This window comes from Capricornis sumatraensis, chromosome 7 (genome assembly GCF_032405125.1).
Source record: "Capricornis sumatraensis isolate serow.1 chromosome 7, serow.2, whole genome shotgun sequence".
Lineage (NCBI taxonomy): Eukaryota > Metazoa > Chordata > Mammalia > Artiodactyla > Bovidae > Capricornis > Capricornis sumatraensis.
This window is the reverse complement of record NC_091075.1, coordinates 22,606,979-22,751,157: the sequence shown is the minus strand read 5'-3', so window position 1 is coordinate 22,751,157 and position 144,179 is coordinate 22,606,979. Positions and strand designations below refer to the sequence as shown.

The 144,179-nt window shown below is 38.1% G+C and overlaps 1 protein-coding gene across 1 annotated transcript; it reads left to right on the top strand.

Annotated features, from left to right (window-relative positions):
- Positions 1 to 65,514: 65,514 nt before the first annotated feature.
- Positions 65,515 to 105,542, top strand: TET2 (tet methylcytosine dioxygenase 2). The gene is made up of 9 exons (XM_068975564.1): positions 65,515 to 68,920; positions 70,535 to 70,625; positions 72,028 to 72,121; positions 72,747 to 72,955; positions 85,381 to 85,531; positions 87,406 to 87,495; positions 98,676 to 98,813; positions 101,533 to 101,887; positions 103,881 to 105,542. Exons 1-9 carry the CDS (start codon positions 65,515 to 65,517, stop codon positions 105,374 to 105,376), a joined length of 6,030 nt encoding a protein of 2,009 aa, XP_068831665.1. The 3' UTR covers positions 105,377 to 105,542.
- The last annotated feature ends 38,637 nt before the right edge of the window (positions 105,543 to 144,179 follow it).

The window sequence follows — 144,179 nt, the reverse complement described above, 5'->3', positions numbered from 1 at the left end:
GTATCGAAATAAGTGAGGCAAAAACTGATAGAACGTCAAAAAAGAAAAGGAGTCTACTATTATAATTGGGGAATTTAACAACTTTGTATTAAAAATAGCCAGCTCCAGCAGGCCAAAAATCAGTCAGAACATAGTAGCACCGTCAATCAGCAGGATTCAGTTGACATCTATAGATTTCATCCGGTGATTGTGTGTTAGTCTAACACACAGCATATGTTGATATCATCCAATGATAGCATATTACATATTCTTTTCAAGCTCTCATGGAACATTCACCAAGACAGACCACATTCTGGGCCATAAAAAATACCTTATTGAGTTTTAAAGGAATAGGAATTAAAATTCCCTTAGAGTCTGCTCTCAGACCCTAAGGGAATTATACTAGAAATCAATTACATTGAAAAATCCCTAAACACCTGGAGATTTAACATACTTGTAAATCAAACACAGGTCAAGGAAGGGATCTCAAGAGAAGTATAAAAATATTTTGAACTAAATGAAAGTGAAAATACAACATACAAATTTGTGGGAAATCAATGAATATAGTGTTCAAAGGTAATATATGTATAGTACTGAATACATATATCAGAAATGAAAAATCTGAAATCAATAAGGGAATGTCTCTGGCAGCCATTGGTAAAGATTCAGTGCTTCCACTGCAAAGGCGTGGGTTTGATCCCTGTTCAGGGAACTAAAATCTCACATGCTGCATTGGCATGGCCAAAAATAAATAAATAATATAAATAAATAAAATCAATAAGCTAAGCTTTCATCTTAGGAAACTAGAAAATTGAGAGTAAATTCAATCCAAAGTAAGCAGAAGAAAATAAAAATCAGAGGTAAAATCAATGAAATTCCAAGCAGGAACTCAATAAAGGAGACAGTACTACAGATCCCATGGACATTAAAAAGATAATAAGAGAATAATGTGAAAACTGTATGCCCACAAATGTGGTAGCCTAGATGAAGAGATCTAATTCCTTGAAAGACACAATCTGCCAAAATTCACACAAGAAGGATTAAATAATCAAAATAGGCCTATATTTCTTAAATAAATTGAATCAGTAATTTAAAACTTTTCAAAACAAAACACCTGGTCTTTCTCATGGGTTCATTGGTGAATTCTACCGAACATTTAAGGAAGAAATTATATCAATTTCAGAGAACAGATGCAGAGAAAAGAATTTCTAACTCATTCTTTGAAGTCAGCATTGTGTGTGTTACTCCCATACTACTAATTTATCCCTCTGTCTCTCCTGTTTAGTAACTATAAGTTTGTTTTCTGCATCTGTGAGTCTGTTTCTGTTTTGTATACATGTTGCTTCAAATGGCAATGTTTCATTCTTTTTTATGGCAGAGTAATAGTCCACTGTGTGTGTGTGTGCACACATTTATTTATACACACACACACACACACACACACACACACACACATATACACATACTCATACTGTGTCTTCTTAAACCAATCATCTCTTGATGGGCACTTGGGTAGTTTCTAAGGCGTGGCTATTGTAAATAGTGCTGCTATGAACATTGGCATGCATGTATCTTTTTGAATTAGAATTTTCATCTTTTCAGGATATATGCCCAGGAGTGTTGTTGCTGGATCATATGGTAGCTCTATTTTTAGTTTTTAAGGAAAGTCCATACTGTTTTTCATATTGGTGGTGCCAATTTACATTTCCACTAAGAATGTAAAACTATTCCCCTTTTCCCATACTCACACCAGCATCATTATTTGTAGACTCTTTTTTTTTTTTTTTTTTAGACTTTTGTATCATAGCCGTTCTGACTGGTGTGAGTTGATAACCTCTTGGTGATACACCAAATACATGATTCTTGAAAGGAATAGTTTTTAAGCTGGACTTCATTACAATGGGGATAAAGCATCTACCTGCAATGTGGGAGACCTGGGTTTGATCCCTGGGTTGGGAAGATCCCTTGGAGAAGGAAATGGCAACCCACTCCTGTACTCTTGCCTGGAAAATCCCATGGATGGAGAAGCCTGGTAGGCTACCATACATAGGGCTGCAAAGAGTCAGACACGACTGAGCGACTTCACCTTCGCTTTCATTAAAATGAAAAACTGGAAATTCTCTGGCCGTCAGTGGTTAGGACTTTGAGCTTTCACTCCCACGGGACAGGGTTCGATCCCTGGTAAGGGAACTAAGATCCCACAAGCCAAGCAGCAGTACCCACCGCCCCCCCCCCCCAAAAAAAAATTAAACTTCTTTTCTACTAAAGTGTATGTCAAAAGAATGAGAATACAAGCCATAGACTGGGAGAAAATATTTACAAAGAACACATTTGATAAAGGACAGTCATATACAGAGAACTATATGCAGAGAAAACTATATATAGAGAAAAATATAGAGAACTCTTGAAACTGAAGACAGTTAAAAAATGAACATCCTATTTAAAAATTAATAGGATGTTCATTTTTTGTTTTCAGTGACCTGAACAGACAAAGAAGATATACAGATGGTAAATAAGTTTATGAGGTGTTCATCATCATATGTAATTAGGGAATTACAAATTAATTAATGAGGTTACTCAGCCCATCTAATAGAATGGCCAAAAGCTAGAATGCTAAAAACACCAAGTGCCGGTGAGGTTATGGAACAACAGAAATTCTTCACTCATTGATGGTAGAATGCAAAATGGTAGAGCCACTTTTGGAAGAAAGTTTGGCAGTTACTAATTACACTAAATATACTCTTACCATATAATCCAGTGATTGCACTCCTGGGAATTTACTCAAAGGAGTTGGAAACTTAAGTCTACACAAAAATCCACATAGAGTGTTTATAGTCTCTTTCGTCCTAATTGCCAAAACTTGGTAGCAACCAAGATGCCCTTCAGTAGGTAAATGGATAAATATACTGTGGCATGCAGACAATAGAATATTATTTAACACTGAAAAAATTAGGCATCAAGCAATGAAAAGACATAGAGGAATCTTAAATGCATATTACCAAGAAAAATAGTCTATTCTGTAAAAGTCCATACCCTTTGATTCTGATTGTATGACGTTCTGGAAAAGGTGAAACTATGCAGATACTATAAAGATTAGTTTTTCCAGGAATTAGGGGTGGGAAGGATGAATAGGCAAAAATACAGAGGATTTTTAGGGGGGTGAAACTGTTCTGTAATATATTACAAAGGTAAATATATGTCATTAAACATCTGTCAAAATTCATAGAATGTAAAACAGCAAGAGTAAAACCTAGGGTCAACTTGGTGATAATGATGAGTCAGTGCAAGTTCATCAATGGTAACAAATGCACCACCCCAAAAGGAAGCCTCATGGTGGGAGAGGTTTTACACGTGTGTTGCAACACACCAGGCTTCTGTGTCCTTCACTGTTTCCCTGAGTGTGCACAAACTTGTGTCCGTTGAGTCAGTGATGCCATCCAAGCATCTTGTCTTCTGTCGACCCCTTTTCATCCAGACCTCAGTCTTTCCCAGCATCAGGATCTTTTCCAGTTAGTTGGCTCTTTGCATCAGGTGACCAGTGTATTGAAGCTTCAGCTTCAGCATCAGTCCTTCCAATGAATATTCAGGGTTGATTTCCTTTAGGGTTGACTGGTTTGATCTCCTTGCTGTCTAAGGGACTCTCAAGAGTCTTTTCCAACATCACAGTTCAAAAGCATCAAATTCTTTGCCACTCAGCCTTCTTTATGGTTCAACTCTCACATCCATACATGACTATTGGAAAAAACCATAGCTTTGACTATACAGACCTATGTAGGCAAAGTGATGTCTCTGCTTTTTAATATACTGCCTAGATTGGTCATAGCTTTTCTTCCAGGGGGCAAGCGTCTTATTTTCCTGGCTGCAGTCACTGTCCACAGTGATTTTGGAGCCCAGGAAAATAAAGTTACTGTTTCCACTTTCTCCCATCTTTTTGCCATGAAGTGATGGGACCGGATGCCACAATGTTAGTTTTCAAAATGTTGACTTTTAAGCCAACTATTTCACTCTCCTCTTTCACTTTCATCAAGAGGCTCTTTAGTTCCTCTTTGCCTTCTGCCATAAGGGTGTCTTCTGTATATCTGAGGTTATTGATATTTCTCCCAGCAATCTTAATTCTAGCTTGAGCTTCATCCAGCCCAGCATTTCGCATAATGTACTCTGAATATAAGTTAAATAAGCAGGGTGACAATATACGGCCTTGACGTACTCCTTTCCCAATTTTGAACCAGTCTGTTGTTCCATGTCTAGTTCTAACTATTGCTTCTTGACCTGCACTAGATATCTCAGGAAGCAGGTAAGGCGATCTGGCATTCCCATCTCTTGAAGACTTTTCCACAGTTTGTTGTGATCCACACAGTCAAAGGCTTTGGCATAGTCAATAAAGCAGAAGTAGATGTTTTTCTGGAACTCTCTTGCTTTTTCTGTGATCCAGTGGATATTGGCAATTTGACCTCTGGTTCCTCTGCCTTTCTAAATCCACCTTTTACATCTAGAAGTTCTCAGTTCATGTACTGCTAAAGCCTAGCTTAAAGAATTTTAAGCATAATCTTGCTAGAATGTGAAATGAGTGCAATTGTGTGGTAATTTAAACCTTCTTTGGCATTGCCTTTCTTTGGGATTGGAATGAAAACTGACCTTTTCCAGTCCTGTGGCCACTGCTGAGCTTTCCAGATTTGCTGGCATGTTGAGTGCAGCACTTTTATAGCATCATCTTTCAGGATTTGAAATAGCTCAGCTGGAATTCCATCACCTCCACTAGCTTTGTTTGTAGTAATGCTTCCTAAGGGCTACTTGACATTACACTCCAGGATATCTGTCTCTAGGTGAGTGACCATACCATTGTGGTTATCTGGATCATTAGGATGTATTTTGTACACTTCTTCTGTGTATTCTTGCCACCTCTTCTTACTATCCTCTGCTTCTGTTAGGTCTTCGCCATTTTTGTCCATTATTGTGCCCATCTTTGCATGAAATACTCCCTTTGTATCTCTAGTTTTTTTGAAGAAATCTCTCATTGTATTGTTTTCCTCTACTTCTTTCCATTGTTCACTTAGGAAAGCTTTCTTGTTTCCTCTTGCTGTTCTCTGGAACTCCACATTCAGTTGCGTATATTTTTCCCTTTCTCCTTGCCTTTTGCGCCTCTTCTTTTCTCATCTATTTGTAAGGCCTCTTCAGACAGCCCCTTCGCCTTCTTGCATTTCTTTTTCTTGGGGATAGTTTTGGTAGTGTTATGAACCTGTGTCCATTGTTCTTCAGGCTCTCTTGTCTACCAGATCTAGTCCCTTGAATCGGTTCATCACCTCCACTGTATAATCATAAGGGATTTGATTTAGGTCATACCTGAATGGTCTAGTGGTTTTCCCTCCTTTCTTCAATTTGAGCCTGAATTTTGCAATAAGGAGCTCATGATCTGAGCCACAGTTGGCTCCAGGTCTTGTTTTTTGCTGACTGTATAGAATTTCTCCATTTTCAGTTGCAGAGGATATAATCAATCTGATTACATGTGTGTGCATGTGTGGTAAGTCACTGCTGCTGCTGCCGCCGAGTTGCTTCAGTCGTGTCCGACTCTGTGCAACCCCATGGACTGTAGCCCACCAGGCTCCTCTGTCCATGGGATTCTCCAGGCAAGAATATTGGAATGGGTTGCCATTCCCTTCTCCAGGGGATCTTCCCAACCCAGGGATTGAACCCCCATCTCTTACATCTCCTACATTGGCAGGCAGGTTCTTTACCACAAGTGTGTAGACCACAGTATATTACAACTCATTATTCTTTCCATTAAATTTTAGAGTGAACCAAAATCTGCTCTAAAAATATGTTTAATTTTAAAAATGTAATGCAACCTAAAAGCACCATAAATTTATTAAAAGAAAACAGGCTAGGCAGTAAAAGTATCTTTTTTCTTAGTGTTTCAGTTCAAGTCCTGTCTTAACTCTAGGTTTCCAGTCTGAGGTTGAGAAAATAACCTAATCTTCTTAACTGAGTCACAGCCTTGTTTCAATGAACAGTTAGTACCAGTCCTTTATATAAAAGGTGAGGGAGGGGATATGAGTTGATCAGAAGATGGCCAGTGGGTGAGATTTACTTGGCTTCATTCAGTGCCTTTGATAGATGAAAGGCTACAAGCCAAACTCATGTACCTACAGATTCCATGCCTTTTCTCAGAGTACTGAAGATGAGAGTCCTGTTTGGTTTTATGTGAGGATTCCCCGCACCCCCTCGCCCCATCACACCTCAGAAAATGAAGGATATCTATCCTCCTCATTTAGGAAATGAGTGCTTGTAATAGAAACTTATTTTTAGTCAGCTGTTCCCCTTAGATGATTTATGCCACCTCTGACCTGCTTTCTGATAAAACATGACTTCATTCATGGCTCTGGAGATGACCTGGCATAAACCTGGAGTGTTAAGTCATTTTAATGACGGTTGGAGAGAGGATTGGATCTCCCACTGTAAGACTGTCTACTGTGAGGTTCTGTAAAGCAGCTGCGTTGCTAGTGAGGCCTGGTTACGTTTATCCCACTATTAGGTTCTTCAGTATTACTTATCTTTCTCAAAAGGAAAGAGGTTTTTCCAGCATGCAGAGTATCTGGCTTTTAATGGCTGTTGTGTGCTTAGTTGCTCAGTCGTGTCCAACTCTTTGTGACCCCATGGACTGTAGCCCGCCAGGCTCCTCTGTCCATGGGGATTCTTCAGGCAAGAATATTGGAGTGGGTTGCCATGCTCTTCACCAGAGGATCTTCCTGACCCAGGAATTGAACCAGGGCCTCCTGCACTGCAGGTGGAGTCTTTACCACCTGAGCTCCCAGGGAAGTCCGTTGTAATGGCTACAGAGCTGAAATAACATTCATATACTTGGTTGCTCTTTGGTCTGTTTTCCCTTTGCTTTGTTAACTGACTCATTCTTGGAGGTTACAGTGGTTATGCTTTTCTGGTCAGCTGATGGTTGACCTTTCTTAGAAATGACACTTTCACCTCTCCAAGTATAAGAAGTTAATGCTCCAGTTTCATTGAGCATCTCATCTACTCAGTGAAGAATCAGGACATTCAGGATTGATTCCCATGGCCTGTGACCCCGAGTCAACTTGGGGCAAAGGGCTTTTCTCAGACATCCTTCTCTAAAGGCAGGGTCAGTGACTCCTTTTTTTTCCAAACTCTGTTGTTCTCAGTGATGATTTTAAAATGGTGATTTTGTTCTTTCAGTATCTAGAAATGCTTCCTATATTCCAGAACCTCAGTCATTGATACATCGGGGGAAATAACATACTCTCACATTCCTGTTCTCATACTTTTAATTGAATAAAATGCAGTCACATGTTTTATAATTATTGAGGTTTTTTGTTTTAAAATATATAGTTTCTTTGTTTTACAAGGGAGCTACATTATACTTTTTTTGTTTTAGAGCTTATATGTTATCATGACATTCCAAAAAAAAAAGGTAAGTAAGTTCTGACATTTAAATATTTTCCATCATTTACCTTTCCCTGTATCGTCATCACCAATAGTATTTCACATTTTTATTGATGTTGCCCTTTTATCATTCTTTATAACTCAATTCCTCCTGTTTATTCCTCTGCTTAAAAATTGCTTTCCCCAGCTACCTCCTGTCCCACTTTTATTCCTTGTTTGCCTCTATAAAATGTGGTTAAAAATAAACCCTCTACTATAAATCATTATTATTATACTCATTTGTATTTCTACCTAGAATATTTTAAAGCCCTCAAGAAGTTTCCGTTGTTCAGTCACTCTCCCTAAGCTATGATCTGTGTACTCTTTGGCCAAGTCTTTTGTTATTTTCTTTATTGAATTGTATGTTATATGTCTCTGTCTGTGTGGGCATGGTTGATAAACTTTCAATTTAGCCACAATTAATATTCTTTTGGATGAGTTTCTTTTTCTTGGGAGTTTGTTGATGGTATTTACTTTGTCTTGTGATTAAAAATGTGTGACAGAGTTCTGTAGCAAAATAATGCTTTCTTACCTGCTTGCACTCTTCCGTTTAGAAGAACTGGTAGTTGACAACGGGCTCTTTTTAATTTTGGTTTCTACAACACAGGGGTTGCTAGGTAACTTCTAATCCCTTTCAACAAGAGAATAGTCAACAACAACAACAAATTTCTGCTCTCTTTAGACTGTATATTCCATCTAGAAGATCTACCAAATAAAAAAATGACTTAAAACATTTTTTAAATGTGCAGTTCTATATAGACTGCCTTCTACATCTTTGGAACATGGCATCAAATATTTTTTAATTAAGCTGCCATTTCTTCAACATTATGATCTGCTTATTCTTAAGAAATTAACTTCTAAGCAACATTTGCCATCTCCAGGAAACATATGAAAATCCAGTTTAATTTGAAAATAGTAATTTTATGACAATATATCTAAAATTTTGTTATTAAAATATCTACTTGGATTTCTCATTTACTTATATGACTTAAGTATGGTACAGCTGTTCATACTAAACATTTTGTTTATTTAGGGGGAAAATGTACTTAAATTCTGTTATCCTGGTCATTACTTGAAAGTTTAACCTCATATTGTAAAGTTTAAATAATTTCAGTCTCACAAAGCATATAATTTTTACATAAAATTTTTAAAAATTAAAAAAAAACCTTTTAAGTTTTCAGTTCTTCTATCAGATTTCCCCCATGATGTTCCTTTCTAGCTACTGCCAAAGTTAATAGATACATTTTCCCCAGTAACAAGTAGTACACTTGCAAAGACTTTAAAAATTATTTTATTGGAGTATAGTTGATTTACAATGTGATTTGCAAAGATTTTAGGAATTGCTTAAAGCCTGTATTAAAAAATCCTTTGTTTAAGAATCATTCAAATAGCTAGAGCTGATACGTAGCAGGTATACATGAGTGGGGCTGTGCTGAAGGTTGCTGAAATATTTCCAAATGGTGAGGGAATTCTGCTGCTCTAGGACACCTTGCCTCCTTCTCCATGACTCCCTGATCTTCCCCACAGTCCTGTAGCTGAAACAGGTGGTTTCTTGGACCTTCCTCCAACACTATGACCCATGCTTTGACATGCTAGCTGTTAAATGTTTTTATTATCACTCATGTGGATAGTGAGAGAATCATCATTTACATGTTTTGGTGTTTTTAAGAGTACCTTATGATAGAAGTACTTTATGTCATGTTAATAGCATTTCTAACTTTGTAAAATGCATAATTTGCTTTTAATAATCCAAGTAAATAAAACCATGGTCTCATTACTCTGAAAGATCTGCTTTATTACTTTATAATATGAAATTACCAATCTAAAGGAGAATATATCAATACATTGTAAAATAATTTAGGGGAAATCAGTAAGTATTGTGATTATCAGTTTACAGTTACCTGTTATGTGAGGATTATTCATTACAAAGTTTTAATATTTAGTATATGGAGGTGGTTGTTGTTCACTTACTAAGTTGTGTCTGACTCTTGTGACCCCATGGACTGTAGCATGCCAAGCTTCCCTATCCTTCACCATCTCCCTGAGTTTGCTCAAACTCCTGTGAAGTAAAATTATATTGATTATTCTAATTATTCTAATTTCCTATCAATATAATTTTGTCCTAGTTTTACACCTTATTAATTGTATAATACCTCTTTTTTTAAACATGTATTTGTAATATCTGTATCAAATTAGACCGTATTTAAGTCATAGAATCATAACACCTTAAACCTGGTTTGGAACAGAGATAAGACAATTCAACATTAAAAGCTCAGTTTCCTTAAGTGATTGGCCTCAGATCATGAAGTTATAGTGAATTAGTGGCAGAATTAAAACTGAGATGTATTTATACTTTGCTTATCTTTTCTACCTGCCTACTTCCTTAGTTTGCTTATGGGTCTGCAAGAGTGATGGGTGAGAAATGTCTTCTGAGATTCAGCTCAAAGCCTCGCTCCTAATAGAAATATTGTTCTGCAGTCAGCCATAGAAATTCAGTCACCAAGATCTAAAGTTCCTTGTGTGGAGAAAAAGGAACACATGAACCATAAAAAAATCAGTGTACACATTTTTCTCCACCTCTTTCATCTTCTCTGCCCCTTTCATTTCCTCCACTACATAGAGTTCCTAGAAGGGATCCCCAAAATGCTTAGACGTTGTAAATGGCAGCTCTGTTACAGAGAATTACAGAGAATTGTGTTTCCTATTCTAGTGGGTGAATGTTTCCTATTTTAGTGGCTTTTTAGAGTTAAAAAAAAAATGGCCACATCTCCATTGGTTTATGTAAATAATAGCCCAGTCTCTGACCAAAGAGGTCAAGTATTAGCAAGTGTCAGAGTGTCATAGAAATGTTTGCATTTCGGATGCAAGAAATTATGTATGCTTGTTCTGCTTGATTTTTACTCAGTATTTTTTTTTTTAATGTGGGTTTTTCATCTTGGTGTTTCAAAATATCTATTCCCTCATAACTTTTGTTTGCCTGTTTGTTTTTGGAAGGTATATATGTTAATAATCTATACACAACACCAGCACCAAATGAATTTATACCTGTAACAAATTGGGACATGGTACCTAATTTTTTTGTGCAATAGAAATACTAAGTCAAACAGTTTATAACTGCTGCCTAATGTTTCAGCTTTGTTTGGCAATTTTCATTCTATAAAGACTGTTCATTAGGGACAGTCTTGTTTGGTGTATATATGTATACTTTTATCTTAGTGGAATTTGTTCTGTAAATGCTTACTGAATTTTTCCTTGGAGTTACTACTCTGTGTTAGGAAGAGTGAGGAGTAAATATACATGAGGACTTCTTTAGTTTTCTTCTCAGAGCTTTACCTGCTGTAGGGAACTATTTATTTATTTATTTTTAAAGCTTTAATAGAACAAACATTGCTGCCAAGGAGCTGACATTCTGAAATAGCACTTCCCTTTGGGCACCTTGCAGTGGGGATCCTTTCCTTGCAGAGAGAGAGGGAGGGAGCCTGAGCCCAGGCTTGTTGGGGTGGGGGAGGGGGAGATGGGAGAGGAAAGAGGGAGGAGACCTGAGTCCTGGGGATATCCTGCTGAGGTCAGTAACCTGCTGTTCCGTGGATGTCTAGTCTGACCCCTTTTAGACCTGGAGAAGGCTCACGTCCAGCAGGGAGGCAGCGCAGGCGGCATGACAACAGGAAGGAAACACCTATGTCTGGGAAACTTTGTAGAGACAGGCAGTAAAGGTGGCTGAGTAGCACAAAGCGGGAAGGAAGGACTGGATCCAGCAGCATGGACATAGTGCCCTGCTTGCAGTGGAGATATTTATCTGATGATCTGATCAGTGAAATATCTGTCTGTTGGAAGGAGAATGAATATGAGACCGCAAAGAAAGATTTCTGTATACAGCGCATAGTGTACATTGATGCGTACATCCTGATGGTTTGTAAAGAAGAGTTTGGTTCCGCTTTTGAAGGAAAGTGTCTGCTACTCGTATTTGAAGTACAGAGTAACTTACCTTTCACCAAAAAGAATTCCGTTCTTCCCTGAATCTGTTGGAGGCCTGCCACGTACAAAGTGTGTGCTCACGGACATGACTGACAGTATTTTGAAGATTCAATGACTAAGAATGCAATCAGTAAATCTTAGCTGTTTTTATTGTCACTGTGATTTTTCTCATCTACACTCTGGAGAAGATTGCAAAAGGATATTATCCTTTTGAAACAGTGAATAGTTGATGAAGATAAAATAGCAGAATAAGCCTCAATCTAGGGAGACAAAAGAAAAATCTGTCTCGGAACCACATTATCCTTAGAAAGATAGTGATTTTGACTGTGCGATTTATTTCATTCCGTTGAAAATATGGATGGGAGTGAGAAAATTTCAATGTGCTCTTGGTTTGCGGCGGGTGGGGGCGGGAGGCAGTGTTACCTTGATTTCTGTCTGGTTGCAGTTACCCTTCATGTTTATTCTGTTTAGCCTTCTAAATGATTTTTGTTTTCTATATAATCTTAGTATATCAGGTCAGAGGGAAAACTCAATATATAAGCAGATTGATATTGTTTTACATTTGCTTTGAGAGTATTTACCATAGCACCCTAAATAGTGTTATGAAGGTTCTCTTTCAAACCCTGTACCCAAGTGTATGAGTCATCACTGCAATGATTCCTGAATGATATCATGTTGGAGACATTCCAAGACTGAACACAGCCGAGACCATTGGTCGGTGAAGAACTGTGTTCTGCCAGGACCCTTGTGGCCTCTTACAGGTGTACATTCTATTTATTGGGACAGACTCTTTCTATAAAGGACCTTTTTGGAGCATAGAAAATTGGAACTTCATGGGCTCTTTGATGATTTGCCAGCTTGGTTCCCAGCGAGTCAGATAACTGCTCATGGTGACGTGCATTTCTCTAGGCCCCCCATCTCGGGCTGGTCTTTAGAGAGCAGCCTCACTCAGCCCGCTCACACCATTCTGAGCCAAGGACATTGCTGTCCTGAATGCCTTACAGTATAGATAAAAATCTTACACCAGTTACATTGTGATAAAACTCTGAGTTTACTCTGAGAATGCATTAACCATTTAGGTTTTACATTACTATTTTAAACAGAAAACAGCAAGGCAAGTGCTTCCTTCCTTCCTCAATATTTGGTCCATAAGTTGCTAAACCTAGCCTTAGGAATCTAAGGATATGCAGACAAAGACCCTCTTCTTACCATTGTTTCTTTGACCTTTTCTAAAATGACAAAATATTTCATTGTCTCCAACCCTAACCTCCTGAACTGTACTTGTCTGATAATAATTATTTGGAATACATGGATTCCTCAAATATGTCATGTCAGAAGTTTATTTTGTCATTTCAATTTCCTTTACAGAATTTTTTTTCTGATTAATACCATCATTCTTCCAGGCAACCAAACTCAAAGCTTTATTGCTATAATCGAGTCCTTCTTCCTACATCTACAGTGTTACTAATAACCACTCATTTCTCAATCAGTAATATTTCCCTACTTTATCATTTTATTTCATTTTCTCTGCCACCCTTCTGTTCAGATTTATCACTTTACATCTGAACTATGGCAACAAGCCAATATCTTTTTTAAAAAAACAATTTAATTTTCTGTCTAGTTTTGGCTGTGCTGGGTCTCCAGCTGTGTGGACTTTTCTCTAACTGCAGCAAGCAGGAGCTACTGTCTAGTTGCATGCATGGGATTCTCATTGCAGTGGCTTCTCTTGTTGGAGAGCACAGGCTCTGGGCTGCGTGGGCTTTAGTAGTTGCAACTCCCAGGCTCTACAGCACAGGCTCAATAGTTGTGGTGCACGGGCTTGGCTGCTTCAAAGCCTGTGGCATCTTCGTGGACCAGGGATCGACCTGCGTCTCCTGCACTGACAGATGGATTCTTCACCACTGAGCCACCTGGGGAAGCGCCACGCCTCTGCATCTTCTCCTGTATCACATTCACTAGGATGGCTTCAAACAAACAAGCAAACAAGACAGACAATAGCAAGGCTTTGGGAGGGTGTGGAAGAATTGGAGCCCTCATATAATTGCTGACGGGAATGTAAAATGGCAGAGACTTTGTAAAACACAGTTTGGTAGCTCCTCAAAAGGTTAAATGTAAAATTATGATATAACCTAGCAATTTCACTCCTAGGAATTCTACTCCCAAGAGAATTGAAAACATATGTCCATAGGAAAACTTAGAAACAGTGAACAGACATGTTTAGAGCTGCATTATTCACAGTGGCCTAAAGGTGGAAGCAATCGGTGTCTATCAACAGATAAATAGAAAAAGAGAATGTGGTATATGTATATAAAGGAATACTCTTCTGCCTTAAGAAGGAAGGAAATTCTGATATGTTACACCATGGGTGAATCTTCAAGACATTATGCGAGGTAAAATAAACCAGTCACAAAAGGACAAATATGATTCTGCTTATATGAAGTACCTAGAATAGTCAAATTCATAGAGACAAAGAGTAGAATTATGTGCTTAAAAATGATGACTTCTATGGTATGTGAGTTACATCTTAATTTTTAATTGAGACATGACAGTCGTAATACATTGACTTTTATGATGCTGTGTTGTTGAAGAAACAGCATGCCCCAGGCTCCGCTTAGTATTTCTGGCTATGTAATGGAGAACAGTAAGTGACCTCCCTTCTGACTCTGTAAAATAGGGATAAGAGTAACTACCTTTCCAGATGTTTGTGTTAAATGAATTAACATATCCAGTTACTTCTGGCACGGTATCTGGCATCACTGAGAACCTAGTAAATTTACTAAGACCTCTTGGGACGTGAGCCTTCAGCAGCTTCCAGTACTATTTCAGATACTATTTCCAGATATTCTGGAAAGTGGTCCAGTTCCTTTGCCATTTTACCAATACTCTGTATTCTGGCTCAAAATTGCCTCTCCAGATTCTCCTAAGGCTATTTTATAGAAACCCTTCCTTCAGAATGGGCTTTTTTTAGTCCCCCTAACGTTGCTTTGCGTATTCTTGCAACTGTGTCTTTTCTTGAAAACAATGCTCTCTCCCTGTTCCTCTCTCTGAATTTCATCCTGCCTTAAGACTCAGCAGAAGCCTGTCCTCATGCATTAAACTCTTCCTCTCATTTCAGTATATGGATATCTCTCATTTTTGTAGCACCCAAGATTTTCACTACATCTTTGATCAGTGAAGCCTTACTTTGGTTATATTTTTTAAGTATTTATCTTATCATGGGATCTTTTGAAAGTATGTGTCGAGTTAAATTAAAGCCCCTGAGCATTGGGTTACATGTTATAACCCTTTACCTTTTCCACAGCATTTAGAACACTGCCTTGATGTGGTGTATTTGGGATAAACATCTGCTATAGGTGAGTGAAGCTAGTGCTACATCTCAACAAGTACAGGGACTTAAACTCATGATTCTCTATTTTGGCTGCACCTTAGAAACACTTGGGGAATAAGGTTTCATTTTTAGGCCAACAAATCAGAACCTCTGAGTGTTAGGCCTCAGCTTTATACCCAGATAATAATTATAACCAAGGCTGAGGACTGTTGGCTTCAACCAGTGAAATAATAGAAGCCAGTGGGTCTCAAACTTAATTGATAATCAGAGTTAAGATGTGATGATCACAGACTGACATGGGCAGAGATGCTTTGGGTAGCGCAAACTGCTCTGCAAATACTAGACAAATATTATGGTGCCGTCGAGACTTTGATGGCCTTGAGAAAGATCCTTAAACCCCGAAATTTTTCAGAGCCAACGGCACAGTGGGGAAATACCTAACGATAGGCATCTAAAACCTCTAAACTCCGTATCATAGCTTTCATACCAGATGTGCACGCCTAGTTCCTTTTAGCTCTTAAAAATATTCAAACTCTTCATCTTTTCCAGGCTGGCCACCATTCAGCAGCAGACCCTCTCAAGACTGTCCACTTGCCTTTGCTCCTGGTTGAGTTGCCTCACATGGAAGCGGGAGATGGGCTCAGCGGCAGCCGGCAGGCCATGATCCAGGAGGTGCAGTGAGGGATAGAGCTGCTGGTAAGGCATGGCGACAGTGATGCTAGTTTGCAAGTATGTTTATTCTCACTTGAATGGTCCACCTCTCATCCAGTCTCCAGCTCTGTACTCTCTCAAATGCCTCTCTTATCTATGCTTACGATGCATGGCTTAGATTTTAAGGTCTGTGAATCCCCTAAAGTTGTGTGCTGACTTTTAAATGTATGTATATATATATTTTTTTTTCTGGAGAAAAGGAAGGTTTTCATCAGATTTTTAATGTCTGATATCTTAGTAAAAGAGAAATAAGAACTTCAAATACAGTAAGCACAGAGAAAGTTCCTGTCTTTAACCACTTGTTACAGTCTTTCTTTTCTCCATTCTCACCTCACCTCTGGCTACTTTGTCTCAATCTTGTTGGGGACCAGAATAATGCTATTTTATGGTTATTTACTGGTCTGAAAGTGAGCATCTCTTGAGCTTACGCAGCTAGGCTTCATGACAGTTTGGCTTTGTAGACCTAGCTGAGAATAAAGTTTAGAATGACAGATATCAGAAGAGTCTATCTGATTTTCACATGATTTTTTTCTGAAAAATGAAAATAGAGGTATGGACAAAGAGAAAGACACCCTTTTCATTATGTTCTTATAGTTGATCTTAATAAAGATCAATAATTTTGTTAATGGGCATCCCAACCTAAAGGTTTTCTCATTGTTTTTTTTTTTTTTTTTAAATCAGATCACTATCTTTTATATGGATATACAGAGGGAGGGAGCTGATTTATTTTTTCCCCAAAACATTCAAGATAAATGTGCTTAGTTGCTGGGTCGTGTCCGACTCTTTGGCACCCCATGGACTGTGGCCTGCCAGACTCCTCTGTCCACGGGGATTCTCCAGTCAAGAATACTAGAGTGGGTTGCCATGCCCTCCTCCAGGAGATCTTTCCATCCCAGGGATCAAACCCAGGGCTCCTGCATTGTGGGCAGATTTTTTTGCCATCTGAGCCCCCAGTGAAGCCCATGAATACTGGAGGGGGTAGCCTATTCATTCTCCAGGGGATCTTCCCAACCTAGGAAACAAACCAGGGTCTCCTGCATTGCAGGTGGTTTCTTTACCAGCTGAACTACCAGGGAAGCCCTTTAAGGTGAATAGTAGAATAAATTTTACTGTATATACCTTTGCTTGTTTAAATTGTAGATGTATTATAGAAGAGGAAGTACAGGTTAGCTAGAGAAAAGGAGGAATGAGATTGTTTTTTTCATCTATAGTTCTTTAGCAGGTAAGTCTGCTTTAGTTTCACTGAGTCTTGTTTATGCGTTCAGCATAGTAAATCTTCTAAAAAGCCTGTGCAGCTTAATCTCTGCCCTCACTACAGATGCCTGAGGATATAAGTATCCACTCTGCCACTTGATACTTCTTAGAGACTGACCTAGTGCTGAGAAATCCTTTCCAACGTGTCCTCAGTTAAACTCCCATGATTCCTGGATATTGCCATTTTCAAGACATAGGGCAAGTGCATCTGCCTAGATTACCTCTCTGCCCCGGGAATTTTAAGTCACCATGTAAGGGAAAGAGAACTCAGCACAGTGGTAACTCTCAGAATGAAAATTTTCCCCTTGCATGCTAATGTTTTTAGAGTAATCATTGTCACTGAAAATAGACTTCCTCTTTCCCCTCTCATACTGGAAAATCTTAGGTAATTATGAATAAAGCTTTCTTTGCTTTTCCCCTCCTCCCTGAGTGAATGCTTTGCCCCTCACTGTGGGGACTGTGGCTATTCTTTCTGTATTTGTCTTTAACATGAGAACTGAGACATACATTAAGAAAATTTTTATCTCAAGTCATAACATTAGTCAGAAGATTTTCTCTTCTTAGAGATGATGGGTGGATAAATAAGGAAAAGCAAAAGTTTAGGGGAAAGTATAAGATAAATTACTAACAGGAAAAGTGGACAGGGATTTCCCTGGTGGTCCAGTGGCTAAGACTCCATGCTCTCAGTGCAGAGGACCTGGGTTCCATCCCTGGTCAGGGAACCAGATCTCACGTGCTGCAGCTAGACCCAGTGCAGCCAAATAAATAAATAGTTTTTAAAAAAGAAAAGAGGATAGGAGATTAAAATATTAGCTGTTATTATTATTATTTTTTAAATTTCAAGTCACTCCTGAAGGAGTCTTTCCTTCATATCCAAAAACAATCTAATTTTGCATTCAGTTTTTTTTACAGTTCGGTAAGCTCAGCCTAGGACTTATTTTCAATAGTAAATAAGCTGGGGCTTATTTTTAGTAATGTTGATTAGCTGTGTGTTCCATGGGAAAGTTATTTAACCTCTTTAAGCCTTGTTTTATTTGGCAAGGAGGAAAATAGGTCAGAGTTAAATAATAATAGAATTGTGTAATGTTATATGGATAATAAGTTCAGGGCTTGGCACATAGTAAGTTCCCAATTGTATAGTAGCATTTTTTTTTATTATTATTAATCACTAATACTAATGTTGCTTTTAGTTTTTTAGTAATGAATTCATTCAAAAGGTGTTTATTGACCACCTATCAAATACCAGGTACTCTTTAAGAAGGGACATATTAATGAGCAAAACAGACAATAGTCTTTCCTTGTTTATAGAGTGGGAGCCAGACATAAATACAGATGCATACTATATAGAATATCAGGGAATACTAAGCATAAGCATTTTGTCAGAAAAAGGAAATTGGAGGCACAGTGAGTTAGTAATTGAAGACAGAGTAGTCAGAAAAGACATCAGGATAAAATTGCTTGCTGAATAAAAAACATGAGAAAGGAATATGCTCATACCATAAAGTTACATGGGGGCAGAGTATTCCAGTAGAGGGGAAATACCACAAAGCCCCGAGAGCAGTTTTTTTTGGAGTGATTCAAAGAGAATCAGAACATCATGTACAGCTTCCTCATGCATCACCAATAAACATTTGCCCAGGTACCCAAGTGGATGATACAGATAAGAACTTTGGAAGTTCAGAGAATGGCAAGGTACATCTAGACTAAAACAGGTAGAGAGGATTTCATGAAGGAAGTGGTGGTCTGGATCTCGGAGGTGGGGAAAATCTGGATAGTTGGTAAAAGGGTACAAACCTTCAGTTATAAGATGAATAAAATCTGAGGATCTAATACATAATGCGACTATAGTTGACAATGCTGTATTGCATAATTAAAATTTGCTAAGGAAGTACAACTTAAATGTTCTCACCAAAAAAAAACACACCAAGAACCTAAACGTCAGGTGATGGCGGTGGTAATTAACTTGATGGGGGAAATTCTTTCACAGTATCTATGTCAAATCATCATATTGTATACTTAATATATTTTAGTTTCATTTGTCATTCATACCTCAATGAAGCTTAGATAAAAACTCCAAAGTAAAAGTTCTAGTTAAAATTACTTTTGTACAGTTCACAGTCATACAGCCTCACATCCCAGTGGACTGAAGTAAATGAGAAATAGCATCAGGTGGAATAAAATTAGGATGTTGGCTTTGCGGGCAGGAGTGCACCAAGAAAAAGGAAGAGGCAGATAACTTTTCACAGAGTTGGCAAGTAGTGGGCGGAAGGATGGCAAGATCAGTGAGGTCAATTTTTGTAAAACTCTTAAGGGCAGTTTAAAGATTATTACCTGCTCTCATATAAATATTGAGGAACAGCTGAAGCAGATAAGTAACATGGTAAATTCAGGTCTTTAGTGATATTATTATAAGTAGTCTAGAAGAGTGAGGGAGATGAAGGAAGTGGTTGCAGTCACTGAGGGAGGTTGAAAACATGGATTATGGTAAGAGATGAAACAGAAAAGGGAAGATAGGTTTGATATATTTTAAAGAAAAACGATGTAACTGCTTAATTGCACACAAGAGATAAAGAAGAAATGTTTTCAAGTTTTAAATTGGCCAATGAAGTGTGGCCATTATAGGAAATTAGAGGAAATAGGGTACCCAGAGGTGACATATGGCTTCCCTGAGTCCATGTCCCTAGTTATTGGCAGAACCCAGACCAGCTCCACGTCTCCATATTGACAGCTCCTGCCTGTGCCTTCTGTAGGAAATATTAGTGATTTGTATTTTGCCAGATTGCTTGTGGAGAACAGAGTTAGAATGTTTGGATTTGCCTATTCACACTGTCTTATAGCCACTTTTTCTAATTAATGTGGACATTTTTTTATTTACTCTCACATGAAACAGATCTAAGTTGCTTAGAAAGGGTCAAAGAAGCGTTGATAAAACTAGAAGAGGTTCATCGTATATGCTTAGATTCTCCCACCTGTGGTGATTATTGTTTCCTGATTTAAAACATCATCTTTCTGTCTTTCCAGTAGTTTGAGATGGAACAGTTATTTCTATCATTGTACCTTTTTTCTGTTTATTTTTCTAAAGAAAAATGCCTTTTCTCATCCTAAATATAAATCACCACCCATATTTTTAAAATGAACACTTCAGTCGTCCCTTCCTTCTAGATCAGTTTTATAAACTGAAAGTCATTGTCGTTCTGATAGACCTGATTGACTTATCCTTTGAACCATAAGACTTTAAACAAAAAAAAGACCTAGAGATCGTCCAATGCAGTGCTCTTCAAACTGCACCCTTCAAACTATTATTTTGCTACCCATCTATTTGTTATTAAATATGTTCTCATTTTTAATGAAATGTAACTTTCTAACAAAGAAGCAGGAATGTACTTAAAAGAGAAAATTTTAGTTCTCTATTCACACTAGTGCTGCACGCCTTTCTTCATACATTCCTTTTCCTTCTCCATTATACATGCACATTATAATACAAGTCATGACTGAACCTTATGAAAGCGAAATCTTCATTATCTGTGGTGTCTTGTCGTATATTCGTATAATGCCCAGTTTGGTCTCATACAGTCTCTATGTCCCAAGAGAGTGAATTCTGGAAGACATGGGTTTCTGCTGAGAACTTTGGCAGTCCATGAATTCACAAATAGCACTGTAACACTTTGGACATCAGTGCCTGTCCATGAATGACACGTACTGTGAGTTTGGAACGAGTCAGCCATGCTAAAATAGACTGCACCCTATGAAAGTTATTTTCACCATTCTTGTATTTCAGTTTCCCTATCAAAAGGTGAAGTATCAGCTGCCTCTACTGATCTCAGGATATTTTAAGCATAAATGAGTGAGTCTTGGTGAAAACACTTTGTATTCTGAAAGAAAGTTGCGGTGCAACTAAAGACAATGGAAACCTTACCTGTCTTTACAGATGTCAATCTAACCAAACCTCCTCCTCCAAGTGTGAAATTAATTTGTTATCTTGGCTTTTTTAATGTTGAAAAGATGGAGAGAACAAGTAACAGGTTTCTGAGAATCTGTGATCACACAGTTAACGTCGTGTATGTCTATAATGTGTCTCCCAGCTGGCACTAATGGTAAAAAGCCCACCAGCCAGTACTGGAGACATAAGGGATGTGGGTTAGATCCCTGGGTTGGGAAGATCCCCTGGAATAGGAAATGGCAATGGAGAATCCATGGACAGAGGAACCTGGTAGGCTACAGTCCCTAGGGTCACAAAGAGTCAGATACAACTGAAGCAACTTAGCATGCACTCATAATTTTCAACTAAGAACACATACAGTCCTTTGAATGTTAGTGGTGGAGTTGAGGGGACTTAAAAATGCAAAACAAAAACAACCAACCAACCAAGAAAATACCTTGACCATCTTTTCCGGATCTTGAATCCCTCTCACATGCACATGTACACACACATCTTTCCCTAAATTCTTCTCGTCATCTTGCTTCTTACTTCATTGAGAACAGGGCACTTGCTAAGCGGGAATGCCTACCACTTTCTTTTCCACTTAAACCCACAAATCCAGCTTCTCCACATCTCTCTGCTCATTCTTACCACTCTTAATTTCCTTTTTCCATGAATTAATCATTTCCTAATTGTTCCCTCTGATTCTTTTCTTCCACTCCCCCTCCCCCACGCCCCGCTGGTCAATTTAAAGCACTTTAAATTGTGTTCTTTCTTAAATGCAGATATAAGTAGGTATTGTTGTTGTTTAAACTTTGCGATCCCCATGGACTGTAGCCCGCCAGGCTCCTCTGTCCATATTATTTTCCAGGCAAGAGTACTGGAGCGGGCTGCCATTTCCTTCTCCAGCATATCTTCCTGATCCAGGGATCAAACCCACATCTCCTGCACTGGCAGGCAGATTCGTTACCTCTGAGCCACCAGGGAGGCGCGCAAGCATGTATACCCCTTCTTACTACCCTTTGATAGGTGTCTGTTGGCAAACTTTGTTAAAGCACCCGTGCCCCTCCCTACACACCTGCCTTTCAAAGTTATTACAATTAAAATGAAGTTCATTTGCTAAGTGCAGAAAGGGATACGATGTGGGGACTTGTAGGGCCACCTACCTATCCTCTTTTCAGCCAGTGTGGCCCTGAACGGCTCTGTGAACTCTTGCTAGCTAAAGAGCTCAGCTTGGAAAAGCATTGGCCTATAAGAAGTAGATCAAACTCTGTGTTTGATATTCCTTATCTGGCTCTTGATCACTCTTCAACCTCCTGTCACCACATTGACTGTCTCTCAGATTATGTGGTATAATTATTCCTAACTACAGGTCTTAAACCTAACATAATATTTCACACATTCAAGTTTTCATGCTTGTTCCTCTCCTGGTTAACTGTTCTTTTCCCATAAAGCCTCAGCTCAGATTTCTTATCAGCACATCCTCATATTTGTGGCCTTTCTTGTCCCTCAAACATCACACTCACTGTAGTCCTGTTTGCCTGTCTTCTCTGAAATCCTTAGGACAAAGGCTGTCTTATCTTCCATGCCTAACATTTTGTACAGTGTTTGGTTACATAGTAGGCACTTAATCACACTCTTCAGAAGAAAGAATTCACTTTGTGATCACATCTTCTATTACTTGTTGTTCTCTCGGGCTCCTTCAAATAGATACACCTGCCCTTTAAGTGGGAATGGGGCAGAGGAGGAACTGGGAGGGTAAATTAGAATTTACAGTGTCTAGACTTGGTAATTTTGTATACAGAGTTACATTATTTCAGAACTTGAACCTCAGAGCTACTCAGCTGTAACTGTTGTTGTTGAGTTGCTCGGTCCTGGGGCAACTCAGTCCTGGTCCAACTCTTGCCACTCCATGGACGGTAGCCCACCAGGCTCCTCTGTCCGTGTGCTTTCCCAGGCAAGGATACTAGGGAGGGTTGCTCTTTCCTTCTGCAGGGAATCTTCCTGACCCAGGGATCCAACCTGCATTTCCTGCACTACAGGTCTTCACCACTGAGTCACCTGGGAAGCCCAGTTGTAACTATCACTTGCATAAGTAACATTTGATGGTTATGTATTTTTTCTCTAAAGTGTGTGCTGATGCTGCTGCTGCTGCTGCTGCTAAGTCCCTTCAGTCGTGTCCGACTCTGTGTGACCCCATAGACGGCAGCCCACCAGGCTCCCCTGTCCCTGGGATTCTCCAGGCAAGAACCCTGGAGTGGGTTACTATTTCCTTCTCCAATGCATAAAAGTGAAAAGTAAAAGTGAAGTCGCTCAGTCGTGTCCAACTCTTAGCGACCCCATGGACTGCACCCTACCAGGCTCCTCCTTCCATGGGATTTTCCAGGCAAGAGTACCAGAGTGGGTTGCCATTGCCTTCTCTAAAAGTGTGTGCTAAGTTACTTCAATCATGTCGGATTCTTTGTGACCCTATGGACTGTAGCTCTCCAGGCTCCTCTGTCCAAGGGATTCTCCAGGTAAAAATTCTGGAGGGGGTTGCCATTCCCTTCTCCAGGGGATTTTCCTGCCCCAGAGATGAAACCCATGTCTCTTATGTCTTCTGTATTGACAAGTGGATTCTTCACCACTCGCACCACCTGGGAAGTATCCCTAAAGTATCCTACCCTAAGTAAATTGATTACACTTGGGATTTGTTGGCTATTTTGGGAGACATTAAGGATATTCTGATTCCAAGAGCATTCATTAACACAAATGCTTCACCATAGGAAGAGAAATTTAAAAGCTGTTATGAATGATATATGATGTCTATTGGGTGATAGTTTTAATGAATAAACACACTCAAGACCTTGCTTGGTGAGACATAAATACAGGAAATGTCTTGAAAATTTCAGAAAGTTTAGTTGATGATGGATTTTCTGACCCAGCAGATTTTTATTTTGTTCTGTTTTTCACCGTCAGGGGAAAGGAGGCAGGTTGGTCAGTGTACTTTTGAATGTAGGCTTTTGTGGGAGCCGTGTGTTTGGCAGAGATATCCAGGTGCCTTGTGATGATATGAGGACATCGCTGGGATTGTATGCAAGCTTGCAGGGCTAAATCAACATTCTGGATCTCTAGAGAGCATTTCAGGAAAGACCTCTGAGCTCTAGGTTCCCTAACCAAACAGTGACATGTTTATTAAAATTCATAGCTTCAGAGGAAGGTAAATAAACTTTCCACATCAAATGCAGAATTGAATACTTGAAGTGTGTTTTATTTAGAACAACAACAGAAAAATGTATAGCCTTTTGATATATATTTACTAAAAGTATAAAACCAGATGGTCTCAAAAAGATTTTTTTCCCTTACTTAATTTCATACATTTTCAAAAACCATTTTTAAAGTGGAAATGTAGTTAATTTAAAATGGGTTAGTTCAGGTGTACAGCAAAGTGATTCAGTTATACACACACGAATATATTGTTTTCTGATTCTTTTCCATTATAGGTTATTGCACGATACTGAATATAGTTCCCTGTGCTGTACAGTAGGTCCTTGCTGTTTATCTATCTTATATATAGTAGTGTATATCTATTAATTCCAGATTTCTAATTTACCCTCTCACCCCCCCTTTGGTAAGCATAAGTTTCTTTTCTGTGTCTGATTTGTAAATACATTTGTATCATTTGTTTAGATCTTATATGATACTGGTGTTTCTCTTTCTGACTTGCTGCACTTGGTATGGTAGTCTCTGGGTCCATCCGTGTTGCTGCAGATGGCATGATTTCATTCTTCAGTATAGGCGAGTAATATTCCATTGTGTATATATAACACATCTTCTTTATTCACTCTGCTGTTGATGGACATTTAGGTTGCCTCTGCATCTTGGCTGTGGTAGACAGTGCTGCAGTGAAAATTGGGGTCCATGTATCTTTTCAAGTTAGAGTTTTCTCTGGATGTACCCTGAGGACTGGGGTTGCTGCACCATACGTGTGTGCGTGCTCAGCTGTTTCTGACTCTTTGCAACCCCATGGATTGTAGCCTGCCAGGCTCCTCTTCCCATGGAGTTTTTTAAGGCAAGAATACTGGAGTGGGGTGCCGTTTCCTACTCCAGGGGATCTTTTCAACTCGGGTTGAACCCACGTCTCTGGCATCTCCTGCATTGGCAGGTGGATTCTTTACCACTAGCACCACCTGGAAGCCCTGCTGGACCATATGGGCATTATTTTCAGCTTCTTACGGAGTCTGCATACTGTTCTCCATATGGCTGCATCAATTTACATTCCCACCAGCAATGTAGGAGAGGCCCCCTTTCCCCCACACCCTCTCCAGCATTTATTACAGATATTTGTAGACTTTTAAGTGATAGCCATTCTGACTGGTGTGAGGTGATACCTCACTGAACAGGGTCAGTGATGAACCATGAACTTAAGGGTATATTAGAAGGTAGGCTTGAACATGTAGAAGCAATTGTCTCACTTTTGGAATTGTGGTTACTTTTGCCATTTGAAACGACCCTGATGTTGGGAAAGATTGAAGGCAGGAGGAGGAGGGGACAATAGAGGATGAGATGGTTAGATGGCATCACTGACTCAATGGACATGAGTTTGGGTAAACTCTAGGAGTTGGTGATGGACACAGAGGCCTGGTGTGCTGTGGTTCATGGGGTTGCAAAGTTGGACATGACTGAGTGACTGAACTGAACTGAACTTGCTTTTACTTAGGGCTTCCCAACCCCTTAGAGGGTGGCTCAGGTGGTAAAGAATCCACCTACAATGCAGATTTCCCAGGTGGAACTACTGGTAAAGAATCCGCCTGCCAAAGTAGGAGACAGAAGAGATGTGGGTTTGCCCCTTGGGTCAGAAAGGGCCTCTGGAAGTGGGCATAGCAATCCATTCCAGTATTCTTACCCGGAGAATCCCTTGGACAGAGGAGCCTGATGAGCCACAGTCCTTGGGGTTGCGAAGAGTTGGACAGGACTGAAGCGATTTAGCACAGGAAGAGAAAAAATGCTTTCCTGTTGGATCTGCAGATAATGTACTTAACATCTTTGACCCATTGGTAGACTGTTTTTCCATTAAACTAGTTTATCAGCAATAGCAGATAATACTCGATGATAGATAGTATAAACCTGAGACTGTTTGGTTTATATCCTATTAGAATACAAAGGTCACAATGATATGATACGCACAACTGACATTGATATGAAAAACTGTGAATTTGTTTTTAGAGGACATTCAGGGGAAAATGTAAGCTTTAAACTTCCACTGTTATTTCTCTAAGCCTCAGTTCAATAATTATTTCTATTTTGAAAATTTCTTCTAGAGTTTTGTTTTGTGAATGTAGTAAAAGATACATTAATTTTAAAAATCCTGCTACACCTCTACTTGTTATATGTTTATTCAACCTTTGTCTAATTACCTTCTCATTTAGTTCTCATTTCCTGCCTCCTGCTTGTTAAACCGTTTTTCATTTTCCTCCCTTTCTGAGAGCACTGCTTCCTGCTGTTCAGTAGTTCAGAGACCATGTGTCATATATATATACACACACCATGTGTCATTATATATATATACACACACACATATATATACACATGCATATATATATACACACACACACACACAGACACACTCATGTCATACTTTTCATCAAAATAATAAAGAAGTTTGACTTTACCGTGGTACTTACGTTTTATGTTCAAGGTCTAAGGTTTATGTTCATGAGACAATTATGACTTTGAAAGTGAAAAGAAAGTGATAGTCTCTCAGTTGTGGACAACTCTTTGTGAGCCCATGCACTGTAGCCCACCAGGCTCCTCTGCCCATGGATTTCCCCAAGCAAGAATACTGGAGTGGGTTGCTGTTCCTTTCTCCAGCAGATCTTCCTGACCCAGGGATTGAACCCACGTCTCCTGCATTGCAGGCAGATTCTTTACCATCTGAGCCAGCAGGGATGCTATTATGACTTAAGACACTCGATAATACTATGATTAAAAATCTTTGTAGTTGAATCCTTCTACCCCAGAAAAGTGAGAATTTAATTCTTCTTTAAATTCAAGTATTTAGCTAAATCATTTAAATACTTTTAAATTAAGAGTTTAACTTGGAAACATTCCATTTGACATATTTTTATTTATTCTGATTAATTTTTATTGGAATATAGTTGCTTTACAATGTCACATTAGCTTCTGTTGTGCAGCAAAGTGGATCAGCTATATGTATGCATATATTGCCTCCTTTTTAGATCTCCTTCCCATTTAGGTCACCACAGAGCACTGAATAAACTTCCCTGTGCTGTGCAGTAGGTTCTCCTTAGTTATCTATTTTTTACATAGCAGTGAATATATGTCAATCTTGATCTGCCAATTCATTCCCTTTTCTCCCTCCTTGGTATCCGTAAGTTTGTTCTTTTCATCTGTGTCTTTGGTTCTGCTTTGCAAATAAGTTCATTTGTACCATTTTCCTAGATTCCACATATAAGCAATATTTTTTTTCTCTGACTCCCTTCACTCTATATGACAGTCTCTAGGTCCATCCACATCTCTGCAAATGGTACTGTTTCATTCCTTTTTATGGCTGAGTAATATTCCATTGTATGTACCACGGATATATTTTAAAAGTTAGATGAATTGCCTTTAAAGGCAAAATTATCTCTTCCTCAAAAAAGGCACCATTTTCCCTTCGAATATGTAATTGAGAAGAACTGTTTTCCTGTTGAAGTGGTTCATATTTACATATCTTATTTGTGATATTGTTTAATATAAAGTATTTCCTAAAAATTGTATGGAAAGTCTAAGACTGTATTTCCATTCATTGATAGTAATCAACACAATATATATTGAGGCAAAAAGTGTGTTTTTTTAAGTGATCAGTTCTGAGTGCATTTGGTGCAGTGCTTATTTTTGTTCCCATTGCAGTGCTCAGTAGCTTTTAGTAAATTTTAAAACCATCAGTTGATAATATTTAAAGCAGGAACTTTTTAAGTGGAGCTGGGAGCGGGGTGTTTCTTCTTTGTGAGCTTTTTAAAGAAAAACTTCATTTCACTGAGAGGGTTTCAAGGCTACTTATTATGAATTATGAACTCAAACTATAAAGCAATGAAAAGTCACCTCCAAGTTGGGACTAGAGTTGAATCTCTCCCAAGACATCTTCGTCCAGAATCTATGGGTTACTATCTCCTGTCCTCCAGATTTGTGTGACCATAGAAATTAACTGTATATTTTAGGAGATAGCAACCACTCCCATCTTCTCTCTTCTTTGACTTCTTGTAAACATAGATATATGTCCAATGAACTGGTTCTCTGACTCATAAATATAATGAATATGTACTTATATAGCTATCTCTTCAAACTTCAGTTTTATAGAAAGCTTGCAAAAACTGTGGATAAGTAGCAAACATATATTAATCTTACTTAATGGATAGCTGATGCTGAAAATAATATAAAAATCAAATTATTGATATTGTTTTCCTACCCCTTATCATTGATAAGCCTGAGTCTTCTGAGAGATGAGGTGACTGCTTCAGGGTGGAGTGATGAATTACTGTGGCTCAGATCTGCCTGTTCAATCCTCTGAATACACAGTGGTTCTATTTCCACAGCCACAGACTGCCTCTATTAAAGAAAAATCTGTGATTCAGACTTTATTTTCTAAATCTTTTCCCTTAACTATTACTATTAAACAAATACTGGAAAGATTTTTTTTAACCACTTATTGTTTTCAGTTAATGAATGTTTTTCTTCTCTGAAATTCTGGTTTTCTCAAAAGCAATAGTTTTTTAGTTTCTTCTAAATAACACTTAGTAGTTTTCGTAATATCATAACTTTAGTTAATGGCCACACTAAGCCCTTATTTTGAACCACATTCTCTTTTTATAGCAAAGCTTGGGTTTTTATTATCATTTATAATTTATCAAAGAGTACTTTGTCTTTAGATTCCATAGTTTTGTGATAGAGTTACTGTCAAAGAGTAGTGGATACTATGTTAACACTGTAAAGATTTTATTATGAAGACGGGCTGTTTGTTACTGTGGCAGGCAAAATGAAACTAGTAAATACAAACATTTTCTGAAACAAAACAGATGTGAGTGAGTAAAAGTATCAAATAGTGTTGGATACTTGGCCAAATATTTTTTAGTGAAACCCTTTCAGAAATGTCACCGGAAACATTGGATTTCATAGTTATCCTTGTAAACTGAAAATGACGAGGTGGAGTTTGAGCTCATGAAGTACTTGGACTTCTCTCTTACGTAGATTAGGGTTCCTAACACTGTGCTTGGCACATGTTAGGTAATACATGTTTGGTGGATCGATAGTGATTACTAAACAAGGAGGAAAGCTGGAAAAATACTAACAACAGCCAGTTAGTTATTTTGAAACATTTTATATAAGTTTATATGATAAAAGTAGTGCCATATGGCTATGTTATACTAAGTGAACTACTTCCATTCTTACGTAGACCATATAAATTCATATTTGGCCTATATAATTATACCAGCATACATAAAACCAAATTTGTTTAGATTTGGAAAGGAGTGGTAGGTGAGGGTTTTATACTTTGAATTTACTGGAAAATAATATTTCTAGTTTTAAAAGCTCTCCTAAGTAATACTGTGAACAGTTGGGAATTGAATGTGCTTCTGTCCATGAAAGGCCTTTGTATATTTGTCAGGACATTTCATCACACAGAGAGGAGTGCACAGGTGCCTGAGCTCTTAACTGCAGTACTGATGCTGCTGAGCAGTAGGGAATACCAAAAAGACTCAGATTAACAAGGTTGAGGAAATATTTTCAGCAAGATTTGAGTAAATTTTCAAGATAATAAGGAATATATAATCTCTGTGAAAGCATCCCAGCTCCTTGAGGTAAATTTATCCCCTGTCTGTGTCTCCAAAGCATGTCATATGTGATTTTTTAGGAAACTAACCACTCTGTTTTCTTTGGTGCTTAAAGCAACTCTCTTCCTCAGGGACAAGAATCTTGAGTCCTTGGTGCATACCAGGAACTTAACAGATATATTTGAATGAATAGTCTAGTACTGCCAAAAATTATAGACATTGTATAATGTTAGGCAAGCAGTAGATAGAAGAAAAGTGCTGTCAGTTATTCAGAATAACTTTCTAATGGGGTGAACTTTAGTTATGCTTTTTTCTCCCCCCCCCCCACCCCCCGCCCCCCGCCAAGCTCAGAGTCCTATCTTCCCAAATAGCTCAGTTGGTAAAGAATCCACCTGCAATGCGGGAGACCCTGGTTCGATTCCTGGGTCAGGAAGATCCCCTGGAGAAGGGACAGGCTACCTGCTCCAGTATTCTTGGGCTTCCCTTGTGGCTCAGCAGGTAAAGAATCCACCTGCAATGTGGGAGACCTGGTTTCGATCCCTGGGTTGGGAAGATCTGCTGGAGAAGGGAAAGGCTACCAACTCTAGTATTCTGGTCTGGAGAATTCCATGGACAGTCCATGGATTCGCAAAGAGTTGGACATGACTGAGCGACTTTCACTTTCTTTCAGAGTTCTAACCACTTGACTGACAGGGAATCCCTGTGTGTGTGTTTGTGTGTGTGTGTGAGAGAGAGAGAGAGAGAGAGAGATGTCTCTTGGAAAACTGAAAGGTATTGCTTGTGGGAATACTTGAGCTCTGGGTCTAATTGCAGAACAATAATTTGAAAAGTTTAAAGGTTATATATATTCCAAAAGTATAAATTTTTTTTCAAAAGTTGAAATTTATTTAGACATTATAACTCCTTTGAATTGATTTTAGCAATGTATATTTCCCTGTAACACCAATCTAGCTAGGCCTTCTAATTTATTGGTCTGAAGTATATGACATTCTATTATTTTTTTTAATATTCTCTATATCTATAGATATGGCACTTAGGTTTATTTTTTTTTAATTGCATGAGTGATTTTTCTATCCACTGTATTCTCTTTTCTAAGAATTTATACTTAAATTCATTTATTAAGTATAATATACAGGTTTTTGTTATTAATTCTCTTATTATTGTCAATCTCCTCCTGCTTTCTTTTTTCACTTACGTTTGTTTTGTTTTCCTAAATTATTTGGTTGGAATGCCTAAGTCATTTATTTTATTTTGTGTTGTCAATAAAAGGAGTTTAAGACTCTAGTTATAATAATTTGGTTACAGCCCAGGTATTTTGGGCTTCCCTGGAGACTCAGCTGGTAAAGAATCGACCTGCAATGCAGGAGACCTGGGTTGGGTCCCTAGGTAGGGAAGATCCCCTGGAGAAGGGAAAGGCTACCCACTCCAGTATTCTGGTCTGGAAAATTCCACGGACTGTATAGGCCATAGGTCACAAAGTGTCAGACATGACTGAGCGACTTTAACTTGCATGTATTTTGAGATGTGCTATATTTATTATCATTTTTTTCAGAAATTTTTAAAAGTTTAAATTTCTTCTTTGAACAAAAAGTTATTTCAAAAAAGAAATAAAAATCGCTTCAGTTTATACTTCACTTGACTATTGTCATTATTTGCAGTATTTATTCTTCTGTTGTTTTTCATTCTATCGGCAATGAGTACTTAAAAAATTTTCTTTTAATCAAAGTATAGGCAATTTACAATGTTTCAAGTATACAGCAAAGTGGTGCAATTATACATATATCTATTATCTCTCATATTCTTTTCCATTTTAGAGTATTCTAAGTTACTGAATACAGTTCCCTGTACTATAGAGTAGTCCCTTATTGTTTATCTGTTGTATATATAATAGTGTATATCTGTTCATCCCAAATTGCCTATTTATCCCTCCTTCCCCTCTGGTAACCGTAAGTTTTGTATGTCTGTGAGTCTATTTCTGTTTCATCAGTAAGTTCATTTGTATCATTTTTTAAGATTCTGCAAGATATCATATATCTGTCTGACTTATTTCACTTAATATGATAATCCATCTGTGTTGCTGCAAAGGCATTATTTCATTATGTTTTATGACCGAGCAATACTCCATATTGTGTGTGTGTGTGTGCATACACACCACATCTCTGTCCATTCATCTGTTGATGGATACATAGGTTGCTTCCACATCTTGGCTGTTGTAAACAGTGCTGCAGTGAACATTGGTGTGTATGTATCTTTTTGAATTAGAGATTCCTCCAGGTGTATGCCCAGGAGTGGGATTGCTAGATCATATGGTAACTATTTTTAGCTTTTTAAGGAAGCTCCATACTGTTCTCCATTGTGACTGCAGAAGTTTACATCCCACCAACAATGTAGGAGGGTTCCCTTTTCTCCACACCCTCTCCTAGCATTTATTATTTGCAGTCTTTTTACTGATGGCCTTTCTGACCTCAGTGTAGTTTTGATTTGCATTTCTCTTTTCATTTCAAACCCAAAGAAAGGCAATGCCAAAGACTGCTCAAACTACCACACAATTGCACTCATCTCACATGCTAGCAAAGTAATGCTCAAAATTCTCCAAGCCAGGCTTCAACAGAATGTGAACCGTGAAGTTCCAGATGTTCAAGCTGGATTTAGAAAAGGCAGAGGAATCAGATCAAATTGCCAACATCCGCTGGATCATCAAAAAAGCAAGAGAGTTCCAGAAAAACATCTACTTCTGCTTTATTGACTATGCCAAAGCCTTTGACTGTGTGGATCACAACAAACTGTGGAAAATTCTTCAAGAGATGGGAACACCAGACCACCTGACCTGCCTTCTGAGAAATCTTTATGCAGGTCAGGAAGCAACAGTTAGAACTGGACATGGAACAACAGACTGGTTCCAAATTGGGAAAGGAGTACATCAAGGCTGTATATTGTCACCCTGCTTATTTAACTTACATGCAGAGTACATCATGCAAAATGCTGGACTGGATGAAGCACAAGCTGGAACCAAGATTGCCAGGAGAAATATCAACAACCTCAGATATGCAGATGACACTACCCTTATGGCAGAAAGCAAAGAAGTAAAGAGCCTCTTGATGAATGTGAAAGAGGAGAGTGAAAAAGTTGGCTTAAAACTCAACATTCAGAAAAACTGAGATCATGGCATCTGGTCCCATCACTTCATGGCAAATAGATGGGGAAACAGTAAAAACAGTGAAAGACCATTTTTTGGGGCTCCAAAATCACTGCAGATGGTGACTGCAGCCATCAGATTAAAAGACGCTTGCTCCTTGGAAGGAAAGTTATGACCAACCTAGACAGCATATTCAAAAGCAGAGACATTACTTTGCCAACAAAGGTCTGTCTCGTTAAGGCTATAGTTTTCCCAGTAGTCGGGTATGGATGTGAGAGTTGGACTATAAAGAAAGCTGAGCACCGAAGAAGTGATGCTTTTGAACTGTGGTGCTGGAGAAGACTCTTGAAAGTCCCTTAGACAGCAAGGAGATCCAACCAGTCCATCCTAAAGGAGATCAATACTAAATATTCATTGGAAGGATTGATGCTGAAAGTGAAGCTCCAAAACTTTGGCCACCTGATGCAAAGAGCTGACTCATTTGAAAAGACCCTGATGCTGGGAAAGATTGAAGGCAGGAGGAGAAGGGGATGACGGAGGATGAGATGGTTGGATGGCATCACCGACTCAATGGACATGAGTTTGCATAAACTCCGGAAGTTGATGATGGACAGGGAGGCCTGGTGTGCTGCAGTCCATGGGGTTGTAAAGAGTCGGACACGACCGAGTGACTGAACTGAATTAGTGATGCTGAGCATCCCTGTGTCTGGGTGAGCCTGCCACAGGAATGTGTAGCTAGGAAGAAATTCCACAGCACTGTTCAGTTTCTGTCTGTTTTCAGTTGCCTCTCAGCTACGGTATAGTGATGGAGGACTTGCATTGCAAAATCTCCTTTTCTCCTGTTAGCCCTGACTGCCCCAATCCATGCCTCAGTGAAAGGGTTTTGGGGCAGTCGGCTAGCACTCTTCTGTATTTCTACATTCCACAGCTGCCTGAAAGAGGGACTGAGATTAGACCCTTAGATATGCCCTTTAATGTGGATTTATCTGCATTTTATCCAGAAATCCCTCAAAACTTCTGTTTCTCAGATGTCGCTATTCTCTAGGACTTTAGTGCTCATGTAGGATATTTCCCCTTTTCTTTTTTGTTTTTAATTATTTCAGTCATTTAATGGGAAAAGGGCTTGGATGTCTGGTGTTATGTAACCATTTCTCTCTCCAAGTTCTCCAGCCTAATTTTGAACATGATGAAAATTAGTTCCTTAAATGAATTTAATATTGGATGCTGCTTTCAAGGAAATTCAGAATAGAAAGCAATCTTTCAAGAAGAGAGAATAAATTATCAGCTGGTCTCACAAGGATAAAAATAAGCCAAGTTTTTTGGAGTAATTTTTTCTTTCTTTTTTTTTTTTAACATTTCCAATTCAAGTTGAATTCTTTAGATGAAAGCAAAGAGCTAAAATTTTTAACTGACAAGAATCCTAAGCATTCACTGATAAGAATCTATAAGCTCATTGGAAATTTTCCATAAATTTTGCTAGGACGTTAAGACTAAGTTGCTTTCTTAAGATCCTCAATGGGATCTCAAAATTTAGGAACTAGTGCTGTAAATATCTAAGAAAATTAAGTCAAAAATGTACCATCTTATGAGTTTCTAGTTTTGCTACATAAAAGGAGAGTGAAGATATGTAACTGGAGTGCAGAAAACTAGATTTGCTACCATTTGGAGTGTATCTAGAATTAATACTAGATTTTAACACAGTCCTGATTGCATGGTTCTTGAGTATGCTGGAGAGGAAGAAGCAGAGAGTTTTAAAAGACAAGCGGAGAGCACAGTCAGCTTGTTCTGGCCGTGACATCAGGCTCAGTGTCTATATTAAGGCAGCATAAGAGGCAACTGAAATGATTGGTCATGATGGCAATTCTGCAGGTCTGTGGTTTCTGAGGGGAGCCCAGCTCTTTTTTTCTGCTGTGGAAGGCACTATAAACACCTTCATTTTGTTGTTAGGTGTTAGCAGGATGAGAAAGCTCCCACTTTCTATCAGAATATTTTCATGTCCATTTTTGGTTTGGTGGGAATGGGTAGAACAATTTTCAGCAAAATTTGAACAAATCGTTGGATCTGTGAACAATCCAAACTGGCCAGCATTGAGCCGGACTCCCCAACATCTTTCTCTGAATTACATTTTGAGTTCTCTGAGGAATCAAGTTCCCAAATTGGGAAACCAGTTTTCTCATTCATTTTTAACATCTAATTTTTTTTTTTTTTTTTGCCATTAAGTGTAAGGGACATGGAGACTTGATTACTCTTATGTGCAGGAAGTTAAAGTTTATTAGGCATCTTTATTTAACCATTTATCCTTCTATATTTCTTGCATCTTTTCCAATCATAGAAAAGATGCTGAGCAAGCTCAATTTTGTTTAGTAGCTTGTAGGATGAAGACGAGTAAAATAGTGTGTAAAGGCTGAGTAGTGGTGAGTAGATGGTGTTTCCAATTAATCTCAATGTTTGGAATTAATTTAGCATTAATTCTATTCTTTGGTATCTTCCTGTTTTTTTGACATAGTGACCTGCCATAACAAAGAGGAAACAGCAGGAAACTTGGTGCCAATTAAAACCAGCCTCCTTCCACGAGAGAAGTGAACTGTCAGCAAATGTAATCTCAAATTCAAATAGTGATAAGTGTTTCAGATGAAACCGAATAAAAGGGCAAAGCTATTAAATTTCAACATCTACTGGGGAACAATTAAAATGCATGCCAGTTTAATTAAGTTTGGTATTTAATACGTTACAACTTGCACAACAGAAATCCAAATAGATGCCTAATGCATGGTGTGTATGTTTGGGTGGAGGCCGCTTTCAGCAGAACTGAATGCACTGGGATGAATGTCTGCATAATATTGTTTATACATTCACCTTTGGCATTCATTCCAGCTCTGAGAATGGCAGTGTTTGAAGGCTGAATTTGTTCTAGGCTAAGTCAAGCATAATAACAGATTTTTGGATCAAAATAAGTCTTCAGCCTTATTTGTGAGGAAAGTTGAAATATCTGTCCTTACCCTAACAGAGATTCTCTAGATGATCCCGGATACAGAACTCATTGCCTTTAGATCTTTATATTAAGTATTCTGCTGGACTGACTTTCAGGTTTAGAGATCTAAATCCTTGGATACAGGTTCATACCTGACATAATGCACTTCCAACTTTCTTGTAACTAAAATAGGATACATGCCAGGCTGGTGTGTCCCAACGGAAATAGGACAGAAATTTAACAGCAGATTTCTCAGATATGTTTTTGTGTTTCTTAATGGAATTAAATACATGATTTTGCTTTTCTACAGTGAAGATATTTTATTGATAAAAGATGTCTAAGAAAATTGAGAAATCTTAAACTTGTAGCTATGCAATTACTATTTTAAACAGATACAGAAAACTAAAGTTTATTTCTTATCATCTGGGAATACTAACATGCTAATATTTTCCCATGTGGTTGGCATAAGATATTTAGTTATAGCTATTTTACGGACATTTCAGGTTTGTTTATTATTTATAGTGGAGCTAGTGGTAAAGAATCCGCCTGCCAATTCAGGAGACTTAAGAGACGCAGGTTCAATGCCTGGGTTGGGATGATCCTGTGGAGAAGGAAATGGCAACCTACTCCAGTATTCTTGCCTGCAGTATCCCATGGACAGAGGAGCCTGGTGGGCTACAGTCCACAGGGTCACAAAGAGTCAGACACAGCTAGGCAACTGAGCATACACATATACATACCATCTAGAATAATTGTATCTCTTCTATTTTTCTTTCAGTGAATAGTCACTTTTGAGTGCCTTTTGCATATATTGCTAGGCTTTCAGGTTGGGAGGGAAGGTAGATAAGACCTGGAATTTGCCCCTCAGGAGTCCAAAGCTGAGTCAAAGATGGACAAACCTTGTTAGTGATAACCAGGGCAGTCACTAAGGGAATTTAGAAATCCCTGTGTGAGGTCCTTGCCTTTTAATCCTGTGGGCTAAAAACTAAACAAATCACTTATATTATAGTCAAAGTAGTTTTTTTGAGGATTTATTTTGTGTGTATGGGACCTAAATATGTATGGCAAGAGATTTTAAACTTATTTTCCTCAATCGTTAATTCACTAACCAGGTGTTATTTTTTCCAGATAGTATCTTATCTATACCTGCCTGTACCTTTTCTCTTTACCAAGTACTTTGTGTTCTAGTTTTTAATGCACTTCTTCACTAAAATAAATATCTATGTTAAAATGCTGAATTTTAAATCTTAAGATTTTCATAGCCCAGTAGGAGAGAAAATATGTATACCCAATCATTCATTCAACAAATATCGAGTATTTTCTGCCAGGTATTGGATTAAGTATTGTGATTATGACTATGAAACCAGTAGACAGCTTCTTCTCTGCGAGAAGCTTAAACCTGGTAGAGGATGCAGACAGGGAAATTGGCAGATACAGTATAGTGTGTTAAGCGCTATGTTGAAGAAAAATACAGTGATGCATCTGAGAATACAATGGTGCTCTTATCCCATTCCAGTGACCGTGTAACATGCCCTTGGAAAGTCAGTTTCCTAGAGGAAGTACTGTCTACGTCAAGATCTGAATAGAATAAATGAGAGTTAATTTGTCCAGAATGGGAAGGGTGAAGAAGAAAGAGATGGGGAAGATTTGTACAGTGAAACGAACAAGACCACATGTGCAAAGACACAAGAAACAGGGAGAATCTTCTGAGTTAAAGAAACTGTAAATTATAAACACATCAGTAGGAGACTGGGGCAATGAAGGTCAGAGAAAGGTTTGGAGAGGTCACTGGTAGATCCTGATAGCTTTAGGGTCATATTAAGGGGATTAAGGACTATCAAGGCTAAGAGAATCTACTGTGATGATGGGAGTAAGTAGACAAGCAAGAGTGTTTGGCACTGGGCTTTGGTATAGAGAACAGGTACAAGATGAGGAAGACCAGAGGCAAGAAGACCATTTAATGGTCTATTGTAGTAATCCAGGAATGAGATGGTGACAGTAAGACCATGATAGCAAGAATGAGGATGTGGATGTTTTATGGATTCCAGATACAATGAGAAGGTAGAGCCAATAATACTTGCTTTTGATGGGATGTTTGTAAGAGAAAAGAAAGAATTAAACATCCAAAATTTCTTCTTGAGTAACTTTTGTTCAGTCACTCAGTTGTGTCCAACTGTTTGCAACCCATGGACTGCAGCACGCCAGCCTTCCCTGTACTTCACCATCTCCCAGACCTTGCTCACATGTCCATTGAGTTGGGGACGCCATCCAGCCATCTCATCCTCTGTTATCCCCTTCTCCTCCTGTCTTCAATCTTTCCCAGCATCAGGGTCTTTTCTAATGAGTTGGCTCTTTGCATCAGCTGGCCAAAGTATTAGAGCTTCACCTTCAGCATCAGTCCTTCCAATGAATATTCAGGACTGATTTCCTTTACGGTGGACTGGTTGAATCTCCTTGCAGTCCAAGGGACTCTCAAGAGACTTCTCCAACACCACAATTCAAAAGCATCAATTCTTTGGCACTCAGCTTTTATGGTCCAATTCTCACATCCATACATGACTACTGGAAAAATCATTGCTTTGACTAGATGGACCTTGGTTGGCAAAGTAATGTCTCTGTTCTTTAATATGTTGTCTAGGTTTGTTATAGCTTTTCTTCCAAGCGGCAAGCATCTTTTAATTTCATGGCTGCAGTCACCATCTGCAGTGATTTTGGAGCCAAGGAAATTAAGTCTGTCACAATTTCCATTGTTTCCCCATCTATTTGCCATGAAGGGATAAGACTGGATGCCATGATCTTTGGTTTTTGAATGTTGAGTTTTAAGCCAACTTTTTCACTCTCCTCTTTCACCTCCATCAAGAGGCTCTTTAGTTCCTCTTTGCTTTCTGCCGTAAGGGTAGTGTCATCTGCATATCTGAGGTTATTGATATTTCTCCCAGAAATCTTGATTCCAGCTTGTGCTTCATCCAGCCTGGCATTTTGCATGATGTACTCTGCATGTAAGTTTAAAAAGCAGGGTGACAATATACAGCCTTGAGGTCCTCCTTTCCTAATTTTGAACCAGCCCATTTTTCCAAGTCCGGTTCTAACTGTTACTTCTTCACCTGCATACAGGTTTCTCAGGAGGCAGGTAAGGTGGTCTGGTATTCCCATCTCTTTAAGAATTTTCCACAGCTTTTTGCGATCTACACAGTCAAAGGCTTTAGCATAGTCAATGAAACAGAAGTAGATGTTTTTCTGGAATTCTTTTGCTTTTTCTGTGATCTGATGGATGTTGGCAATTTGATGTCTGGTTCCTCTGCCTTTTCTAAATCCAGTCTGAGCATATGAAAGTTCTCGGTTCATGTACTATTGAAGCCTAGCTTAGAGAACTTTAAGCATTACTTTGCTAGCCCGTGAAATGAGTGCAATTGTGTGGTACTTTGAACATTCTTTGGGATTGCCCTAAAGAATGCCCATTTAAGTAATTGGGCAGATAGATGATATTACCAGTGATAGGAATACACAAGAGAGGATAAGTTTGGAGCAAAAGACAATGGATTCAGTTTGGGGTATGTAGATAATGAGGAGACAGTTGTAAATTCAAATTGTCAACTCTGCTGAGGACTAGAAGTAGAGATCTGAGGTTGGTCTGCAACTTGAGAGCTTGGGTATTAAATAGGTCACCCAGGAAATGGTTATGTTTCCGTCATTCTGGCCATCTCTTGGGTTACCTTGCTCTCTTTTCTTTCTCATTAAGACCTCTAAACTCTAAAGATTTCTCAGCCCCCATTTTAGACCATCGTCTTTAACAGTGCTGTCTCTGAAGGTAATCTCATGGAGTTCTGTGGCTTGAAATACCACTGATAGGCTGACACAGATCAAAGTCAACTCCAGCTTAGACTGCTTACTTAGTTCTTAACTTTTATACCCAACTCCCTGCCTAGTATACCCATCTGAATGATAATATGCATTTCAAACTTACCTTGTACAAGACCTAACTCATAATTTCCCATTACTCTTGTTACTGGCATTCACCTCTCTCTGTAAATGGCACCATTATCAATCTTGTGACTCAGGATAAAACTCTACGCATATCCCGGTTTCTTCTTCCCTTTCATGCCCCACCACATCCAATCTATTACCAAGTAGTTTTGTTTCTGCCTCCAAAATGCATCCAAATTCATTCATTTCTCTGTATTTTCCCTGCTGTCATCCTAGTCCAGGATATTATATGCTTTCTTTTGGATTACTGCAGTCTCCCATCTTGATGTATCTGCTCTTAATGCGTTCAGTTCATCCTTCACAAACTACCCAGGGCAATCTTTTCAAAGTCCAAATTAGAGTATGCAACTGTTGTACATAAAATGCTCAGATGGCGTCCCATTGGATTTAAATAGTAATTTAGGTGCACAGTGATAGACTATTTTGGGGGGCTCCAAAATCACTGAGGATGGTGACTGCAGCCATGAAACTAAAGATGGTTGTTCCTTGGAAGAAAAGTTATAACTAACCTAGACAGCATATTAAGAAGCTTTACTTTGCCGACAAAGGTCCATATAGTCAAAGCTGTGGTTTTTCCAGTGGTTATGTATAGATGTGAGAGTTGGACCATGAAAAAAGCTGAAAGTGAAAGTGAAGCCGCTTAGTCGTGTCCGACTCTTTGCGACCCCATGGACTGTAGCCTACCAGGCTCCTCCATTCATGGGATTCTCCAGGCAAGAGTACTGGAGTGGGTTGCCATTTCCTTCTCCAGGGGATCTTCCCGACCCAGGGATCGAACCCAGGTCTCCCGCATTGCAGGCAGACGCTTTAACCTCTGAGCCACCAGGGAAGAAGGCTGAGTGCCAAAGAATTGATGCTTTCAAATTGTGGTGCTAGAGAAGACTCTTGAGAGTTCCTTGGACTGCATGGAGATCAAACCAGTCAATTCTGAAGGAAATCAACACTGAATATTCATTGTCAGGACTGATGCTGATGCTGAAGCTGAAGCTCTAGTACTTTGACCACCTGATGCAAAGAGATGACTCATTGGAAAAGACTCTGATGCTGGGAAAGATCGAAGGCAAAACGAGAAGGGTATGGTAGAGGATGAGATGGTTAGATAGCATCACGAATTCAATGGATATGAGTTTGAGCAAACTCAGGGATATAGGGAGGACCCGGGAAGCCTGGCATGCTGTATTCCATGGGTTTGCAAAGAGTTGGACATGACTTAACAACTGAGAAACAACAACATCTAGGTGCCTCACCCCTGCCTGGCCTATATATATATCTGAAAAGTGAAAGTGAAGTTGCTCAGTCATGTCCAACTCTTTGTGACCCCATGGACTATACAGTCCGTGGAATTCTCCAGGCCAGAATACTGGAGTGGATAGCCTTTCCCTTCTCCAGCAGATCTTCCCAACCTAGGGATTGAACCTAGGTCTCCTGCATTGCAGATGGATTCTTTACCAGCTGAGCCACCAGGGATGCCCAAGAATACTGGAGTGGGTAGCCTATCCCTTCTCCAGCAGATCTTCCCAATCCAGGAATCAAATCAGGGTCTCCTGTCTTGCAGGCAGATTCTTTACCAACTGAGCTACTGGGGAAGCCCAACTTTATCTTGAAACCTCTCTCTCTTGTGCTTACTGAGAACCACCCAAACCAGTTTCTCTGTTCCTCAGATAAGCCAAGCTCATTTATGCTTCACCGCTTTTGTACTCTCTGTTCTTCCGACTGGAACATTCTTCCCCCAACTTTTCCTACCACTGGCTTTTTCGTTCAGCTCAGATAGATGTCAGCAACTAAAGAGCCTTTTCCATAACTTCTCTATTGAATAATTCTGTTTTAATCCCTCTCTATCCCATCATTCAGATATATTTCCTTCAAAACACTTAAGAGTCTGCAGTTGTTTTGTTTACTTGCTTGTCTAAATAAACTTCACTAATGAAATCTAGATTATCTTGTTTGTCCTTACAGCCATAGAATTCAGAGCAATACCTTGATTATACGTCCCTGTTAAATAGAATGAGTAAATAGATGAATGAACGTTGAAGAAGTTGTAGACTGGAACCCCAAGAACGCTGGCGTTTAATGAATAAACAGAGGAGGAGGAGCTTGGTAGGACAGTGAGAAGGAGCAATGAGATATAGACAACAGCTGAGTCAAGGTGTTACTGAAGTGAGAGTATCCCAGTACAAGTCTAAAGGAAAGAGAGTTCAGAAAAGGGCAACCCTTCTGTTTGGACAGGAATAGGAAAGGCTGTATGGAGGAAGTAAATTTTTATTGCACCTTGGCAGATAGGTAGGGAAATCTTGTAGGAAGGAAGGGATGGAGGGAGAGAAGCAGAATATACATGCCTTGGTAGGGAACAGAAAGTCATCCCATTAAACTTTCATATACCTTAGCTAACAGTAACCCTTCTAGTGTTACTGTTGACACTAGACTAGTAAACGAAGGGTCCATCAGAGTTACACAGTAAGTGGAAGAATGAAGATTGGAATGCAGAGCTACCTGACTGCAAGTCCACTTTTCTTTGTTCTGCCTTTCATTGAGATTCTCTATAAATATCTCATATCTACCCTGTAAATAACAGTATGCCAGTGATGGAATGAGGTGTGAATGACCAGGTGGCAGTCAACACAGATACCCTTAACTTTGATTATTCCCATTATAGTATCAAGAAAACTTGAGGCTGAGGAAAAAAATAACTATTCTCATTGTAGCATTTTCATTGTCCCCCAAATAGAAAATTTTAAATATTTGAACCATCTAGTTTTTATCTTGTCAGATGGTTAAACACTATTAAATGACTAAGCTTATAATAGGGCTTCCCTTGTGGCTCAGACGGTAAAGCGTCTACCTACACTGCAGGAGACCCGGGTTTGAGCCCTGGGTCAGGAAGATCATCTGGAGAAGGAAATGGCACCCCACTCCAGTATTCTTGCCTGGAAAATCCCATGGACGGAGGAGCCCAGTAGGCTAAAGTCCATGAGATCACAAAGAGTCAGACACGACTGAGCGACTTCACTACACTATAACATTTTCAAGTGTTGAATTATTTTTCTTGTGTATTCAAAACCAACTGATTATAAAGATTGGCAACTTGGAATAGAATTTTGTAGTGAATTGTTTATATGTGCCTGTATCTGTAGGTGCACACACACACACACCCTTGTATTTTGGTATTTATTTTTTCACTTTTGAGATATAATTGACACATAACATTGTATAAATTTAAGGTCCACAATAGTGGACCTTAAATTGGATTTGATACATGTAGTTATTGAAAAATGATCACCATGAATAGTTCAGTTAATATCCATCACCTCACATAGATATTTTTGTCTTGTGATGAGAACTCATAAAGTCTACCTCTTAGAAACTTTCAGATCTACAACACAGTATTGTTAACTCTATACCTGTAAGTTTGTACCTTTTGCTCACTCTCACGCATTTTGCCATTATCATCTCTGGTAACTATCCATCTATCCTCTGTTAAGTATGAGTTTGTTTGAGATCATGTGGTATTTGTCTTTCTCTGCCTAACTTATGTCACTTAGAATAATACCCTCAGGGTCCATCCATATTGTTGCAAATAGCAGGATTTCCTTTTTTTGTATGGCCAAATAATATTCAACTTTATATATAATAATTTCACATTTCTTTATCCATTTATCCATTAACATATACTTGGGTTATTTCCATGCCTTGACTATTGTAAATAATGTTGCTGTGAACATGGGCATGCAGATATTTCTTCAACATAGTGCTTTTATTTACTTTGGATGTAAACCCAGAAGCAGAATTTCTGGATCATATGGTAGTTCTATTTTTAATTTTTTGAGGATCCACCATAGTTTTCTGTAGCTGCTGCACCAGTTTACAATCCTACAAACAGTGTACAAGTGTTCCATTTTCTCCACTTTCTCACCAGAATTTGTTATCTCTTGTTGTGTTGATGATAGCTGTTCTGAAAGCCATGAAGTCACATATCTCACTGTGGTTTTAATTTGCATTTCTCTAATATTGAGCACCTTTGATAGACCTGTTGGCCATACCTATATCTTCTTAGTATAAATGTCTGTTCAGGTCCTTTGCTCAAATAATTGAATTATTTGAGGTTTTTGCTATTGTATGAATTTTTTATATACATTGGAAATTAACTTGTTTTCAGTTACTTGATTTGCAGGTTTTTTCCACAGTGCGTAGTTGTCTTTACACTTTGTTGATTGTTTCTTTTGCTTTGCAGAAACATTTTAGTTTGATGTAGGCCCATTTGTTCATCTTATATTTTGTTGCTTGTGCTTTAGGTATCCTATCCAGAAAATTTTTGTGCCCCTATGGACTGTTGCCTGCCACGCTCCTATGTCCATGGAACTCTCCAGGCAAGAATACTGGGGTGGGTTACCGTTCCCTTCTCCAGAAGATCTTCCTGATCCAGGGATTGAACCAGGGTCTCCTTCACTGCAGGCAGACTCCTTTCTATCTGAGCCATCAAGGAAACCCAGAAAATCTTTAGCAAGATCTATGTCAAGGAGCTTTTTTCCCTATGTTTTCTTCTAGGAGTTTTATTATTTCAGCTCTTAAGTCTTTAATAAATTTTGAGTTAATTTCTGTGAATGGTAGAAGTTAAGAATCATTCTTTTGCCTGTGAATATTCAGTTTCCCCAGGCTTCTCTAATGGCTCTGTGGTGAAAAAAAATCTGCCAGTACAGCAGATGTGGGTTCAATCCCTGGGTTGGAAAGATCCCCTGGAGAAGGAAAATGGCAACCCATTCCAGGATTCTTGCTTTTGATGCTATTATTGTAAATGGAATAAGTTTCTTATTTCTTTTTCAGCTAATTCATTGCAAATGTATAAAAGCACTACTGCTTTTTGTAGTATTTCATATCCCACAACTTTGCAGAAGTTGTTGATTAGGGATGGTGTTTTAGTAGAGTCTTTAAGATTTTCTACATATAAAATCATGTTATCTGAAAACAGAGAAATTTTGCTTTTTCCTTTCTGGTTCTGATGCCTTTTATTTCTTTTTCTTGCCGGATTCCTCTGGCTAGGGCTTCCACTACCATGTTGAATACAGGTGGTGAGAGTAGGTACCCTTTTCTTGTTCCTGATCACAGAGGAAACTTTTTCAAAGTTTTACTATTCAGTATCATAAATGATCTTTATTATGTTGAGGTACATTCACTCCACTTAGTTTGTTGAAAGTCTTTTTTTTTAAATCACGGATCTTGAATTTTGTCCTGCTATTTCTGCATCTGTTGAGATGATGTGATTTTTATCTTTCATCTTATTAATGAGATGTGCCACTTTTCTTGATTGGGGTATGTTGAACTATCCTTTCGTTTCAGGGATGAATCCCACTTGATCATGGTGTGTGATTCCTTTAATGTGTTGCTGAATTCGATTTACTAGTATTTTGCTGAGAGGTTTTGCACCTGTATGCATTAGGGATATTGGGCTGCAGTTTTCTTGTAGTATCCTTCTTTTAATAATTTGTTGAGTTCAATTCGCTAGTATTTTGTTTGGAGTGTTTGCATCTGTATTCATTAGGGATATTGGCCTGCAGTTTTCTTGTGGTGTCCTTATCTGGCTTTAGTATTAGGGTAATGCCAGCCTCATCTGGGAGTGTTCCCTTCTATTCCCAGGAAGAGTTTGAGGAGGATTGGCATTAACTTTTCTTTAAATGTTTATTAAAATACACCAGTGAAGCCATCTTGTCCTGAGTCATTCTTTCTTGGGAGGTTTTTTGATTATTGATTCAATCTCCCTACTCATTATTGTTTAGATTTTCTATTCCTTTATGATTTAATCTTGGTAGTTTGTATGTTTCTAGGAGTTTATCCGTTAATTTTAGGGTGTCCAAGTTTGTTGGCCTATAGTTTTTCAAAGTAGTCTCTTATGATCCTTTGTGTATCTACAGTATCAGTTGTAACATCTCTTTTTAAAATCTGAGTCCTATCTATTTTTCTTGTCCAGCTAAAAGTTTGTCAAATTTGTTTATCTTTTCAAAGAGCCAACTCTTAGTTTGTAAATCTTTTCTGTTGTTTTTCCAATTTTATTTATTCTCTAATCTTTATTAGTTCCTTCCTTCTGCTTTGAGTTTAGTTTACAAGCCTGTATTTTAAGCTAGAGTCAAATTATTCATTTGTGCACACTAAATGAAAGTTAAGATACCCTAGATTTTGGAAATTGAAATTGTGGAGGCTGTCTATATTTTCTAGTGCTGTTCTATAGATACATAAAAAGTTGAATTCATGTTATTAACCTCAATTTTATTAAACTTTTCATTATTTAAAAAAATGCATTCATTCTCCACCACACCCTTCTCCCACCAAAAGACTCCATGGAAGTTTATTTTGCAAATGTATCTGCTTTTTTGTTTTCTTTTTAACTACATCAAGTCTGAGTTTAATTCTTGACTCAACTCATCAGCCCTTCTGAGATGGAACTATACAGCTGCAGTATGAAACAGCCTACAGTGGCTATTTTTAGGACTAGAACTCAACACTTTTGCTGAAATGTGACAGTACACTTACTTGATTATCATGATTATAAAGGTAGACTTTAGGGAGACTGTAGTGGGCTTCCCATGTGGCTCAGCTATTAAAGAATCCGCCTACAATATGGGAGACCTGGGCTCCATCCTCCGGTTGGGAAGATCCCCTGGAGAAGGAAAAGGCTACCCACTCCAGTACTCTGGCCTGGAGAATTCCATGGTGGAGTCCATGGGGTCACAAAGAGTCAAACACGACTGTGCAGCTTTCACTTTCAGCTCTTCAAGTCTACTCAGAAGCAGTAAAGTCAGAAGAAGCATACTAAAATTTTTAAGCCAATTTTAATCAAGTTGAGTGATTGTGCATCAAAGCTTATAGTAATCATCACAAATAACCTTACTCAAAATGACACCCTAATTGCTATCACATCTATGCCCTTCTCATTTTAAGGTTTTATGTTATCTTTGCTTGACCAAATAGATTTCTTGTTATTTAAGATCTCTGTTTCAAGTCTCCTTTCTATAAATTACCTGAAGCATTTCCCTTCACTCGATGCTTTTATTTCATTGCAACTGAAGATATCCTAAAAATTCTTAAGAGCTTCTACAAAAATCATCTCCAGTATAATGTATGTTCTGTGGTTCTTTGTTTGTATGAGCCTGATAGCATTTATCTTCTTTTTTAATTAGCATTTATCTTCTTTTTAAATTGTATTTATTTATTTTTGTCTGTGCCATGTGGCTTTCAGGATCTTAGTTCCCTGACCAGGCGATCAAACCCTGGCCCCTGGCAGTGAAAGTGCCAAGTCCCAAGCACTGTACCACCAGGGAATTCCTTCATTGATTTTCTTAAAACTCTGTGATGCACCTCTAAGTTAGGTATAAGTTTCCTGAGAGCACTAGGACAGTCATCATTGTGATTCTCATGGAATCTAGCATAGTACTCAGCTCACATGCTTAATAAATGGTAAACTGAACTACAGATTTGAAAGTGTATGTCAGAAAATATACCATGAAAGTTTATCATGTATAATAATATAGATATAATGCTTGCTTTTACAGAAAATGCCACATGAGACTTGTTAATAAAAATCAAATATTCTTCAAGTAAGTAGCATTTAAACTGAAAAGAATGGGTTATTTCAGTTTCTTTCTGTAGTAACATCTTATGATCACTTAGCAGATCATGAAATATATGTTCAAGAAAATTAATGAAAAGAGCTTTTTAAACCTTGTGAGTCTTGACTTATATTTATTACCCAGAAGCTGAATTCTTATTCTGCATATTATAATTTCAATTATTTAAAGCTTAAATTAGCTTGGAGGTATTTAAAATCTTTGATTGGTAACTCTGTGGCAGTCTTCCAAAGTTGGAAATGTCAGAGTGGGTTCTGAGGAAAGATTTAGAGTTTTGAAAGTATTATGAATGAAAAAGCAGAAAGGAATACAGCATTTCCCCAGTATTGCTTCAATAATGCCATTTTAAGCATCATCTCAAAGCATTAACGATAGTTAAGATGAGATCAGTCAGTTTTCTTTTTTTTTCTTGGCTGCAATGATTTCACCATCTCTTCAAGCTGCCTCTTGCCACAAAGAGAACATTTAAACGTGGGAATTTGCCTTGAATTGTAAGAAACTGAAAGGGGACCAGAATGCCAACTCAGTTCTGGGATTATACCCCATAACCTCTTTCAGCAGTTGTAGAATTTTTATGCAGTACCATAAATGGGTGGCCTGAGGAACATTTTTGTAAGTCAGTACCTTTGAATAGAAAAGTTTGACGATTTAGAGTTCTGTTTTCTCCATGTGTGACTAAAGAAATTTTCCCATTAGGAGACATACCATAGTTTCCTTCTACCTGTTGTTTTCCCCTCAAATAAAATTAATTTTGCTTCAGAGTATTTTATGATCTGTCCATAGGGTCACAAAAGAGTTGGACACAACTCAGCAACTAAAACAAAAAACAAAATTTTATGATCTTACTGCTCACCATGGGTTTAGAAGACTGTGTAAAACATTTCCACACTTTGAGTACTGGAGTTAGTGGGCTTGGAGTTTGGTTAGAATTTCTTGGGGAGATGAAAGAGGACAAGTAGAGTAGAAATAAATATTTTTAAAGCCAAAGACTAATAATGCAAATGAGTGTTTGTTTCCAATATGTTTATTTCTCTATAATTCTTTGCAACAGGTAAGGGAAAGGAAAGTTGAAAGGAAATACTGTTTTGAATTTTAATAAAGTTTTTTCATGGAAATGTTGGTACTTCTGCTTCCTACATTTCTGTAACCTTTATAAATTAATCTGGGATGTTCTTTTTCTTCATCTTAATTCAGTGACGGTACCATTTTATAAGATGACAGTTAAAGTCTGAGTGTGTATACCCACTGAGAGATGGAAAGAAAGGGGTGCAAGGGAAAGCTACAACTTTTAGAGAGCTGGTGATATTTTAAATGTACATTATTTCAGATTTATGTTGCATATAAGTGCATGCTAAGTCCATCTCTTTGCAACCCTATGGATAGTAGCCTGCCAAGCTCCTCAGTCCACAGGATTCTCCATGAAAGAATACTGGAGAAGGTTGCCATGTGGATTCTTTACCACTAGCGCCAAAGGAAGCCATATGTTGCATATACCATATTCAAATATAACTGAAGTGTAAACATGACAATTTGATAAAAGAAAAATGTATGACATTGTCTATTATATTTTTTTCTCTAGAAAATTCTGTTTTCTATGAAAATGCCATGAACTTGTGTTATTCACTGATTTATTAATTTGAAATGATTTTCAAACAAAAGCTGATTCATTTTTAGTGAATTTAGTTATAGTCATGATAACAGATGTAGCTATTTTTGTTGTGCAAATCACTAGCCAAATCAACCTCTAACGCATCCTTTGGTGTGACCTGTGAATCTGTCAGATCAGTTCAGCTCAGTTCAGTTCAGTCACTCAGTAGTGTCCAGCTCTTTGCGACTCCATGAACCGCAGCACACCAGGCCTCCCTGTCCATCACCAACTCCTGGAGTCCACCCAGACCCATGTCCATTGAGTCGGTGATGCCATCCAGCCATCTCATCCTCTGTTGTCCCCTTCTCCTCCTGCCCTCAGTCTTTCCCAGCTACCCCCCAAATAATGCTGTCGTTGTATGGAAATTACTTTGTAAGTAATTGTCTTATTATGAATATTCAGATGATATTAATATTCAGATGATATTTTTAACACAGACATAGTCAAAGTATATTTTTAGTTTTTCTCAGTGTTTAGATTTAGTGAGTTTATAATCCTTTTTTTTTCCTTTTTCTTATCCTTCCCACACATGCTCTGTGAAGATTTACATTAGCGCAATGCTACATTAAAAGAACAGTCACCCAGATTACACCCTGAGAGCCGCCTTTCTCTTAATTTTAATGGCATAATTTAAATGGTCTATTTAGCTCACACACAGAAAATTAGCGATTTCTGAGTACTAGAGCAAAGTAAGATAGTTTCACGAGTTAAATTGCTGCTGGGAATCTGAATTTCCTGTTTGTCTTCATTTATTTTTAAAATTATGCTTCAGGGTTGTTTTATATTCAATATTATTGCTAAAGACTGTACTCTAATATATGGTAGGTTTAAAAGCATTTAGAGAGAAAAAGAGTTTTGTGGTTATGTTATCAAAAGTTTAATTGTTCACTTCAAGGTTGAAGAAATTTCTGATAGGAGAATTTTTTTTCCCTAAATATATAAGTATATTGGCACTTTCGATGTTTAGAAAATATTCATAAAAAGCTAGATTTTCTATTCCTATTCTATTCAACATTATCCTTAATTGGATTCCTTATATTACTGTAGTTCCTCAGCCATAATCTGATTTTATTTCTATTATTTATACTTAGTGCATAAAAAGTTACTTTGTGTGAGTTCTTGTGCTTCCATTACATTTTTATGTGATCTGGTCTTGGACAATTAGGAGTGGCTTTCTTGATGTGGCAGGTGGTAACACAGACATCACAAAGACTATAAGATTTCGTCTTAAAACCAAGTATTCATTTGTCTCTTTAAATATCTATATATAATGTAAATCAGTTTTTACATTAATTAAATGACTCTACTCTTAAAATTACCAAGAAAGATTTGGTACCGTTAATTGAAGAATTTTGAATCACTGTTTCAAAACATTTTGGTTTGAGATTTTGTAGCAATTTCTAAATATTTTCATCAGGGCAGAAGAGATTTTGAGCTAAAGGCAAAAGCCTTTTCTAAGGAAGAGTTAAAGTATTAGAATGGTAATGTAACTGGAAATTAGGGAGAATAGTTTTTACATGTTTAATTTGAAGTTAAAGCAAGGCACATGTGATGTCTTTGGCTCTCAAAGATGAGCTCAGAGCTCTTTACACCTAAGTTATGGATATGAATTTATATTTTCCTAGACCACAAGTTCAAGATCCATGTACATATTTAAAACTGCATAAAGTCATCATGTACATCTGAATTAGGATTTTTTAGTGTGTGCTATTTCGTGGGATGTTGGTTTTGCAGGGTATTCTGTAAACCATGATTCTGCACTGAAGCTGTGTCTAGGAAATGCCACGTATGCATTGACTTTTTTGGGATCCCACCGTCATATTAAAGGCTTTGAGGACTTTCATTAAGGAAGATTTAAATTTATTCATAACCCAGTTTTCCTTATTATCTCTCAGCCTCGTCCTTCCTTTTAAAAAACGTGTATTAATAACCAATAGAACTAGTACTTTATAGATCATATGATGTGACCTTGTTCCTATAGTGTGGCTGTCTATTTGTGTTCTTGCAACTTACATACAGACTAATCTCCAGTGTATTTAGCAATGCACTTAAAAAGAGACTTGCTAGAGATGTCAAGAATGTATCATTTGGGGATGGACACCATTGCCCAGAATCTGCTCCTTAATTTGAAAATCCAGAAACCCAATTTTATCTTTCTCTCAGAGTTGATTGGATTGAAAGTGATTTGTTTTAATCAAATGCACATGAAGTTGGTGTTTAAATAAACATATATTTCTCAATTCATAATCAGAAATTCACACTTCTAAATATGATATACGTATGTGCCTTGTCCAGAGTACTTGCATTCAGGGTGCCTGGTGTTTCTTGGATCTGGAGAACTTAAGGAATATTTTCTTATCTAGATCTCAGTGAAGAAAGCACTCTTCCTCACCTGTAGGAAAATTTGCTCACCTAGTGACTGTACTCATACTGGCCAATCCAGAGTTTCTCTTCCCAGGACAGTATATGGAGTGCTTATATAACCATAAGGAGCACCAAACCTGCTTCTCTGCCGGGAACTGACCACCTCCATCTAGCCACATTTTGGCTCAGAAGTTGACAGGTCTATGTTTCATATCTGTATCTGCCCTGTATCAGCTATGCCAATCTTCCTTACTCTTTTAGCTTCTATTTACTTATTATTAAATGAAGTGAAAAGTATACTTTCCAGGCTGAGAGTAGTCTTTGTGATGACTTATTTCACTGAGACCCCAGTAGTTGTTGCTGCTAAGTCGCTTCAGTCATGTCCGACTCTGTGCGACCCCCTAGACGGCAGCCCACCAGGCTCCTCTGTCCCTGGGATTCTCCAGGCAAGAACTCTGGAGTGGGTTGCCATTTCCTCTCCAGTCCATGAAAATGAAAAGTGAAAGTGAAGTCGCTCAGTTGTGTCCGACTCTGAGCGACCCCATGGACTGCAGCCTACCAGGCTCCTCTGTCCATGGGATTTTCCAGGCAAGAATACTGGAGTGGGGTGCCATTGCCTTCTCCACAGTAGTTGTTAATTGTAGCCAATTTTAAAGAATCATATCATTTTAGCACTCAGAAAGATCTTAGACATAATCCTGTTCATTTCCCTCTGATTATGATTGAGGTTTTTTGTTTTTGTTTTTGTTTTTCAATTGTGACGTGTAGATGTTATGACTTGCTCAAAAATCTATATCCGGGACTAGATCTGAAGAGCTGGTCTTGTATGTATATGTCTTATCCCACCAATTTTGTAATTAAAAAATTTTAATGATAGATATTTAATGCTTCTTCTGGATCCCTTAAGATTGTATATCCAGAGTAAGAGCCTTTCTGAGGGAAAAAAATGTATAGCCTTTTTATTTCTATTTTGATACTAGTTAAAATATACACTATAATTTGGGGCAATATGAAGTATTTATCAGATCTTATGACAGAACGCAAAAGATCAAAAAAGATGAGAGTAACCTTCATAACTTATGGGAACATGTTTCTGATGAACACATGGTTATATACTCTTGTCAAGTAAAATCAAATAGTTGACGTTTCCCATTTTCTTAATGCTTTGTCCACTAGAAAATCTCTTTTACTTCTTTTCTTCTGGAAGGACAAAATTTATTTTATATTATGAAATAATATTAGTTTGAATATGAATATATCATTCTATTTTTTCATTTTTATGCCTCTGAATGATTAACCCTGTCAGAAATTATATAGAGTTCTTTTATTTTACCAGAAACTGTTTTGTTAGATTTATGTGACAGTTTTATTGGAAACATACTCCAGGATATAAAAATAAAAGCATGTTCCCCTATAGTTTACCTGCAAACATACCATGATATTGTCCCGCCATCCCCCACTCCACTGTTCCTATGGTGTCTTCTTGGCTAGACTCTATACTTTTGACAGCATCCTGTCTTGGTCTTTGAAAGTCAGCCCTATTCATCTTAAAACTCCCAAGTCAAGCCTAATTCAGTACTCTTCCTCTCCCAGCAGAGTCTTTATCTGTGGCTCCAACACGTGGAGAGTCTGACTCTGGAATATCTCTGCCCCCGCCTCCTCTATTTTAAACACCAGCAGGAGGAAGTTAGGCAAGGCTAAGGAAGGATGGAGAAAACGTAGGGTCCCTTATTCGCCTGCAGGACAGGCTGCAGGACTTTGAATGGTGCTCTTTTGGTGGTGGACATTGGCTAACTACTGGGTGTCCTCTGTGGGGCGGGCGTTCAAGCACTGGCTCTCCGGGCACCCGTGGCTCTTGAGAGGGGCCCACAGGGGCTCTTCCTACGCGGCTCCCCGACCAGGAAGCCTGTCCTCTGTCCCTTCTGTCACTACATGCAGTTCAGCTTTGCCTACAGCAAGTCCACGCTACACCCTCTCTGTGCCAGGGTGCTTGTCCACTGGACAGATCTTCAGATAGTGTGTCAGTGAGGTCAAGCCCAAAGAACGACGGTTTTTGCAATACATTTTTTTTTTAATTGAAAATGTCAGACATTGGATAGAGAGTATTCCAATAAGTGTATCCCAGTGTCCTAGTGAAAATAAGCCACTCACAATTAGCTGTTCTAATGATGAAAATGGACTGAAGCTGAAAAATCTAACTTTTATCATTTATGAGAAACGATGCTTGTGACACATGGCATTTGTAATTATGTTTGATCATCTTTTTCCCCAACACATATTAATTTGGTGAGAGTGAGAGACCAGGAATAAGTCCAAATTCAAGAAACAATCCCAGGATTAACACATATGTGGATAATTGAAAACTGACAAAAGAGCATGCCCATCTCACCGGCTGGGAAACCAGTTGACTCGAGTTGTAAACTGTAAGCAGATCTGTTTCTAAACTGTCAGGTGTCTGCACATTTTACATGCAGACTTCTGTCTCCAGGCCTCTTCTCCAATCTTCATTGACATTTCTCCTCTCTCCGCCCTCAAATCGTCTATTATTCAATTGTTGTCTATACTGTTATTTTTAAGATAAGAAACACATTTTAAAACTTGCAATATTGAAATTATATAGTTTCTACTGAGGATTATGAAAACTGGGACAAGTCCTCTCTATAAGCATGGGTAACACACCACAAGAGCAAAGCAAAGTGCTTGTTGTGTGTGTAGCTACTTGTATCATTAATACACTTCTGGAAATGTAGGCATTTTCTCTGAGATTCTGACACATTTGTGTGTTTGCTGGGTTTTTTCCCCCAAAATTATGGGAAGTATATCTTAAGATATTTCTTAATATTAAAATTGAAAGTTCTTATTAGATGAGACATTGAAAAGTCAGTTTTGAAGTAAAAATATTAATTCACTTTATAGTCTCCATATTTAATGCATATATAAGGCATTATGTTCCAAGCTTAACATGTAATTTGGAGACACAGTCTGCTGTTGAAAGTAGGTTTTGCATAGATTGACTGTTTTTCTTAAAAATTTTAGCTTTAATATTAAATTAATGAAAAATAACTTTTAATTTCTTAAGTTATGCCCTATAAAATCACTCTGCTTACTTCCAGAATGGGACTTAGCAATACTAATATTATATAGTAAGAAAATAAGTCAACCTGAGTGGAGAGAATTTGATAGATGCAGAAGATAAGGATGGAAATCTGTCAGGATTTTAGAGCATTACTCATGGGGACCTTCAGTAGACCAAACCGAGGCCCATTGTCCAGCATGCATCTTGAAATAAATATGTCGACTCAAGTTATCTCCCATTTTGGTGGGAAGAATCTAAAATAGTTTTGGAGAATAGTGGCATCTTCACAGGAAGGGTAGTGAAATATATCATCTTTACTCAATGTTTTCCATGTTAGGAACTAATTAATTCCTAACACCTGAATTACAATAGGGGCTGAGCCTGTCAAGGAGGCAATAGAGACACACAGTAATCTCCTAAGGCTGATGCTGAGACACAGGTACTTGAATAGCTACAGTGCTTGAAAGTAACTAGTCTTAAGAATTTACTCCCTGCAATGTGCCTGTGTCAGTAAACAGGACTCATATGACGACGGCAGAGTATTTTATATACTTTCAATATTAGAACGTGAAGTCAAACATTTTTTATAGAAAAAAAATTATTGCCTTATCATATGGTAGCTATACATATCTATAAATTGACTTTTTTTGTCTCCTTGGAAAAAGCTGACATGAGATTTAAATGACTTTTTTTCCCCTTCTTTTCTTTTAGAGCAGTTAAAGCCACACCAACAAAATCAATAAACCAAAAAGTAAAAGCAAAAACAGAAAGCCCTCTTCACAAATTTTGAGCATCATCTACAGCTTTATGTGGTAAGAGACGCAGCTACCATTCTTGAATGATTCAGAGAGAGTCAAATGGTGTTGAGCTAAATTACAACCCTAAATGCATACTGGTGAAATGAGATGCTGATCCATTTGCACACTAATGTGCTATTTTTAAGTCATGCATCATAGCATCTTCAAAGAGGCCTGTCATAATTATGATGGATTAGACTGCAGAGTCAGTCCTAGATGCAGTAATTGTTTCACAGATGCTGCCAATGTGACTTGAATTCATAATAAATTATTGTCAGAGAGGTGGGAGAAGGAGCAAAATCAAATACTAAAGGAAAGCTGCTGTGGCTGTTTTTGGTCTTAGGAAACCAAAAATGTTAGCTACTAGTCAAAAGGCTAGTATTTTCAACTGAGATAAACGGGCTTCATTAATGTGTACCTCTAACACTGACGATGAAGGTTGACATACTTGGAATTTTTACTTTAAGTTCTCAGTATCTTTCTCTTCCTCTCCCTTATAGCTTACAAAAAATTATCCTGGAGCATTAGCTGAAATCATGAAGTGGCCATAACATATTCTTGTACATTTCTATTATCTGGTTGTAACTTGACCTTTACAATTTCCAAAAAATTGGCTGTATTTATAACAGACAAAACTGTTCTTTTTGGTTCTTTAGAAGACCATACTTCATGGTGAACATTAGACTGTTACAATGGAGAAACATAAATAATATGACTGCTCCTGCTGCTGCTGCTACTACTGCTACTGCTATTGCTAAGTCGCTTCAGTTGTGTCTGACTCTGTACGACCCCATAGACGGCAGCCCACCAGGCTCCCCCATCTCTGGGATTCTCTAGGCAAGAACACTGGAGTGGGTTGCCATTTCCTTCTCCAATGCATGAAAGTGAAAAGTCAAAGTGAAGTCGCTCAGTCGTGTCTGACTCTTAGCGACCCCATGGACTGCAGCCTACCACGCTCCTCTGTCCATGGGATTTTCCAGGCAAGAGGACTGGAGTGGGGTGCCATTTCCTTCTCTAAATAATACGACTAGTAAAATCTAAATTATGACATTTTCATCTATGATTTAATTAACACCCATTATGTAGGTAATTTCTGAAACTGCTTCTTTAGGCTTTGAACAAATTGCCAAAGCTGGTAGTGTGTGTACACAGTTTAAGCAATGAGTTACTTATTACATTTGTGCATGCTCAGTCATGTCTGACTCTTTGCGACCCCATGGACTGTAGCCCGCCAGGCTCCTCTGTCCATGGAATTCTCCAGGCAAGAATACTGGAATGGGTTGCCATGTCCTCCTCCAGGGGATCTTCCCGACCCAGGGATCAACCCATGTTTCTTGCGTCTCCTGCATTGTAAGCTGGATTCTTTACCACTGAGCCACCTGGGAAATTCATTATTACATTTTGATTAGCAAAGATAACTGTTAGAGCAGTTAAAGTAGATGAATATATGCCATGTCTTTTCCTAAGTTAAAGATTCAATAGCCAGAAAAGGTTCCATGTTATTTATTGAATATTGCTTTTTTTTTTTTAAGGCACTGAGTTTGTTTTTTTTTACATAGTCCCTTCTGTATCTGATAACTACTGATGTATATTCTACTTTGAACACTAGTTCTTCTGCCTCAGTGATTTTGGTAGATCTGTTTGGTAAACATTCATTGTCATCCTTTTAAAACTAACTTTGACTTAGTGGCACATGTATTTCTCTCTTATGGCAAGAGGGAATGGAGTTAAATTCATGAGAGAAATTGGGATTGATGGCATGCAGACCTTGACAGGTGAAAGTGTTTTCCCCTCTCCTGTACTCCTGTGGCAATTGAATACTCATATTGTGTTACCAAAACCACAGTCCAGGGCAGTACAGAACCTATGCCTCTATGGTGCTGCCAGTTTAGCCCCTGTGGGAGCAATTATTTTGATGCCTAACTTCAGCAAACTGCTCAGTTTTTACATCTGTAAAATAAGAGTGGAACTAGATTTTTTTCTTATGCTCGGAAATGTTTTATACATTGTCATGACGGTCATCATCACATTTATCACTCATTTTGAATAATTAAAAATTTCTTAGCCTTGCAAAAGTTTAACATAGTCTTCAGTAAGTCTATAGGCAAGAGTGCTTTGTCCATTGCTCTTCTGGAAATAAGGAAGACTACTGCAAATGAGGAAGACTACTTCTTTGGAAGGAATGATGCTGAAGCTGCAACTCCAGTACTTTGGCCACCTGCTGCGAAGAGTTGACTCATTGGAAAAGACTGTGATGCTGGGAGGGATTGGGGGCAGGAGGAGAAGGGGACAACACAGGTTGAGATGGCTGGATGGCATCACGGACTCGATGGACGTGAGTCTGAGTGAACTCTGGGAGTTGGTGATGCACAGGGAGGCCTGGCGTGCTGCAATTCATGGGGTCGCAAAGAGTCGGACACGACTGAGCGACTGAACTAAACTGCAAATAAAATGGCACGTATTTGTTCTCAGGGAACTTTCATTCTATTTCCAAAAAAAAGAAAAGAAACAAATATGATTTGTTAATATTTCAGTAGCTTTAACAGTAGTGTGCCTAGAACTACCTCTTAACAGTTTGCAAGAGCAGATTGTGAAATTTTCAGGAATTTTGTGAGTTGGCGGTTGATAGCTTGAAATTAGCCGTCATCTGTCAGAACATCTCTTGAGGAATATGTTAAAAGCTCACTATTCATTTTAAAATTGTGACTAAATGCTATAACATTAAGTGTTGACACTATGAAAAAAATAACTTGGTAAGCTTAGCCAGTCTTCCTTTCTAGGTCTGCCAAAGGCTCTTCTGCCTATGTTCCTGCGGACAAACTTCCTAACAGTTTTAAGAAAAAATTAGTGCTTTAGTTTTGATTGGCCAATGTCCCTGTAGATGAGTCATTGTTGTTATTGTAGAAATTGAATCTTATTCTAAAACGAAAATTTTCTCTTCTGATTTTTATAGGTATACTTTTATTTGGCATTAACTATTTGACAATTGTATTTGGTATAAATTGTCATATACAAACATCCAAGAGCTGGTATTACTTTAAAAACATTTTAATATTGCTTCACAATGGAATAGCATCCTGATTAGTACTATACATCATATTAATTATATGCTCTCTAACATAGGGTAAATGAAGGATATTCCATTTCAATCTCAATTATAAGGATTCAAAAATGTTTTGGCTATCAGTCATGTAGAAGAACAGATATGAATGAATAAAAACTCTATTTCTGTTTTTAGTCTCTGTGAGGCAAAAGGAATGCCACACAAAAATATCTCTCTAATACAAATTTACATTCATTAAAAAAAAAATCCACTTAGTTTAATTGTGAAAAAAATTCCCCTTTCCCCTTGAATTCTAAAAATATTAACTCTATTTTCACAGCTTAGCAGATAAAAATTATCTTGGAAGTTTTTTTGTCTTACATACAACTTATTGACTTCTGTAAGCTTGAAAAAATTTTTTATATTTATATACACTGTAAAAATTACAGCAGGAAAGTTTTTATACAGGAGAGCTTTTATAAGCAGGAAAGTATTATACAATGATCAAAATGAACAGGTCTCATTTCTTTCTTCTTTCGTTACAAGATAAATAATATTCCAATGTCAGTATAAAAGCACTCGGTGATTTTAAGAGTGCTGTTGCAAGTAGGCTCCTGGATTGTGTAATATTCTGGGGTATATATGCAAAACGTGTGGTCTAGGACAAAGTGAAGTCAGAGAAAATATTTCTTTTCTCCCTCTAAAATGGTACTTTTTTGGTTTAAATTGTCTGAATTAGATTCATAGACCAGTAACAAATAATTCTCAAATAAAAGTTATCCCCATCCAAAAATGAAAAGATAATATATAATTTTTCTGTCCTCCCTGAAAGAGTTAACCATGTAACTTTCTACATCTGATGGTTGTACTCAGTAAAGGAATTGCTGTCATAGACAGAATAGAATTCTAATACTAGGATTAAATTAGTGTTTAAAACTGGCTATTGTGTTTAAAACTCCATATTGAAATAAATTTCAAGTCACCTTCATTTCTTCTTAGAAGCTATTATTATGCTCATAAAAGATTTGCAAACTCCATCCATTGTAATTCTGTTTTTGACACTTTAAAGAATGTCCAAATTATGTGGTATGGATTGTAATAATGTATTACTTTATGTATAAATATCTTCTTTTTTTTTGGTCACAGCAAAAGACTTGTGGGATTTTTATTTCCCAACCAGGGATTGAATCCATGTCCTCTGCATTACAGAGAAGTCCCCACTTAATATATAAATATTTTTTATCTAAAAAGTAAGTAGGACAATATGTATTCAGAGCCTGCAAATTTCATATAATATATAACAATATAATGTACATGTGTATATACATATATGTAAAAACATTTTGTTTGGTGTATGTGTTAATCGATTTTACAGTTGCTAGAAAAACACATTTTTTCCTAAAGTATTTGGAAAAATAATTGACCTAATTCTATAAAGAATTATCTAGCTTATATCTGTGCTTCTTAATTTCTTTTAACTGAAGTATAGTTATTTTACAATGTTTTGTTAGTATCAAGTGTACAGCAAAGTGATTCAGTCATACGCATACACATGCTGGCCCACACACATATATTATTTTTTGGATACTTTTCCATTATAGGTTATTATAGGCTAATGAGTATAGTTCCTTGTACTACACTTTAGGTCCTTATCGTTTACCTATTTTATATATAGTAGTACACATATCCAAATCTCCTAATTTATCTCCCCCACCGTATCCTTCCACTGCTACCCGCTACTATTGCCTTTGGTAACCATAAGTTTATTTTCTATGTCTGTGAGCCTATTTCTTTTTCTGTGAACAAGTTGATTTGTATCAGTTTTTAGATTCCACATGTAAGTAATATTAATATGATATTTGTCTCTGTCTGACTTACTTAGCATGATAATCTCTAGGCCCATCCATGTTGCTGCAGATGGTATTCTTTCATTCTTTTTAATGGCTGAGTACTATCCCATTATATATTCAATACATACACCTCTTCTTTATTTTATTTATTTTTGGCTCTGCTGGGTCTTCATTGCTACACGTGGGCTTTTCTCAAGTTGCAGTGAGTAGGGGCCACTCTTCACAGATTTCTCATTGTGGTAGCTTCTCCTCTTGTGGAGCACCAGCTCTAAGATAGGCTCAATAGTTGTGTCTCCCAGGCTCTAGAGCACAAGCTGAATGGTTGTGGCTCACAGGCTTCCTTGCTCTGTGGCCTGTGGGATCTTCCTGGAGCAGGGATCAAGCCCATGTCTCCTGCACTGGCAGACAGATTCCTTACCACTGAGCCACCAGGGAAGCTCCTCCCATATCTTCCTTATCCATTTATCTGTTGATGGACATTTAGGTCACTCCCACATCTTGCCTATTGTAAATAGTGCTGCTGTGAAAACTGGTATGCATATATATATACAGTTTTAAATTAGAGTTTTCTCTAATATATGCCCAGGAGTGGGCTTGCTGGATCATATGGTAGCTCTATTTTTAGCTTTTTAAGGAAACTCCACAGCAGCTGTGCCAGTTTATAGTCCCACCAACAGTGTATGAGGGTTCCCTTTTCTCCATACCCTCTCTAGCATTTGTTATTAGACTTTCTGATGATGGCCCTTCTGACTGGTGTGAGGTGATAATTCATTGTAGTTTTAATTCTTATTTCTCTAATAATTAAGAATATTGGGAATCTTTTCATGTGTCTGTTGGCCATCTGTATGTCTTCTTTGGAGAAATATCTATTAAGGTCTTCTGCCCATCTTTTGATTGGATTGTTTGGGTTTTTTTTTTTTTTTTAATATAAAGGTGTATGAGCTGTGTGTACATTTTTAAAATTAAGCCCTTATTGGTAGCATTATCTGCAAATTTTTTCCCCATCATTCTCAGGCTGTGGACTGAGGAAGTCTTTAGGCAGCCTTTCTGCTGATGGGTGGGGCTGCATTCCCATCCAGTTTGTTATTTGGCCTGAGGCACCCCGCCACTGGAGCCCAAGGCTATTGAATGGGGCGAGGTCTTGGTGCCAAAACGTCAGCCTCCTGGAAAGCTCACACAGATGAATGTTCCCCAGTATATTCACCACCATTCCCCAGGTGGTCCTGCAAGACCAGCAGGTAGGTCTGGCCCAGGCTTCTATCAAATTGCTGCTTTGGCCCTGGGTCCTGGTGCACATGAGATTTTGTGTGTGCTCTTTAAGAGCCTGTTTCCCCCAGTCCTGGGGAGCTCCTGCAGTCAAGCCCTACTGACCTTCAAAATCAAAGAAGAGGGCTCCTCTTCCTGGTGCTGGATGGAACTCTTACTTCTGTGGGAGAACCTCTGTGATATGATTATTCTCCAGTTTGTGGGTCGTTCACTCGAGGGGTATGGGATTTGATTATATTGGGAGTTCACCACTAGGCTGGTTGTGGTTCCATCTGTATGTCTTTAACTGTAGGAAGTGTTTTCTAGTAGGTTTTTCTTTTTCAAGGATGGTTGCTCTGTAGATTGTTGTGATTTTGGTGTGCTCATTAAGCTCTTTCTAATTTGCCATCTTGGCTGCTCTCATATGCTTCTTAATTTTTGAAAAATGGTAATGCCCTCATTTTGGAGAAACCTCCAAAGACTACAAATCAATATTAATGATTCTGAAAGCTAAAGGTTATTTTTTATTAAAGATTATATCAATGATTACAAGTATCAGTTTAGCTCAGAGCTACCCAATAGAAATGAAACCTAAGCCACATTTGAAATTTAAAATTTTCTAGTACTCACAGTAAAACAAGTAAAAAGAAACAAATGAAATTCAGTGATCTGTTTTTACTTATTATATCCAATATAGCATTGTTTCAGCATGAAATAAGAATTGACTTATTTTATATTTTTTGGGCCCACACTAAGTTCTTTGAAATACAATGTGTATTTATACTTACAGAACTACTCAACTTGGACTAAACAGGTTTCAAAGGCCCAATGGCCGTTTGTGACTAGTGACTATGCACATCTAGGCCATCTCTTAATATTTGAAAGGGAGTAGGTCCAGCAGAAATCAAGATATCACTTTGTTCTGTTGTTTTACTTTGTCCATTGTGAATTATGACCTTTTAAGTTTTATTTATTTATATGCATGCCTCAATGTTATAAAATGACACATTTAAAGGCAATCTCCCTCTCAGTGCTGTTTTCCAGCCTCTCCGTTCCTTTTCCTGGAAGCAAAGTATTTAAACCAGAGCTCATTTTATTTTTATCCTTGTAAATGTACAGGTTGTGGCATTCTTATACATACTGTCCTGCAGCTTTCTTTATTTCGTTCAATTACTTGGAAATACTTTATCTGAAAATGTAGGTTGTTTCCAAACTTTTGCTCGTGCAAAAAGTTGTGCATACATCATTTAACACATATATATGAGTATATTTGTTAGAAAAGGTTTTCAAACTGAAGAATCAAAGGAAGTTTTTACAGAATTCTGTAGCTATTGCTAAATCCCCTCTATGTTATTGGTACTAGCTTTGACTCATTTTTTCTGTTTGATGGTTGATTTGTTTTCCTCTGTCAATTTGTATGAGTCTTACATGTCAAGAAAAGCACTATGTGACTTCTAACTTTGCTTAGGGGCTTATGTTTGCATGCATACACTTTACTGAACTTCCTCATCTTTCATGGCTTTAGATTTTGTATCACAAAGAACTTTTCCAGTCATTAGATGATGCTTTTAAGTTTTGTAAGACTGTTGTTAAATTTTTTAGTGATTTGTTTTCCATATTCAGATGTTAAATCTATCTAGAATGCATTTTGGTATAAGAGATAAGGAATCAATCCAACTTCATAATTTTTTCAGAATGCTATCCTATCGACCTAATATTACCTCATACAATATTTCTATGCATGTTTGAATCTATTTCTTTATATTCTATTCCATTGGTCTTATAAACACCCTAGTATCTATTGATGTGCAAGTACAAGCTGTTGTGGAGCTTTTGTTGCTCTTTAATATCTTTCAATTTGGCCACTGCCCTGCTCAGGCTGCATCACAGTTCTCTTTCACATTATCCCTGGATATCCAATTTGTTTATTTTTCCACATTAACTTTAGAGTCTGGCTTCTTAATTCCTCAAAACATTCTGCTAGTATTTTTATGAAAATACATTAAATGAATTGGTTGATTTGACCACTGTGTAAGAAGATATATTACCTTTCTACTTGTTTTGTGTTTGTGTTTGTAGATCCCTCAGTCTTGTTTTAATGTTTTATTCAGATAGGTCTTTCACATATCTTTTTAAGTGTATTCTTAGTGTTTAAAAAAAGTTTGCAGTTTTTTATTTCACCAAAGCTTCTGACTAGTTGTTGCTATTAGGTACCAATGTGGTTGATTTTTTTTTTTTTTTTATCCTTTGTAACAGTTTTTCAGTTAATTCTCTTGGTTGGCCAGTGTACAATCTTATTCTCTGCAAATGGTAACTTTAGTGTTGCTTTCCAATATTTATTTCTTCCTCTGTTTCATTTGTCCTGGTTAGTAAGCAGTGGCTATTTTAATAGACCTTTTTTATAGCCCAAAGGGAAAATAGTCTTGATTTCTTTTTCTGCTTACATCCTTAAAATAAATTTAATGAGAAAAACTGTGGGAAAATAAAGCATGACTCCATAATAAATGGGGCAGCATTCACTTTATATAATGGATTATTTTTTATTTTTAGTACCCATTTCATCCTGCTTTCCCTACTATTTGGACTTTGAAATGTCCATCAATATTGGTCTCAAAAATGTTTGAATGAATGACTGAATAAAGAAATGAACTCAAGATGAATAAAGTTTATCAGTCTAAGTGAAACTGATTAGATGTTTACTCTATAGTAAGCACAAAAATAAACAGAGTAGGATATTTTTAAAGAATTCACAGTCCATTAATAGAGACCAAGCAAGATACAATTGCATGTGATGTATTCAGCAGTAGACTATTTATAAGGTAAAGAAGAAGAATAGAAATGGGAGTGATTAATTTTTCTGGGAAATCAGGAGGGAATCCCTAGAGAAGGTGATCTGATACAGTTTTAGCTGGATACAGAAGTCACTGGGCATGATAAGGGGACTAGGAAGGCATTCTAGGAGATAAAACAACAGTGTGGAGGTCTGAAACAGCTTACAGTGTTTGGGTATTTATAAGCTGTTGTTATGGTTGGAGTATAATCTGTGGGAGCAAGTAGGAGGACAGAAGAATGGAAACTTGCATATGAAAAACAATGTCTATTAGGCAGGAATTTGCAGAAGAAGGAAGCAGCCGGATCCTATAGAGGAAAATACAGAATCACTTAGAATGGGCATATAAATTTACTTTCACCCCTATACGCCATCCCCTGGACTGTTAACACTGCAGGGACCGTGCCTTGTCTTCCAGGTGTGTTTGGGTGAAGAGTTTGAGAACTGCTGATGCATGCAATAAGAGTTAGTAAAGTGTGCGGGCTTCCCTGATAGCTCAGTCGGTAAAGAATCTGCCTGTAATACAGGAGACCCAGGTTCGATCCCTGGGTTGGGAAGATCTCCTGAAGAAGGAAATGGTAACCCACTCCATTATTCTTGCCTGGGCAATCCCATGGACAGAGGAGCCTGGCGGGCTATAGTCCATGGGGTTGCAGGACTCGGACACAACTTAGAAACCAAACCACCACCAAAGTGTGTGAAGAACGGTATGACACCAGATTTGCATTTTAGAACATTCCCTTTGATAGCAGTTTGAAGGATCCTTGCAAGACTGGGAAGAGGACAGCTGGGTTCAGGAGAAAAATCTTTAAAAAAACTACTACAGTAGATAGTGAAGCAATCTAGTCATGTCCGACTCTGCGACCCCATGGACTGTAGTAGCCTACCAGGCTCCTCCCTCCATGGGATTCTCCAGGCAAGAGTACTGGAGTGGGTTGCCATTTCCTTCTCCAGGGGATCTTCCCGACCCAGGGATCAAACCCAGGTCTCCCGCATTCCAGGTAGACACTTTAACCTCTGAGCCACCAGGGAAGCCCCATAAGATAATGTAGATCTGGCCAGTAAACGCCAGTGAAGATAATTCAAGGAATACGCAGGAAATGGAGTTGACAGAACTTGGCAAGCGATTGGATATCTAAGGTGCTAGAGGAGAAAGAAAAGAGGTAGTCTTCCTCTGTTTTGGACAAGAAAAATTATTAGGGAAGGAAGTTGATAATATTTACTAATATAGTATGAACTTCTCACATTAGCTGGTGATTTTGATCTTTGTTTTTGGTGAACATAAATATTTGAGGGTTGCTGGGAAGACAAGAATAAGCATATCCTGAGTAGCTCTTGACTGTCACTCTGAGACATGAAAAGGAATATCACAGTTTGCTATGTCTAGGAATAGCAATATTATTAAGGCCACAGTTTTTCTGTAAGGTGTACTGTTAGTGTTAGATATATTTTAATGTACTTTAATTTTTGTTTCTGTGCTCTTTAGAATTCATTCAGAGGGCAGCCTTTTGGATGGCCCCGAAGCAAGCCTGATGGAACAGGACAGAACCCACCATGTTGAGGGCAACAGACTAAGTCCATTCCTGATACCATCTCCGTCTCCCATTTGCCAGACAGAACCTCTGGCAAGAAAGCTCCAGAATGGAAGCCCATTAACCGAGAGACCTTATCTGGAAGTGAATGGAGACAGCAAGTGGCAGTCTTTCAAAAGTTATTATGGAATACCCCACATGAAAGGAAGCCAGAAGAGTCGCGTGAGTCCGGATTTCATACAGGAAGGTAGAGGGTATTCCAGATGTCTGCAGAATGGCGGGATAAAACGCACAGTTAGTGAACCTTCTCTTTCTGGGCTCCATCAGAACAAGAAACTGAAACCAGACCAAAAGGCTAATGGAGAAAGAAAGAGCTTCGGGGAAAGCCAAGAAGGAAATCCAGACAAACGCAGCAGTCAACCAAACGTCTCCCATGTGAGTGGTAGCAGGGAATCTGTGAGCTCTGCGGCCCAAGAAAATGAAGTGAAAGATTTCACCAGTTTTCCAACACACAATGGCGGTGGGTCTGAAAACCCAGAGCTTCAGATTCTGAACGAACAGGAGGGGAAAAGTGCTAACTACCATGACAAGAACATTGTATTACTTCTCAAAAACAAGGCCGTGCTCATGCCTAATGGTGCTACAGTTTCTGCCTCTTCCATGGAAAACACACACGGTGAACTCCTGGAAAAAACACTGTCTCAATATTATCCAGATTGTGTTTCCATCGCGGTGCAGAAAACCACATCTCACATACATGCCATTAACAGTCAGGCTACTAATGAGTTGTCCTGTGAGGTCACTCACCCAGCGCATACCTCAGGGCAGATCAGTTTCCCACAGACCTCGAACTCTGAGCTGCCTCCAGAGCCAGCCGCAGCGGCGACTGAGAGCTGTGAGGCAGATGGTGCCAGTAAACCAGCTGCAACGCTCGGGGCCTGCCCCTTTCAGAAACCAGAACAGCAGAAGTCCGCTTTTGAGATATGCCCATCTCCAGCAGAAAGCAGTAACATCCAAGGAACTGCAAAGCTAGGCTCTGGTGAAGAATTCTGCTTGGGTCCCAGTGGCAATTTGCAGTCTCCCGGCGGCAGCTCTGAACGGTATTTAAAGCAAAACGAAATGAATGGTGCTTGCTTCAAGCAAAGCTCAGTGTTCACTAAGGATTCCTTTTCTGCCACTACCACGCCACCACCATCACAATTGCTTCTTTCTCCCCCTCCTCCTCTTCCACAGGTTCCTCAGCTTCCTTCTCTAGGAAACGGCACTCTGAATGATGGGGTTTTGAAAGAACTCCATCACTACCCCAACCAAAGTGACCCAGCTCTTTTAAGGGAAGTTAAAATAGAGGGTCAACGTGAGGCACCACCACCCCAGAGTCCCACTCCCTCCGCCCATGTATCCAACCCCTCTCTGATGCTTCCAGCAAGGCCTCAGAATAATTGTGTTAACAAGAATGACAGTCGGACTCCGGGGACAATGACTATTCCATTGGGTTCAGAGAAAACCAGACAACTTTCCGAACATCTCAAGCCTAACCCACCGACTCTTCGTAGCGGTGGAGATCCACAGGATCACTGCCAGCATTTGATGGGGCACAAACAGCAAGAGATTCTCAAGAGTCAAGACAAGGAACAAACACGTGACCGCATGCTCCCAGCACAGCGCTATCTGAAACCAGGATGGATTGAATTGAAGGCCCCTCACTATCATCCAGCAGAATCCCATCTAAAATGTAATGAGACAACCCTGCGGTCAATTCTTCAGTATCAGTCCAACCCCTCCCATCAAATGACCTCCAAACAATACACTGGAAATTCCAACATGCCTGGGGGGCTCCCAGGGCAGGCTTATATCCAGAAAATAATGCAGCCGGAGCAGGGGCCACCAAGGTACCAAGTTGAGATGAATCAAGTGCAGTCTCAAGGTACAGTGGACCAGCATCTCCAGCTCCAAAATCCCTCACTCCAGGCACACTTCTCCAAAGTGGAGCCTTCACCGGACACTCACAGGCAGTCACTGTGTGCCCCGAGATGTCATTTCCAACAGAGACCAGATCCCCGAACTGAGAAGCTCATGCCCCCAACAATAAGACAGCACTTGAATCAACAGACTTCAGAGACTGAACCCTTCTCAAATTCACACCTTTTACAGCATAAGGCTCATAAGCAGGCAGCACAAACACAACTACCCCAGAATTCACATCTCTCTCAAAACCACCAACAGGAGCAAAAATTACAGCTGAAGAATAAAGAACAAATGCCCCAGACCTTTTCTTATCTCCAGGGCAACAGTGATGAGCCAAGAGAAGGAACATTCTTTAGCCAGGTTAAAGTAGAAGAATGCTTTCCTGGTGAAGATCAATATTCAAAATCAAGTGAGTTCCAGACTCATCATCTCAAAATGGGACTGGAGCAAGTACAGAATATAAACAGTATAAATTCCCCCTATGGTCAGATCTTGAAGTCAAATGCAAGCAAAGTACAGATTTCTGGTTCAAACCATATACAACTGGTTCCAGACAATAAAGAACAGACTGTAAATTCTGAACTGTTTGCAGGAAACAAGATCCCAAATGTGCATCACATGCAATATTTTCCAAATAATGTGACCCCTAAGCAAGATATTCTTCACAGGTGCTTTCAACAACAGGAACAAAAGCCTCAACAGGCTTCAGTTCTGCAGGGATATAAAAGTAGGAACCAAGATGTGTCTGGTCAACAAGCTGCACAACTAGCTCAGCAAAGGTACTTGATGCAAAACCAAGCAAATGCGTTCCCTGTACCCGATCAGACAGGAACTCACGTTCAGACCCCACCTCAGAAGGACATTCAAAAGCACGCTGCTCTGAGGTGGCACCTCTTACAGAAGCAAGAACAGCAGCAAACACAACTCCAAGCCGAGTCTTGCCGTAGTCAGATGCAAAGGCCGATTAAGGTCGAGCCTGGATCCAAACCCCATGCCTGTATGCGCCCCCTGTCAGCACAGCCAGAAAATAAAATGTGGAAAAAGATACCCAAGCAAGAGATTCCACCTCCCAGCTGTGACAGTGCGCAGCCGCGAAGCATCCTTGAGACCATGGAGCAGCATCTGAATCAATTTCAGGTCAAATCATTATTTGACCATAAGGCTCTTAATCTCAAATCACAGAAGCAAGTAAAAGTTGAAATGTCAGGGCCAGTCACGGTTTTAACTAGACAAACCACTGCTGCAGAACTTGAGAGCCACACCCCAGCTTTAGAGCAGCAAGCAACGCCTTCCTCAGAAAAGACACCAACCAAAAGAACAGCTGGTTCTGTTCTCAATAATTTTTTAGAGTCACCTTCCAAATTACTAGATACGCCTATAAAAAATTTATTTGATACACCTGTCAAGACTCAGTATGATTTCCCATCATGCAGATGTGTAGGTAAGTGCCAGAAATGTACTGAGACACATGGTATTTATCCAGAATTAGCAAATTTGTCTTCAGATATGGGATTTTTCTTTCTTTTTTTAAAAATCTTGAGTCTGGCAGCAATTTGTGAAGGCTCATAAAAACCTGAAGCTTACATTTCTTGTCTTTAAATTACAGATGCTTGTGCTGTGCAAGAGGGAACTTCATTTACACTCAATTTTTCAAAAAAAAAATTAAAATGATTGTGCATGCTCATTAGTCCCTACCTTCAAACCCTTTAAAATATAAAGGTATCTGTTTTAGACTAATCAATCTATTTAACTCTTTGTGTATCAACTCCTGGAGAGATACTCAAGCTATAAAATCATCTCATTAAAATGGCCAAGTAACTGCCATATGCAAATTGATGTAGGAGCTTTTAATATTTTTTTTAATTCAAGGTTGAATGTATTAGTAGTCTTACAAGGTTAACTTCCAGTTAAGATGGAAATGATCATCCTTCTGCCTCAGTGAGTTGGGGGAAATTATAATGCTGAAGTTCTAAATACTCATAAAGTTGCCCTTTCTCTGTGTATTCATTTGAAACATTGTGTGATTTATATTTATTTTGATAATATTTTCTCTTTAAAATTTCATCTATTTGATAGAAAATATGGTATTTCCCTTTCTTTTTTTTTTTTAAAAAAAGAGCTTCTTTTTGTTAAAATTCAAGATGCTTGATAGGTGTGTTGTTGGATACAGTAGAAGACATTTGTAAAAACCAGTGTTAAACTACTGTGGCTAATAGTCCACCCACATCATGTTATTCTTCTCACAATGGGACACCCCACATTTTATAGGAGGATGGAGGGAGGATCCATACTGCCCCTTGGCGTGTGGTTAATATTATTGCCTCATGGGGCTAACGTGCCACACATGTCATAAACAACACTGGGTAAGTTATCCTTATCTTCACGCCTCGCTCCTATCACACTAACCCTTTTTTCCCTCACTTGTCATCTTTGATGGTATGCAAGAGCCTCTTCCTTTTTTCTGATCCTCTCTTCAAGTTTTCTCTCATCATAAGTTGTTCTAAAGTACATACAGACATGGATCTGGATTCAGTGTTCTTATTTTTAAAACAGAGTGATTGAATGTTATGGGGAAAGAAGAGGAGAAAAAGGTATCTTGATAATAAACTGAACAAGGTCCTGGGGGGTGAGACAGGACAGGCGATTTTATTTTTAATCTTTTAACATCCAAATAGCAGGCAGGCTTCTAGTAAGCTATAATTTTTTTGTTCAGTTTAAAAAATTGGATTGTAGTTGATATTACATATAATATATTCTAATTCCCTCACTATTTTCTTTGTTTAGTTCCACTTACTTGGTTTAAAATAGCTCCTTATCCCATATCTGAAATGTATTTAATATATTTTTATCTGACAGGCAGAATGTACATATACTTAATTATTTCGCACATTTTTTTTAATAGATTAGTCCATCAATTCATTTTAAAGGAAAAAAAAAATGTTTAAAGTCACATTTAGGGCCCTTACTGTACAGTTGGGGGATAAGCTTTGTGGATATAGCCTTTATATTTAGTATAATTGAGGTCTAAAATAATAATCTTCTATTATCTCAACAGAGCAAATTATTGAAAAAGATGAAGGTCCTTTTTATACCCATCTAGGAGCAGGTCCTAATGTGGCAGCTATTAGAGAAATCATGGAAGAAAGGTAATTAACACAAAGGCACAGGGCAGATGAACGGTTATCCTTTTGTATATGTCAGAATTTTTCCAGCTTTCACATACAAAGCAGTAAACAATTGTAAACTGAGTAATTATTAGTAAGCTTAGCTATTCCAGGGTTGCCAACGCTACACACTGTGCTATTCACCAGAGAGTCACAATATTTGACAGGACTAATAGTCTGCAAGCTGGCACAGGCTGCCCACTTTGAGATGGATGCCAGAAAACCCAGGCATGGACAAGAACCAGCCAGCCAGCCAGCCTGCCAGGCATAAAGGTGCTGGCACAGGCTGCAAAGAGAGGCCCCGCTCTGGTTTTCCCACTTGATGATAAAGTGTCAGAAAGAGGGGAAAGGTGGTATAAGAAAGGAACCATTGAGTTCAGTTCACCTCGAGTTGTAAACGAGTAGCTACCTCTAAGGAAATTGTCCACTGGTATGAGCAGAAAGCAAGAATGATATACTGAATAGAAATAGAACAGATTCTATTTATAGCTACATTTATGTTTAACTGTTAGTCATAAGTATGCAAGTATTTACCTGAATCTACATGGTTACTCCTGCATGTAGAAGATTCTGAGATAATCAGTGCAGAGAGAGATGTTCATATAGGTGTCAACAGCGCTGAGCTGCTGTTATGCTGGGGTGCCTTTTCTTTAAGAGGTAGGCAGTTTTATCATTAAAATACATTAGGAAGCATTCTGGGCAGCAAGGACATATTCTGTATCATTGTTGCCCCAATTCTAAATCATTTATTTCTAAATTAGCATATAGAAATTCACTAAATAATCATCTCATAGCCTGGCAAAAATAGTGAATTTTCCTAAGTGCCCTCTTTTATTAGCAAGTAGTAAGTAGTGTCTTGGTCATAAGGGAAAGTATAATCTGTTTCTAGAATTATTCCATAGTTTCAAAATTGCTGGATACTAGTTATTTGACAGCCTTTTAAACAACGTGAGAGAGATTCTTAGAGGAATAGATTCTAACTAAAATCTATTAAGATTCCCCAAGTTTTAAAATAGTTAAATTCAGCAAAGGACAAATCAAATAGTACATATCTTGGAAGACTAAATTTAACAAACTTGGAAAAGTTTTGTGCTTTGTGAAATTATGTATAAAAATAAGTTTCCCCATTATTTTTACCCAACATATAATTTCAAAACAGTTCATTACAATTATCAATATATTTTGATACTAAAGAGATACAAGGCTTAAAGTCTGTTATCCAGTTTCCTTGGCTTAGTTCTGGGTTTTTTTGATAAATTAAACTATTCATTTCTCAGGATGTGATCATAGAATAAAATCATGCTCAAATGTTCAGTATTTTGGTTGCCTCTCAGATTCATTTGCTAATTCTATGTGTGTGTGTGTTTCTGTGGATTTCTTTAAGGTTTGGACAGAAGGGTAAAGCTATTAGGATTGAAAGAGTCATCTATACTGGTAAAGAAGGCAAAAGTTCTCAGGGATGTCCTATTGCCAAATGGGTAAGTGTGACTTGACAAGGCCTTTGATCCTCAGTCGTGGGCGTTTTGATTCATTCACCTAACCCTGAGAATTGGGTTGCCCAGATCAGACAGTCGTTTATGCCAGTTGAAAGGAATATAGCTTACATTTATCATTTTGTCATCTCTTAAGAAAAAGGCAGTTTAAAACCATGTACAAACTGTACTTAATTGAAAGAACTTAATGGCGAGGAGGAGGTCTGTTCAGGTGCCTACTAGAAGTATAATTCTTCCCTGCTTGTGAGGTCCTAATCCTTTAAAAATCTGCAGTTAATCTTTATCTTGTCATTTTTGAAGCCCTGGAACTTTAAAGTCTTGCCCCTGTAGCTCTGGCTTTAGTGCAGGGAGCATTGCCTGCAGTGTCCTGGGGAGGGGCTGCTACACACTGCCTGCATTTGCATCTCTCCTGGTTCTGACCCCAGGGTAAGCCCCAGCGTCATAGATGGGCAACAAAAGGCAGGTGGCATGTGATGATAGATGTCAACCTAATTGTGACCAGATGTGAGAAAATATACAGACATCAATCAATGCTCTCCTCTGCTGCAAGTGACCCTTGTTTTGTTTTGGTTGGGGTGGGGGTGTTGGGGTGGAATGGTGACCCGAACAGGTGGTTCGCAGAAGCTGCAGCGAGGAGAAGCTACTGTGCTTGGTGCGGGAGCGAGCTGGCCACACCTGTGAGGCTGCGGTGATCGTGATTCTCATCCTGGTGTGGGAAGGCATCCCAGTCTCTCTGGCCGACAAGCTGTACTCGGAGCTCACCGAGACGTTAAGGAAGTATGGCATGCTCACCAACCGGCGCTGCGCCCTGAACGAAGAGTAAGTGCCTCCGGGGGGCCTCTCTTTCTCCGCTGCTAAAAAAGCCTGACCATTGGCTTGAGGGTAAAGAGTCGAACTTGCGTTTTCATGTTTATAAAATAGGGCTCAAAATGCCCACTTCACAAACCTGCGATAGGATCTTGTATTTGCTAACATGGATACTTTGAGGAAGGTGCACTCAGTAATATTTTGTACCTTTGGACAGTGTAGCTATGAGTTAGAAGCAGATTGCTGGAAGTCTGTGTATATCCACAAACTGGACCATACTATAAACTTGAAAATATTTGTGTGTCCACTCGCTGCAGGCTCGCTCTTTTTGTGTGCTTGGCCATCGTGTTAGTATTGATAACAGGAAAATTCACAGTGCTGCACTGAAATCCTATGTAACTATTTTAGTCACAGTTTAATTTTGCACTTCTTCTTTTAGTCTCCTTTCTCCTGTGTCCACCAAATTACAAAACAGTTTACTGAGCTTATGGAAATATTGTCTGTTCATTGCAGTAACCCACTGCTAACCAAATTTGTAATTTCATTGACTATTACTCTAACTGGTATGGTTTAAGTATATGTTAACATAGGTTCTCCCTCTGGGACATTGGGGGCAGGTAGAGGAGATTCTAAATCAACTATTAATAATCTATCAAAGTTACTGTTTCAATATGAAAATGTGGCTTGGTTTTCTATGATAGTTATGATCCAAAAATTTCATGGTGTGTACCTTATGGCCATAAACCCACTTTCACAAATGATAGATTGGAGGATCCAAGTTGTTGATTGTTAAGACATGACTCAAACTTATAGCTGACTGCTTTGAAGTGAAGTGAAGTGAAAGTCGCTCAGTCATGTCCAACTCTTTGCAACTGCATGTCCATGAAATTCTCCAGGCCAGGATACTGGAACTGCTTGCCTCTCACTTCTCCAGGGGATCTTCCCAACATAGGGATCGAACCTAGGTCTCCCACATTGCAGGCGAGTTGAACCACAAGGGAAGCCCAAGAATACTAGAGTATATCCCTTCTCCAGGAGATCTTCCCAACCCAGGAATCAAACCGGGGTCTCCTTCATTGCTTTAGGTGTAAAGTAATATTCTATTTATCCTAACATCTCATGTTTCATCTTTTAAAAAAAAATTGATTTAGGTGCCTTTAATCAGAAAGAAGATGAACATTAAGACATCTTGAGCTGGTGTTGGTAATAACATTTTTCTCAGGAATTCAGTGACACTGCCTTGTGTTTGTAAAGCAGACCTCCTCTTAGACTTGGTGGCTGGAACTTCTAAACCACCAAAGATCTTGTGAAAATGACAGTTCTGTTTACATTTCTTAAAGTTTCTTGCAAACTATATTTCACATCCTTTGAAATTGATTTAATTTTTATAATACCTGTTATTTTTCCCATGAAGGCTTTTCTTTGATTCCTATAAATGCCATTGTGTCTGAAACAGAATTTATTTCTATATGTCAGATTTTATATTAAAACTTTGCTAAATTACATTATTTTGCATTTGAAAATGATGAATGTTGATGGGGCTGGGGTCTAAGAAAAAATTGTAATTTGTCTCACTGGTCTAAATAAGAGGCAAGTACAAAACTATTAAAAGATGTGCTACAAATATTAAGACATTTTAAAGGCCAGTCTGTATACTTTTGCTTAACTTGGTCTGGAATTTCAAAGTAAAAATGAGGAGTTATTTAGATGGTATTTTGGCTTTGGGCTACTCATACTTACAGCAGTCCCCCCAAAAAACAAAAAATATGCTTGAAGTACATGATTCAAATAGACACTTAACCAATGGCATACCATATATCACTCAGATACAGCTTATGAAGTTTCTCCTACCCTATAAAATTTTATTTCATATCTGGCAAAAGTTAAAATTATTATTATTATTTGCCAAATATGAAGAATATTTATTTTCATGGTATGAGATTTTATTTTTATTGCAGCTTGTTTATTGTTTCTCTATCCTTAGGCCTTGAAAAACTCCTGGTAACAGGGTCAGAGGGCTTCCCTGGTGGCTCAGCAGGAAAAGAATCTGCCTGCAGTGCAGGAGACATGGGTTTTATCCCTGGGTCGGGAAGATCCCCTGGAGGAGGAAATAGCAACCCACTGCAGTATTCTTGCCTGGAGAATCCTATGGACAGAGGAGCCTGGTGGGCTATAGTCCATGGGGTCACGAAGAGTCAGACACGACTGAAATTACTAAACAACAACAATGAAGGATAATCTCAAATTGGGGCTGCTGACTCATTTTAATGTTCAAAGCTATGTGACTCTCATCACTGAATTGTTATAAATCCCAGTGCGAGCGTGCACCGTAACCACCCACTGTGAGTCCAGAAACAACTCTGAGAGCATCTTCCAGTGGGAAAATCAGAATGAATTTTTACATTTCCTTTGAGCCAAGCCATTTGTTCCTCCTTTAAAGATCTCCCTTTGAGATGTCCATTTTATGGACTAAGCCTAACCAGTATTTTTTTGGCAAGTAGGAGTTGTGGGACTGCTATCTGTCATTATAAGAAAGTCAAAGCCAGAACTGTCTCTGCCATGCTAGGTGATATTAAACTTTTAAAGAAACTGTATATTATACAAAAATTTCCAATATACATAAATGGAGAGTACAGGATAATGAATCCCCAGGAACTCATCACACAGCCTCAATATTTATCAACATTTTGCCAATACTATTACATATATCCTCCTTGCCACACTTTCTAACCCCACCCCTGCCACTGTTTTAAAGCAAAACAGATGTCATATCATCTCAGCTACATTCACTCTGATGTATAGCGCTAACAGATAAGGACTTTTTGTTTTAAACAAAACCTAGTCACAGTGGCATTATCCTTCATTTCAAAATTGAGTGGTTCTTGAATATCATTTAATGTTCAGACCACATTTAAAATTCCCTAACTGGATCCTATTTCCAATATACACAGAGAGTGAAAAAACACTGAAAAAAAGAAAGTCTATATCTTGCATTTGATTGAGACTTTTCAGTAGGCCCTAGTTCAAGCCTATCATCTAACATAATTACTGATAAAACTTCCTTTTATTTTCAAAAGTGTCCCAGTTTGTAAGATAAAGTATATGATTCACAAGCTTCTTGTGAATAGTTTCCCCTCTTTTTAAGGAATTTGTTAGACTGTATGATTTTGATTTGCTTTGTAAAATTTCCCACACTCTGGATTTGACTGTGCACACTTGCTTAACTTGTTCCTCTGCCACTAATATCATTTAGACACTGGTAGTTAGAGACTTAAATATGCATATATACATGTACATTAGCAGAATGCTTCATAAGTGGTCATGAAATAATCTTACTTCTTTAGACCCATCATGAGGGACATAATATCTGCTTTGTTCCATTTATAGTGATATTATCAGTGTTCATTTCTGAAGTTTTTAGCTTGATCCACCCATCATAAAGTTTCCTAGAAAACTTTCACTTAACGGCTTAGCACATCCATCAATGATTATTACCTGTTTGTATTAGTTTGCAAATTGAAATGTTTCTTATTTTTTAATGTTGTACAAATTTATTTGTTGTATACATTTAAATTATTTTGCTAGTTTTCTACTCTTGCATAAGTTTGAATAGCTGATCTAGTTTCTAGCTTACATTTCTTTTCTTTTTTACAGTTAGAAGTCCAAAGAGGTTGAAGCATTTTAAAAATATGTTGCATAGGCAAATATTTTTACTACAATTTCTCTGATTTGTTATTTAACAATTAGCCAAATTTTGAGACATGTTGAAATGAGGCTACAGTGTGAAAATTCTAACTGTAATTGAAAGGCCTCTGTCGAAAGAAATGTGCCTTTTTAGTATCCATTTCATGTAGGAAATCACCTTGAAGTCACTTTGTTATGTAGTGACCTTTTAAAATTTAGATATAATTCACACACTATAAAATTCACCCTTTTAGTATACAATACAGTACATTAGTGTATTCATGAAGTTGCACAACATTTTTGTCACGCCCAAATATAAACCTCATAGCCATTGGTTAGTCACTTTCCATTCTTCTCTCCCCTAAATGACAACTACTGATCAACTTTCTGTCTCTATAAATTTGCCTCCTCTGGGCATTTCATATTAATAGAATCATACAATATTTAACCTATCTTTCTGGCCTTTTCCACTTAGCATAATGTGTGGTCTTTAAATTTTGTTTTTAATTTTTAGCAGAGTATAGTTGGTTTACAATGTTGTCTTAGTTTCAGGTATCCAGCATAGTGATTCACTTGTACATATATTCACTCTTTTTCAGATTCTTCTCCCATATAGATTGTTGCAGGATACTGAGCAGTTTCCTGTGCTTTGCTGGTCTTCTGTATATAGTAGTGTGTGTATGTTAATCCCAAGCTCCTTTGTTTTGTAAATCATTTTTTAAAAATTAGATTCCGCATGACTGATATCATGTGATATTTGGCTTTCTCTGACTGACTTCACTTAGTATGATAATCTCCAGGTCCATCCATGTTGCTGCAGATGGCATTATTTCATTCTTTTCTACAGCCAAGTGATACTCCATTGTGTATATACCTATAAATATATATATATATATATATCACATTCATTCTTCTGTCGATGGACAGTTAGGTTGCTTCCATGTTTTGGCTATTGTAAATAGTGTTGCAGTAAACATCGGGGTGCATATATCTTTTCAAATTCTAGTTTTCTCCAGATACATGCCCAGGAATGGGATTGCTGGATCATATGGTAGTTCCATTTTTAGTTTTTTAAGGAACTTCCATACTATTCTGTCTAATGGCTGTACCAATTTACATTTCCCACAAACAGTATAGAAGTGTTCCCTTTTCTCCACAACCTCTCCAGCATTTACTGTTTATAGATTTTTTGATAATGGCCATTGTGACTGGTGTAAGGTTATTGCTCATTGTCGTTTTGACTTGCATTTCTCTAATAATTAGCGATGTTGAGCATCTTTCATGTGCTTTTTGGCCATCTGTATGTCTTTGGAGAAATGTCTATTTAGATCTTCTGCCCATTTTTTGATTTTTTTAAAATATAGAACTACATGAACTGTTTGTATATTAGAAATTAATCCCTTGTCAGTCACTTTTTTTGCAAATATTTTCTCCCATTCTGTGGGTTTTCTTTCCATTTTGTTTATGGTTTCCTTTGCTGTACAGAAGATTTTAAGTTTAATTAGGTCGCATTTGTTTTTTTGTTTTTATTTTCACTAGGAGGTGGATCAAAAAAGGCTATTGCTGCAAAATTTTTGTTAAAGAGTATTCTGCCTGTATTTTCCTGTAAGAGTTTTTAGTGTTCAGCTTTACATTTAAGTCTTTAATCCATTTCAAAGTTTATTTTTGTGTATGTTTTCAGAGAGTGTTCTAATTTCATTCTTTTACGTGTGGCTGTCCAGTTTTCCCAGCCCCACTTATTGAAGAGACTGTCTTTTCTCCATTGTATATTCTTGCCTCCTTAGCCATAGATTAATTGAGCATAGATGTGTGGCTTTATTTCTATTCCATTGATCTGTCAATATATTTCTGTTTTTGCACCAGTAGCAAACTGTTTTGATAACTGTGACTTTATAGAATAGTCTGAAGTCAGGGAGCCTGATTCCTCCAGCCTTATTTTTCTTTCTCAGGATTGCTTTGGCTATTCAGGGTCTTTTGTGTATCCATACAAATTAAATATTTTGTTATTTTAGTTCTGTGAAAAATGCCACTGGCAATTTGATAGGGATTGCATTGAATCTGTATATTGCCTTGGGTAGTATAGTCATTTTGATAATATTGATTCTTCTAATCCAAGAACATATCTTGGAACATGTCTTGGTATATCTTTCCATCTTTGTCATCTTCGCTTTCTTTTGTCAGTGTCTGATAGTTTTTGGAGTACGGGTCTTTTGGCTCTTTAGGTAGGATTTTATTCCTATATCTTATAATGTTTTAAAGGTTTGACTTTGTCATCACAGTAATCAGTACTTTATTTCTTTTTTATGACGGAATAATATTCCATTGTGTATATATACCACATTTTCTCTATTTATCAGTTCATAAACATTTTGGTTATTTCTACTTTTTGGCTGCTAAAAATATCTGTGTACATGTTTTTGTATAGACATATATTGTCACTTCTCTTGGGTATATACCTAGGAATGGCATTGATAATCATTTGGTAATGCTGTTTAACTTTCTGAGGAACTGCCAGACTTTTCCAAAACAGCTGCACCACTCTTCATGCTTAGCAACAAAATAGAGGTTCTTATGTTTCTGCATTTTAATCAAAAGTATTTATTGTCTGCCTTTTTCATTATAACCTTTTCAGCGGGTATAATGTGTATCTCATGGTTTTGATTTGCATTTCCCTATGAGTAATGATGGGGCTGCTCTGTGGCTCAGACAGTAAAGCGTCTGCCTGCAATGCAGGAGACCCGGGTTCGATTCCTGGGTTGGAAAGATCCCCTGGAGAAGGAAATGGCAATCCACTCCAGCACTCTTGCCTGGAAAATCCCATGGACGGAGAAGCTTGATAGGCTACAGCCCATGGGGTCGCAGAGTCAGACACAACTGAGCAACTTCACTTCACTTCACATGAGTAATGATGTTAGTCGTTATTTCATTTGCTATTGGCTATTCCTCTCTGTCTTCTTTGAAGAAATCTTTACTTAAATCTTTGCTCAGTTTTTAATTGTTCTGGATATTACAACTCATCAGATATATGGTTTGCAGATATTTTCTCATTCTGTAGGTTCTCTCTTCATTTGATGATATCCTTGAAGCACAGAAGTTTTTTATTTTGATGAAATCAATTTGTCTTTTTAAATTAATTACTTGTACTTTTAGTGTCATATCTAAGAAATCATTGTATAATCCAAGGTGTTGAAGATTTACACCAGTGTTTTCTTCCCAGAGTATTATAGTTCTAGCTGTTACATTTGAGTCTTTTGATCACTGTTGAGTTATCATGTGAGATAAGAAGTCAACTTCATTCTTTTGCATGTGACTATCCAGTTGTCTCAGCACCATTTGTTGAAGAGACTGTGTTTTCCATATTGAATTTCTTGTCATTCCTGTTGAAAATTAATTGACAAAGATGTATGGGTCATTTCAGGACTTTCCTATTTCATTAATTTACATACCTGTCCTTATACCAATACTTCATGGCATTGACTGCCATAGTTGTCGTGATGTTTTGAAATTGGGTGTGTAAATCTCTGTTTTCCTTTTATAGGATTATTTTGGCTATTTTGTGCCCTTTTCAGGTCTCTATGAATTTTAGGATCAACTTATGAATCTCCCCATCTGGAATTTTGACAGAGGTTCTATTGATATCTTAACAATATTACATCTTCCTATATATTAGACAGTATGTCTTTACATTTATTTAGGTTTTTAATTTTTTTCAATGATGTTTTATCGTTTGCAGTGTACAAGTACTACACTTCTTTTGTCAAATTCCTAAATAATTTATTATTTTTGATACTATTTAAGTGGAATTATTTTGATTTCATTTTTGAATTGTTCATTGTTAGTATACACTTACACGATTGGTTTTTATATATTAACCTTGTATCCTGCAAACTTATTAAACTAGTTGATTAGTATTAAATTTTTTTAGTGGATTCCTTAGGATTTATACATACAAAAATCTTGTCATCTACGAATAGAGATAATTTCTTCATTGCCAATCTGAGTGTCTTTCCTTTTTTTTTTTAACACTTTTGCATTATTTCCCTGGCTAGAACATATAGTAGATTGTGAACAGAACTGGCAAAAGCAAACATCTATGTTTTATCCCTGATTTTAAGGGGAAAACTTTTAGTTTTTCACTATTTAGTATGATGTTAAATGTAGGGTTTTTGTAAATGTTCTTTGTCAGATTGAGGAAGATTTTTTTCTGTTCTTAGGTTGAACATTTTTATCATAAAAGGATGTTGGACTTTTCTCGGATGCTTTTTCTGAATTTCATTTTGTTAATGTAGTATTTAATATTGATTGTTGTTTTTTTTTTTGTACACTGGACCAACACTGCATTTCTGGGATAGTTATTACTTGGCTATAGTGTATACTTTCTGTGTATGTTGTTGGATTCTGTTTGCTGGTGTTTTATTGAGGATTTTTTCATCTATATTCATAAGATATTGGTCTATAGTTTTCTTTTGATGTCTTTGTTTTATGGTTTCAGGGTAATACTAGATTCCTAGGATGCATTGGGAAGGGTTCTCTCATATTATTTGGAAGAATTTGTAAAGGATTGGGGCTAGTTCTTTAAATGTTCTTTAAATGTAACAGGAAAATCATGTACTCCTGGGTTTATCCTTGCGGGCAGTTTTTTGATTATTGATTCAGTCTTTTTGTTATAGATATATTCAGATTTCTATTTCATCAGTTTCAGTAGTTTGTGCTTCCTGGAACTTTTGTCCATTTCATCTATGTTATCTAATTTGTTAATAGATCTTTTTTATAGTATTCTCTTATAATGCTTTTAATAAGGTCATTGGTAATATCCTCTTTTCGATTTCTAATTTTAGTAATTTGGGTCTTCTCTCTTTTTCTTGGTCAGTCTAGCTAGTTTTGTCTACCAAGACCTCAGACAGCTACAGTGTTCAACAACTGCCTCTGACTATTGTCAACAAATACCTCCAGTGGGGAAAAGGCTGTATACAATAGGTGAGCTCCAGGTCAGATCAAATAAAGAAAGCCTTGTTGGTGAGGTCTTCTAGAGAGCTACCAAATGGGTAAAATAGTGACATTTCTCCAAGAGTAGGGCTTTGGAGGATATCCAGCCTAATCCTGGAGTAACAATTCTAATGTGACAGTATTGTTACTTTAGGTATATTCAGTGTGAAGATATAGAAATTTTTTTTAGAAAGAGAAATTTTGAACTTTTTAACCCATGAATTCATACTATTTCCTATTCATAGGATTACAGGATCTTTACTTATCTTTAGACTTCTTTCATCTTACACTGAAATTCTTAATTGAAGTTAACAATGATTTCTTCATGTCAGAACATACATAAGTAACTTCAAAATAATATCGTTACTACAAATAAGACTGTTGTTGTCCAGTGAGGTCAAGAGAACAATACATAAATGAAAGATGCAACCATCCACTTGTCCGCATGTATCCAGAGTAAATGAAGTCATTATCTCAGAAGTATCTGCTCTCCAATTGCAGCGTTGTTTACTATAACCAAGGTATGGAGACAACCTAAGACTCCATTAATGGATAAATGGATAAAGATGTGGTTTGTGTACACACACACACACACACACACAGGAATATTATTCAGCTTTTAAAAAAGGAAATCCTGTCATTTTTGAAACGTGGATGAACTTGGAGGGTATTATACTGACTGAAATAAGCCATATGGAAAAAGACAAATACTAATGGTATCAATTATCCATGGAGTCAAAAACAAACAAATAAAAATCAAACTCATTAAAACAGAGTAGCATAGTGGTTGTGAGAGGCTATGGCCTGAAGGAAATAGGGAGAGATTGGTAAAGTATGTATGTATATAATCATCTTTCATTATAAAATAAGATCTGAGGCTCTAATGTATAACATGGTAACTATGGTTGATAACACCTTGTGATATAATTGAAATTTGCTAAAAGGGTCATACTTAAATGTTCTTTGCAAGGAAAAAAAAAGATAAATTTGTGAGGTGACAGATGTCTTAACTAACTTCATGGGAAAATCCTTTCATAATATATGCTTATATCAAATCATCACATTGTATACTTTAAATATTTACAATTTCATTTTTCAATTATACCTCAGTACAGCAGGGAAAAAAAACCTATTAATACAGTTTTCCTTCTGGCTTGTTTTATCTTGTTTTAAATTTTTGATTTCTTTGCTTGGTCACCTGTTTATTGCCCTTAGGATATAGCTGACTTGGTCTGTAAAGTCACAGTACTATATTTTAGTCAAAAACTAGAAGGCACTCAAAGGCCCGTCTGTGTTGGGATGGTTAATTTGTGGCATATTTATACAACTGAAAACTGTATGCATGTAAATATGGTAAAACTACATGTAACAATACAGTTGTAACATCCAAAAAATGTTGAAGAAAAGATACAGATAAGCTTATACTAAATAATTGCATGTACCTGTGTATGTTATATATGTATGTGTATAATATACATACACACATTTCTATTTTTATACTACAGGATAATATAGCATACTACATGTAGTGTCAGTTCAGTTCAGTGTCTCAGTTGTGTCTGACTCTTTGCGACCCCATGGGCTGCAGCACTCCAGGCTTTCCTGTCCATCACCAACTCCCAGAGCTTACTCAAAGTCATGTCCATCGAGTCAGTGATGCCATCCAACCATCTCATCCTCTGTCATCACCTTCTCCTCCCACCTTCAATCTTTACCAGCATCAGGGTCTTTTCAGATGAGTCAGTTCTTCGAATCAGGTGGCCAAAGTATTGGAGTTTCTGCTTCAGCATCAGTCCTTCCAATGCATATTCAGGACTGATTTCCTTTAGAATGGACTGGTTGACTCTCCTTGCAGTCCAAGGGACTCTCAAGAGTCTTCTCCAACACCATAGTTCAAAAGCATCAATTCTTCAACGCTCAGGTTTCTTTATAGTCCAACTCTCACATCCATGTATGACTACTGGAAAAACCATAGCTTTGACTAGATGGACCTTTTTTGATGAAGTAATGTCTCTGCTTCTTAATATGCTATCTAGGTTGGTCGTAGCTTTTCTTCCACAGAGCAAGCGTCTTTTAATTTCATGGCTGCAGTCACTATCTGCAGTGATTTTGGAGCCCCCCAAAATAATGTCTGTCACTCTTTCCATTGTTTCCCCATCTATTTGCCATGAAATGATGAGACCGAATGCTATGATCTTAGTTTTCTGAATGTTGAGTTTTAAGCCAACTTTTTCACTCTTCCTCTTTCACGTTTATCAAGAGGCTCTTTAGCTCTTCACTTTCTGCCATAAGGGTGGTGTCATCTGCATATCTGAGGTTATTGAAAATTCTCCCAACAGTCTTGATTCCAGCTTGTGCTTCATCCAGCCTGGCATTTCACATGATGTGCTCTTCATATAAGTTGAATAAGCAGGGTGACAGTATACGGTCTTGATGTTCTCCTTTCCCGATTTGGAACCAGTCTGTTGTTTCATGGTCAGTTCTAACTGTTGCTTCTTGACCTGCATACAGATTTCTCAGGAGGTAGGTAAGGTGGTCTGGTATTCCCATCTCTTTCAGAATTTTTTACAGTTTGTTGTGATCCACACAGTCAAAGGCTTTGCCATAGTCAGTAAAGCAGAAGTAGATGTTTTTCTGGAACTCTCTTGCTTTTTTGATGCTTTAACGGATGTTGGCAATTTGATCTCTGGTTCTTCTGCCTTTTCTTTACATGTAGTATAAAAATAGTCAAAACTATGTATATGTGTTTGTGTGTGTGTATATATAAATGTATGTGTGATCTATACTATACATAGAAGGAAAATGGGCAAAACTATATATATACACACACATACTTTTTCACTTTTATATCACTTTCACATACATATACACATGCATACACACTAAATTCAGTAGGTTTACAGTATCTACTGTATAAAGAGCTTCCTTAGTGGCTCAGTTGGTAGAGAATCCCCTGGCAGTGCAGGAGATCTGGGTTTAATCCCTGGGTCGGGAAGATCCCCTGGGGAAGGGAGTGGCAACTCTCTCCAGTACTTTTGCCTGGAGAATTGCATGAGAAGAGGATACTGGCAGGCTGCAGTCCATGGAATCACAAAGATTTAGACACAATTGAGTGACTAAGCACAATCGACATAATAGTGTATGTATAGTATAAAGGGTTTCCCTCGTGCTTCAGTGGTAAAGAATTTGCCTGCCAATGCAGGAGACTCAGATTCGATCCCTGCATCAGGAAGATCCCCTGGAGAAGGAAATGGCAACCTACTCCAGTATTCTTACCTGGAGAATCTCATGGACAGAGGAGCCTGGCGGGCTACAGTCCATGGAATCGCAACAAGTCGGACATGCCTGAGTGTATGGACCCAGGCAGAGGAACACATATAGTGTAAAGATAGGCAAAACTCATCTCTTGTGATAGAAGTTACTGTTAGGAGGACAGTGCCTGAAAGGATGGGGTTTTGAAGGTGCAAGTGGATGTTTTGTTTCTTAGTTTAAGTGCCACATGGATATGTTTCATCTGTGAGTGATTGCAAGCTATAAAATCATGTGTACTTTTCTCCAGTTTATACTGCAATAAAGTGTTTGTTTAAATGGTCTTTTTGAGTCAGTTGAAATAGTTATTTTCTCATTTGATTGTGGCACAGCTTAATATAAAGTTAGAGTTTTAAAATTAATTTGCACCCATTTTGGAATGTAGATACCCAGAATATGAGGTTGATGGCCCAGTCAGTGCTACCCATAGTCCTGAAGTTGGTTCTTTGCTTTCTCAGGAGAACCTGTGCCTGTCAGGGGCTGGACCCAGACACCTGTGGTGCCTCCTTTTCTTTCGGTTGTTCATGGAGCATGTACTACAATGGATGTAAGTTTGCCAGAAGCAAGATCCCAAGAAAATTTAAGCTGCTTGGGGATGACCCAAAAGAGGTTTGTTTACTTCCTGATGTATAATCTGTTTATTTTTCATGGAGAATTGGTGAACACAGATGAAATGAATAATATGATATACTCTGCTAAACTCTCATTAGCAGAGAGAATTTCATCTCAAAGATGGATCAATAAAATTTTGGCTAAACTGTAGACACACATAATAATATTTTATAAAATTATGCATGATAACAACCATGTGATACCAAAGTAATAGGGTTTGAGCAACACAAACTCTTCATGCTTATATCTTTTTATTCTTTGTCTTTTATATTAATTTGAGTTTTACACAGCTGTCATTTCCATATTAAAATTATTAATACTTGACTGTTAAAACTTTCATCTTTTAAACCTGAATTATAGAAGCCATGTTTGTGACGGCCACATTCATAAAAGACCATTTCTATTCACCTTTTCAGCCCATGAGATGTGATGATTTAATGTTACTATGATAAGTGCATTCAAGTAACTAAAACATACTTAGATTTTAATATAAAAGTGTAGTTGAAATAAATGAACTCTAATTTCTCATTGACATCACTGGGTTTGTCCTTTCTCTGGACTATCAATTTCTCAAAATATAACTTGTAAACTGGTATGAAATTTAACAACTTTTGGGTAGCTTGTGTTCTAGGGGATGTTAACTGAATAATTGGAAAACCTCAGTATGTTTAGTGTTTAAATATGATAAAATTTTTAGTGAATCTGTACACAGTATAGTTTTCTTTCAAATTTTAGATGCAATTGAAATAGATATCTATACTATTGATGTAATAATTTTTACATGTCCCTCTAATTGAAAAATGTGTGATCTCTATTATTTGTAATTATAATGGTAATCGGAAATTTAATAAAGTGCCAAAGCTCTTCGAGTCACGATAAATTTTTTTCATAGAATGATAATATTTTAATAAGCTGTATTAATGTGTTAGATGTCCTCTTTTCATAAAGAAAAACATCCAGCTCTTTAATAAACCTAATGAATAGCAAATCTGCATGCTGCCTTCCACTTTAATTTTTCACACTGGAGAGCTTTTTCACCGCTACGTCATAAATATTTATTCCTGTGTTTCATGTAAACCAAATCCAAGGGATGGCTAGTAACATCCTCTGTCTGTCAGATAGGAGGGCTTCAGTAAGAAATCTCCTCACCTTCTGACATACAAACGTTTTTCTGCCAGCTGGTTAAATCTCCCAAGGTTTTTAGAGAAATATCAATGTGAAATGAGAACATCTAGGTATGAATGGAACAATGGACTATTATCATCACCTAGCTTTTAAAAAAGCATATTCTTTGTTGGGGGGGGAGGGAATGTAACTGAACATTTTTCCTCTTTTAAACTTTACAAAATTTTTCACATACACCACATTATAGTTCGTGGAGTTTTATTCATAGTTGAATCACCTAGTGATTTTTAGTTCTATGGAGATATCATTTCAAATTTTGAAATGCTATTTTTATAACCATTTAAAAATATAAAGATTGGAAATAGGTGAAACCAAACAAATCCTTTCAACACCTCATCTTCCTTGGCCACTAACTGGAGGGAGTAGAGAATGTGACCTTTTAAATGGCCTCATTCTCCTAATCTACTACTAGTATAGACATATATTAATAAAATGCATGCAAAGTATAAGATTGATTAATCTTATTAAAATAACAAAGTGGTACACATTTAACAACACAAACAAAAACAGGTTATAAATGGTCTACGCTTTTCACTCAGTGTGTTAAGATGGCAGTTATTTAATAAGAGGTGCTATATATAGTGATTTGGATCTAAGATGTAGGGGGAAAAATCTAATTAATCACCTTTCATATATAGATAGAATGGATTTGGAATTTAACATGCAGAATTGTTCATTTTATACAGGAAGAGAAACTGGAGTCGCATTTACAAAACCTGTCCACTCTTATGGCACCAACGTACAAGAAACTTGCACCTGATGCATACAATAATCAGGTGAGTTTAAGCAATGATTGACAGTTATTGAGATGCTTTACTTACTCATTATTGATGACCTACCTGTCTTTCCAGAAATAGTTTTGAAGCAATGTTTTTCTTTTATCTAACTTTTTTCTCTTCTGAATTGTTGAAGCCACTGTAATGTTCTGTTTTTGATAAATGAAAATTATACCATCCAAAAGAGCATATTTCTGGTCTTTTAATCTGTAAAGATAATGAGTTTTTAAGGCTCACAAGCTGTTTTACTTACTAATCTTGTTCTCATATGGATAATTTTATCTCTATAGACAGGCTATAGTAGTTAATTAAATTATATGATTCAAACTATAGTTCCAACCACCTGTTAACTGTTTTCATAGCAAGTCTATACATATAAAGCTATGCATGTACCACTTTGTAAGTGTATATACGTGTGATGAGATATATTAGATTTTGCTAGTTTCCCCCTATTTTCTAAGTGTGTGCCAGGTTGTGCCTATATGGAAGGCTTGGTGGTTTGTTTAGAGATGCTCATGAAGGAGGCGAAAGACCATGAAGTCTACACAGTTTCAATAAACTCCTTCTTTAGAGGAGAAATGTAAAATGCCAACTATAGAAAAAAAGGATAACAGCTGGGATAGAGGTATGCACACATTTCTGAAGGAAAAAAAGCTTCTCCCTGAGTAGAGGAAAGCTGTAAGGTCATAAATGGCCTTGGAGACTATACAAAGATCTTTGAACTTTAAAATCTTATAGACAAGAGGCCTATCACTGGGGTGTGTTCCAAGTGTATATTGGGGAAAATGAGGGTGAAGCAGTTTAACTCTATAAGGTTGAAAGTGAGTGTAGTTGCTCAGCTGTGTCTAACTCTTTGCACCCCCATAGACTGTAGCCCACCAGGCTCCTCTGTCCATGGGATTCCCCAGGCAAGAATACTGGAGTGGGTTGCCATGACCTCCTCCAGGGGATCTACCTGACCCAGGGATCAAGCCTGTCTCCCACATTTCCAGCAGATTTTTTACTGTCTGAGCCACCAGGGAAGTGGTGAGAGTGAAGTGTTTTAACTCTATATGGCTACTCAAGCCAAATAAATGAAATATAGCTTAGATTAGTGGAAGATTAGAGAAGTAAACTATTACAGCCATTGGGCAAGACATGTTAAGGTCCTAATTTAACAAAATAGCAGTGATAAAATGAAATAAATATATGAAATATTTGAGGTGGAACTCATAGTGACAAAGTGGATTTGAAGATGAGCAAAAGAGAATTTGAGGATCCACCAAATATCTGGCTTAGGTGGTTATTAATTAGTATTAGGAATCAGTGAAGAAAATTAAGTTTGGAGGAGATAAGGAGAAGATAAATGTCGTTTTGGACATGTTAGATCTGACATATTTCTGGGATAATTAGAAAAACAATCAGAAAAAAAATCCAAGTTAGCACTGTGGGAGTTACCAAAATGTAGGAAGTAGTTAGTAGTAAATACAATTTGTCAGAGTGGAGATTATAAAGATGGAAAGGGGTTAATGATTTTGACATTTAACCATTTAGGGGTGAGTGGAGGAAGAGAAACCACTGAAGAAAGGGCTGGGGGGGTAGGAACAATGGAATAGGAGAGGTTAAAGATTTAAGAGGAAGAAGAAGACTGATGGACGGGGGAAAGCTGGCGGTGATGAGAAGGTATTCAGAGTATGCAGCGGGGATATATGGAAGTGTGAAGGGCAACACTTTTGCAAACATTGTTATTTGCAATACTTAACAATGTTAAAGACTCTAAGGGGACTAGATTGGTCTACACAGCAGAGACAGGGGACCAATTCTAATTAACAATTTAGCTATTCTTTAACATGTGGACGTCAACATTTTCCTCAAACCCCAATTCACTTTTTTTTTTAAGTAGCAAAGAGGACAACTTTAATGATTGTCTCTTTATAAGTTGTTTTATGTCACACCTCGGACACGACTGAAGCGACTTAGCAGCAGCAGCAGCATGTCACACCTAGACTTTTAGAGATGTATATATGACTGTTTAAAATGCAGTTAATAACAGTGGGGTTAATATTGTTATTTTACAACCTTACTTGTTTTAATCAGTGTCACAGGAAAGTATAAGGAATGGCTTGATACTGTTGTAAAATAGCTCTGGATAAGCAACACAATAAATCAAGCTATAAAAAGAAAATGAATTGAGTCTATATTGCTAGATTTCAAGTTTGGCCATTTTCTATTAAATGAATTTTTTATAGGGGTTATTAATCAAATGGATTTAACTGAGGAATGGGACAGAACAACAAGCATTGATGTTCACCTTACTCCTTTGATACTTACTATAGACTGTATCATACAAACACGATTATCTAAGCATCTATATTCTCCTCTGTTTGTGTTTGGAGTATTTTATGCATTTCCTAAACCTGGAATATCTAAAATACGAAGGAGCCTCAGATTTTTAAGATATAACAACGCGATTATGATTATATATAGTCCCTTAGATGTGTTTGAATATTTGTATATGAGCAAATGTGTAGGTGTACTACGGGCTTCCCTGGTAGCTCAGTGGTAAAGAATCTGCTTGCCAATGCAGGAGACCCAGGTTTGATCCCTGGGTCAGGAAGATCCCCTGGAGAACTGGCAACCCACTCCAGTATTCTTGCTTGGGAAATGCCATGGACAAAGGAGCCTAATCAGTTGGCATAAAGTTTTGGTTAAGCACGACCAATAATGTCTAGAGATCTACTGTATAATTGTACCTATAATCAACAAATTTAAATTTAAACATTTTCTAAAATTGTAGCTCTCATGTTGTGTTCTTACCACCATAAAATACATACATACATTCATACATTAAAAAATAGATGTCATATCTATGTAAACTAAATCATCTAATGGCTAAGAATGAATAAGATGTTTTTTAAAATTTCATGGTAGGTACTATTGGAAATATTTATCCATATGTCTTCACGTGGTTTAGAGATCTGAAAAACAACCATGTGATCGTTTCCTACAGAATATGTAAAACATAAAAGTTATGGATGCTGCCAAGGTCTGTCGTTTGGTCTTTGCCTCCTTTTCCCCAATTGAATATAATACCTTTATTTCTCACATATGCATGTTTTTCCTTGCTTTAGTCCTGGATTTCATAAAGTCTTATTGCCAAAGTTAAGCTTCATTGGGTCTTCACAGCATTTCTTCTGTCAGCTCCATGATATAAGACTATATTTTCTTAATTTAAATACACCTTCATATCTGCCAATAGATTTGTATTTCGCTGTCTTTTCTATGATTATCTTACCACTAAAGTTTAGGCCTGAATTAGCGGGCTTAAATGTTAAAATCATGGGCTTTCATCAGGTGTGGAGATGACATTTTAGACCAAGAGAACTTTCTATGACAGTGGAAATATTTCCTGTCTAGACTGTTTAGAATGGTAGTTACTAGCTACATGTGGTTACTGAATACGTGATATGTGGATAGTGCAATTGATTTAATGAAATTCCCATTTTAATTAATTTAGATTTAAATTGCCACATGTGGCTGCTAGCCAGCAAATTGAACAGCACAGCTTTACACCATCAGAAAGTCATCCACTTAGAATTGTCTTCCAGACAGATTAATTTCCAGTAATTCATTTACAGACTCCTGCATGGTGTATCTTATAAGATGGCATAAGTCTAAAAACCAACTAGATTTTGTATCATTTTTATTCAAGGAACAGAATAAAGCTAACTAGACCACAGCATGGACTAAACAGTCACAAACCACTGTTTGTGGTTTGTGAAATAGAGTGGTCATTTACCTTTAGCCAGTCTCTCAAAAATGCTGTATAAGCCTAATAGTAAATAATATTCAAACCATCACAAACTTTATCATGTTATGACTTCAGCTTCTAGCCATGGTGGATTAATAGAAACTGATTTACTTTCTCACATTTTAAAAAAAGAAAAAAATACACAAAACAGTAGTTTTTAGATATAAGACAATAAGAAATTCAAGATACTAACACTAGAGAGAAGGGAATTTTAAAAGGTAAACTACAATTACCCCAACTCACTTCCTAAAGAGCACATTAGGCTTCAGGCAGGAAGGAGGAACCTACACAGATGCCATGGTTTTCTCTGTGTTAGGATACGAAGTTCAGAATTTGGTAAAAGTGCTGGAATTCACAATTCAGAGTCCCAAAGAGGAGAATGCTTCATTGAGAAGAGCTCCAGAGATCTGTAGAGTCTTCAGCTGTATACTGAATGCTGCATGCACATGAAGAGATTACCAGGGCCATGGAAAGAATCATCCAAAGGGGCAAAACAGTCCTTTGATTTTATACAGGACTTGGAATAGTTATTGTTAATACCATCCAGAAGGAAAAGACACCCTAACATGAAAGATATTAAGTATTTAGAATTTGCTGGCCTTGGCAACAGAAGTATATTAGGCTGTTCTGGTTCCATCTAATAATGTTTAAAAGCAAGACTTGAAAGGATCAAACTGATTCCAACAAACTTAATGGGGTTGGGGGGGTGGTAGGAGATGCAAGAGATGTGGGTTTGACCCCTGGGTCAGGAAGATCCCCTGGAGGAGGAAATGGCAACCCACTCCAGTATTCTTGCCTGGGAAATTCCATGGACTGGCAGGCTATAGTCCATGGGGTCAAAAAGAGTCAGACACAACTGAGTACACACACATAACAGCATCTCAGAACAAAAAAAAATTTTTTAGATAGAATTAATAGTGTATAGTAACTTGTCAAAAATTACCAGGTATACAAAGAAATTAGAAAACATGATCCATAATTGGGGGCAGGGGGCAGGGGTAGGGAGCAATCAACAGAAACAGTTCCAGAAATGATATATGATAAGAATATATTGACAAGGACATTAAAATTGCTAATATTTCATTTGCTTAAGACAATAGAGGAAACTATGAGCATGACTTTAGAAACGGCTAAGAAGAAGCACAAGCTGGAATCAAGATTGCCAGGAAAAATATCAATAACCTCAGATATGCGGATGACACCACCCTTATGGCAGAAAGTGAAGAGGAACTAAAAAGCCTCTTGATGAAAGAGGAGAGTGAAAAAGTTGGCTTAAAGCTCAACATTCAGAAAATGAAGATCATGGCATCTGGTCCCATCACTTCATGGGAAATAGATGGGGAAACAGTGGAAACAGTGTCAGACTTTATTTTGGGGGGCTCCAAAATCACTCTAGATGGTGACTGCAGCCATGAAATTAAAAGATGCTTACTCCTTGGAAGAAAAGTTATGACCAACCTAGAGGGCATATTCAAAAGCAGAGACATTACTTTGCCAACAAAGGTCCCTAGTCAAGGCTATGGTTTTTCCAGTGGTCATGTATGGATGTGAGAGTTGGACTGTGAAGAAAGCTGAGCGCTGAAGAATTGATGCTTTTGAACTGTGGTGTTGGAGAAGACTCTTGAGAGTCCCTTGGACTGCAAGGAGATCCAACCAGTCCATTCTACAGGAGATCAGTCCTGGGTGTTCTTTGGAAGGAATAATGCTAAAGCTGAAACTCCAATACTTTGGCCACCTCATGCCAAGAGTTGACTGATTGGAAAAGACTCTGATGCTGGGAGGGATTGGAGGCAGGAGGAGAAGGGACGACCGAGGATGAGATGGCTGGATGGCATCACTGACTTGATGGACGTGAGTCTCAGTGAACTCCGGGAGTTGGTGATGGACAGGGAGGCCTGGCGTGCTGCGATTCATGGGGCCGCAAAGAGTCGGACACGACTGAGTGACTGAACTGAACTGAAGAAGACATCAGACCCATACTGAACTTCTAGAGATGAAAAACATATATGTGAATAAAAAATACAGTAGATGGAATTAACAGCAGATTAGTGAGCCTGAATATGTGGTGATAGAAATGTCCCGATGTGAAAGAGGAAAAGCGAAATTGAAAAATAAAATGAATTGATCAAATGCCTATGGCACAGTATTATTACCCTAATATATATGTAATTAGAATCCCAGAAAGAGGACAGAGAATATTTTAAAATATAATGGCCATGTACTCACACAATAAACCCATTGATCCTAGAAGAAGCTCAGCAAGCCCCAAATAGAGGTTGTGTGTGTGAGGGGGGGAGATTAACAGAGAATGCTACATAAAGTCACATTAAAATCAATAACATGAAGAGCAGATGGAGGAGGGGAAAGAAAAGATATTATTTATAGAGGAAAAAATGATAATAGACATAGAAAAATGCAAGAAAAAAAGATAGGAGAAACATCTTTAAAGTACCGGGGAAAAAAAATAAAACTATTAACCTTGAAATTGGTAAAGACTCTAAAAACTGAAGGCAAAATAAAAATTTTTTTTCAGACCTACCAAAGCTGAAATAATTTGCCACCAGCAGACTAACACTTCAGAAATGTTCAAGGAAGCCCTCTGATAGAACTAGAGAGAAATCTGGATTGACAAAAAGGAATGAAGACATCATAAATAGTAGATATTTAAGAAAACTTTTTCCCGTTATTTAAAATTTTTTCTTTAAAAGATAATTTGCCGTTTTAAAATATATTTAAAATGTAGTTTAAGGCTCATAACATGTAAAAGGGCAGAAACTGGGGAATTGGAAGTATATGGTTGTAAGATTCTTATATATGGAATAATATAATACTATATGGATAAACTATTACACTACACTATAAACTTTAAAATAAGCAGCCACTAAAAAAAAGTGCATAGTCCCCCAGTAAAGAAATGAGAATAGAATCCCAAAGCATTTTTTAAAATATGGAACCAAAGATAAAACAAATAGCATATGGTATATTTAATCCCAGCAATATTAAAAAAATACATCAAAAGTAAATTTTTTTACCACTCCCAACTTAAAAGGTAGAGCTTGTGATATTGAATAATCACACTGATGTAAAACAATTATGATTTTAAAAAGCAGGAACCAAGAAATATTGTACTAATGTCAATCAAAAGCTGGAGTGATATTAATAGCAAAGTAGATTTCATGCCATAGAATATTATAAAGATCATTTCATAGTGATAAAAAGGTCAAGTTAGCAAGAGAACATAATCCTAACTATGCATATAATAAATAGCTTCAAATTATATTAAACAAAAACTGATAGAACTAAGAAATCTCCAACTGCAATCAATTTTCAGTATCAATATCTTTCTCAATGACTGTTAGAACAAGTGGACAGAAAATTAATAAGGAAACAGAAGACTTGAACAGCACTTTTAACCAAATTGATGTTATTGACATGTATAAAACTCCCCACACAATGACAGAGTTAACATTAATTTCAAGTGTACAAGGATGATTTACCAAGATAATTGTTTGGTGATCCAGAATATTAACTATCAGTAAATTTAAAAGTCACAAAGTATGTTCTCTGACCCTACAAAGTAGAAATCACAAATCTCAACAAAGAAACTATTTCAAACTGAATGAAAATGAAGATGTGGCATTTAAATTTGTGGGATGCAACTATGAAGCCTTGCTTAAAGAAAGATTTATAGCATCGAACAGTTATATCAGAAGAGTATAAAGCCTCAAATCAGTGATCTTCTACCCCCAAAACTTGGAGAAAAGGAGCACTTTTAGCCTTCTAAGAAACAGAAGGAAAGAAAAGCAGAAGTTAAGAACAGAAATCAGTAAGATAGAATGCACAAAACAAAATATATCAGTGAAGCCAAAACCTATTTCTTTAAGTCAGTTTAATCAAGAAAAAAACAGAAGGTACAAATTGTCAATATCAAGAATTAGAGATGAGAAATTACTGTAGATCCTACAAATTAATAATAGAAAACATTATTAAAACTTTATGAAAATAGAATCAATGACTTAGATGAAATGAACAAAGTCCTTAAAAGGCACAAATTACCAAAGCTTACTAAAGAAAAAATAAATAGGACATGGAAGAAACCTAGATGTCCATTGACAGATGAATGGATAAGAAAGTTGTGGTACATATATACAATGGAATATTACTCAGCCATAAAAATGAACACATTTGAGTCAGTTCTAGTGAGGTGGATGAACCTAGAGCCTATTACACAGAGTGAAGTAAGTCATATACATTACCATATGTAAAATAGATAGCTAATGGGAAGTTGCTGTATAACACAAGGAGCTCAACGCAGTACTCTGTGACAATGTAGAGGGCTAGGATGGGTGTGGGGTTGGGGGAGGGTGGGGATATATGTATATTTATGACTGATTCACATTGTTGTATGGCAGAAGCCAACACAATATTCTAAAGCAATTATCCTCCAATTAAAAATAAATTTTAAGAAAGAAAATAAATACCACAAATACTTCTGTGTCTATTAAAGAAATTATAAGTGAAAACTTTCTCAAAAAGAAAACTCCAAACCCAAATGATTTCCCTTACAAATTTCACCCATTATTTAAGAAAGAGATAATCATGGAAATTCTTCTAGAAAATAGCCAAGAAGTAAATACTTCCCAATTCCTTCTATGAGACTGGAAATATCCTGATACTAAAATCAGACAAGGACATTAAAGAAAAAATAAAATCCAATGATCTTCATGAATATTAATATGAAAGTTCTTAACAAAATTTCATGCAAATACATCCAATACTAGTGTAAAAGGAATAATACATCATGATCAAATGGAGTTTATTTCAGGAACAAACGTTCATTTAACAAAGATCAATCAATGTGATTCTCTGTATTAACCAACATATTGGGGGAAACAATATCTCAACAGAGAAAAGGCATTTGACAAGATTTAACATCCATAGAAGGAAAATTTCTCAGCCTAATAAAGGGCATAGATGAAAAACCTAAAGCTAACATGAGTAATGGTGAAAGACTGAAAGCTTTCCCCTAACAACAACTAAAGTGCTTAGTGTTTTTATGGCATGGCAGCAAGTTAAAGAAGTATTTCACTCCTTGACTTGTTCAAGGTGGAACTGTAATTTGCTTTACTCTATTTTGTGACATGAAACTTCTTAATGTTATTTGGTGATAAAAAGTGAGTGTTTGCTCAGTTCTGTCTGACTCTTTGCGACCCCATGGACTATAGCCCACCAGGTTCCTCTATCTATGGAATTCTCCAGGTAAGAATGCTGGAGTGGGTTGCCATTTCCTACTCCAGGGCATCTTCCTGACCCAGAGATTGAACCTGGGTTGATCTGCATTGATCGAATCTGCGTTGGAGGCAGATTCTTTACCATCTGAGCCACCCATCCATTTTGTATTGGGATCATGCCTGTTATCTAAGGTAGATCTTTGACATCTGTGAAAAATCAATAAATGGAAAGCTAAAATTAAAAAAAATAAACAAAAAAATTACTCAGAATAAGAAAAGGATGGCCATTCTTACCACTTCTAGTTAACATCTTTCTTTTAACTTCTCAACTAGGTTTTACTGTTTGTTGACAGTGTTCTCTGTGCCACATTTATAAACATGAGTTTAATATACAGTTATACAGTAATAAAAATAAATACATAATTCTTTATCAAATGGATGTTTGCGTAATAAAATTCAAGACAGGTTTTCAATTTTCATCTTGGCAGCAAGCTTTTTGTGGCATCCTAATTTTTTAAATTGAGGTATAGTTGATTTACCACAGGAGTTTCACATGTAAAACACAGATATTCACAACTATTAAAGATTATACTTCATTTATAATTATTGTAAATTTTCAGCTATGTTCCTTGTGCTGTATAAATATCCTTATAGCTTATTCTATTTAACATCTAACTGGAAATTTTAGACAGTGCAGAAGGCAAGGATACAGATTGAATATGAAGAAATAAAATTGTCCTTATTTCCAGACAACATGTGTATCTACATGGAAAATTCCAAAGAATCTACCAAAAAACCTCCTAGAACTAATAAATGGTTTACAACAGTTGCAAAATATAAAAATCAATTATATTTTCTATATACTAGCAATAAACAATTAAAAATTGAAATGAAAACCAGTAGCATCAAAAATGAAATCCATAGATACATATTTGACAGAACTGTATAAGACCTATGCACTGAAAACTACAAAACATTGTGGAGAGAAATTATAGAAGACCTAAATAACTGGTAAGATATGCAGTGTTCATGGATCATAAGACTAAATATTATTTGTCAGTTTTCCCCAAATTAATCAATGGATTCAGTACATGACCTACCAATATCTTACCAGGTGTTCTGAAGGAATTGACAAGGTGACTCTAAAATATATAGAGAGAAGTATAAAGAATCCATAGTAGTCAAACAGTTTTTTAAAGACCAAAATTTGAATATTTTACTCCAGGATTTTAAGATTTACTACAAATCTACATGTACTAGTAATCAAGACAGTTAGTTATTGGCCTACACACACACCAGTACACTATTACATAACAAAAGATCAGAACAGATAGTCTGGAAATAGATTCAACATGTATGGTCAAGTGATTTTCGATAAAGACAATTCAGTGGGATAACTATATAAACTTTTTTTACCCACTGGTGTTTGAACAGTTGAATATCCATATGGAAAAAAAATTCTTTGACTCTTATTCTCACATCCTATATAGAAATTAACTCAAAATGGATCCATTTGTATAAAATTCCAGAAAATGCAAACTAATCTCTAGTGACAAAGCCGATCAGTAGTTTGTGCTTGAGAAGAAAGTCATGTGGCTCAGCTGGTAAAGAATCCGCCTGCAATGTGGGAGACCCCAGTTCAACCCCTGGATTGGGAAGATCCCCTGGAGAAGGGAAAGGCTACCCACTCCAGCATTTTGGCCTGGAGAATTCCATGGACTGTATGTATACTCCATGGGGTCGCAAAGAGTCAGACATGACTGAGCAACTTTCACTTACTTACTTACTGGAGACCAAAGTAGGAGGCGTGAAAGTAAAGAGGCATGAGGAAGCTTTGGGGAATGATGGATATGCACATTATTTTGTTTGTGGCAATGGTTTCACATATATATATATATATATCTCAAACAGTACACTAAACAGCGTATATTTAAAGTATAAGTCAATCATATCTCAACACTGTAAAATAAAAACTTTACTATGTCAAAGCATTTGCCCCATTTCGCCTCATTCCATTGTGTTTTGGGATATAAAATATAATACTAAGGAATTTTTTGACCTGCTCACTATACCCGTCTTAAACTTTTTCGTCAGATGTGTGCCTAAGAATTTCAGATGCCTAAGTCCTTCCCACTCATAGACACACTTCTATTTTTCAGATTGAATATGAACACAGAGCACCCGAGTGCCGTCTGGGTCTGAAGGAAGGCCGCCCATTCTCAGGGGTCACCGCGTGTTTGGACTTCTGTGCTCACGCCCACAGAGACTTGCAGAACATGCAGAACGGCAGCACGCTGGTAGGTGGAGCTGAGGCCAGGCTAGCGGCATGTGCCACTGAAGAGGAGAGGGCGGAGGCTAGCAGCATCTAATGAGATGTCATTGTAGCGACCAGTGTCTTCATGAATGATTGCTGTTGCAAGTGACCTTATTTGGCATAACTAGTACTCGTATAACAGGTTGGCATATCAGTGGGAAACTGTTGAGAAGTATGTAAAAATCATGAAAATTCTTGGTGCTAATCTAAACTGGTGACTAAACATTGCTAGCTATAATTGGATAGCTTTCAGAATTTAGTATCAAATATCTGGTAAGTTACAATCAGTTCAGCAAAAAGTCATACACAAGCCAAGATACCAGTCTAACTTACATAGAGAAGATGTATGAAAAATGTGTCGCCATTGTCACAGTAACTACTATAAAAGGTTCAAAGTCCAAAACCACCTATTGTAGCTACATATTACAGTCAGTGAAATGAATTGCCCTCAACTGGAAACTTTGCTAAGGGGAGAAAAATGGATCCATCTTAGGATGGAGCAGTGTATTCTATACCAATAAAACTCAGGGTGTGCCCTTGCACCTAGAGGGATGATGACCCAGGATGGAGATAAAGAATGAAAAAGCTCAAGTACAGAAACTATAAATTAATCAACCTAATGAATCATCAGTTCGTGAGGTTCTGATGGCAAGTATACTGGAGTGGTTTGCCACTCCCTCCTCCAGAATGCCAAAGAATTGATGCCTTCAAACTGTGGTGCTGGAGAAGACTCCTGAAAGTCCACTGGACAGCAAGGAGAGCAAACCAGGCAGTCTTAAATCAACACTGAATACTCGTTGGCAGGACTGATGCTGAAGCTGAAGCTCCAGTATTTTGGTCATCTGATGCGAACAGCCGACTCATTGGAAAAGTCCCTGATGCTGAGAAAGATTGAGGGCAGGAGAAGCAGGCATCAGAGGATGAGATGGCTGGGTGGCATCACCAGTGCGATGGATATGAACTTGGGCAAACTTCGGGAGATGGTGAGGGAGGGGCAGGGACACGTGGTCTGCTGCAGTCCACGGGGTCACAAAGAATCAGACATGACTGAGCAACTGAACAACAATGAGTCATCAACACAGATATAAGTGTTAACTGAGGAAGATGAGACCTAACGTGGAAAATAATAAGCCAGGCACTATAGTTCTATTACAGAGGAGAAAAAAATTCATAGAGGTAGTAGGCAGTAGAAGTAATTTGAGGAAGCTGGTGTGAAATTTTTGTTGAAAAGCAGAGAAGATATTGATTAATACCTATAATTTAGAGCAGGGGTTGGACACTTTTTCTGTTAAAAAGCTTTGCAGGCCACATAGGATCTCTGTAATGTTCTTTGGGTCCCTCCCAATAAAAAGTTCTTTAAAAATGAAAAAAAAAAATCTTAATTCACTGACCATACAAAAAACAGGCTGCGAGGCAACCCAAGTTTGCTAACTTCTGATCAAGGAGAACAAACATGAGGCTTATCATCTACAATATCTTATATCATCGCTAATCAGGTATTGAACATCTGCTCATTTGGAGGCTCTGCTAGATTCTGGGGATTAGGGGAAATAAATGATAGATGGAGCTATAGTTGGTCCTGAAGATAATGAGATTCCTCTTCAGCAAGGAGATGGAAAGCAGGCAGAGGAAGAAAAAGTTTTCAAGTGGAGAGGAATTTACCTCTGATAGACTGCAATTTCTATGCAGTTAGATGGAAAGCTGCACAAGACAAGTAGAAGTGAGTAGGAATAAATTGTGGGAAAAGGTGACAGATGCTCAGAGACAAGGATTTGGGATGACTTCTGTGTACCATTTTAATACCATCACACATTAAACTTATTTACAAACGTAAATCTAACCATCACATTCCTTTCAAGCATATCTCTCAATGATTTTTATGTTACCTTGGATTTTAAATAACTGTGGTCACATTTTCTCTGTTAATTAAAAGCACTCAATACTCAAAGCTAGTATTTCAAAACCAACAAACAGTCTTTCAAAGCCACTGTGATTGTGGCCAACCAAAGAAAAAAAAAAGTACCATCAAGTTATCAGAGCAGCAGAAGTAGCTTTTTTCCTTTTTAGAAAAGAAATGAGAAAGAAGAGAAACAATAAGTTAGATTTCACAGAGTATAGAGGAGAGAAAAGAAAGGTGGAAACAGCATTAAGTTACATATGAATCAAATCTTCAGGTCTACATTATTGAGATTTCACCTTGGCATCTGGTGCAAATTTCCTAAACACAGTTAAGGAGAGTTAGGTGTGAAGAAAGATGTGAAATTTCTTTGTGCACAAAAGTATGAAATGAGGCGAATGTGATATTACCAAAAACAGAGGAAGTCGTTTTGGTGGAGGAAACTTGTAGTTTCTTTTTTGAAGAGGCTTCACCTCTAGCACATCTATTTTGTAAGTGTGAAAAGTGGAAGATTGCTACACTTTGGGTATGGTACAGTTTCTTCCCTTAGAAATGTCTGTGAGGAACAGGGTCTCTACAGGTAACAATTCCTGATAGATTTTTTTAAAAAACCCATGAACTTATTTATCTTGATGTACCATTTTGATGCAGTCTTCATTAATAACAGACAAACATGGTTTTATGGTAACAAACCAATCTGGTCCAGTAGGCCAGCGCCATGAATCTAAATACTGAGGAGAAACTCACACACATCAGCTTTCATTTGGACTGAAACTGAAGCTGTGCTCTCTTACTTCCCTGCCAGGTATGCACCCTCACTAGAGAAGACAATCGAGAAATTGGAGGAAAACCTGAGGATGAGCAGCTCCACGTTCTGCCTCTCTACAAAGTCTCTGATGTTGATGAATTTGGCAGTGTAGAAGCTCAGGAGGAGAAAAAACGAAATGGCGCCATTCAGGTACTGAGTTCTTTTCGGCGGAAGGTCAGGATGTTAGCAGAGCCAGTCAAGACGGGCCGACAGAGGAAACTAGAAGCCAAGAAAGCTGCAGCTGAAAAGCTTTCCTCTTTGGAGAACAGCACAAATAAGAGTGAAAAAGAAAAGTCAGCCTCATCTCGTCCGAAACAGACTGAAAATGCAAGCCAGGCTAAACAGCTGCCAGGTAAATCTAATGTGAAGCACCGTAGATTCATGTGTTAGATGACACATTTTAAAAGTGAACATTGTTGATTTTGGAAGATTAAGTTCAGCCATGGTCTTCATTCTGTACCAGAATTTTCTCTAAGGTAGCAAGGCCCAGGCTTTGTTTTTGGAGCTGTAATGAGATGTTGCACCATTAGCCCCGGTTTGAGGAAGAAGTTTGGATTTTATTTTCTAATAAATGGCAGAGTTTTATGGTAAGTGACGTGTTGAAATTAGAGTTATTAGCAATGACTGGCAAGCCAAACTGGAGGTGGAGCAACTAATAGTTTGGAGACGGATGCAGTCAACTGAGAGGGAGATAATAAGAGCTTGAACTTTGGTGTAGTGAAGATGATAGAAGCAAATTCTTCCAAAATGATTATCAATACATAAGTGACAAACCATTAGAATGAAGGAGAAAAAATAGTTAAGGATGACTCTAAAGTTGTAAGCCCAGATAATAGTACTATTTATTGAGATATGGAAGGGGAAGGGCAGGAGAATAAGATACTTTTCCCTAGCCAGGTTGAGTCTGAGGTATGCAAGGGGGCTCCACATATAGTTCTTATAAAACTTTTATCCATCAAAATAGATCACATCTATAGTTATAGCAATAGAGCATTATTTATCAATACTAAGTGAATGTTCTTTCTAAAGCTTCTCGTTTTATGACTATAGTTAATACTCTAAAAAATAAAATCATACAACATGTTGTCCATATCCAAATTTAAGAGATGGTATTGACCTAGCCATAAACAAAAGAAAAATGTATATCTTTTGCGTTAGTATCCTGCTTTGCTTGGAACCACCCATCTCTGCTGCACTAAGTCAAATCTCCCTACTGATTGATTTGTCTCTGAATCTCAGAGATAAAACTAAGTAATTTAGAATCACATGTCAAAGATGTTTAGTAAATATTTGTTGATACGTTGATTTGCACTAAGTAAATCCTGTCCACTCCCTGATAGCTCCTTTAAGTTAGCCGTATAGTGTAATCGGTAAGAACTTCGCATCTAGTTCCTTCTAACTGGCCTCTGCAGTAGTCATTTCAGTTTTCAGAACTGCCATTGCAGCTCCATTTATCTGTTCTGATCTCATATTACTTTTTTTTTTTTTTGCTTAAGTGAAGTCATGAAACAGAAGTGTGACTTTTACCAGTTTCACATACAAAGCTAAAAGTTTCTCTAAAGTTCTATCTATAACTGTGAATTTCCTTCCTGGAAAGCATGCTAATGAAATAGAGTTTGCCAATGGTATAAAGTGTTTTGGATATTTAAATAAATGCTTTTTTTTTTTTTCCTCATAGCATTGCTAAATCTTCCATAACAAATTTTCTTGCTCCTTTACCCATTTAACATTGTTTGCCAGGCAATGGAGAAATAAAGTGAAATGAGACAGGATCCTTTCCCTCAAGGAACTGCTTTACAGTGAGGTGAAGAAAGAACTAAAAATGGATAATTCCAGTATCCATTATATATAATTCCAGTATCCAGTATATTATGACTGTTGCTTTATCTGACTTATGTTTGCAGTGACTCTGACCAAGAACTACAAAAGCACTAGAAGCTGGCTTTAGAGAAGGCTTCCTTGAGGAAGGGATGACTGTGTCAAGAAGGCCAGGGAGATGGGGAGGACGGACAGGGTACTTCAGTAGACAGTGTGGCGTGATCAAAAGCATGGAAGCTCCAGAGCACGTGGTGCCCTCAGTGGAATGGCTTTTGGATGTTTAATTACATTTCCCACCATTCACCCAGTTGTACTGTTATGGATTCTGCCATTTTATTTCTAACGCTTTAGACACAGAAAACTATGCGAGACAGTGATTAGAGAGCTCTGACATTACTCTCGTCCTTGTTTGACGGGTCTTGCATAATTCTAGTCCTGGTTCTCACTTGCATGTAAACATCCTCACTGGCCTTCATAAAATGATAATCGAGCATATTTGTCCCTGCTCTCTCTTATCCTGTCCACAGAACTTCTACGACTTTCAGGACCAGTCATGCAGCCGTCCCAGCAGCCCCAGTCCCAACCCCAACTGCAGAAACAACTTCCACAGCCACAGAAGCAGCCACCACAGCTGCAGCAACCTCAGCAGCAGCCCCTGCAACAGCAGCCACATCACCCCTTAACTAATAACTCTCAGTCTGAGTCGGTCAGCTCTTACTCTTCATCTGGATCCACCAATCTGTACATGAGACGGCCCAATGCAATGAGCCCTTATCCAGGCTCTTCGCACACTTCAGATATTTATGGAGGTGCCAACCCTGTGAACCTCTATTCCACCTCATCCCAAGCTGCAGGTTCCTATTTGAATTCTTCTAATCCCATGAGCCCCTACCCTGGGCTTTTGAATCAGAGTAACCAGTATCCATCATATCAATGCAATGGAAACATATCAATGGACAACTGCTCCCAATATCTGGGCTCCTATTCTCCCCAGCCTCAGCCAATGGATCTCTATAGGTATCCAAACCAAGACCCTCTGTCTAAGCTAAATCTGCCACCCATCCACACACTTTACCAGCCAAGGTTCGGAAACAGCCAGAGTTTTACTTCTAAATACTTAGGTTACGGAAACCAAAATATGCAAGGAGATGCCTTCAGCAGTTGTACTATCAGACCAAACGTACACCATGTAGGGACATTCCCTCCTTATTCCACGCATGAGATGGATGGCCACTTCATGGGAGCCACCTCTAGATTACCACCCAATTTGAGCAGTTCAAACATAGACTATAAAAACAGTGAGCATCACCCAGCTTCTCATTTAATCCATAACTACAGTGCAGCTCCGAGCATGTTCAACAGTTCCCTTCATGCTCTGCATCTCCAAAACAAGGAGAACGACATGCTCTCCCACACAGCGAATGGCTTATCTAAGGTGCTTCCGGGTCTTAACCCTGAGAGAACTACTTCTGTGCAGGAAGGCTTGCACAAAGTACACGAGGCTGGCAGTCAGGAAAAGCAGCCTTCGGCCGCCGAGGACAATGATGAGGTCTGGTCTGACAGCGAGCAGAGCTTCCTGGATCCTGACATCGGAGGAGTGGCTGTGGCTCCAACTCATGGGTCAATTCTCATCGAGTGTGCAAAGCGCGAGCTGCACGCCACAACCCCTTTAAAGAATCCCAACAGGAATCACCCCACCAGGATCTCGCTTGTCTTTTACCAGCACAAGAGCATGAATGAGCCAAAACACGGCTTGGCGCTCTGGGAAGCCAAAATGGCCGAGAAAGCCCGTGAGAAAGAGGAAGAAGGTGAAAAGCATGGCCCGGACTATGTGCCTCAGAAAACCCACGGCAAAAAGGTGAAACGGGAGCCCACTGAGCCGCATGAACCTTCCGAACCCACTTACCTGCGCTTCATCAAGTCCCTTGCTGAAAGGACCATGACCGTGACCACAGACTCCCCAGTAACTACATCCCCATATGCCTTCACTAGGGTCACGGGGCCTTACAACAGATACATGTGACGGCGCCCCTTGAGTTGGTTACCTCATTTGAAAAGACCACAACCAACTTGTCCGTTAGTGTAGTTCTCATGACGTGGGCAGTGGTGAAAGGACACAGTAATCCTGACAAATGTGGTGGGAGGAACCTCGGCTCACCAGCAAAACAAGAGGTCATCTTACCATAAGCACTTAATTTCCACTGACTCCTGAGTGGTCACAGATGGAATCTAGGCAAAAGACCAAAGCATTCTATGCAAAAAGAAGATGGAGAAGGAAGTGTTCCACGATTTACATTTTTAAACACTGGTTCTATTACTGGACGAGACGATATGTAAATGTGATTCCCTACCCCTTACAACTCTACACATCTGTGACCACTTTTAATAATACCAAGTTTGCATAGTCATGGAACACAAATCAAGTACTGTAGTATTACAGGGGCAGGAATCTTAAAATACCATCTGGTGCTGAATATACAATGTACTGAAATACTGGAATTATGGCTTTTAAACATGCAGTTTTTACTGTAATCTTAATATTAACTTTTATTTATCGAAATAGCTACAGGAAGCATGAATAGACAGCAAAACACTGAATTAGTTTGGATGTTCTAAGAAATGGTGCTAAGAAAATGGTGTCTTTAACAGTTGAAAATTTAATGCCTTTATATCGTCAAGATGCTATCAGTGTACTCCAATGCCCTTGAATAATGGGGGTACCTTTTCATTCAAGTTTTTAATCATAATTACCTATTCTTACACAAGCTTAGTTTTTAAAATGTGGACATTTTAAAGGCCTCTGGATTTTGCTCATCCATTGAAGTCCTTGTAGGACAATAAACATATATATGTACATATATATATACACATATGTATATGTGTACAAACATGTATATCTATAAATATTTTAAATGGTGTTTTAGAAGCACTTTGTCTACCTAAGCTTTGACAACTTGAACAATGCTAAGGTACTGAGATGTTTTTAAAAAAAAAGAAAAAAACGTTTACTTTCATTTTAAAATGAAAAGTTGATTTTTTTAAGGAAAGCTTTTAAAATATTTTTGCTTTTAGCCATGCATCTGCTGATGAGCAATGTATCCATTTTTATTACAGCCAGTTACATCCAAAACGGGGCTCACTGGATTCAAGGGAATACATTAGTCTACAAAACACATGTTTTCTGGTGCTCATCTTACATGCTATACTGTAAAACAGTTTTATACAAAATTGTATGACAAGTTCATTGCTCAAATATGTAGAGTTTTAAGAATTTTCTATTAACTGCAGGTAATAAATAAAAGCATGCTACAGACTCAACAAAGCTAGTTCACTTAAGCCAATGCTATTTTATGGATCGGTATGGTTCCCTTTGGCGAACCAAATGGCAGTCTGCCTTTGTGTTGATAATTGTACATTTTAATGTTGTCATTTCTTAGCTTAAGTGTCCTCTTTACCAGAAAGATTGAGCAGACTGATGACTGCGTAAGATGAATAAACAGGGTTAGTTCCATGTGAATCTATTAATTAAAAAAAAATTTAAAAACAGGCAGCTGGTTTGCTGTGGTGGTTTTAAATCATTAATTTGTATAAAGAAATGAAAGAGATGTATAGTAAGTAAATTAAATTGTAAACAAACTTTTTTAACGCAATGCTTTAGTATTTTAGTACTGTAAAAAGAAATTAAAATATATACATATATATATAAATATATATATATATAGATTTGAAACAGAATTCACATCATGATGGTGCTACTCAACCTGCTACAAATATATCATAATGTGAGCTAAGAATTCATTAAAGGTTTGAGTGATGTTCCTACTTGTCATATACCTCAACACTAGTTTGGCAATAGGATATTGAACTGAGAGTGAAAGCTTATAGCATTGTGTACCATCATTGTTTTTCCAAGGCTTTTTTTTTTTTTAGTTAAAAAAAAACATACCTTTTTCCAATACTTGATTTCTTAGCAAGTATAACTTGAACTTCAACCTTTTTGTTCTAAAAATTCAGGGATATTTCAGCTCATGTTCTCCTTATGCCAACACGTCACCTGTGTTCATGTAAAATTGTTGTAGGTTAATAAATATATTCTTTTTCAGGGATTTAACCCTTTTATTTTGAATCCCTCCTATTTTACTTGTCTATGTCCTGATGTAACTAAAACTAATCTTGTAAATCTGTTGGCTGTTTTTATTGTAAAGAAAAGCATTTTAAGAGTTTGGAAAATCTGTTGACTGTTTCAAGCAGAAAAAAATTACATGAAAATAGAATGCACTGAGTTGATAAAGGGAAAATTGTTAAGTCAGGAGTTTGGCAAGTGGCTGTTGGCTAGAGTCTCTAACTCTCTAAATAAAAGATGTTTTGACCCTATAGTCAATACAGGTACAGACCCACAGGACTTTTCTACACAAGCAAACACTTAGGGGGATGGTGTGCAATCAACTGTACAATTATGTCTTAGTCTGCGTACATTTTTGCTTACTAACATTTCAAATAAACTCTTAATCATTGGAGGCCTTTGAGTTTTATTGGTCAAATCTTAATGGACTTTTTTTTGGAGGGGGTCAAAACATGGCTTTTGTCTTAAAAAAAATTTTTTTTCCTCTAGTTTTTGGCTGTGACCAGTTTACAAGCATTTCAAGAACATTTGCTTTATATATGTCAAACTGCATGATTTGAATGTTTTGCATATGCCAGGTATCTAACCCCAAACATTTGGTTACTACATGCACATTTGTTGGTTTTGAGTCAACCATCCCTAGATGAGTGATGATTTGGTTTCTTTTCCAATCCACCGCCATTTGTCAAACTGCTGGCCAACAGCAGGAAGTCTAGTTTGGGGGGTTGAGGAGAGGCTAGGTAGGAAGGAGAAGAAATTAAGTGGCATATTGTAAATATCAGATCTATAATTGTAAATATCAAACCTGCCTCAGAATGAATGGAAAGCAGATCTCCAATTTGCTTATATAGGAATATCAGGTTGACTATATAGCCATACTTGAAAATGCTTCTGAGTGGTGTCAACTTTACTTGAATGAATTTTTCATCCTGATTGACGCACAGTGGTGTACAGTTCACTTCTAAAGCTAGTGGTTAACTTGTGTAGGAAACTTCTGCAGTCTGACACTAAGATAATGAGTTCTGTGTGCATTTTTCTACGCTTTTTTTAAAAACTTATTTTCATGAGATGTTTGGTTTGTCTATAAAAATCTGAGGATGGTTATAAATACTGTAAGTATTGTAATGTTATGAATGCAGGTTATTTGAAAGCGTTTATTATTATATCATTCCTGATAACGCTATGTGAGTGTTTTTAATAAAATTTATATTTATTTAATGCACTCTAAGTATTGTCTTGTTGTTGAAGTTTCTGTTCACTTCCTGAATTACTGCCACCTCAGTGGGGCTGGAAAACAGTTGCTTTTTAAAGATACTTTTTAGATGGTTATTCTTAATTGTAAACTATATCTAAGGTAGCATCCAAATAATTAAGGCCAAAATATTTCTCTGATTGAATAGCTATTCAGCTGACTTTTTTTTCAAGCTTACTTTTTAACCTACTCACTTTTCACATGTAGCCAGTGTCAGGATGGAGTGACAGCTCTTCTGAGGACCTCAGCTGACCATCCCTCTTTGTGTACAGTCTCAGCACCATTAGTGACAGCAGGGACCCCAGAGTTGAGTTCACATTGCTTAAGTCTAAGGCCAGCCCTTTTCTCAGATTCTCATTTTCCTCTTCCTGTCCACTCTTAATGGAAAATTCCTCTCCCTGCCTATGAGAAAGGCAGGCAGTGTTAGGAAGGGGAGTGGGAAGAGGTGGTCTGAGAAGCACCAGACAAACGCATATCTACATCCACCCCACGTGGCTCCAGGAAGCTGGAAGCTAGGTTGCCCTCCTCTCGATCCCTTCCCTGTCATGTAAACCACTCCTCACACAGCCCCTGTGCACTCCTGCTGAACACTTTATAGAAATGCAAGATAGAAAACAGAGTTACACGTTCTAATTACCTTGAGTCTTCCAACTACCGTCCCTACCCCTTCTGAAACTGGTAGAGAAATCATTTACATCATGCATGAAGTAAGGGAATTCTTTCTCATATTTTTCTCTCTGTCAAATAGTCATTCTTGAACCCAGAAAATGACTGCCTTTTAATAACCTTTGAACTCATTTGCCTGGGTGATTCCTCTAGCATTCTACTCAAAGCCAGGGTGGGAAGAAGCAATGTCACCGTTAAAAAGCAGTAATGTGGGTTTTGTTTTTGTTTTTAATTTCAACCCTCTGGAGATGTTGTCAGTTCTCATTTCACAATCCATCCTCTGGCTTAACCTTGGGAACTTCTAGCTCTTCAGGTTTGTTAGTATGCACTGTTCCAGGCAAGGGGAATTTAAGATTCTGTGAGTGCAAAAGCTTTTCCTGCCAGGGGCCTTCCTGATCTCACTGGCCAGGCAGAGGCTGATGCCAATGCCCCATAAATGAAGGTGTGGGCCACTTTGCTGCTTCCGAGCCTGCAGGTGTACTGGAATCAGGGAGACAGCTGATAATGACAGACGAGCCAGCATCAAAAGCTTTCCTGGCCACTTGCCTCCTCTGGAAATAACTGCCAAGAATGAACCTTTTCATGCAAGCAGGCATGCGTACAGCTGCTGTGTCACACATACCCTTTACTCCTTTCCTTGGTCTCTAGTTGCTCTAGCGTAAAAACCCTCCTGCTTTGCGTAATTCGAGCTTCTATTCCTTTCCATCAGCTGTGTAAGAACCAAATTCCGTGAGAAAAGACCTTATTCATCCCAGCAGCTACTGCTCAAGCTGCAGAGAATGTTTAATTGGTTTTGTGGGTTTAAAGGCCACCTGGAGGCGAGTGTCCAGCATCTTTCTCAAATCAATGCAGTGGGAGAGTGCTGGCCACAGGAAGACCCTTGCTAACTAACTTCAGTCTCAGGCTTCGCAGTAAGGGGTGGGGCACTTCCTCCCTGCCTCCCTCCCGTGAGAAACACACTCTCTAGTTAGAGTGGCGAGAAAATGTTCACAAAAGATGCCCAGCAGAGAATTAGCAGTAATTATAGATTATTTCAGTTTTGCCAGCACTCTTCAGTTTCGAAGAACAAAGATACTTTTGTTCCCATATTCTTGAGGCCACCTGCCTGCATTTCCCTCTCTTACAAAGCAATTTCTCACAAATGTCTTTGCTCCCTCTTGAAACATTTCCCTCTTGAAAGGAGCCACTCTTTCCCTTGCATGTATGCTGCACAAATATGCTTTCTTTGGGGGCTTCCTTTTATGCAATTTCAAAAGAATTTCTCGACTCAAATTGACATTTTACTCTCTAATCAATTCTTAATTCAAACTGAAATGAGATTTCTCCTTAGGTGTTGAGTAAAATAGCAGTTACACAGAGATACTCCACGTCTTCCCTACCCCCACAAGAATGAATTCGGATGATTTAAATTCACGGATAGGCGTATTCACTGAGCACTTGCCTTATATTCCTTGCACAGAAGAGTCCCATTAATAGAAATCTGGGTGGTGGTGCTTGAAACTTGAGATGCCCCTGGTAGCCTAACACCTCTCTAACAAGCAGCTCTTGACTGAGCTTTAAGGAGCATGCTGAAGCACCAGCAGCAGTATAGCAGAAAGCATCAGGTTTTGGATGCAGACTAGCACTTTTACTGGTTAAGCCTCATCTGTAAAAGTCAGTAAAATAGTGCATTCCTCACAGGGATATGGTAAGGATTAATAAGAATCTAAAACTTTAGAATAAATGGTTATTTTTACAAAGTGTTTCCTTTCCCTCCCTCCCCTTTGCTTCATGCTAGCAGTTGCATCCCACTGATCACACCCTAGTGCTCATCCAACTGACTCCTCACCACAGGACCTGGCATTCCCTCACCCTTGACCAAACAGATTTGTGTAACAGCATATGAGCTCTTGATCATGAAGCACCAATAGGACCTCGAAGCTAGAGAGAAGATAGTGACAAAAACAAGGAAATAATTCTCTGTCATATACTCTTATTGAGCCTCAAACTGATTTTCAGATAAGTAAATCATCCCAGAAAAGAAAGCAAAAGTGATAGTCTGTCAGTCGGGTCTGACTCTGCGATCCCATGGACTGTAGCCCACCAGGCCCCTCTATCCATGGAGATTTTTCAGCCAGCTGTTGCCATTCCCTTCTCCAGGGGATATTCCTGCCCCAGGGATGAAACCCAGGTCTTCTGCATTGTAGACAGATTCTTTACCATCTGAGCCATCAGGGTATAGTAAATAATCCCCTGGTGACTGGGTAAAAATTCCAGTAATTGGAATGACATCACAGTTTCTAAGATACTAAATACACACCAAAGTCCAATAAAAAGCTCAAACAATTTGAGTTAAAATCAGAAGGAAAAAAAAAATCAACCAGAGCATAAAATAAATGACTGAGGAAATTTATTTGTATTTCCTTTCCTTATAATATCACCTACTAACAGGTATATATTTCATGAAATTAATGTCTATAATATCCATGTTTCAAATATGTGTATTTGAATAAAATATTTTAAGGGAAAATATATTAAAATGAAAGAGTTATGTTTTAAATATTATGTACCACTGATTAAATTTTCATTTTTATATTCCCTAGATGATGACTTACAATAAAGAACTATAACTTTGGGTTCAAATCCTGGCTCTGCATTACTAGTGTGCAACCTTGGGCTATGTGCTAATCTGTCCTCTATTTTACTCAATTTACACATCCCAAAAATGAAAATAATAATAACTATGCCACAAGGTTGTTGTGAGGAATAAATGAGTTCATTTAAAGTACATCAAATGCACTAAAAAAAAAAAAATCACATGTTAATTAGTTGAGCTAAAGCTATAATTTCCTAACATAGTGGTTTTATTTTATGCATTTTCAAGTCATTAATGAGAAAAAGGAAGTACATTTTAACTTACAAAATCAGGGATAAGCAGATTTGAATTAGATCTTAGAGATCACCTTTTCCACCACCCTGCTTTTAAATAATCATTCATTCATTCACTCATCCATTAAGAAATAATTTAAACCTTCATTCTTAAAGCTGGTTTCAAGTGCATTTCTAGGAGTTAGGCATCCAGCAATGAGCAAAACCAATATGTCTCTATCTTTTGGAGCCTATATTCTAGTTAGGAAAGAGAGACACAGAATAAAGTATTAATAGATAAGTGCAGGAGGAAAAAGTAAAAAAGTGAAAGTGAAAAAGTTGGCTTAAAGCTCAACATTCAGAAAACTAAGATCATGGCATCTGGTCCCATGACTTCATGGGAAATAATGGGGAAACAATGGAAACAGTGGCAGACTTTTTTGGGGGGGCCTCCAAAATCACTGCAGATGGTAATTGCAGCCATGAAATTAAAAGACGCTTACTCCTTGGAAGGAAAGTTATGACCAACCTAGATAGAATATTCAAAAGCAGAGACATTACTTTGCCAACAAAGGTCCGTCTAGTCAAGGCTATGGTTTTTCCAGTGGTCATGTATGGATGTGACAGTTGGACTGTGAAGAAAGCTGAGCACCGAGGAATTGATGCTTTTGAACTGTGGTGTTGGAGAAGACTCTTGAGAGTCCCTTGGACTGCAAGGAGATCCAACCTAGGTGTCCATTCTAAAGGAGATCAGTCCTGGGTGTTCTTTGGAAGGAATGATACTAAAGCTGAAACTCCAATATTTTGGCCACCTCATGTGAAGAACTGACTTATTGGAAAAGACTCTGATGCTGGGAGGGATTGGGGGCAGGAGGAGAAGGGGATGACCGAGGATGGGATGGCTGGATGGCATCACTGACTTGATGGACGTGAGTCTCAGTGAACTCCGGGAGTTGGTGATGGACAGGGAGGCCTGGCATGCTGCAATTCATGGGGTCACAAAGAGTCAGACATGACTGAGCGACTGAACTGAGCTGAACTGAACTGAAAAAGTAAGGCAAGTTAAGGGGAAAGGGAGCACTGACTATTGGGAGGAATGCTGGATTTTCTAAATAATCAGTAGTCAGCCAAGGAGGTTTTACTGACAATATTTGAAGATGAAAGTCATGTGGATATTTGAGAAAGAGTATATAAGCAGAGAGAAAAGCAGGAGAAAACTCTAAAGTTGGAAAACTCAGAAAAGCTGTGGCCAGACCAGAATGAGCTATGAAGAGAGTGGTAAGGATAAAGTAAGATGGTGGCCTTCACTCTAAAACGATGAGTGAATAGCCTAAGTTTACTATACAAGGAACTAGAAAAAAAGAACAAATTAAGCCCAAAGTTAGCAGAAGCAAGGCAATAACAAAGATCAGAGCAGAAATTGATGAAATAGAGACCATAAAAAACAATCAAAAAGATCATTAAAATTAAGAGCTGATTTTAATTTTTTTTGAAAAGATAAAGAAAATTTATGAACTTTTAGTCAGACAAACTTGGAAAAACTGGAAGAGGACAAGGACTCAGAATCACAAAAAACAGGAGAAGTTAAAACTGATAGCCCAGAGATACAAAATATCATGATAGACCTTTAAAAAAAAGTTACATGCCCAAAACTGGATAATGTAAACCTGGATAAATTCCCAGAAAGAGAAAACTTCTAGAAAGACTGAATCATAAAGAAACAGAATATGAAAGATCAATAGTGAGTTAGGAGATTGAATCAGCATTCAAGTAGGTCAACAAACAAAAGTCCAGGACCAGACTACTTCCTGGTGAATTCTACCAAATATTTAAAGAAGAACAACACCCACTTCATCAATGGACAGTTCATACAGGCAAAAAAATCAATAAGGAAAAGTAGCTTTAAATAATATATTTCACCCAAACAATACCTATAGAACATTCCATCTAAAAAGAGCAGGATACACCTTCTTAAGTGCATGTGGAACTTCCTCCAGGGTAGATCACACTCTAGGCCACAAACAAGTCTCAAAAAATTTAGGAAGGCTGGAATTATATCAAGCATCTTTTCCAACCATGATGTTATGTAAGCAGAATTGAAAATAGGAACACAACTTTATAAATCTATGGGACAAGGCTTTCCTGGTGGCTCAGTGGTAAAGAATATGTCTGCCAGTGCAGGAGACATGGGTTTAATCCCTGATCCAAGAAGACATCACATTGCATGGGGCAATTAAGCCCACTTGCCACAAATACTAAGCCTGTGCTCTAGATCCTAGGAGCTGCAACTACTGAAGCCTGCATGCCCGAGAGCCTGTGTTCTGCAAAGAGAAGTAACTGCAATGAGAAGCTCAGGAACCAAAACTACAGTGTAGCCCCCCTGAGCCACAACTAGAGAAAAACCCGTGCAGTGATGAAGACCTACTACAGCCAAAAATAATTAACAAATAAACAAATAAACAAATAAATCCATGGGACACAGCAAAAGTGGTTCTAAGAGGGAAGCTTATGGTGATACAGGCCTACCTCAAGAAACAAGTAAATCTCAAACAACCTATCTTTCCATATAAATAAATTAGAAAAAGAAAAGAAAATCAAGCCCAAATTCAGCAGAAGGAAAGAAATAAGGATCAGAGAGGAAATAAAGATTAAAAATTAAATCAATAGATCAATGAAATTGAGTTGTTTTTTAAAAAATTTTAACTTCAGCCAGATTCATCAAGAAAAAAAAGAGAGGGTCCAAATAAAATAAAGTTAGAAATGAATGAAGGGAAGTTATAACCTCTATCACAGAAATATAATCATATGAGAATACTATGAACAGTTATATGCCAATAAACTGAACAACCTAGAAGAAAGGGAAACAGTCTTAGAAACATTTAATCTTCCAAGACTGAATCAGGAAGAAGAAAATCTGAATGATCATTTACTAGTAATAAAGTTGAATCAGTAATCAAAATCTCTCAATAAATAGGACAGACCTCTTCACAAGGGAATTCTATCATATGTTTAAAGAAGAGATCTTTCTTAAACTATTCCAAAAAAATTGAAGAGGAGGGGTTACTTCCAAACTCTTCTACAAGGCCAGCATTGCTGTGATATGAAAACCAGACAAAGCAATAAAAAAAAAAAGAAGAAAAAGAATACTACATAACAAAATCCTTGATGAACATATATGCAAAAATCCTCAACAAAATATTAGCAAATCAAGTTCAACAATACATACAAAGGATCATATATCATGACTGAGTGGGATTTATTCAGGAATACCTGGATGATTTAATAACCAGAAATCAGTCAATGTGATATACCACATTAATGAAAGAAGTATGAGAATTACGTGATAAATCTTAATAGATGCAGAAAAGCCTTTGATAAAACCCAACATCCATTGAAGATTAAAGATCTTATCAAAGTTGGTATAGATGGCACATGCCACAAAATAATAAAGGATATTTATGACAAACCCACAGCTAACATCATTTCACTGGTGAGAAAGACAAAGATGTCCACTCTTGTCACTTTTATTCATCAGTCTTGATAGCCCGAGTCACAGGAATAGGCAAAGAAAGGAAAATAAAAAGCATCCAAACTGGAAAGGAAGAGGTAAACCTGTCACTACCTGGAGGTGACATGATAGGATATATTAAAAACAAACCGAAGATTCCACCAAAAAGTCATTAGAATTAATAAGTGAATTCAATTCAGTGAAGTTGTAAGATACAATAATTACAGAAATCTGCCGAGCTTTTATCCGTTAATAATGAACTATCACAAACAGAAATCAAGAAAGTAATCCCACATGTGATAAAGTAAAAAAGAATAAAATGCCTAGGAATAAATTTAACTAAGAATGTGAATACTAAAAGACATTGATGAAGGAAATTGAAGACAATAGAAATACCCTATGTTCATGGATTGGAAGAATTAACATTGTTAAAATGTCCATACTACCCAAAGCAATTTACAAATTTAATGCAATTTCCTATCAAATACTTATGATATTATTCACAGAACTAGAACAAATAATCCTAAGATTTGTATGGAACCAGAAAAGACCTTGACTAGCCAAAACAATCTTGAGAAAAAAGAACAAAGCTGGAAGTATCACACGCCCCAACTTCAGACTATACTGCAAAGCTACAATAATCAAAACAATAAGATACTGGCACAAAAACAAATATATAGATCAATGGAACAGAAGAGAACTTGGAAATAAGTCTCTATTTATAAGGTCAACTAATCTATGATGAAGAGGCAAAAATGTACAATCTGGAAAAGAGAGTGTCTGCAATAACTGGTTTGGAGACAACCAGAGAATTTCATGTAAAAGAATGAAACTAGAACATTTTCTCACACCACACACAATAATAAATTCAAAATGTATTAATGACCTAAACCATAAACTCCTAAAAGAAAACAAATAGTAAGCTCTTTGACATTGGTCTTAGCAATATTTTTTGGATCTGTTTGCTCAAGGAAGGGAAACAAAAGCAAAAATAAGCAAATGGCTTTTGCAAAGCAAAGAAAACCATGAAAAAAATGAAAAGTCAACCTACTTTTTCCAAAATGTTGGGAGAAGATATCTGCAAACAATTTGATAAGGGGTTAATATCCAAAGTATTTAAATAACTCATAAAAGTTAATATCAAAAATAAAAGCAATAGAATTTAAAAATGGGCTGAGGACCTGAATAGGCATTTTCCCCAAAGAATACAGATACAGGCACACGAAAAGATGATCACCATCACTAATCATTAGAGAAATGCAAATCAAAACCATACTAAGATATCACCTCACATCTGTCAAAATGACTATTACAGAAAGAGAACAAGTGTTAGCAAGGATGTGGAGAAAACGGAGCCCTTGTGCACTGTTGGTAGGAATGTAATTTGCTGCAGTCACTATGGAAAAGAGTAGGAAGAATCTTTTAAAAATTAAAAATAGAACTACAATATGATCCAGCAATTCCCTTCCTGGGTTTTTATCTGAAGAAAAAATACTGATTTAAAAAAATACAGACGCATATTTCTTGCAGCATTTTTTACAATAGCCAAACTATGGAAGCAACTTAAAGGCCCACTGATAGATAGATATACCCACCAACCCACTCACTTAAATACTCAGCCATAAAAAAAATGAACCTAGAGCCTCTGATACAGAGTAAAATATGTCAAAAAGAGAAAAAAAAATAACATATATCAACACATATATATGGAATCTAGAAAAGGAATGGTGACATGGATGTAGAGAACAAATGTAGACACAGAAGGGCAAGGAGAGGATGAGATGAATTGCGAAAGTAGCATTAATATATATATATATATATATATATACTTTCATATGTAAAATAGCTAGTGGGAAGTTGCTATATAACACAGAGAGCCCAGCCTGATGCTCTGTGATAACTTAGACTGGTCAGATGCAGGGAGGGGAGGGAGGTATAACAGGGAGGGGATATATATATAATTATGACTGATTCATGTTGCTGTATGGTAGAAATCAACACAACATTGTAAACCAATTTTCCTCCAATTAAAAAATAAATAAACTAATGAAATTTTGCCATTTTCAATGTGAATGGACCTAGAAGGTGTAATGCTTAGAAAAAATAAGAGAAAAATACTGTATGTTTTCACTTAAAAAATAAAACAAACAATTATAATGAAACAGAAACAGACTCACAGATACAGAGGATAAATTAGTGGTTACTAGAGAAGAGAAGGGTGGTGGAAGGGTCAAAACAGATGAAAGAGATTAAGAGATACAAACTACTAGGTATAAAACAAATGTTAGAGGATGTAATGTACATCACAGGGAATATAATAAATATTTAATAACTTTCTCTTAAATGTAACATATTAAAATATTGAATTAATATGTTGTACACCTGAAACTAATATTGTAAGTCAAATAGACTTAAATTAAAGAATCGAATCGCCAGTCTATGTCCGACGCAGGATACAGCATGCTTGGGGCTGGTGCACGGTGATGACCCAGAGAGATGTTATGGGGAGGGAGGTGGGAGGGGGGTTCATGTTTGGGAACGCATATACACCCGTGGTGGATTCATGTCAATGTATGGCAAAACCAATACAGTATTGTAAAGTAAAATAAAGTAAAAAGAAAAATTAAAAAAAATTTTTTTAATGAATTAACAACAATCCTTCTCAAACACTTTCAAAAAATTGATGCAGACAGGACACTTCCAAATTTATTTTACAAGGCTAGCATTACCTTGAAACCAAACAAGATAATGACACTACAAGAATTACTGGGCAATATCCTGATGTAGATAGATGCAAAAACCCTCAACAAAATATTAACAGATCAAAGTCAACAATAAATTAAAATAATTATATAGAATGATTAGGTTGGATTTATTCTAGTGATGCAAAGATGGTTTAACACCTTCAAACTAAATTAATATGCTATTCCACATTAACAAAATAAAGGGTTAAAATCACACGTTTATCTCAACAGACACCAGGAAGACATTTGACGAAATTCAACATCCATTCTGATAAAAAACTGATTAAAAAAAAAAAAAAAACCTCTCAGCAAAGTAGGTATAGAGGGAATGTACCTCAACTTAATAAAGGCAGTATATATAACAAAACACATACTCAATGATGAAAAGTTGAAAACTTTTCTTCTAAGATCAGAAACAAAACAAGGATGTCCACTCACCACCTTTTTCAGCATAGTATTGGAAGCCCAAGCATTGGAAGCCCAAGCCAGAGCAATTAGGAAAGAAAAAGAATAATGAGTATCCAAATGGGAAAGAGGTTAAATAGTCACCATTTGCAGATGACAGTGTATTTTCTCTAGCAAACCCTAAAAGTGATACCAAAAGACCTTAGAATAAAAGAATTCAGTAAAGTTGCAGGATACAAAAAATCAACAGAAAAATCATTTGCATTGCTATTTACTGAGCTATTGGAAAGAGAAAAGAGGAAAAATATCTCATTTACATTACTATTTACACTACCATCAAAAATAATAAAATACCTAGGAAAAAATATAACTAAGGAAGTGAAAGACCAATACATTGAAAACTATAAAACACCAGTGAAAGAAATTGAAGATACAAATAAGTGGAAAAATATTCTGTGCTCATGTATTGAAAGAATATTGTTGAAATGTTCATGTTACTCAAAGCAGACTATAAATTCAATCAATTCCTATCAAAATTCCAATGGCATTCTTCACAGATGCAGAAAAATATAACCCTAAAATTGGTATGGAATCACAAAAGAGTATGAATAGCCAAAACAATCTTGACAAAGATGAACAAAGTTGAAGGCATCAAAATTCTGATTTCACACTATATTACAAAGCTATGGTAATCAAAACCAGATGGTATTGGCAAAAAAAATCTAGACACAGATTAATGGAACAGAATAGAGAACCCAGAGATAAAAGCATGCATATATGGTCAATAAATTTATGGCAAAGGAGATAAGAATATACTAATACAATGAGGAAAAGACAGCCTCTTCAATAAATAAGGTTGAGAAAACTAGATATCCACATGCAAAAGAAACAGAACCCCTGTCTTATACCATATACAAAACTAACTCAAAATGAATTAAAGACTTGACTGTCAGACCTGAAACAGCAAGACTCCTAGAAGAAAACATAGATGGTAAGCTCCTTCTCGTCAGTCTCGGCAAGGCTTTTTTGACTGGACACCAACAAATCCATAAATTAACAAGGGTCAGTAGATAAACCAAGAAAGCACCGCACAGCAAAAGAACCCAACAACAAAATGAAAAGGAACCTATGGAATTAGTCAAAATATTTTTCAATCATATATCTGACAAAGGATTAACATCCAAGTATTAAAAACAACTCATACAACTTGAGAGCAAAAAACAATATGACTTAAGTGGGCAGATCTAAATAGAAATTTTTTGAAAGAAGATATACAGATGGCCAACAGATACATGAAAAGTATTTAATATCACTAATTACAAGGGAAATGCAAATCAAAACCACAATGTGGTATCACTTTGTACCTGTTAGAATAGCTATAATAATTTTTAAAAAGTATTGGCAAAGATGTGGAGCAAAGGAAACCTCATATACTGTTGATATGAATGTAAATCTGTATAGCCACTACAGAAAGCACTATGGAGGTTCCTCAAAAAATTAAAAATATAACTGCCATATGATCCAGTAATCCTACTTCTGTGTGTTTAGCTGAAGGAAAGAAAACACTAACTCAAAATGATATCTGTACCCCATGTTCACCTCAGCATTATTTACAATAGCTCAAAAGGAAGCAACTAAGTGTCTACAGATGGATGAATAGGTAAAGAATATGTAAAGTGTGTATGTATTATATGCATATATAAATATATTTTGTGTATGTATTATAATATATATACATATAATACACACTTCACAGGCATGTATACACACAGTGGAATCTTAATCCGCCATACAAAGAAAATCCCATCATTGGCAAGAACATGGATGGACCTTGAGGGCACTCTGCTAAGAGTAGTGCCAGGCAGAGTAAGACAAATGTCCTACAATCTCACTTATATGTGGAATCTAAAAACTAAAACAAAAGCGAACTTATGGATACAAAGAACAGTGGTTGCCAGCGGCAGGGGTTAGACAGGGGTGAAATGGGGAAGCGACTCAAAGAGTACAAACTTCCAGTACAAAATAAATAAGTCTTAGAGATATGGTGTACAGCATGGTGACTATAGTTAATAAAACAGTATTGTATATTTGAAAGTTTCTAGAAGTACATACGGAGAAGGCAATGGCACGCCACTCCAGTACTCTTGCCTGGAAAACCCCATGGATGGAGGAGTCTGGTGGGCTGCAGTCCATGGGGTCGCTAAGAGTCAGACATGACTGAGCGACTTCACTTTCATGTTTCACTTTTATGCATTGGAGAAGGAAATGGCAACCCACTCCAGTGTTCTTGCCTGGAGAATCCCAGGGACGGGGGAGCCTGGTGGGCTGCCGTCTATGGGGTCGCACAGAGTCGGACACGACTGAAGTGACTTAGCAGCAGCAGAAGAACATATCTTAAAAGTCCTTATCATAAAAATGAAAAAACTTGTAGTTGTGAGGTAATGGATAACTAGATTTATTGTGGTAATCATTTTACAATATAGACATATATCAAATCATTATGTTATTAACATAATGAAACCAATATAACACTACAATGAAATTAATATAACATTATAATGTCAATTATATCTCAATTTTAAGAAGACATTCGAACAGGAAAGGACGTAGTAAAATTATCTTTGTGTGTGGATGATATGATATTATATATAGATATATATAGATATGATATGATATTATATATAGAAAAATCCTAGAAACTCCACCAAAAACTGCTATAATTGATTTTAAAAATCAATAAAGTTTCAAGATACAAAAATAAACAAACATATAGTAGACAGTTGTGTTTCTGTACTTTAACAATAAAATATGTGAAAAAGAAAACCATTAATTTGCAATAGTATCAAAAACAATAAAATACTTAGGTGCAAACTTAAACCAGGTGATGAAAGACGCACAATGAAAACTATAAGACAATGATAAAAGAAATTAAAGAACACAAACAATTGGAAAGATATCTCATGTTCATGGATCAGAAGAATTAATATTGTTAAAACATCCATGTTACCCAAAGCTATCAATGCAATCCCTATAAAAATTCCAATGGCATTTTTAGCAGAAACAGAAAAAGCACTCTTACAATTTGCATGGAACCACATAAGGCTCCAAATAGCCAACACAATCCTGAGAAAGAACAAAGCCAGAAACAGCACACTCCTGGTATCAAATTATACCACAAAGCTATAGAAATCAAGATAGTATGGTACTGGCATAAACCTGCACAAGGGCCAATGCAACCGAATCAAGAGCCCAGAAACGAACCCCCCACATATAAAGTGAACTAATATTTGACAAAGGAACTAAGAATACTTAACATGGAAAAGATAGTCTCTTTAATAAATGATGCTGGGAAAACTGGATAACCACATGCAAAAGAAAAAGAAAATATCCCCCTATGTTAGACGAGTCAGAAAAAAAAAAAATAGCTCAAATGAATTAAATATTTAAACTTAAAACCTGAAAACATTATACCTATAAAGAAAACATAGGAAGAAAACTCTCTGACATTGTTCTTGGCAGTGATTTCCTGGATAAAACAGCAAAAGCAAAAACAAGTGTAACTACAAGAAACTAAAAAGCTTCTGCACAGCAAAAGAAACAACGAAATAAAAAGACAATGTATGGAATGAGAAAATATTCGAAAATCATACATCTGATAAACAGTTAATATCCATAAATGGTAGACTCTCCTCTATGGGGTTCTAAGACCTCTAGTGAATGCCTTAAACTGGATAGTACCAAACACTGTATATACTATGTGTTTTTCCTACATGTATAAATCTATGATAAAAGCTTAATTTATAAATTAGGCACAATAAGAGATTAAAAACAACAAATAATACAATAGAACCGTAACAATATACTGGAATAGAAGTTGTGTAATTATGGTCTCTCTCTCGCCCTTGCTCTTATTGTACTGTACTCACCCTTCTTGTAATGATGCGAGATGACAGAAAGTGTGTGTGTGTGATGAGATGAAGTGAGGTGAAGGACCCGGGCACTGTACCTAGTGTTAGCCTGCTACGGGCCTGACAATTCATGAGACGACCATCAGCTTTAGGGAACCCTGGATCACTGAACCTCGACAATGTCAATTGTTGGGGATCCTGGGAAGGACACAGCAGTGAGATTTTATCATGCCACTCAGAACGGTACACAATTTAAAATTTATGAATTATTTACTTCTGGAGTTTTCAACCAATATTTTGGACTATGGTTGATGGCGAGTGACTGAAACCACAGAAAGTGAAACCACAGACAAGGGGGACTTCTGTATGTGAAGGACTCACACAACTCAATAGCAGGCCAAACAAACAGATAACAAAAATGAAAACAAAAATCTGAACAACCTGATGGGAAAACAGGCAGACACACTGAGTAAACAGTTATCCAAAGAAGACACAGAGGTCCAGCAGGTACAGAAAAAAGTCCTTGACATCACTAGTCACCAGGGAAATGCAAATCAAAACCACAATAAGATGATCACATCACACCTGTTAGAATGTCTATCATCAAACTACAAGAGAACAAGTGTTGGTAAGGGGGTGGAGAGAGGAACCCTTGTGCACTTTGGTGGGGATGTAAATTGGTACAGCCTCTATGGAAAACAGCAAGGAAGTTTCTCAACAATTGAAAAAGGAACTACTATACGACCCAGACATCCACTTCTGGGTATGTCTCCAAAGGAACTGAAATCAGGGCCTTGCAGAGATGTCTGCATTCCTGTTTTCACTGCAACATTACTCGCAATAGCCAAGATATAGAAACAACCTAAGAGTCTGTCAATGGATGAATGGATAAAGTAGATGTGCTTTAGATACTTAGTAGATATTATTCAGCCATGAGAAAGAAGAAGGGAATCCTGCCACTTGCAACAACTTGGATGAACCTTGAAGGCATTGTGCTAAGTAAGACAGATAAAGACAAATACTGTATGATCTCACTTATATGCAGAATCTAAAAAAGTCAAAGTAAGTAACAGAAAGTAGAATGGTGGTCATTGGTCAAAGGGTACAAACTTCTAGTTATATGATTGATATCTGTAGGCATCTAATGTACAGAATGGTGATTTTAGCTAATAGTGCTTTATTATACACTTGAATGTTGCTAAGAAAATAGATCTTAAGTGTTCTCAACAACAACAAAAGAAATAACTGTGTGACAGTTTGGAGGTGTTATATAAGCCTGTGGTGGTAATGATTTTGCAATACATAAATGAATTAAATCAACCTGTTGCACACCTTAAACTTACACAATGTTTTGTGTCAAGAGAGTTAAATAAAGCTGGGGGAAAAGGTAAAGATGGAAACAAGGAGATGAGGCAGAAGGAGGCCACTGTAATAAGCCAAGTAAGAGACCAGGGTGATAGACGTTATGACAAGCGGCTGAATCAAGGATGTGGGTATGAAAAAAGAGTGACCTCAAAGTTTTTGACTTAGGCAGTTCGAAGATTAAAACTGTCATTTACTCAGGAGGAAAAAGTGAAATTCAGATGGGAGGACTACAGAAAGAAAAGGTTTGGGGGTCTGGGGTGGGAAGAGTTAGGAGTCCAGTTTCAAAGATGTTGAGTTTAAGATACCGAACAGATATTCAAGTGGAGGTTTGGGGAAAAGTCAACTGGAAATAAAACCTGGAGTCCAGGAACAAGTGTGACTGGAGATTCAAATGTGGGAATCATCAACATAAGATGATGTTAAAACCATTAGACTAGATAAAATCGCCTAAGGAGGGGTATAGATAGAAAAGATATGCAAGGAGGGAGCCGTGGCTCATTCTAACATTCAGAAACTGAGATGTGGAAAAGAAATCTGCAAAAGTGACTGAAAAAGAGCTGTTAATGAAATAGGAGGCATGGGGGTGAGATGGAGACAAATCACGTAAAGAAAGATTATGCTCAACATTCACAGGAGTTGTTTTGAGGGAATGGCACAGCCCAAAAGCTAACTAGACAGAGTCAAGAAGTGGAGGAGAGGTGGGGAAGGAGAGGTGGGGACATTGGGAGTTTGGGGTTGGCAGGTGTGAACTCTTACATTTAGGATAGATAGAGAACAGGTCCTACTGTATACAGTACACAGAAATATAATATCCTGTGACAAACCATAATAGAAAAGGATATAAGAAAAGAATGTATATATGTGTACAACTGAGTTACTTTGCTGTACAACAGACATTGGCACAACATTATAAATCAACTGTACTTCAATTTTTAAAAATTAGATAAATTTTTTAAAAAAAGAAGTAGAGAAGAGGGAGTTTCAGACAGTGGTTCTTTCAAGGAGTTTTGCTATGAAGAGAGAAGAGAAATGAGGGGGTTTCTGGAGAGCAGGTGGAAGCAAGGTGAAGCTGGGATACCACAGCTCTCTGTATGCAGACAGTAATGGTCCAGAGAGAAGGGAAACTGATGATGCAGGAGAAAGACTGAGGGGAAAACTCTGGACTGACATACTTGAGGTGGCAAGAGATTCCTTTAAATTAAAAAAAAAATGCTGAAGAAACTGAGGCCTAGGGTGGTAAAGCAAGTTGGCTGAAGTCACAAGGCAGCAAGGGACGGACCCAGGCCTCTGCTATGTCTTGCAAGAGGTTTCCCATCTGATCACACAAGTGCGGGCCCCGGGACTAAAGCCAGAGAGACAGGGAGGTAAAAGCCCACTGACTTGATAGACTCCTTTGCTGTATTAAATAAATGCCATTTAATGACAAATATATGTCCCATTTCTAACTAAAGTGGTGCCTTTTCTTAAGCAGAGTGCTGGTAGGTCTTTCATATATAAAGCTCATAACTAATGATAGAAACTTAGTGTATTAACCGCTCATGCCTCAAATGTTCATTTGCAAATCACAAGCAGGAAAATTTCTCTCCTACTCCAAATGTGTCCAGGCAGTTTCTTAACAAGGAAGCATTATCATCTGGACACATTATAAAGACACAAACACTCTAGTCCAAGTTAGTACAGAACTTGGATAAGAGCAATCTTTGCTGAGGCTTGTTTCTTTCTTCTTATTTTTTTTTTTTAAGAATATAAAGCCTTTGACTGTGTGGATCACAATAAACTGTGGAAAATTCTGAAAGAGATGGGGATACCAGACCACCTGACCTGCCTCTTGAGAAACCTGTATGCAATTCAGGAAGCAACTGTTAGAACTGGGCATGGAACAACAGACTGTTTCCAAATAGGAAAAGGAGGACGTCAAGGCTGTATATTGTCACCCTGCTTATTTAACTTCTATGCAGAGTACATCATGAGAAACTCTGGACTGGAAGAACACAAGCTGGAATCAAGATTACCGGGAGAAATATCAATAACCTCAGATATGCAGATAACACCACCCTTATGGCAGAAAGTGAAGAGAAACTAAAAAGCCTCTTGATGAAAGTGAAAGACGAGAGTGAAAAAGTTGGCCTAAAGCTCAACATTCAGAAAACGAAGATCATGGCATCTGGTCCCATCATTTCATGGCAAGTAGATGGGGAAACAGTGGAAACAGTATCAGACTTTATTTTTCTGGGCTCCAAAATCACTGCAGATGGTGATTGCAGCCATGAAATTAAAAGACGCTTACTCCTTGGAAGGAAAGTTATGACCAACCTAGAGAGCATATTCAAAACCAAAGACATTACTTTGCCAACAAAGTTCCGTCTAGTCAAGGCTATGGTTTTTCCAGTAGTCGTGTATGGATGTGAGTTGGAGTACAAAGAAAGCTAACTGCTGAAGAATTGATGCTTTTGAACTGTGGTGTTGGAGAAGACTCTTGAGAGTCCCTTAGACTGCAAGGAGATCCAACCAGTCCATCCTAAAGGAGATCAGTCCTGGGTGTTCACTGGAAGGACAGACGTTAAAGCTGAAACTCCAATAGTTTGGCCACCTGATGTGAAGACCTGACTCATTTGAAAAGACCCTGATGCTGGGAAAGATTGAGGGCAGGAGGAGAGGGGGACGACAGAGGATGAGATGGTTGGATAGCATCACTGACTCGATGCGCATGGGTTTAGTAGACTCCGGCAGTTGGTGATGGACAGGGAGGCCTGACATGCTGCGATTTGTGGGGTCACAAAGAGTCGGACACAACTGAGCAACTGAACTGAAACATTGTAAACCTCAGGAAGATAGACGTTTGAAAGAAAATAATTGAGTGCATTTTTAATAAGGTCCACCTATGAAGTCAGATTGAACTGGGAGTTAAGTATAAACTTAATTCAGTTAGTTGGTTATTTCTTGGCCACTTCAATTGCAGTAACTCAGTTTATCTAATAATTATTATTAGATAATTATTGATTAAATTATCTAATCTCTTTAAGCTTTGTTTACACATCTGGTAAATGAGGGATAACATTTGCTGCAAGGTTTCTGTGCAGATTAAATAAAATTATTTATATAACATAATGTGCAGTGGAATGCCCAGAACATTCTGCTACACATGTAGCCTCTGTAGTCCACTTGCTTCCTTCTTGGGTTCCATTGCAGGCAGTGGGGCTGGTAGAAGGAAGGCCAGCATTCTGGCCCTGGCTCCTCTTCACTAGCAATAGCTAAGCAAGTACATGTCAAGTGCTGTTGAGCTACAGAAAAGCTACACAAGCATCTACCTTCAAAGACTTTAGCACAGAGTCAGGATGACAAGCTTTGAGAGCAGCACCTATGCCTGACCAGGTCCCTTCAGGGGGTCTCATTGCTCCCAGGATCAAGGTCAATCTCCTGGCCAGGGTTTACAACATCCTTGGTGATGGCCCCAGGCTTCCGGTTCTGGTCACATCTCCTGCCCCTCCTCTGGCCCCTATCTTCAGTCCCAATTTACCCTTTAGACATATTGACTCTCCTTAGTTCCCCACTGCAGCGATTCTTTATGGAACATTTCCCAACACCCAATGCAGGTTAGTATCTCTCCCCTACAGCCCTGCCTCCCATCTCACACCACTCATCAGGCTATGATGGCTTGCTTAGGTCCTCAAAAACAGGGCCAGGGGTCTCTAGAGGTCCTGGTTTTACTTCCCACCCCTCAATTCCCCACCTAGTGTCTGTCATATAGGAGGAATTCAAATGATACCGAATAACAATTTCCTAAAAGGATTTATTGTGAAGGTGTATCAATATAGAGTTGCAGAGGCTTGAAGCCCCATGAATGCTGTTGCTCTTAAGAGGTACAAAGCTCAAAGGAAGGAGACACAGACACTGAGCAGCCTAGGAAGGTGACACTTAAGCTACCTGGAAACATACAAGAGCTTTGCTGAGTAGCAAGCAAAGGGGAGGTTCAACAGTAAATCTTTGAACTTGAAAGGGAAAAGAATAAAATGCAAAATGAAAGAATAACCTGAATCTACATAATAATCCAGTTTATCAAAATATATGTCCTGGGTACAAACTGTGTTCAGGGCAACTTGGAAGATAAATGAAAGCATATGAAAGAACCATCACCCTGGGAGGTGGCGTGAGCCTTAGTGTGAACAATGAAATAAAAGTGTGAAATAAGTAGTTGCCAAATACGAGATCAAACAAGCCTCTCGATTATTCAGAGGAACAAGAGGTCCCTGGGAGGGGCTGTTCCCAGAGGAAGCTGTGCACAAGAGGTGAGATCTGAGCTGGGCTTTGAAGGATGGAGGAGTTTGGTTAGGTAAATGTGTCTTAAGCACCCAGCCATGTCAGACTCTTTGCACCCCCATGGATGGTAGCCCACTAGGCTCCTCTGCCCATGGGATTTCCCAGGCAAGAATACTGCAGTAGGTTGCCATTCCCTGCTCCAGAGGATCTTCCCAATGCAGGGATCAAACCCGTGTCTCCTGGATCACCGGCATTTTCTTTACTGTCTGAGCCACCAGCAAACCCCAGATGGATTTGGAAATGCTGTCTGTCTGGCCCTCTTTAGCAAGCTCCCCCCACAAACTGTAAGACGGGACCTGTCTCCTCTGGACAGTTTTCTTTTACAGTTATCAAACGTCCAAGGACTGGGAGGCAAAGGGGTAAAGCAGACAAAATATTGGCTCTGAATAAACCTGAGTTTGATTCCTGGTTCTGTGCTTTTTGGCACGATTTCCTCATCTCTGTTAAGCAGCAGTAGTAGCAGGCCTCTCCCAACGGTGGCTGCAAGGACTGCATGAGCTAAGCGTGGGAATGTGTCCAGCAAGGCGCCCAGGGCACAAGAAGCCTGGCTCTTCCAGACAGTTCAGAGACGCTGCGGGGAGCATGAATTTGTGCTTACCAGTTTAAAATCATTATCTTAGACAAGAGGAAGTGGAACAGAAAAGGGGAGAGGCCAGAGAAAGACACTTTTTAAAGAGTTAGATAAGCAGAGGAAATAAGAAAAGGCCACAAACATAAAACCCCAGAGAGTATATATCTTTAAAAGCAACAGAGATAAAGGAAAGTGTTGAACTGACAGAGGAAGCTGATGACACTGAGAGAGCTCACCCCAAAGGCTTGAAGCCTTGAATGAAAGAATTAGTAAAGAGACCTAAGACAGAAAGCATACATTTCACCCCCCGACCCAAACTGAGGAAGTGAAAAATCAAAACTAAGGGTTAAATGTTGACAAAAATCTATAAAAATCAGCAAATAAAAAACTTTTTTTTTTAATAAAAAAATTGTAGGGAAAAGGAGAATAGATATTTAGGACAGGTCATGGTGAGTAGCAACGAAGAGGGGGTGTGAGGATAGGCTTTGCTGATGCTGGTGTTAGCGCTGTTCTTGCTTGCTGGTATCTTTCAGAAATGAAACCAAAGACAGGAGTCAAAGCAAGCCTGGAGTATTTATGGTCTACGAAAATGGAGAAGGCCAAATGTTGGCCCAAAGAAAAGCTAACAAGGAAAAAAAAATAATAACCCTTGCATCATTCTGAATGGTGTGTTAATAACAGCTGGGAAGTGAGCACAGTAAATCCCGAGCTGGGAGAGTTTGCCTCTGGAGAGAAGTTGCACAGATGCAGCTCACCACTTGCCAGAGGAATTCAGTTCTCAACTGGGGCGGATTCAAGCCAAGGTCACGACCTCCTACATAGATATTGAGAACAGCTGGTGTGGAGTCGACCTCTAGCTGGGTCTCTGACCTGTGACTACTGGGACCCGATGAAACAGAACATAGCTAGGAGACAATTCTTTCTGACTCTAACCCGAGGCTGAAATCTGTAACACACAGGCTGGGGGCCAAGTCTACCCTTCCTCTTCTCCTGGGGCTCTGGGTCCCTGAGTCAGCCTTGGCGGCAGGGTGGGCAAAGGACCCAAAGGGTCTGTGTATATGGGGTTCGTGACAGCAAAAAGGTCCTGGGAAGCTGTAAAATCACATAGAACAGATGGCTAAAAAACAGCCATCTCCAAATCAGAACCAGACCCATTTTTCCCCTGGTTTGACCCCCTTGCATTTTGTTGCTAAGTCATGTCTGACTCTTTGCAACCCCATGGACTGCAGCACGCCAGGCTTCCCTGTCCTTCACCATATCCTGGAGTTTGCTCAAACTCATGTCCATTGAGTCAGTGATGCCATCCAACCATCTCATCCCCTGTCGCCCCTTCTTCTCCTACTCTCAATCTTTCCCAGCATTAGGGTTCTTCCAACGAGTCAACGCTTTCTTAAAGACATCCTATGTGGAAGAGGCAAATGAGGGTAGCGGTCAAGTTAAACATAGGCATGGTTTGACTGCTAGGCCTGAGTTCAAATTGAGGGTTCCATCAATTATGAGCCTGTAATTAACTGCCAAGCTAGTTAACATCCCTATGTTTGAGTTTATCAGGGGGGAAAGTGGGGAAAATGATACCTATACCTCAGAAACAGGGTTGAAGGGTTAAATAAGACTGTTCATGGATGTCAGTTCTCAGCAGTGTCTGTCACTATGTCCTCAGCAAATAGTGGTTAGTATTCCATAAATCTGGATTTTTCCCTGGCATTGATTAATTTTAAACTAAAACTTTTAGTTTCAAAAGGTAACAAAGTTCTACTACAAGTGCACTCAACAACATAGAGGAATCTCACAAAATGCTAAAAAAAAAAGCTAGAAACAAAAAAATGCTGGAAAAAAAGTCAAAGGTCTACTAGCACCCAAGAGAACACCCAGTCAAGAAAAAGACACATGCACAGTGGTAGGACATTCTCTGCTGTTTCACTTGCTCTTGCCCTACCACCTCCCGGGAAAGGCGGGGTCCCTGGATGAGGCAGATTCTTCATCTGGAAAAGGCGGCATCCCGGTTTCCAATTCCCTCCTGTGTCCCGTGTCACAGGAGACCTCACCTGCAACATTCTAGCCTCTCTGGGGTCCACCTGAACCCCCCGTCTCTGTTTCATCTACCTTAAAGCTCAGCTGGGAGAAGGAATAGGAGGGGCTCACAAAAGTCACCAGGAGACAGAGACTAGGTACTGGTGAAGACACACACAAAAGGCAATCAAAGGCCTCGCAGAGATGCTGGTGAGACTCCCCGGAGAAGTAAAACATTCAAGGGCAGCTGCGTGTGTGTGTGTGTGTGTGTGTGTGTGTGTGTGTGTGAGGGGAGGTATGTACGTGATTTTAAAAGTTATGCATGGGCCCAGACAAAACTCATGCTTGGAAAAGATCTTAGGTTTTCAACTCAGGCTTATCCCAAGGCCCAGAGCACACTGAACTTAGCAAAGGATGACCACAGCACAGAGCCAGTTTACAGTGACTGGGAGAGATTGCTGCTTTCCCAAATGCCCAATTTAAAAAATCACAAGGTACACAAAGAAACAGGAAAATACGGTCCATTCCAAATAAGAAAATAAACTGGCAGAATGCACCTCTAAAAGCACAGGCATCAGATTTACCAGACAAAAACTGTAAAACAACTATCTTTTTCAACAACAAAACACACAACCCAATTAAAAAATGGGTGAAGGTCTTGAATAGACATTTCTCCCAAGAAGACATACATGAAAAAATGTTCAACATCAGTAATCATCCCAGAAATGCAAATCAACCACAACAACCATCAGGATTTCCATAACAAATGTAGGCAAGGATGTGAAGAAATTGGAATTCTTATGCACTGCTAGTAGGAATATAACATGGTTCAATCACTGTGGAAAGCAGTCTGGTGGTTCTTAAAAAAAAAAAAATCAAACAGAATTGCCATACCATCTAGCAATTTCACTTCTGGGTGCGTACCCAAAATAATTAAAGAGACACTCAAATATATGTACACCCATGTTCATACCTAACATTATTCATAATAATGGAAGTGGAAGCAGCCCAAATATCCACTGACAGGTGAATGGTATTATAGATAAATATTTGTGCCCTTCTCCCCAACTAACACATTGAAATCCTAACCCCTAATGCCATGGTGTTAGTAGGTGAGGTCTTCAGGAGGTAATTAGGTGATGAGGCTGGAGACTTCAGGAATGAGATTAGTGTCCTTACTGGGAGAGACGCTAGAAATTGCTCTCTCTCTGCTTCCCAATATGTGGAGATACAACGAGAAGGCAGCCACCTGTAAAACAAGAAGTGGACCTCAACCAGACTCAAGATCTGCTGGCACCTTGATCTTTGACTACCAGGCTCAAGAAGTATAAGAAGCATATGTTTGCTGTTTGAGCTACCCAGTCTATGGTAATTTGTTACAGCAGCCCAAACTGACTAAGACAAATGGGAAAATATGTATAAGCAGTATGTGTATATATGATGGAATATCATGAAGTCACAAAAATGAGATTTTGATACACGCTACAACATGGGGCTTCCCTGCTGGCTCAGAGGTTAAAGAGTCTGCCTGCAATGTGGGAGACCTGGGTTCGATCCCTGGGTTGGGAAGATCCCCTGGAGAAGGAAATGGCAACCCACTCCAGTATTCGTGCCTGGAGAATCCCATGGACGGAGGAGCCTGGAGGGCTACAGTCCACGGGGTCACAAAGAGTCGGACATGACTGAGTGACTTCACTTTCACTTTCACAACATGGATAAACCTTGACGACATTGTCCGGGTGAAATAAGCCAGGCACAGAATGACAAATACATAATTTCACTTATATGATGTATAAGTGCCTAGAGCAGTCAGATTTAGGACACAAAACTGAATAGTTGTTGTCAGGGTTGGGTCTGGGGGGAAATGGGAAGTCAGTGTTTAACGGGTAGAAAACTTTAGTTTGGGAAGTCAAAACATTTCTGAATTATTTCTGAATTATTCTGAACATTTCTCCATTCTTCAATGGAGATGTTTGCACAACAATGTGAATGTACTTAATGCCACTTAACTACATACCTAAAAACTGCTAAAACAAAAAAAACTTCTGTTATGCATATTTCATCACAATAAAAATTACAAAATAAAACCTAAATTGAAAACGTGGACTTTAACAAATGTGACTTAAAGTCTATCCCCGGTGGCTCAGTGGTAAAAGAATCCAGCTGCCAGTGCAAGAGACACAGGTTTGATGCCTGATACAGGAGGATCCTACATACCTCAGAGTGGCTAAGCCTGTGCTAAATCCAGCTAAGCCACAACTCCTGAGCCTGTGCTCTAGAGCCTGGGCTGGAGTTGCAACTACTGAGCCCACATGCGCCAACTACTGAAGCCCAAGTGCCCTAGAGCCCATGTTCTGCAATAAGAAAAGCCACTGCAATGAGATGCCCATGCCCTACATCTAGAGAAAGCCCTAGCAGCAGCAAAGACCCAGCACAGCCAAAAATAAACAAAATTATTTCTTAAAAATTGGTCCCATTGTGCCCTCTTCTAAACACACTACCTCCTGAAGCCCTTCCAATGTTTTTCACGTATTTATACCTTCAACAAATATTTACTGAACACTGATCATGTGCCAGATTCTGTTGTAGACACAAGAGATACAACAGCTTAAAAGTAAGAACAAAAAATCTCTGTGCTGCTGGACATTTACATCATCTAAGTCAGGAATTCTGGAGCTGCTAGTGCCTGTGTGAAGCAGCGGTCAGCACTGCACAGCCAAGCATTTTCATAGCAAAGATTCCAAATGATGATCCTCAGTGGGGCTTCCCTGGTGGCTCAGATGGTAAAGAATCTGCCTGCAACGCAGGAGACCTGGATTTGATCCTTGGGTCAGGAAGATCCACTAGAACAGGGAATGGCAATCCACTCCACTGTTCTTGCCTGGGAAATCCCATAGACAGAGGAGCCTGATGGGCTACAGTCCATAGGGTCACAAAGAGTCAGACATGACTGAATGACTAACACATTTACTTTCAATACCAATTCAACTGAGCACCTATAATATGCCAGGCATAGTGTAAGAGAGCTGGATGGAAGGATAAACACGACTCAGTTCTAGCCTTTACAGGCTTCTTTTTAAGTCCAACTGCATGTAGAATGCATGCGTTCAAGGAGTGTTCAGATGCTTATGTGATGACCATTCACAGTATTTTAAGATCAAGGTATAGAACTTGTCAAAGGCTACGTTTTCTTCCCCCATGTAGCCTGTGATATTACTCATATGTTTGTGTCTTGGGAAGTTGTAAGCTTAGTAAGGTTATTAATCATCACTAATATTTATAGAGAATTTTACCATAGACCAAAGATTGCTATAAATGCATTACATGGATTAACTTTTTCAGTTCTCACTAATCACCATTTGTAAGAGAGAGAAGGTCTTTTTTTCCTTTTCAAATTTTATTTTTTTTCACTATCACTATCTTAAGGAAGTCCTGTTATTCTCTCCATTTTACAGTTGAGAAAATGGAGACATGGAATTGAAAGATCACAGAGCTAAAAGGTGGCTCCAGAGCCTGATGGAAAGGAAGGCAGATGTGAGGGATTCTCTTTTATCTGGCAATAATCTCTCTAGCTGACCAGTCAGAACAGTCAGAGACCCAGTAAATCAGCCCTTTGCCCTGCTGTCCAATTTTTAACAGAGCTCCCAGGTGGCCACATGTCTGATTAGCCTCATCTAGGACCTTCAGCAGAGTCCTGTGGATGGTGTCTGGGCTCCATTAATGAATTGGCTAAGAAACACTGCCCATTAATTTTTTGCTCCCTGGTAATGGGATCTGGGTCAGTAAGAAAGGGTGAGGGGAAGGGAAAGAGAAAAATGGTCTCAGGTTCAATGACACAGGTAAGAATGTTGAGTGTACATGCATCACACTCCCATTACAGCCCCCAGTTGGGCCATGCATTTCTCAGACCTTCTGAAAAGAGTCCGTGGAAAACATTACACGGAGATGTGGTCTTACAATACCTGGGATCCTGCTCCGTTCAGTGCTTCCAGCTCTGAATGACAAAAGCATACTTTGTGGGTGTGGGTGGGTGTGTGGTTCCAGGCATAAGCCAGCAGCTGATGTCAAGAGACTCGCCTACCCCTTGGTATATTCAACAGCAGTGAATCACTCGCTCTCATGGTAACCATTCACAACCAGAGTTTTAGAAGAGGGAAAACCCCCAAGGCTGCACAGAATGACACTCTGCAACGGAAGGACAGAAAGACACCCAGAAGCCACTCACTGAATATAACCATGAGATCTTTCAGAGAAAAGAGCGTTGTTCAGCATTTCTGAGTCATTATTAATGTGAGCCAACTGGAAACAGAAAGAATGACTCAAGAGAGCACTACCTAGCCTGGAAACGGGGTCACTGAGTCGGGGGTGGGGAAGGGCTGAGTGTGAGGATGGCGGGAGGAAGCAAGACATGAGAATGATGTTTCCTCAATGCTGATGCTCTTCTCAAGTATTTTTGATGACACCAGTGCTCCGAGAAGGCCAGAAACTCGAAAGTGGCAGACGTCCAAGCCCCCTCACAGCTGTAGAGGCAAAGCCCAGAAATGGAAGAATTTGACCTTACAATTGAGCGGGTATAGTATCTACATTTGATCATCAGAGAGGGGAAAAATGAACAGGGCTAGGCCAGAAAACTCCTTTACCTACTTTCTCTTTTAAATCAGGTACAGGGATTCAATATATCAATTAATGAGGGAACTGGGGAGAGAGGAAGTAGTCAGGAAAGAGGAGGAGGGAAAGAAAGGAAAAACAGGGGCATGGGGAGAGGAATAGCTCCTTTTACCCACAAGGAAACCAGGAAGTTAAGAACTTCCAAACAGGGAAAGGGAGCTATTCCTAATTCCTTCTCTCTACTTTCTCTCTCTCCCTCCAAACAAAATGCTCAGTCTAGGCTTAATACGATCACATTTTATATGTGTTTCTGGTTTGTTTATATCATTCCCCACCAGGGAAAATTACGGAGAAGGCAATGGCAGCCCACTCCAGTACTCTTGCCTGGAAAATCCCATGGACGGAGGAGCCTGGTGGGCTGCAGTCCATGGGGTCTCGAAGAGTTGGACATGACTGAGCGACTTCACTTTCACTTTTCACTTTCATGCATTGGAGAAGGAAATGGCAACCCACTCCAGTGTTCTTGCCTGGAGAATCCCAGGGACGGTGGAGCCTGATGGGCTGCCGTCTCTGGGGTCGCACAGATTTGGACACGACTGAAGCAACTTAGTAGCAGCAGCAGGGAAAATTAAGTGTGATGAAGGAGAGAAGTGAGAGGCGGGGGTAAACATACATCTATTCCAACATGCAGGGTCAGCTCTGGGGTGTTTTGTGTGTAGCTCCGCATGTTGCCTGGAATTCTCCCCCTTTCAGCTAGTGGACTGGACAACCTTGACTGGCAAGAGGTATTCATTTTCCTTTTAGAATAAGCCCCTCCCACTTTCACGCTTCCCCATATGGACCTAGGCATGTTTATGCTCACCTTCAAGGTGAGAGAGACCCTAGTCCTGGTTCTCTGCAAAAGGCAGTGTGGAGTCAAAGGCGTGAGACACACTGAGCCACAATCCTAATAAATAATCTGCTTCATTTTCTCGGAGTTGATGACATCCAGGTCCGACTTCATGGGCACACAACCAGCATGGTCACATAGGGCCCATGTTCAGACAGCCCCATACTTGGGGTTTAATTGTCTTGCTGTCACTCCCTTGAATGGCTTAAACTTTTTTTTTTTTTTTTGGTCACTTTTTTTTTTAATTGAAGGATAATTACATTGCAGAATTTAGTGGTTTTCTGTTCAGTCATACATCGACAAGAATCAGCCATAGGGGTATCCATGTCCCCTCCCTCCCGAACCTCCTCCTTCCCATTTCCCTCCCCATCCCAGCCTTCTAGATGGTCACAGAGCCCCTGTTTGAGTTCCCTGAGTCATACAGCAAATTCCCATTGGCTATCTGTTTCACATATGGTATTGTAAATGGCCGTCACTTTCTCCATACCCCCTCCCTCCTCCCCTCCCCCTGTGTCCATTAGTCTGTTCTCTATGTCTGTTTCTCCATGGCTGTCCTGAAAATAAATTCATCAGTATCATCTTTCTAGATTCCATATATATGTGCCAGTACATGATATTTATATTTCTCTTTCTGATTGACTTCACTCCGCATGATAGGCTCTAGATTCCTGCACCTCATTAGAACTGACTCAAATGCCTTCCTTTTTATGGCTTGTATATATGTACCACAACGTCTTTATCCCTTCATCTCTAAATGGACATCTAGGTTGCTTCCTCGTTCTAGCTATTGTAAATAGTGCTCCAGTGAACATTGGGGTACATGCGTCTTTTTCAGTTTTGGTTTCCTCAGGGCATGTGCCTAGGAGTGGGATTGCTGGGTCATATGGTGGTTTTATTCCTAACTTTTTAAGGAATCTCCATACCATCTTCCATAGTGGCTGTATCAATTTACATTCCCACCAGCAATGCAAGAGGGTTCCCTTTTCTTCACACCTTCTCCAGCATTTATTGTTTGTAGGCTTTTTGATGATGGCCATTCTGACTGGTGTGAGGTGGTATCTCACTGTACTTTTGATTTACATTTCTCCAACAATGAGGGATGTTGAACATCTTTTCATGTGTTTGTTAGCCATCTGTATGTCTTCTTTAGAGAACTGTCTGTTTAGGTCTTTTCCTCACTTTTTGACTGGGTCATGTGTTTTCCTGGTATTCAGTTGTATGAGCTGCTTGTATATTTTGGAAATTAATTATTTTCAGTTGTTTGCTCTTATTTTCTCCCATTCTGAGGGTTGTCTTTTCACCTTTTTATAGTTTTTTTTTTTGCTGTGCAAAAGCTTTTAAGTTTAACTAGGTCCCACTTGTTTATTTTTATTTTCATTACTCTAGGAGGTGGGTCATAGAAACTCTTGCTTTATGTCATCAAGTGTTCTATGTTTTTCCTCTAAGAGTTTTATAGTTTCTGGTCTTACATTTAGGTCTTTAATCCACTTGAGTTTATATTTGTGTATGATGTTAGGAAGTGTTCTAATTTCATTCTTTTGCATGGAGCTGTCCAGTTTTCCCTGCATCACTTATTGAAGAGGGTATCTTTCCCCCATTGTATATTCTTGCCACTTTTGTCAAAAATAAGTCATCCATAGGTGTGTGGGTTTATCTTTGGGCTGTCTTCTTCTATTGGTCTATACTTCTGGTTTTGTGCTAGTACCATACTGTTGTGATGACTGTAGCTTTGTAGTATAGTCTGAACTCAGGAAGGCTGATTCTTCCAGCCTCATTCTCAAGACTGGAAAGTCTTCAACTGTTTGAGTGCTTTTTGTAGATGAAGTCCAGTGGGACAGTAGAAAATGTGCTGAGCACTTGCATCCTGGCTCATGGCACCTCAGGCCCCACCCAGCCTGCTACCTGCCTTCTACCCGCTGACTACAGCTCCCCACTGTTCCAAGCAGGTTGTGGGGGAGGACTGGGGTCACGCAAGCATGCCAGGTGGCATCTCAGGGCAGACCATGACCAAGGCTGGAGGGAGGCACCTTGGTGTGAATTGTGAATGGCTGGCCAGAGCCCATATCAGCAGGGAAAGCGTCTCACCCACTCAGCCCTGATCCAGGTACCATACTCCTCCCAGAGGGGAGGGTTCAAGATGCTTGCATGTCCTCTTGTGTGTCACTGCAGAAAAGTGATGCTCCTGGCTCAACTTCCCCAGACCTGGCCCTCAGTCAAGGTAGAGCTGAGAGGACTGGCTGCTGGGAGGAAGTGAAAGAGGCTGCATGGCAGAGTGTGGGCCTCAGGTACCTATGAGGATCAACACTGTCCTCTCCAATAGCCCTGTATACTGGGGGGAATCTCCTCTTCCTCCTTCCATCCTTCCTGAGTCTGGGTTGCATTTATCTCATCTGGCCAGTTTTAAGAGCTCTTTGAAAGAATGAATTTCAAATTGTATAATTTCAGTGATTCTGCCTGAGTAGGATGAGCTGATTTTAAACAAGCATTGTGTAATATAAAGTTAAACGGTAAAATTCATGCCAATAATTCAAGAGTTTAATATTTCTTAACTCAAAACAACATTAAATAGCAAGTAGAAAACAACAGGCCAAATCATGGAAGTTTATATGAACCTTTAATAGGCAATTTTTTTTCCTGTTCTTTGAACAAGGAGGCCTCAGATTTCCATAATACACAGGTTCCAATAAATTATGTAGCCACATTGATTAGATCATTCAATTAAAAAAGCCGTACTGAAGCCCTTTTAAGTACAAATTATTCTAATATGTCCTTTCAATAAATAATACTTTTCTCTATGCTTAAATCATTTCACTCAATCTCTATATTTATTTATTTTTGTATATTTTTTGCCCTTAGTAGATTTTAAATTCTCTGAAGACAAAGACTATACCTTATTTATCTTTTAACTGATTTGTCTTAAACCTAGTACAATGTTTCAAATAAAAAAGATTCCCCACTAAAATTTGCTCTATGACTGCAGAATAGCCACGATGTCAGAGAAGGAAGACCTGAGCTTATCTCCTCCCAAGGGCACACCAAAATGCAAATATTTACAGAGAAACTATTGATCAGAACAACCTGAAAGCTAACAGAAAATATATTCCACAACTAAAGATATAAGGAGGGGTAGGGGGGCAGAGCGGAGAAGGCAATGGCACCCCACTCCAGTACTCTTGCCTGGAAAATCCCATGGACAGAGGAGCCTGTGGGCTGCAGTCCATGGGGTCGCTACGACTCGGACACGACTGAAGCAACTTAGCAGCAGCAGCAGTGGGGGCAGAGACACAGTATAGTTGAGACCCACATCCCCAGGTGTTAGTTATATCATTCAGTCGTGTCCAATTCTTTGCAACCCCATGTACTGTAGCCTACCAGGATCCTCCACCTATGGGATTTTCCAGGCAAGAGTACTGGAGTGGGGTGCCATTTCCTTCTCCAGAGGATCCTCCCAACACAGGGATTGAACCCGGGTTTCCTGCATTGTAGGCAGATGCTTTACTGCCTGAGCCACCAAGGTGGGTGACCCACAAATGGGAGAATTTGTAGAGGTTCTCTCCAAGGAGTGAGGGGACTAAGCCCCACATCAGGTTCCCTAGCCCAGGGTGGGAGGCTGCATGGAAAGGTGAGCCCCCAGAACATCTGAATTTGAAGGCCAGTGGGGACTGCACACAGGCGAGCTGGAGGGCTAGAAGAAATAGACTCCATTCTTAAAGGATGCATGCAAAATCTCCAACAATCCAAGAACCAGATCAGAGACAGTAATTTTAAAGGAGGCTGGGTCAGATCACTTGATCTTAGAGAGCCTCCCAGAGAGGTAGGAGGCAAATGAGACTCCCCCTGGGGACAAAGATACTCGTGGAAGCCATTTGGAGGAGCTTCTTTCTACCATAAGGACACTGTTGCTGGCAAGTGCCACTTTGGATTCCTCCCTCTAGCCTATTAGCACTAGGGGCTTACCTGCCCCTCAGCTGGTGAGCACCACCCTCAGTATCATTCAGACCCCACTGCCAGGTGCAGTAGGACTCCCCATGGGCAGTTCACAGCTAGTCACTCCAGGACCCAGCACCTCCCACTAGCAGGCCAGAACCCCAGGTCTCCCAAGATCCCAGTCCTACCCACCAACATGCTGGCAGCAGCCCCAGAACTCCCCAAAGATCAGAACAGAAATAAATGAAACAGACTAAAAAAGAAGAGAAAATAAAGACCAATGGAACCAAGCTGGTTCTTTAAAAAGGTAAATAAACTGATAAAACTTCAGCTAGACTCAAAGAAAATGAGAGGGCTCAAATAAATAAAATCAGAAGTGAAAAAGAAGTTGTTAACACCAATACCACAGAAATACAAAGGATTGTAAGAGATTACTGTCAACAATTATATGCCAATAAAATACAAAATCTAGATGAAATAGATAAATTCCTTAAAACATATAATCCCTGGACAGAATCCAAGAGAAAAGCAAAATATGGGCAAGACCAATTATCAGCAATGAAATTGAATCAGTACATTTAAAAACTCCCATCAAGCAAAAGTCTAAGAACAAATGCCTTCAAAGGTAAATTCTACCAAACATTTAAAGAAAATAAATGGCTAGCCTCTCAAACTATTCCAAAAAAAATTTAAGATTAAGAGATGCTTCTGCACTCATTCTATGAGGCTAGCGTCACCCTGGCAAAACCAAAGACAGAAAATACAAATAAAACTATAAGCTGACATCACTGATAAACATAAATATAAAAGTACTCAACAAAATATTATCAAGTCAAATTCAGTGTTACTTAGAAAGGATCATACACGATGATCAAGGGGGATTTAGCCCAAGGATGCAAGGATGGTTCAGCATCTACAAAATCAATCAATGTGATATACCACATTAACAAATTGAACACTAAAAATCATATAATCAACTTAATAGACTCAGAAAAAGCTTTAAATAAAGTTCAATATGCATTTATGAAAAAAACTTTCAACAAAGTGAATATACAGGGAACATATCTCAACATAATAAAGTCCATACATGACAAACCTACAGCCAACATCTTACTTAATATTGGAAAGGTGAAAGTGCTTCTTTTAAAATCAGGAACAAGTCAATGATGCTCACTCTCACCATTTTTATTCAACATAGTTTTGGAAATTCTAGCCTCAGCCATCAGACAAGAAGAAGAAATAAAAGCTATCCAAATCGAAAGGTAAGAGGTTAAATTGTTATTATATGCAAATAGTATGATACTATATATACAAAATACTAAAGACATCATCAGAAAGTTACTGGACTCTACCAATGAATCCAGTACAAATGCAGAATGCAAAATAATATAGAATTTTTTCATGTCTCTATACACTAATAAACTATAAGGAAATTAAGGAAATAATCTGATTTATAATTGCATCAAAAAGTAGAAGTCCTAGGAATTAAGAGGTAAACTAAAGAGAGAAAAGACTTGTACTAGGAAAATTCTAAGGCATATAACAAAAACTGAAGATGACACAAGCAAATATACTGTGCTCACTGATGGGAAGAGTGAAATATTGTTAAGTGACCATACTACCAAAGGCAATGTACAGATTCAGTGCAATTCCTATTAAAATACCAATGGTATTTTCACAAAACTAGAACAAATAATCCTGAAATTTGTTTGGAATGGAAACACAAAAGACCCAGAATAGACAAACAATCCTGAGAAAGAAGAATGAAGCGGAGAGTATCATGATTCAGGATTTCAAACTATCTACAAAGCTCATTTTTGTTGTTGTTTAGTCACTAAGTCATGTCCAACTCTTTGTGACCCCAGGGGCTGCAGCACACACCAGGCCTCTCTGTCCTTCACTATCTCCCAGAGTATGCTCAAACTCATGTTCATTGAGTCAGTGATGCTATCCAACCATCTAATTCTCTGTCACGCCCTTTCATCGTGCCCTCAGTCTTTCCCAGCATCTGGGGCTTTTCCAATAAGTCAACTCTTCACATCAGGTGGCCAAAGTATAAAGTTACAAAGCTACAGTGATCACAGCAGTATGATAACGGCACACACGAAAAAGACACATAGATCAGTGGAACAGAATAGATAGCCCAGAAACGAACCCACATTTATTTGCTTCTCAGCCTTTTGGAAAGATCAAGTGAACACACATTTATATGATCAATAATCTATAACAAAGGAAGAAAATGGAATGGGAGTACAACAGCCTCTTCAATATATGGTGTAGGGAAAACTGGATAGCTATATGCAAAAATCTCAAACTTTATACTTTCTCACACTTTATATAAAAATCAAATGGATTGAATATTTAAGTATAAGGCCTAAAACCACAAGAATCCTAAAAGAAAACATAGGTAGTGGCTACTTTCAAAGAAGACAATAAATATTCAGTGTTGCCAAGGATGTGGAGAAAGGGAAATTCTAGTGTATTTTAGTCGGGAATGTGATTGTTGTAGCCACTATGGAAAACAGTATGGCCGTCCCTGAAAAAACTAAGAACAGAAACTTCATGTGATTCAGCAATTTCACTCCTAAGTATCCAAAGAAAACAAAAATCACATACTAGAAAAGGTATGTGTATTGCTATGTTCATTGCAGCTTTATTTACAATAGACAAGACATGGAAGCAACCAAATGCCCATCAACAGATGAGTGGATAAAAAAGATGTACGTGATGGAATATTACTCAGCTATAAAAAGGATGAAAACTTGCCATTGTGACAACATGGATGAACTCAGCAAGTATTCTGCTAAGTTAAATAAGCCATACAAAGATAAAACACTATATGATTTCCCTTACATGTGGAATCTAAAAAACAAAAATATAACAAAGTAGAAACAGACACAAAGAACAAACAGATGGTTGCCAAAGGGGAGAGGGGAGAAATGGGTAAGGGAGATTATACAAAGTTCCAGTTGCAAAATAAATAAGTTGCTGGTATGAAATGTACAGTGTGGGGAATATAGTCAATAAAATTATATTTGTACAGTGATAACTAGATCAATTGCGGTGATCATCATGTATTGTACAGAAATACTGAATCACTATGGAACTAACAAAGTATAGTAAGTCAGTTATACTCAACAAACTAACTCACAGGAAAGAGGTCACATTTGTGTTTACCAGAGGCAGGGTGGATTGGATGAACATGGTCAAAAGGTACAAAGTTTCAGTCATAAGAAAAATAAGTACAAAGAATGGTATGTACATGATTAATATAATAAACACTGCTACGTGTTTTATATGAAAGTTAAGAGTGTAAATCCTTACCATTCTCGTCACATGCAAAATTTTTCTTTTTCTTTGATTTTGTGTCTTTATGTTCACTAATTTACTGTCATCACTTCCTGATGTATGTAAGTCAAATCATTATGCTGTATACCGTAAATTTCTTTTTTCAGTCATAGAGCAATAAAGAGAAACAAGGAAATACTTGAAATGTTTTCAAGGATCTTATCATCTAATTATCATCATCTTGTTACAGAAATAAGAATACAAAAAAAAAAAAAGGTTAATTCCAAATTTTCCCTAACCAGCCCAGATTTCTCTCCTAAACTTCAGGCCCAGCGCTCCAACTGCTTGCTGGATAAATATCTGCATTTGCATGCTCCATGAACATCTCAAACTCAGCA

Bases quoted from the DNA above. Each gene is read 5' to 3' on its own strand.
- TET2 (XM_068975564.1), top strand. From the start codon at position 65,515: ATGGAACAGGACAGAACCCACCATGTTGAGGGCAACAGACTAAGTCCA. The intron at 72,122-72,746 runs GTAAGTGTGACT...TGACCCGAACAG, and splicing joins GATGTCCTATTGCCAAATGG to GTGGTTCGCAGAAGCTGCAG. The intron at 101,888-103,880 runs GTAAATCTAATG...TCCTGTCCACAG, and splicing joins CCAGGCTAAACAGCTGCCAG to AACTTCTACGACTTTCAGGA.